The 144179-nt window shown below is 46.6% G+C and overlaps 1 protein-coding gene across 7 annotated transcripts; it reads right to left on the bottom strand.

Annotated features, from left to right (window-relative positions):
• Positions 1 to 261: 261 nt before the first annotated feature.
• On the bottom strand, positions 262 to 85793 carry LOC119967621 (testis development-related protein-like). 7 transcript variants are annotated; one of them, XM_038800391.1, is made up of 5 exons: positions 85707 to 85793; positions 84882 to 84961; positions 83911 to 83970; positions 43432 to 43526; positions 262 to 832 (listed from the first exon to the last, which is right to left on the bottom strand). In XM_038800391.1, exons 1-5 carry the CDS (start codon positions 85759 to 85761, stop codon positions 496 to 498), a joined length of 627 nt encoding a protein of 208 aa, XP_038656319.1. In that variant the 5' UTR covers positions 85762 to 85793; the 3' UTR covers positions 262 to 495. The 7 variants fall into 7 exon arrangements, with proteins under 7 accessions (XP_038656319.1, XP_038656318.1, XP_038656324.1 ...); XM_038800390.1 differs by having other exon boundaries at positions 84882 to 84964; positions 85707 to 85790; XM_038800396.1 differs by lacking the exon at positions 85707 to 85793 and adding an exon at positions 85347 to 85365.
• Positions 85794 to 144179: the final 58386 nt, after the last annotated feature.

The following is a 144179-nucleotide window of genomic DNA, read 5'->3' on the forward strand; positions in this document are numbered from 1 at the left end:
TCAAATGCAACTTACTGGATGGACTGTTATCCCTTCTCACCCAGACTGAAAAGCATCATACAGCAGAGCTAAATGGAGGAGCTAATACGTTTTTCCTTTCAGATCACAATTCACTTGTACCGTCAGTAGTCCTACCACCCTCCTTTTGCTTAAATTTTAAAAAGAGGTAAAATATTAATAAATATAATTATATTTAGGCACTCAGTTAAGCTGATGTCAAATAATGAACACTAATGGAGCAACTTATAGTGAAAGGTCACCTAAATGGAAAACATGTAATCACATTTATTGAAATAATTATGGCACAACATATAGGAGATTACCAACACTGACTCAATTGAAATATAGTGCTGATCAGGCAGATTTCTTCACTTGTGCACACAATTACGCTGAATTAGGTGCAGAAGGAAATCAAAGAAAGCATGACTATAAATACAAGCAGTGAAGAATGATGCAAACCGAATGTGGACCAACATTAAGGCAGATAACCAAGTATCACTCAAGCTCCTCCCAGCAGTCAGTCAGATTTCCTTTGCTGCGTCTCCTTATTCCAGGCAGCTTCCCTGCTGTCATTATGCTCCATTTGGAGCCGCTTGTGTTTGCTTCATTGTCCAGACTAGTATATTTGGAACTGCCACTAGTCTCACTCGTCCAGTCAGGCCAGGCATTGGTATCAGTCAGACTGTTACAAGGGTTTTCCGCCATCACTTGTGGATCCCAACCCTCATCCTCTGTGGGGACCTTGCTGGCTGAATTCTGTTTAATTCCCAAACTGTCCCAGAAACTAGATTTCTTCTCCATCTTCACTTCTTCTTTTAGTTTTACAGTTGTCCTGCAAAGATTCAAGGGGGAAAAGATCACTGCAGTAATTGGTGGGGCAATCTGCTTCTGAATGCATACATTTAGCATATTTCCATAATGTGACTTGCCAACCTCCATACAATTCACCATTTCTTGCCATTCTCAATTTAAGAGCAGCGTGTACAGCAAGTTCAAAGTATTTTCTCTCTTTTGCCACCATTACAATTACTGATGAAAGTATTATTATTAAATAAATAGTCATCCAGAGTTTCAAAGTGATACCTGGTCTTTTGAAATTAAGTGCCAAATGTCTGATCTGACAACACATTAGGCTATGTGCCATTGCCTGCACAAAGACTCAGAACAGGAAGAAAGAATTCCATTCCTGGTCTAATTTAAGTTGGCTCATCTCAGCCAAGACATTGGCAAAGGCGCCATAAGTGCCATGAAGCTTGCAGGAACCTAAAGACTGACATTAAGAGTTTCCATCGACGTGTGAAGGGAAAGAGATTGGTAAAGAAAAATATAGGCCCCCTACAGACAGAAACAGGGGAATGCGTAATAAGGGACAAAGAAATGGCTGAGCAATTGAATGCATACTGTGATTTCGTCTTCACAAAAGAGGGCAGAAATCAGATACCAGAAATGTTGGACAATGAAAGGTTCAGTGAGAGGGAAGAACCGAGGGAGATCAACATTAGTAGAGAAATGGTACTGGGAAAATTGATGGGATTGAAGGCAGATAAATCCCCAGGGCCCGAGAATCTGCATCCCAGAATGCTCAAGGATGTGGCTCTGGAAATAGTGGATGCATTGGTGGTCATCTTCCAGGATTCTATAGACTCTGGAACTGTCCCTGCAGATTGGAGGGTAGCTCATGTCACTCCAATATTCAAAAAGTGAGGTAGAGATAAAGTAGGGGATTATAGACCAGTAAGCCTAACATCGGTAGTGGGGAAAATTCTTGAATCAATTATCAAGGACTTTATAGCGGAACATTTAGAATGCAGTGGCAGGATCAGTCAGAGTCAGCATGGATTTATGAAGGGGAAATCATGCTTGACAAATCTGTTGGAATTCTTTGAAGATGTAACCAGTACAGTTGACAAGGAGGAGCCAGTCGATGTGGTATATTCGGACTTTCAGAAGGCTTTGACAAAGTCCCGCATAAGAGATTATTGTGCAAGATTAAAGCACATGGGATCGGGGGAATTGTATTGAGATGGATAGAAAACTGGTTGGCAGAGAGGAAACAAAGAGTAAGAATTAATGGGTCCTTTTCAAATTGGCAGGCAGCAACTAGTGGGGTACCACAGGGATCACAATATATATAAATAATTTGGATGAGAGAACAAAATGTAACATCTCAAAGTTTGCAGATGATAGAACGTTGGGTGGGAGGGTGAAATGTGAGGAGGATGCAGGGATCCTACAGCAAGATCTGGACAGGTTGGGCAAGTGGGCAAATCAATGGCAGATGCAATATAATTTGGATAAGTGAGGTTATTCACTTTGGAAGAAAATCAGGAAGGCAGATTACTACCGGAATGGTTGTAAATTGGGAGAGGGGCATGTGCAGCGGAACCCGAGTGTCCTTGTGCAGCAGTCTCTGATGGTAAGCATGCAAGTGGTAAGGAAGGCTAATGGTATGTTGGCTTACATTAACACTGCAATGAAGTTACTGTGAAAAACCCCTAGTAACCACACCTGTTCAGGTACACTGAGGGAAAATTCAGAATGTCTTGAATGTCAGAACAGCAAGACTTTTGGGACTTGTAGGAGGAAATCGGAGCAAACCCATGCAGACACCGGGAGAACATGCAGACCCCGCACAGACAGTGATGCAAGCCGGGAATTGAACCTGAGATCCTGGAGCTGTGAAGCAACTGTGCTACCATGCCACCCGTTAGATTGTGACCAATTCTCCCAATGTATTTGTCACCAAAAAATGATACTTCCATCCCTGCAACACCCGATCTGCATCTGAAACTATTGATGCTTTTGCAATCTCAAATGTCCTTGTTCCTGAGCCATCCCGAAACCTGCCAACATGTCAGCCAATATACTCTAAATCTTCAATGGGGTGGGCAAATGGAGGCGAAAAACTGCTCCATGAAATGAGAGTCGAACAAAGTGCCAAGCTGCAGGTATTTGTTTTACCACATCCAAGTAAGCAAGTTCAAAAAGCAGTAATAAGCAATTAAGACCAAAATTATGTGCTAAAACCAGACATTCACAAAGTGTCTTATTTAGCACCTGTTTTCATTCTCTAACTAAAGCAGCTCCTATTTGAATAAATAGCTGGGACTAAACTACTTGTCCCAGTCATAATTGATTTAATGTTATTTTGCTGAGTCTTTTTTTTTCATTTAAGTGCCCAATTCATTTTTTTTCCAATTAAGGGGCAATTTAGCGTGGCCAATCCATCTAGCCTGCACATCTTTGGGTTGTGGGAGCAAAACCCACACAAACACGGAGAATGTGCAATCTTCACATGGACAGTAACCCAGAGCCGGGATCGAACCGGGGACCTTGGCTCCATGAGGCAGCAGTGTAACCACTGCGTCACCATGCTTCCCCCTTGCTGACAGTCTTGAGCATCATTTATGTCCTCAAAACACCTTTAGGGTGAAGTCAAAAATTTATTGATCCCGTGAAAGTTACATTGCATGGCATGATAAAAAGATGTCAATGACACTGTAGACAAAACATTTTTATGCTAAGTCTTTGCACTTGATAAACTCCAGGACTGGTTTTTATTCTGAAGCAATAATAATACAGACTAAGGTAAAGTCACCACAGTCTCAGATGACCATAGACTGCTTTCCCTTTGTAAGGGGAGAGCTGACTGGTGGCGGTTTAACCCGAGGATGAACCCAGACAAGGGAAGATTGAGAAGACGGGGCCTGATGGCAGCACACGGTGCAGTGGTTAGCACTGGGACTGCATGCTGAGGACCCAGGTTCGAATCCCGGCTCTGGGTCACTGCCCCCGAGGGGTTTGCACATTCTCCCCATGTCTGCATGGGTTTCACCCCCACAACCCAAAGATGTGCAGGTTAGGTGGATTGGCCACGCTAAATTGCCCTTAATTGGAAAAATAAATAATTGGGTACTCAATTTTTAAAGAGAAGGCTTTTCATTAATCACCTCAGCCAGTACGATAATTGAACCCACGCTGCTGGCCTTGCTCTGGCATCACGGACCAGCTGTCTCGCCAAGTGAGCTAAACAGGCCTAGAGTGCAAATTCGTAACAAAACAAAATAACAGTTCTACAAGTGGCCTAATAGGATGCATAGCTAGGTGGGATTTTGTGGATGAAGGATGTACATCAAGAATGAAGGATATACATCAAGAATTAAGATTTGAACACAGATTATAGTTCATCATCAAGAAGCCTAAAGTTAATAAACTTCAATTTAGAAAGAGCCTTCACATTCGCTGCAAATCAATCATAATACAAGCTGCAAAGACAATGTTGCTAAATACATTATTTTGCAAGTCACATCTTGAAACCAATCTAATAAACTGCAGGATTGCACCATGTGGCAGCATGGAAAAGACCATTTGAATTTAATTGGGAGATGCAAAGTGAGCAGGCATGAAATTAATAGATTACCCACTGCTCGGTTATTATACCTCTTCTGTGCTTAATATCCCAGGCCCAAAACACTCATTCCAGGTTAAGCAGCGTTTCACTTGCATCTCTTCCAATTTAGTCTACTGCATTCGCTGCTCCCAATGTGGTCTCCTCTATATTGGAGAGACCAAACGCAGACTGGGTGATCGCTTTGCTGAGCATCTTCGGTCTGTGTGCATTCAGGACCCTGACCTTCTTGTTGCTTGCCATTTTAACAAAAGACCCTGCTCCCATGCCCACATGTCTGTTCTTGGCCTGCTGCAATGTTCCAGTGAAGCGCAACACAAACTGGAGGAACAATATCTCATCTTCTGGTTAGGCACGCTACAGCCTCCCGGCCCGAACATCGAATTCAACAACTTCAGATGATCAGCTCTACCCCACCTCGACCCATTTGTTTTCATTTAATTTTAACTGTCTTTTACCATTTGTTTCTTAATATATATTTAATTCCCCCTCTAATCTTATCCACCTATCCTGCACCTTTCTGCTCTTTGCTTCCCCCTTCCCCTGCCCCCCCCCCCCCCCCCCCCCTCCCCTTCCCCCACACCTACAGTTCATCCTCTGATGTTAGTTTCCCTGCTGTTTGACCTTTCACATCTTTTGTCCTCTCTGGGGACTGCCATTAACACTTTCCCCTTGATTTCTGTGATGTGGAGATGCCGGTGTTGAACTGGGGTGAGGACAGTAAGAAGTTTTAGCTAGGTTAAAGTCTTTAATTAGGTTAAAGTCCAACAGGTTTGTTTCAAACACTAGCTTTCGGAGCACTGCTCCTTCCTCAGGTGAATGAAGAGGTATGTTCCAGAAACATATATATAGACAAATTCAAAGATGCCAGACAATGCTTGGAATGCGAGCATTTGCAGGTAATCAAGTCTTTACAGATCCAGAGATAGGGGTAACCCCAGGTTAAAGAGGTGTGAATTGTCTCAAGCCAGGACAGTTGGTAGGGTTTTGCAAGCCCAGGCCAGATGGTGGGGGGTGAATGTAATGCGACATGAATCCCAGGTCCCGGTTGAGGCTGTACTCATGTGTGCGGAACTTGGCTACAAGTTTCTGCTCGGCAATTTTGCATTGTTGTGTGTCCTGAAGGCCGCCTTGGAGAACGCTTACCCGGAGATCAGAGGCTGAATGCCCTTGACTGCTAAAGTGTTCCCCGACTGGAAAGGAACATTCCTGCCTGGTGATTGTCGCACGATACCCGTTCATTCGTTGTTGCAGCGTCTGCATCGTCTCGCCAATGTACCACACTTTGGGACATCCTTTTCTGCAGCATATGAGGTAGACAACGTTGGCCGAGTCGCACGAGTATGTACCGCGTACCTGGTGGGTGGTGTTCTCACGTGTAATGGTGGTATCTATGTCGATGATCTGGCACGTCTTACAGAGATTGCTATGGCAGGGTTGTGTGGTGTCGTGGTCGCTGTTCTGAAGGCTGGGTAGTTTGCTGCAAATAATGGTTTGTTTGAGGTTGCGCTTGATTTCTGTGGCCATTAGCACCCGCTTTCCCTGGGTTTTTGTGGCTATGACTCACCTTTCATTCTCACTCCACGGTATAAATATTTCCCACTTTCGAAACGTTAGCTCTTTTCTCTCCCTACAGATGCTGCCAGACTTGCTGAGATTTTCCAGCATTTTCTCTTTCACTCGTTATTAGTATGTCTCAAGATCATGCGTCATACAAACCAAATAATTGTATGTTTATTTCTGAAATCACTTTGCAGTAGAGTTACACCAAGAGACCAGTATTCCAGCATCAAACAAACAATGGGGCACTAATTTTGTGGGCTGAATCAAACAAAGGGTAGATTGGAAGTGCGAATACCCCCAATAAACAGCCCTTGGTTGAAATTCTGGATGGCTTGCAAGTACCACCCTCTCAAAATATCGCTGCTTAATTGCATTCGAGTTTTTTGTTGACAATTTGTTTCAACAACATTGCCAGCTCACTGTACAGGGCAAATCAACATGCATGAAGGGTCAGCAATACTCCAGATCCAATCTTATCACCCTCACTCCCAGGCAGCTGAAACGCTAGGTGGATTGATCAATAATGAACTCTTGCACCCATCCCTCCCAGAGTGCAGTCATCTCCCATCCATTCACACCTCTGAGGTGCATTGAGACCTGTCCATACAGGCCCGACCAGCTGTGGCCGCTCTCCCTAGTTCACCAGCCAACTTACGTTTGCGAGCAAGATGGCTCCCACCAGAGCCCCCTCTCCCCCAACATTCCGAGTACAAAAACCAGCAGAAAGAAAACCCCACACCCAGCCCTTCTAAACCAGCCAAACATGATAAACCCCAAAAGGGGAAAGGAATTCCACCCCAAAAGGGGAAAGGAATTCCACCCCACCACCCCCACAAACACGTTATCTCACCGTCCCCAAACCATCCCATCCCAAGCACAACACAAGAAAACAAAGTCCAAATTCAATTCAGTCCCAATCCTTCAACCGTCAAAAATGCCTCTGCCTCATCGAATGCCTCCGCCTCCACCTCCTCAGCCATCTCAAGTAATAGTCCCTGGAATAACACTGTGCTCTCACCTTCGACAGGTGGACCACCTCAGAAACACACATTACACAGAGCGCCGCCTTAGCCCTGTTAAAGGCTGCCCATTGTCTTGCCAGCTCCACCATGACACCCTGGTAAATACGAATACCACAGCCTTCCCACTTCACCTGGTTCTGTCTATCTGACCTACCTCAAGACCTTTTCCTTCATCTGTTAGCTGTGAAAACAGATCACAACTCTCAGTGAATAATTACCCTTTGGCTTCAGCCGGAGGGGCCGATGAGCCCGACCCAGCTCAGAGGGAGATGCTCTCCTCCTCCCCCAGTAACTTGCCAAACATCTCTGAAAGTACTCATTTGGCCTCCGGCCCTCCAGTCTCACAATCAGAAGATTCTGCCACCGTGACCTGTTCTCCAGGTCCTCCATTATATTATTTCCACCTTCCACAGCTCCTCTCCCATCGAGGCGAGCTGGTCACTGTGCTGCGATGATGCCTCCCCAACCCCTTCAACACCTCTCCATGCTCCAGCACCACCTCCGACGTCTTACCTAGATCTTCCTTTATCGGGGCCAATGTATCATCCATCAACTGTTTTGATTGTTCCGATCATCTCCTTTCCATGCCACTCAAAATGCTTGGTAAACTGCTGCTCAAACTCCACCGGCATCATCCCAGCCAATGTGTCCACCGTCATGGGCGTCGCGCCACCTTGCAAGTTTGGCCCCGCCATCTTTCATCCCACAGCACTCAATGAACTCCAGCTCTCGGAACGGAAACTAGTCTGTCTTTTTCATCCCGTATTCTTCCGTTGGGTTTTTGACATTTTCTGATTACCACAACTTTATTGGAGACCATTCATATAAAATTTCTCCCCAAAATGGGTGCAAAGGGCCAAAAAAAAAAATGAAAGCTCGAGCAGGAGCCACCCAATGCACAACCTCCACCTACATGTAGCCACCGGACGTTCTGCTCCTGATTTGATTGCAAGGAAAATCAGGTTGGGAAATCAATATCCATGGCTATTTGACTTTTAGGAATGAGTGGCAGGAACACAAAAGTGGGGCAGGGGGGTAGCTCTGCCAACAAGAGGGAATAAGCGCGGTTCTGAGGGACGATCTAGGCTCAGAAGATGGGGGCGGGGTGGATGTGGGTGCAGTGAAAAATACCAAAAGGAAGGAGAGTGGTAGACGTATTGTATAGGGCCCTTGTCATGGGAATGTGACTTTAAGAAATGTTTGTCTTCTCAAGTGGCTGCAGTGATGTCATTGTGTGGATGGAGCTGGGCTCTGGCTCTGCTTTTTACTTTGTTTTGAGCTGGAAGCTGTTTTTAGTTCTGAGTTTTACTTTCGGTTTTCAGTTGGGGAGCTGCATCCAAACCAAGGTGGTGTATTTTGGTCTCTCTCTGCATGCTAATGAATATTTCCAGATCACTTGGTAATTTCAAATTAATACCCGTTCCTGTAAGGAATGCAGACCTGTTTTTGTAGGCAAATGGGGTGTTTGGCTTATGGATGTTGTTAGGAAAGTTACTAAGAGTTACCTCGAGAATATTGTATCTTTGGGGGGGGGGGGGGGGGCTATCAGTGTTGGTAGTTGATAAGATGTTTTTGGTGTATTTATAAAATGCTAACTGGATTCATAGAATAAACATGGTCTTGTTTAAAAATACTTAAGATCTCTGTTGCATCACACCTGGAAAGGGGACCCTTGTCACCCTCATAACCAAAATCTATTAAACGTTGTGGGTCAGGTGAACTCCATGATATACTTTGGTGTTCTGTAAACCCTGGCCCTTAACATCCTGAATAGTAGCCACATTTCCAGAAAGAGTTTAAATTCAAGAAATAACAAATGCACGTAAAAGGAGAAATTAATCATGGGAGACTTTAATTTTCATATAGATTGGGCTAATCAAATTAGAAACAGCAACCAAGGGAATTAATTCATTTGGGATTGTTTCTTGCAGTGATGTGTTATGGAGCCAACTGGGGATCAGGTTATATTGGACCGGGGAATGTGTAACTTATCTCAAGGTTAAGGATCCCCTCAGAATTAGTAGCATTCAGCTGGAGTGAGAGAAAATCAGGACTAAAATATTAGTGGAAAACTTAAAAAAGGGAATTACAAAGCTATGAGGGCAGAATTAATTAGGGGCAGCAGGGTAGCATGGTGGTTAGCATAAATGCTTCACAGCTCCAGGGTCCCAGGTTCGATTCCCGGCTGGGTCACTGTCTGTGTGGAGTCTGCACGTCCTCCCCCTGTGTGCGTGGGTTTCCTCCGTGTGCTCCGGTTTCCTCCCACAGTCCAAAGATGTGCGGGTTAGGTGGATTGGCCATGCTAAATTGCCCGTAGTGTAAGGTTAATGGGGGGATTGTTGGGTTACGGGTATACGGGTTAAGTAGGGTGATCATTGCTCGGCACAACATCGAGGGCCGAAGGGCCTGTTCTGTGCTGTACTGTTCTATGTTCTAATGTTATAAATAACAATAATAATAATAATATAATAATAATAAGGCCACATTTAGAATTTGATTTGGTCCCCTTATCTAAGGAATGATATATCACTGGATGCAGTGCAGAGGTGGTTTACTAGGATGACCCCAGGTACTGAGGGACTGCCACAGGAGGAAACATTAAACAGATTGGGTCTGTCTTCTTTCGAGTTCAGAAGAATGAGAGGTAAAATGGTTGAAACGCAAGACTCTTAGAATAGGGAAAACTTTAGGAGGGTGTTCCAATCTTGGGAGTTTGTAGGACCAAAGGGCATAGTCACAGAATAAGGAGGTGTGCATTTAAAATGGATTTGAGGAAGTATTTCTTCTTTCAAAGAGTAGTGAATCCTTGGAATTATCTACCCCAGGAAGCTCTCGAGGTAGAGTCCTTGAACATTTTCAAGGCTGAGAGTGATAGGTTTTAAATCAGTCGGGAATTAAGGGCTATGGGGAGAAGTGTTAGAACAAAGAACAGTACAGCACAGGAACAGGCCCATTGGCCCTCCAAGCCTGTACCTGGCATGATACCAACCTTTGCCAAAACCCTCAGCACTCAAGATGCCTTTTGAACACTGTTAATGTATCTGCTTCCACAACCTCCCCTGCCAACGTGTTCCAGGCACTCACCACCCTCTGCATAAAAAAACTGCCTCGCACATCTACTCTAAACTTTGTCCCACGGACCTTAAACCTGTACCCCCTGGTGACTGATCCCTCCACCCTGGGAAGAGTTCCTGCCCATCCACTCTATCCATGCTCCTCATAATCTTGTCGCCCTCCTATCAGGTCACCCCTCAACCTAGTCTTTCTAATGAAAACAGTCTGAGTCTATTCAGCCTCTCGGCCTATTCAGAATTGTGCGCAACATTCCACGTGCAGCCTTACCACGGTTCTATACAACGGTAGCATAACTTGCCAGTTTTTACACTATGCACTGTACTTTTCACAATAACTTCATTTGAAGCCTACTTGTGACAATAAGCGATTTTTTCATTTCACTGTCCAATTAAGGCAAACATTCCATATGTTTTCTTGAATACCTTGTCCACTTGTGTTGCCACCTTCAAAGATCTGTGGACCTGCACGCCCAGGTCTCTGACTTTCTACATTCCTAAAGAGTTTTGCGATTTAAGGTACATCTCCCCTCTGTTAAACCTACCAAAATGCATTACCTCACACTTGTGCGGATTAAACTCCATTTCTCTGCCCAAATCTCCAACCTATGTCCTGCTGTATCCTCTGACAATCCTCAACACTATCTGCCACTCCACCAACCTTGGTGCCATCCACAAACTTACTAATCAGACCAGCTGCATCATTTACCTTTACTACAAATAACAGAGGGCCCAACACAGACCCCTGTGGAACTAGTCACAACCGTCCATTGAGAAAAAACACCCTTCTACTGCTACCCTTTGCCTTCTGTGACCAAGCTAGTTCTGTATCCATCTTACCACCTCACCTCTGATCCAGTGTGTCTTCACCTTTTGTACTAGTCGGCCATGAGGCACCTCGTCAAAGGCTTTACTGAAGACCTTATAAATAACATCCATTGTCTTCCCCTCAATCATCTTTGTCACCTCCTGAAAAAACTCGATCAAGTTAGCGAGGCACGACCTCCCCTTCACAAAACCATGCTATCTATCGCTAATGAGTCCATTTGTTTCCAACTGTGCATAAATCCTGAGAGGGATTCTCTGATCCCGAGTGCTGTAATCGCCGTTGTATTTTACGACGCCATCAACAGACCCCCGGGAGCAGTGATCCTGAGCCCTCAGGAGGGGCTCAGCATGGCACTGGAGCGACTCACGCAGCTCCTGATGCCGATACCGCCGTCAAACGGGCGCCGAGGGTCTGCGTGTGCGTGCTGCGGCCGGCACGAATTCACCCACATGCGCTAGCTTCCTTCTCCGCGGCGGCCCCAATGCAACATGGCGGAGAGCTGCAGGGGCCAACATGGAGTAAAAGAGGCTCCCACCAGGAGAAGTCGGCCCGCCGATCAGTAGGCCCCGATCGCAGGCCAGGCCAGGCCCCCCCCCCCCCCCCCCAACAACCAGGCCACCCCCCGCAGGATGGACAAGGTCCCACCGGGTAAGACCACTGTCCATCTTGGCGGCCACTTGGCCCATCTGTGCGGGGAGGGGCGGGGCTGCGTAGGTGGCCCCTGACCGGCGCCGTACCAACGCCGCTGGCGCCGATTCTCCGGTCACCGGAGTATCGGCCGACCAGCATCGGGGTGTCATCACGTGAATTGCGCCCGGCCTGGTGATTCTCCAACCTCGCCCTGGGGTCAGAGAATCCCACCCCGCCTCACCAATAATTTACCGACATGAGGCTCACCGGCCGAAAGTTTCCAGGATTATCCCTGCTACCTTTCTTAAACAAGGGTACCACAGTAGCTATTCTCCAGTAATCTGGGATCTCACCTGCAACCAATGAGAAGACAAAGATGTCAGTCAAGGCCCCAACAATTTACTCCCTTGTTTCCCCTCAGTATTCGGAGGTAAATCCCATCCGGCCCAGCAGATTAATCTATCTTAATATCTTTTAAAAGGCCCAATACCTCCTCCTTTTTGATGTTAACATTATCCACTGTCCATACACCTTACTCAAGAATCAGCTTACACAAAGAGCCTTTCTTTGGTAAACACTGATGCTACATACTCATTTAGTACCTCGTCCATTTCCTTTGGCTCAACACAGACTCCCCCCACTGTCCTTAAGTGCTGACCACCCTCTTGCTTTTTACACATGAATAAAAAAAACTTGGGGATTCACATTAATCCTACTTGCCAAGGACTTCATGACCCCTCCTAATTTACCACTTAAGCGCCTTCCTACTTTATTTATACTCCTCATGGGTTGACTGTCCCCATCCTTTTAGACTGCACAAAAGTATTTTTCTTTTTGAAAAGGTTCACAATAGCCCTCGTTATCCAAGGCTCCCTAAACTTGCCATACTTATCTGTCGTTCTCTCAGGAACATGAATTTCTTTTATCCTAATCAATTGTCGCTTGAAAGACTCCAATACTAGTTCTGATCAGCTACAAACTCGAAGGGCTGAATGACCCATTTCATATGGTGGACTGCTTTTCCCTTGTGGATATCCCTCGTCCACAAAGACCGACACAGCCATGTCCACTCAGCCATCCTATATGGTACCTAATTGAGTGCTGAACCTTTAGATGTTATCAGGCAAGTTTAAATTATGGTAATCAGCATTAGGACCAAAACTCCACACTAAAACCATATCCTCTTAATATGGCACTTGCTTTCATCAAAGTGGGTTATAGATTAAAATTTTGATAATTGATAATAAAATGCAACCACCGAGTATCTGGTTGAGAGAGTGGGTTTTGTCCAGATATGATTAGACAAGATGTGATGCAAACTCTGACTCTTCAGAGAATACCTTGTACAAAGAGATTGAGCAGAAGACGTGGGAGCTGAAGGTGGTCATTTGGCCCATCGAGTCCATTCTGCCAGTCAGTAAATTCACGACTGATCTGATATGATAATCCTCAACTCTACTTTCCCCACCTTAACCCCCATCCCCTTTACTGATTTAAAAATCTGTATGTCAGCCTTGAACATACTTAACGACCCCCCTCAATAGCCGTTTGTTGTAAAGAAGTCCACATTACTACCCTCTGGGAGAAATTCCTCCTTATCTCGCTCTTACTTGGATTATTCCCTCTGGTCCTAGACTCTCCCACAAGATGAACTCTCCCACAGCAACCACCCTGATAAGCCCCGAATCATATATGTCCCATTCTTTTAAATTTCAATGAGTGCAGGCCCAATCTCCTTAACCTCTCCTCATAAGAAAGTCTCTCCATACCAGAGTTCAACCTAGTGAACCTTCTCTGGACTGCCTCCAGTGCCAGTGTATTTTTCCTTAGAAAAGGGGACCAAAAGACTAGAGTGTCTTGCAAAGTTTTAGCATGACTTGCCTATTTTTATACTCAATTTCCTTTGAAATAAAGGTAAACATTCCATTTGGCTTCCTTCCACTTGCTCCTTGAAATTGAACCTCAGACATATTAAATGATATTCTCATCTGACAGTCAGAAAATAAGCCTTCTTTAAGCCTCTGATTGATGGCCAATCCACCTTCCTTAAGAGCACTGCCTTTCCACACAGCTTCACACGCATGCTCCTTCCTCCTCCACTGACATTTACCAGAAATCATTCCAGCCAGGTAGCTCCTCTATTGGTGACAAAACCACTAACTTGGCCATCAAAACACCCACCTCATGGGGGTAAAAGGACGCATGCAGGTCTGCAATAGATATCTTCAGAGGTAAAGTACCATCACTCGTTCCTTTGAGCAATTTGACTTTTACTTGGATTGGATTTGTTTATTGTCACGTGTACCGAGGTACAGTGAAAAGTATTTTTCTGCAAGCAGCTCAACAGATCATTCAGTACATGGGAAGAAAAGGGAATTAAACAGAATTCAAGAAAATACATGAGAATACATAATAAGGCAACACAATATATACAATGTAACTACATAAGCATTGGCATCGGATGAAGCATACATGGGTGTAGTGTTAATGAGGTCAGTCCATTAGAGGGTCATTTAGGAGTCTGGTGACAGTGGGGAAGCAGCTGTTTTTGAGTCTGTTCGTGCGTGTTCTCAGACTTCTGAATCTCCTGCCCGATGGAAGAAGTTGGGAAAGTGAGTAAGCCGGGTGGGAGGGATCCTTGATTATGCTGCCCGCTTTCCCCCGGCAGCGGGAGGTGTAGATGGAATCAATGGATGGGAGGCAGGTTCGTGTGATGGACTGGGCGGTATTCACGACTCTCTGAAGTTCCTTGCGGTCCTGGGCCGAGCAGTTGCCATACCAGGCTGTGATGCAGCCCGATAGGATGCTCTCTATAGTGCATCTGCAAAAGTTGGTAAGGGTTAATGTGGACATGCCGAATTTCCTTAGTTTCCTGAGGAAGTATAGGCGCTGTTGTGCTTTCTTGGTGATAGCGTCGACGCGAGTGGACCAGGATAGATTTTTGGTGATGTGCACCCCTAGGAATTTGAAACTGCTCACCATCTCTACCTCGGCTCCGTTGATGCTGACAGGGGTGTGTACAGTACTTTGCTTCCTGAAATCGATGACCAGCTCTTAGTTTTGCTGGCATTGAGGGAGAGATTGTTGTCGTTACACCACTCCGCTAGGTTCTCTATCTCCCTCCTGTATTCGGACTCGTCGTTATTCGAGATCCGGCCCACTATGGTCGTATCATCAGCAAACTTGTAGATGGAGTTGGAACCAAGTTTTGCCATGCAGTCGTGTGCGTACAGGGGGTAGAGTAGGGGGCTAAGTACGCAGCCTTGCGAGGCACCGGTATTGAGGACTATTGTGGAGGTGGTGTTGGTGTTCATTCTTACTGACTGTGGTCTGTTGGTCAGAAAGTCAAGGATCCAGTTGCAGAGTGGAGAGCCAAGTACTTTTCTGGCAGTTAACATAAACTGCTCAATATCAACTTGTGTGATAGTATTCCTTTGACACCTTGTAACCTGGTTCTGAACTAGGTACTCATTTCTGTTATTTAACTGAAGTGCCACAAGGTGAAGTGTGAGAAGTTTGGTTATGAATTGTTAGACTCATTTAAAGTCTGTAAATGTATAAATGACAATAATGACCAATTTCCACCTGTGAACCTCATCTGTGTAATAATATACAAATAATGAACCTGCTCGGTTGCCTCACTTCAGAGGGGAAGAGCGATCACAGCAGCAATTGGTGTGAACTATGCCAAAAGATGTAAAACAATCTATGAATGGTTCTGGGGGCCAGACATCAATCCAACAATCTGCATTTGCTGTCTTGCGAATTTAACGCTTTGAGAATTAAGCTACATTTAGATTAACAAATACATGTCAAGATCTGAAATCTCAAAATATGACAATGACCTTGAACTGACAAATAGCATACACTAAATTCAGCGACCGAGAAGTCTGTAGAAGAATTATTATTTTAAAATATACACTATACACAGCATGCCAGTAAAAGATAAGTTCACAACATCAAAAGAAGAACAATGATGTGGGGAATAAATATTTGGTAATGTAAGATAAAAGCAAATTACTGCGAATACTGAATCTGAAGCCAAAAAGAAAAAGAAAATGCTGGAAAATCTTAGCAGGTCTGGCAGCATCTGCAGGAGAGAAAAGAGCTAATGTTGCGAGTCCAGATGACCCTTTTCTCTCCCTACAGATGTTGCCAGGCCTGCTGAGGTTTTCCAGCATTTTCTTTTTGATAATGCAAGGGTCCTTCCTGTTGATTTCCTTATCTCTTTTATTATGCCTATATGGTTTTTGGTCCATGGGTCTTTTATTGAAACATACCTTCAAGTCGAGCATAAACAGTACACTCTGCTATGAAATTTTTGAGTTTTGAACGGCAGAACCCAGAATTTAAATGGCACCCGAGATTAGAGGTATTCGGTTCAATTGGTTGGCTTGTGGTCAGGGTCAGTATTTTGCCCAGCAACCGACAGCATATGGTTCCTGTTAGGTACGGTTTTCAGAGGACCTAGTGCAGTTTTCAGGAGAACCCAATGGAAAGCTTCTGGACTCAGAAAGGGAAAGCTGTTTGCGCTCTCTCACGAATTTGGCTGCTTACTATTAGTGAATTTATAGAGACGTCACTGGACACAAGGTGGAAGCAGCTCTGTGCTCTCTCTGTGCTGCCTACAGTCTAAAGGCAGAAGTCTCTAGACGCTGATGAGTCTACGGTGAAAACCATTCCAACTGAAGGCCAAGGTATCATCCAACTGTAGGCCTAGACAGAAGGAAGAATCTGAATGGAAGACATCCATCTGAAATAGACATTTATCCCTTTACTTTAAAAAAACACCCATCTGTGGTTTGTCTGTGTGTTTAGAGGGTGGGGCGAGTTAGAAATTAGATAGTCGTATAAATATAATCAGTTTGTATTTGTTGCCTAATTTATATAGTTAATGTTAATAATGGACTTTCTGCAGGAAAATATCACAGGCCATAGACAAATATATTACTAACAACAGAACAGGGAGATCTCACCCTCCATGCTCTGGGCGGCGCTGAAGTCCGTGATCAGAGGAGAGATTATTGTTTACAAAACGCGCAGAGACAGGGAAGAGAGGGCGGCTAGGCAACAACTGGTCGACTACATACTAGAGGTGAACACGCAATAATCCGAAGCCTCAACCTTGGAGCTTCAAGCGGTGAGGAAAAAAGCTATAAATGGACTTTCACCTGCTATCCACTAGGAAAGCAGTACCCCAACTCCACCAGACACGGGGACCTTCTATGAACACTGAGAAAAGTCAGCTGCCTCCTGGCTCACCAGCTGAGAAAGCAGCCACAAAAGGAAATAGTGCAGGTTAGGTACAAAAACTGCAGACTGGTAGCCAAACTGAAAAACGTCAATGAAGCATTCAAGGCCTTCTACCGGTGACTGTACACCACTGAAGCCCCCAAAGGGGATTGAGGGGTGAAACAGATCCTCGATGGGATGGACATGCCAGTTGTGGGGGAAGATAGGAGGAGGGGGCTGGAAGCACCGCTTGAACTGGGAGAAGTTCATGAAGAGCATTAACTCCATGCAGGCAGGAAGGAGCCGGGACCGGATGGGTTCTCGACAGACCTCTAAAAAAATTTACGGCAACACTGGCCCTGTACCTGTGAAAGATTTTTGAGACTTGCTAGTGAGGAGCACCTTGCCTCCAATGCTAACCCGACTGAGTGTGGATTTTTGGATTGACGTCTGGACCCCAGAACCATTCATAGATTGTTTTACATCTTTTGGCATAGTTCACACCAATTGCTGCTGTGATCGCTCTTCCCCTCTGAAGTGAGGCAACCGAGCAGGTACATTATTTGTATATTATTACACAGATGAGGTTCACAGATGGAAATTGGTCATCATTGTCATTTATACAATTTGCAGACTTTAAATGAGTCTAACAATTCATAATCTCTGCACAATGCAGACGTGAAAATACTGGCAGAAATTCTGGCCATGCGACTGGAGAACTGCGTACCAGAGGTGCAGAAGACCGGAAGGGCTTTGTCAAGGGCTGGCAGCTGATGGCCAACATCAGATGCCTGCTGAACGTGGTAATGACCCCATCCAGTGACAGAACACTAGAAGTGATCATTTCCGTGGACGCAGAAAAGGCCTTCAACAGAGTCAAGTGAGGTAACTAGAACAGTTTAGGCTGGGAATAGAGTTCACCTTGTGGGCAAGACTCCTGTATACGCCCCTCCATGGTGAGCATACAGACCAACACCAGCAGCTCCAATTACTTCCAGCTGCACAGGAGCACAAGGCAGGTTCCCGCTTCTATTCACCCTGGCAATTGAGACGCTGCCGATCGCCCTCAACGGCAAGAAATTGGAAGGGGGATCCAGAGAGGGGACAGAGAGCAGAGTTTCACTTACGTGGATGACCTACTCCTCTGCATCTCGGACCCACAAGGCAGCATGGAAGGTATCATGAAGCTCCTGAAAGAGTTTGGGCATTTCTCTGGATACAAACGCAATCGGAGCATGAGTGAACTCTACCCGGTGAACCAGAAAGGGAGGGACAGAGCTGGAGGTACTGCTGTACCAGCATTCCCAACGCAAATTCCGCCCAAATTGTCCATTGGACACAGATCAAGTTAAAATGGACCTGCAGAGGCGAGACACAGTCCCATTTTTCATAGCTGGGAAGGGTGCAGACGATCAACATGAAGGTGCTGTCCAGGTTCCTCTTCCTGTTCAGACACATAGCGAACAACAAAGGTCTTCTTTAACCCACAAGACATAGGAGCAGAATTAGCCCATTGACCCTGCTCCACCATTCAATCATGGCCGATATTTTTCTCATCCCCATTCTCCTGCCTTCTCCCCAGAAACCCTGATCTCCTTATTAATCAAGAACCTATCCATCTCTGTCTCAAAGACACTCAGTGATTTGGCCTCCACAGCCTTCTGCGGTCAAGAGTTCCACAGATTCACCACCCTCTGACTGAAGAAATTCTTCCTCATTTGCTTCAAAGGATTGTCCCTTCCGCCTGAAGATGTGCCCTCTGGTTCTAGCTCTTCCTACGAGTGGAAACATCCTCTCTACATCCAATTTCTCCAGGCTTCGCAGTATCTTGTAAAGTTTCAACAAGATAGCCCTTCATTTTTCTAAACTTCAAGGAATACAGACCCAGAGTCCTCAACTACTCCTCACATGACAAGTTCTTCATTCCAGGGATCCTTCTTGTGAATCTCCTCTGGACCCTTTCCAAAGCTAGCATATCCTTCCTTGGATATGGGGCCCCAAAACTGCTCACAATACTCCAAATGGGGTCTGACCAGAGCCTTATACAGCCTCAGAAGTGCACACCTGGTCTTGTATTCTAGCCCTCTCGACATGAATGCTAACATTGCATTTGTCTTCCTAACTGCTCACTGAGCCTGCACATTAACCTCAAATGAATTGAGGGCGGCATGTGGTGCAGTGGTTAGCACTGGGACTGCAGCGCTGAGGACCCGGGTTCGAATCCCACCCCAGGGTCAATGAGCTAATTCTGCTCCTATGTCTTATGGATTAAAGAAGACCTTTATTGGTCAGTATGTGTCTAAACGAACCTGGACAGCATCTTCATGTAGATCGTCTGCACCCTTCCCAGCTATGAAAAATGGGAGTGTGTCTCACCTCTGCAGGTCCTTTTCAACTTAATCTGTGTCCAATGGGCAATTTGGGTCATTGTCCGTGTGGAGTTTGCACGTTCCCCCTTTGGATAGGGTCGGTGGGGGGTGGGGGGAAATAGCCTATCAGGGGCAAACAACAGCAGTAGCACCACAGCTGGCTCTGATGTTCAGCAGGGAGGGTCAAAGCGCAGAAGAGCAATAGTCATAGTGGATTCTATAGTCAGGGGCACAGAGAGGCGCTTCTGTGGACGTGAAAGAGACTCCAGGATGGTATATTGCCTCCCTGGTGCCAGGGTCCAGGATGTCTCAGAACAGGTAGCGGACATCCTGAAGGGGAAGGACAAACGGGTAGAGGTCATTGTACATATTGGTACTAACAACACAGGCAGGAAGGGGCATGGGGTCCTGCAGCAGGAGTTCAGGGAGCTAGGCAGAAAGTTAAAAGACAGGACCTCTAGGGCTGTAATCTCAGGATTACTCCAGGAAGATAGAGCAGCTAAACACGTGGCTAAACAGCTGGTGTAGGAGGGAGGGTTTCTGTTATCTGGACCACTGGGAGCACTTCCGGGGCAGGTGTGGCCTGTATAAGAAGGACGGGTTGCATCTACACTGGAGAGGCATAAATATCCTGGCCGCGAGATTTGCTAGTGTCACACGGGAGGGTTTAAACTAGTATGTCAGGGGGGTGGGTACCAGAGCAATAGGTCAGAAGGTGAAAGCATTAAGGGAGAACTAGGGAATAGGGCCAGTATGGCTCTGAGGAAAAGCAGACAGGGAGATAAGAACATAAGAACATGAAAACTAGGAGCAGGAGTAGGCCATCTGGCCCCTTGAGCCTGCTCTGCCATTCAATGAGATCATGGCTGATCTTTTGTGAACTCAGCTCCACTTTCCAGACCGAACACCATAATCCTAAATCCCTTTATTCTTCAAAAAAAACTATCTATTTTTATCTTAAAAACATTTAATGAAGGAGCCTCAACTGCTTCACTGGGCAAGGAATTCCATAGATTCACAACCCTTTGGGTGAAGAAGTTCCTCCTAAACTCAGTCCTAAATCTACTTCCCCTTATTTTGAGGCTATGCCCCCTAGTTCTGCTTTCACCCGCCAGTGGAAATAACCTGCCCGCATCTATCCTATCTATTCATTTCATAATTTTATATGTTTCTATAAGATCCCCCCTCGTCCTTCTAAATTCCAACGAGTACAGTCCCAGTCTACTCAACCTCTCCTTGTAATCCAACCCCTTCAGCTCTGGGATTAACCTCGTGAATCTCCTCTGCACACCTTCCAGCACCAGTACGTCCTTTCTCAGGTAAGGAGACCAAAACTGAACACAATACTCAATGTGGCCTCACTAACACCTTATACAATTGCAGCATAACCTCCCTAGTCTTAAACTCCATCCCTCTAGCAATGAAGGACAAAATTCCATTTGCTTTCTTAATCACCTGTAAACCAACTTTTTGCGACTCATGCACTAGCACACCCAGGTTTCTCTGCACAACAGCATGTTTTAATATTTTATCATTTAAGTAGTAATCCGTTTTTCTGTTATTCCTATCAAAATGGATAACCTCACATTTGTCAACATTGTATTCCATCGGCCAGACCCTAGCCCATTCACTTAACCTATCCAAATCCCTCTGCAGACTTCCGGTATCCTCTGCACTTTTTGCTTTACCACTCATTTTAGTGTCGTCTGCAAACTTGGACACATTGCCCTTGGTCCCCAACTCCAAATCATCTATGTAAATTGTGAACAATTGTGGGCCCAACACTGATCCCTGAGGGACACCACTAGCTACTGATTGCCAGCCAGAGAAACACCCATTAATCCCCACTCTTTGCTTTCTAGTAATTAACCAATCCTCTATCCATGCTACTACTTGACCCTTAATGCCATGCATCTTTATCTTATGCAGCAACCTTTTGTGTGGCACCTTGTCAAAGACTTTCTGGAAATCCAGATATACCACATCCATTGGCTCCCCGTTATCGGCCGCACTGATAATGTCCTCAAAAAATTCCACTAAATTAGTTAGGAACAACCTGCCCTTTATGAACCCATGCTGCGCCTTCCCAATGGTACAATTTCCATCCAGATGCCTCGCTATTTCTTCCTTGATGATAGATTCAGCATCTTCCTGACTACCGAAGTTAAGCTCACTGGCCTATAATTACTCACTTTCTGCCTACCTCCTTTTTGAAACAGTGGTGTCACGTTTGCTAATTTCCAATCAGCCGGGACCACCCCAGAGTCTAGTGAATTTTGGTAAATTATCACTAGTGCATTTTCAAATTCCCTAGCCATCTCTTTTAGCACTCTGGGATGCATTCCATCAGGGGCAGAAGGCTTTAGCTCCATTAGCTTGCCCATCACGGGAGCGGAGGGAGCCGGAGCGGGAGCGGAGGAGCCGGAGCGGGAGCGGAGGAGCCGGAGCCGGAGCGGAGGAGCCGGAGCCGGAGCGGAGGAGCCGGAGCCGGAGCGGAGGAGCCGGAGCCGGAGCGGAGGAGCCGGAGCCGGAGCGGAGGAGCCGGAGCCGGAGCGGAGGAGCCGGAGCGGAGGAGCCGAGGAGCCGGAGCGGGAGCCGAGGAGCCGGAGCGGGAGCCGAGGAGCCGGAGCGGGAGCCGAGGAGCCGGAGCGGGAGCCGAGGAGCCGGAGCGGGAGCCGAGGAGCCGGAGCGGGAGCCGAGGAGCCGGAGCGGGAGCCGAGGAGCCGGAGCGGGAGCCGAGGAGCCGGAGCGGGAGCCGAGGAGCCGAGGAGCCGGAGCGGCGATAGGGGGGCCCAACAGCAGCAGGTCCATCCCCTCTCCCTCCCCCCCCCACGCGGGCCAGGAGCGGTGCGGCGGCGGCCCCTCTTCTCTCCCCCCCCCCCCCCCACGCGGGCCAGGAGCGGTGCGGCGGCGGCGGCGGCCCCTCTTCTCTTCCCCCCCCCCCACGCGGGCCAGGAGCGGTGCGGCGGCCCCTCTTCACTCCCCCCCCCCCCCCCCCCCCCCAGCCAGCAGCGGGGACACCCCCCCACCCCCCACCCCCCCCCCAGCCAGCAGCGGGGACACCCCCCAGCCAGCAGCGGGGACACCCCCCACCCCCCACCCCCCCCCCCCCCCAGCCAGCAGCAGGGACACCCCCCACCCCCCCCCCCAGCCAGCAGCAGGGACACCCCCCACCCCCCCCCCCCCCCCAGCAGGGACACCCCCCCCAGCCAGCAGCGGGGACCACCCCCCCCCCCCCCCCCCCAGCCAGCAGCGACCACCGGCCCCCTCGCCCCTCCCCCCCCCCCCAACTGCTGTGACCACCACGTGGCAAAGACAAAGGGACTCTCTCTCTCTCTCTCCTGGTTGAGTGGGGAAAGAAGACAAAAGAAAAAAGAGACTTGTATTTCTGTTCTTCCCAAAAGAAAACTGGTAAAGAGAAAAGGGGTAGGGGAAATAAATTTAAAAAAATATATATATATATATATATATATATAAAAAATAAAAATAGGGTGCGGAAAAGGGGGAAAAAGAAGAACAAGGAGAGAAGAAATGATGAAGGGGAAGGGGGAGAAAAAAGTGCCAGAAGGGAGCCAAGAGAAAGGGGGCACCGGAAGTAGACTGGGCAAAGGGAAAGCCAGCTCGAGCGAACGAGTCAACACGCGAAGCGGCGGGAAGGATGCTTCGCCGCATCCAGAAGAGCTAGACGGGCGGGCAACCTCTCCCCTGGGGTTAGAGGGGGGCGTGAATTGGAAGGAAGCCTTTGCCGAGGTGGTGAGGGAGCAGCTGCAGGCAATCAAGGCAGAGTTAAAAGCAGACGCAGAGGCCGCAGCACAGGCAGCAGTGACCAGGGCCATGTCAGGGGTGCAGCATGTTCTGACCAGATTGGAGAAGAAAGTGGATGCCCAAGGGAAGATACTGGAAGCCCAAGGGAAGATACTGGAAGCCCAGGGGGCAACCATTAAAGAGCTGGAGAAGGCAGCGACTGACGCGAGCGACCGGGTCATATCCCTGGAGAGGGGAATGGTGAAACTGAGTGCAACACAGGGGAGCCTGAAGGGCAGGGTAGACGACCAGGAGATCAGCTCGAGAAGGCAAATATTAAGATAGTGGGCCTGCCAGAGGGGATAGAGGGTAGAAATCCCACAACATTCGTGGCTGCGATGCTGGGCTCCTTAGTGGGGCGGGAAACTTTTCCCACCCACCGGAAATGGACAGAGCTCATCGGTCACTGCGCCCGAAGCCCAAGGAAGGGGAAAAACCGAGAGCAGTTATAGCCAGACTGCACCGGTACCGGGATAGGGAGACAATCCTGCGCTGGGCCAAGGAGAATAGAGCCTGCAATTGGGACGGGCACGCCATCCGAATCTACGAGGATTTTGGAGCGGACATAGCTAAGAGACGGGCGGAGTTCAACAGAGCGAAAGCAGCTCTCTATAAGAACAAAGTACGTTTTGGTATGCTGTACCCAGCAAAACTCTGGGTCACATACCAACACAAGGAATATTTCTTTACAGCCCCTGCCGAGGCGAATAGATTCGTCGAGGAGCACGGGCTGGAAAAACGCCATGGGAAGTAGGGACGAGGGGCCCATGGCAAGGAGATACGTCATGCCGACGGGGGGGTGGGGAGGGGCGAGGCAAAGTCAGCCCCCTCCCCCCTGGCAGGAACACCCAGAACGGAAAACAACCCAATGCCCAAGGGCCCGCTCCAGGTGGGAGGCCAGGCCCCGGCACGAGGGAACGGGAGTACTGGAGAGGGGAGAGGGGAAGCGGGACAGCAACCTCCGAGAGGGGAGCCACCGTGCTAGCAGGAAAGCTAGCGAAGGGGGCGCGCAACAGAGCAGGGCCGCAGCGCACCCCCAACAGGGGGGAAGGCGCCAGGCAGGGGAGGGGGGGGATCACCCATCAAAGGTGGGAGAGCAAATGGGGACAGGAATGGGGGAGAGAGGGGCAATGGAGGGGTACACAGGGGTATCCCCGAAAGGGATAGAGCGGGGGGGGGGGGGGGGGGGGGGCACTCGGGGGGCGAGAGACCAGGGAGGGGAAACGCAGGGACGAAGGGACAAAAGAGGCCAGTAAGGGAATAGGGCCACAAAGTGCCACAGACAAGGGCTCGAAACAGGGAACTGCTGCAAGCACCCACCCAGTACGGTCTGTGGGTGAAGGGGCCCCCCGGAGTGCAGGGGACTACCCGCGTGGCGGACACAAAGTGGACGGCCATGGCGGGTGTCCCCGGGACAAGGGGGAACCCCGGAGCGCAGGGACCCGACCGTATGGGGAGAGCAGTGATGGGGACATCCTGGACGGCCCCCTAACAAAGGGAAACCCCAGAGGGCAGGGGCGCGTCCACCGGACAAATATGGTTAACCCCACAGGAGCAAGGGGGCAGAAGCCCCCCACCAGAATAGTCACCTGGAACGTAAGGGGACTTAACGGCCCAGTGAAGAGATCTAGAGTCCTCACCCACCTTAGAAACATGAGGGCCGACATAGTCTTCCTCCAAGAGACGCACTTGAGGGAGCAGGACCAACTGCGGGTAAGAAAGGGCTGGGTGGGACAAACCTATCATTCCTGTTATGGGGCAAGGGCCAGGGGGGTGGCGATCCTGATTGGCAAGAGGACAATGTTTAGGGCGACAAAGACGGTTACGGACCCAGGGGGACGGTATGTCATGGTCAGCGGGGCCCTGGATGGGGCGCCGGTAGTTCTAGTTAACGTGTACGCGCCCAACTGGGACGACACGAGCTTCATCCAAAAGACCATGGCAGAAATCCCGGACATAGCGACGCACCGACTAATCATGGGGGGGGACTTCAACTGTGTACAGGACCCAACGACGGACAGATCAAACCCCAGAACAGGGAAAACCTCAAACATGGCAAGGGAACTCAGCCACTATATGGAGCAGATGGGAGCAGTAGACCCCTGGAGATTCGCCCACCCGGGGGAGAAAGAATTCTCTTTCTTCTCCCCAGTACACAACGTGTACACCAGAATTTACTTCTTTGTGGTGGGGAAAACGGTGCTTCCAGAGATAGACAAGGTGGAATACTCCGCAATTGTGATATCAGACCACGCTCCACACTACATGGATGTGCGGCTAGAGACGGGAAGGGCCCAGCGCCCCAAATGGAGGTTGGACGGTGCCTTACTAGCTGACAAGGCCTTCAGCGAAAGGATAGCGCAGGCCATAGCGGAGTACACTGAGATCAACCAAAACGGGGAGGTCTCACCCTCCACGTTCTGGGAAGCGCTTAAGGCCGTACTAAGAGGGGAAATCATAGCCTACAAAGCGCAAAGAGATAGGGAGGAAAGGGTGGCTAGGCAGAAGCTGGTCGACTCCATACTGGAGGTAGACCATAAATACTCCGAGGCCCCGACTGTAGAACTCCTGGCGGAGAGAAAAGAATTACAAAGGAACTTTGACCTGCTCTCCACCAGGAAAGCAGTACACCAACTCCGCCAGGCACGCGGGGCCCTATACGAACACGGAGACAAAGCCAGCCGCCTGTTGGCCCACCAGCTGAGAAAGCAGGCAGCCAGCAGAGAAATTGCGCAAATCAGAGATACCAGAGGCACGTTGGAAACAGAACCAGAGAGGATTAACAAAACCTTCAAGGCCTTCTACCAAGAGCTGTACACCTCAGAGCCCCCAACGGGGAAGGCTGGGATGAACCGGTTTCTTGACGGACTGAACATACCAGTTGTGGGAGAGGGCAGAAAACGGGATCTGGAAGCACCACTAGCACTGGGAGAGATCATGGAGAGCATTAGCTCCATGCAGGCGGGGAAGGCGCCGGGACCGGACGGATTCCCGGCGGACTTCTACGAAAAATTTGCGACAGCGCTGGCCCCGCACCTGCGGGAGATGTTCACAGACTCGCTAGCTAGGGGCACGTTGCCACCCACGTTAGCACAGGCCTCAATCTCGTTGATACCTAAGAAAGACAAAGACCCAACGGAATGTGGGTCATACAGACCCATATCTCTGCTGAATGCAGACGCCAAAATACTGGCCAAAATCCTAGCCAAAAGGCTAGAAGACTGTGTACCTGAGGTGGTCACAGAGGACCAGACGAGCTTTGTCAAAAGGTAGACAGCTGACCGCAAACATCAGGCGCCTGCTGAACGTGATAATGACCCCCTCCGGGGAGAGAACACAAGAGGTGATCGTCTCCCTGGACGCAGAAAAGGCCTTCGACAGAGTCGAGTGGAAATACCTCAGAGGTACTGGAGCGGTTCGGGCTTGGAACAGGGTTCACCGCTTGGGTAAAGCTCCTGTACAACGCTCCCATGGCGAGTGTACAGACCAACAATACCAACTCCCAATACTTCCAGCTGCACAGGGGCACCAGACAAGGATGCCCACTGTCCCCGCTGCTGTTCGCACTAGCAATTGAACCGCTAGCAATCGCGCTCAGGGCAGCAAAAAATTGGAGGGGGATCCGAAGGGGAGGTAGAGAGCACAGAGTCTCACTCTATGCGGATGATCTGCTCCTCTATATCTCGGACCCACAAAGCAGCATGGACGGAATCATCGCGCTCCTGAAAGAGTTTGGAGCCTTCTCGGGCTACAAACTCAACATGAGCAAAAGTGAGATCTTCCCATTACACCCGCAAGGGGGGGGGGGGGGGGGGGCAGCACTAAAGGGGCTGCCGTTCAGACAAGCCCGACATAAATTCCGCTACCTGGGGATTCAAATAGCCCATGACTGGAAAGGGATCCACAAATGGAACCTCACCAGCCTGACGGAGGAAGTTAAAAAGGACCTGCAAAGATGGAACACACTCCCGCTCTCCCTCGCGGGGAGAGTTCAGACGATCAAAATGAACGTACTGCCCAGGTTCCTCTTCCTGTTTAGATCCATTCCGATCTACATCCCCAAGGCCTTTTTCAAAGCGCTGGACAAACTCATCATGGCGTTCGTATGGGGGGGTAAAAATGCTAGGATCCCAAAGAAGGTCTTACAAAAAACAAAAACCAGGGGAGGGTTAGCCCTCCCGAATCTACAATTCTAACTCTGGGCAGCAACAGCCGAGCGAGTAAGGGGATGGATCCAGGAGCCAGAAGCTGAGTGGGTGCGTGCGGAGAAGGCCTCCTGCATGGGAACCTCCCTCCGGGCCCTCGCCACGGCAGCACTCCCATCCCCACCCAAAAAACACTCCAGCAGCCCAGTGGTGACAGCCACCCTCCAATCCTGGAACCAACTGCGGCAGCAACTTGGCCTGACCAAAATGTCGAACAGGGCTCCCATCTGCAACAACCATAGGTTCAAACCAGCACTGACCGACGCCACCTTCAAAAGGTGGAGGCAGGACGGGGGAACACTGACAGTCAGGGACCTATACACGGACGACAGGATCGCAACACTGGACGAACTGACAGAGAAATTTCAGCTAGCTGGGGGGAACGAGCTACGGTACCTGCAGCTCAAAAACTTCCTACGAAAGGAGACAAGGACGTACCCACAACCGCCACGACAGACACTACTGGAAGACCTACTGGACGCAAGTATCCTAGAGAAAGGGAACTGTAGTGACATGTATGACCGACTGGTAGATAGGGACGACACCGTACTGGACGCAACAAGGAGGAAATGGGAGGACGACCTGGGGATGGAGATAGGGTGGGGACTCTGGAGCGAAGCACTGCATAGGGTCAACTCCACCTCCACGTGCGCAAGGCTCAGCCTGACGCAACTAAAAGTGGTACATAGAGCCCACCTAACAAGAACCCGTATGAGTAGGTTCTTCCCGGAGGTGGAAGACAGATGTGAGCGGTGCCAAAGAGGCCCGGCCAACCACGCCCACATGTTCTGGTCTTGCCCCAGACTTGTGGAGTACTGGACAGCCTTCTTCGAGGCTATGTCCAAAGTGGTGGGGGTGAGGGTGGAGCCATGCCCGATAGTGGCGGTCTTCGGGGTTTCAGACCAGCCAGATCTATTCCTGTGGAGGAGGGCGGACGCCCTTGCCTTTGCCTCCCTGATCGCCCGCCGTAGAATCCTGTTTGGCTGGCGGTCAGCAGCACCGCCCAGAGCTGCGGACTGGCTGTCCGACCTCTCGGAATCTCTCCAAATAGAGAAAATCAAATTTGCCATCCGAGAGTCGGACGACGGCTTCCACAGAACGTGGGAGCCATTCATGCAACTGTTCCGGGACCTATTTGTGGCCAATGTACAAGAGGAAGAATAGTCGGGGGAAGGTAGCGGGAGGGGGGGGGGGGGGGGCTACAGGTTCGTTACGGGGGTTCGATGGCTAGCTAAGGCCCAAAACCAAGCTAAATAAACATGTTGAGGGGGGGGGGGGGCGCAGTTACTACTACGAAGATGCTTACCTGTAAATATGTATGTTAATTTTTGCGTGTTTGTTTTTGTTTGTTTTTTTTTTTTGTTTCTCTCTCCTAACAATTTGTAATTTGTTCAATATAAAATACGAAAACTGAATAAAAACATTTATAAAAAAAAAAAAAGAAATTGGATTAGTACTTGGAACTATGATGCTGTTGCCATTACAGAGACCTGGTTGAGGGAAGGACAGGATTGGCAGCTAAACGTTCCAGGATTTAGATGTTTCAGGCAGGATAGAGGGGGATGTAAAAGGGGTGGCGGAGTTGCGCTACTGGTTAGGGAGAATATCACAGCTGTACTACAGGAGGATACCTCAGAGGGCAGCGAGGCTATATGGGTAGAGATCAGCAATAAGAAGGGTGCAGTCACAATGTTGGGCGTTTACTACAGGCCTCCCAACAGCAGCAGGAGATAGAGGAGCAGATAGGTAGACAGATTTTGGAAAAGAGTAAAAACAACAAGGTTGTTGTGATGGGAGACTTCAACTTCCCCAATATTGACTTTGACTCACTTAGTGCTAGGGGCCTGGACGGGGCAGAATTTGTAAGGAGTATCCAGGAGGGCTTCTTAAAACAATATGTAGACAGTCCAACTAGGGAAGGGGCTGTACTGGACCTGGTATTGAGGAATGAGCCCGGCCAGGTGGTAGAAGTTTCAGTAGGGGAGCATTTTAGGACCAGTGACCACAATTCAGTAAGTTTTAAAGTGCTGGTGGACAAGGATAAGAGTGATCCTCGGGTGAATGTCCTAAATTGGGGTAAGGCTAATTATAACAATATTAGGCGGGAACTGAAGAACCTAGATTGGAGGCGGATGTTTGAGGGTAAATCAACATCTGACATGTGGGAGGCTTTCAAATGTCAGTTGAAAGGAAATCAGGAATGGCATGTTCCTGTGCGGAAGGATAAATACAGCAAATTTCGGGAAGCTTGGATAACAAGAGATATTGTAGGCTTCGTCAAAAAGTTAAAGGAGGCATTTGTCAGGGCTAGAAAGCTAGGAACAGACGAAGCCTGTGTGGAATATAAAAGGAAAGTAGGTAGGAACTTAAGCAAGGAGTCAGGAGGGCTAGAAGGGGTCACCAAAAAGTCATTGGCAAATAGGGTTAAGGAAAATTCCACGGCTTTTTACACGTACATAAAAAGCAAGAGGGTAGCCAGGGAAAAGGTTGGCACACTGAAGGATAGGCAAGGGAATCTATGTGTGGAGCCAGAGGAAATGGGCGAGGTACTAAATGAACACTTTGCCTCAGTATTCACCAAAGAGAAGGAATTGGTGGATGTTGAGTCTGGAGAAGGGTGTGTAGATAACCTGGGTCACATTGAGATCCAAAAAGACGAGGTGTTGGGCATCTTGAAAAATATTAAGGTAGATAAGTTCCCAGGGCCTGATGGGATCTACCCCAGAATACTGAAGGAGGCTAGAGAGGAAATTGCTGAGGCCTTGACAGAAATCTTTGGATCCTCACTGTCTTCAGGTGATGTCCCGGAGGACTGGAGAATAGCCAATGTTGTTCCTTTGTTTAAGAAGGGTAGCAGGGATAATCCAGGGAACTACAGGCCAGTGAGCCTTACATCAGTGGTAGGGAAATTACTGGAGAGAATTCTTCGAGACACGATCTACTCCCGTTTGGAAGCAAATGGACGTATTCATGAGAGGCAGCATGGTTTTGTGAAGGGGAGGTTGTGTCTCATTAACTTGATAGAGTTTTTCGAAGAGGTCACAAAGATGATTGATGCAGGTAGAGCAGTAGATGTTGTCTATATGGACTTCAGTAAGGCCTTTGACAAGGTCCCTCATGGCAGACTGGTACAAAAGGTGAAGTCACACGGGATCAGGGGTGAGCTGGCATGGTGGATACAGAACTGGCTAGGTCATAGAAGGCAGAGAGTAGCAATGGAAGGGGGCTTTTCTGATTGGAGGGCTGTGACTAGTGGTGTTCCACAGGGATGAGTGCTGGGACCGTTGCTGTTCGTAGTATATATAAATAATTTGGAGGAAAATGTAACTCGTCTGATAAGTAAGTTTGCCGACGACAAAGGTTGGTGGAATTGAGGATAGTGATGAGGACTGTCAGAGGATACAGCAGGATTTAAATCGTTTGGAGACTTGGGCGGAGAGATGGCAGATGGAGTTTAATCCTTTTAAATGTGAGGTAATGCATTTTGGAATGTCTAATGCAGGTAGGGAATGTAGAGTGAATGATAGAACCCTCAAGGGTATTGACAGTCAGAGAGATCTAGGTGTTCAGATCCACAGGTCACTGAAAGGGGCAACACAGGTGAAGAAGGTAGTCAAGAAGGCATATGGCATGCTTGCCTTCATTGGTCGGGGCATTGAGTATAAGAATTGGCAAGTCATGTTGCAGCTGTATAAAACCTTAGTTAGGCCAAACTTGGAGGATAGTGTTCAATTCTGGTCGCCACACTACCAGAAGGATGTGGAGGGTGCAGAAGAGATTTACCAGGATGTTGCTTGTTATGGAGGGCATTAGCTATGAGGAGCGGTTGAATAAACTCGATTTCTCACTGGAACGAGGGGTGACCTGATGGAGGTCTACAAAATTATGAAGGGCATAGACAGAGTGGATAGTCAGAGGCTTTTTCCCAGGGTAGAGGAGTCAATTACTAGGCAGCATAGGTTTAAGGTGCGAGGGGCAAGATTTAGAGTAGATGTACGAGGCAGGGTTTTTTTAAAAACACAGTAGTGGGTGCTTGGAACTCGCTGCTGGAGGTGGTGGAAGCAGGGACGATAGTGACATTTAAGGGGCATCTTGACAAATACATGAATAGGATGGGAATAGAGGGATACGGACCCAGGAAGTGTAGAAGATTGTAGTTTAGTCGAGCAGCATGGTCAGCGCAGGCTTGGAGGGCCGAAGGGCCTGTTCTGTGCTGTACTTTTCTTTGTTCTTTGTTCTCCCCATGTCTACGTAGGTTTCACCCCCACAACCCAAAGATGTGCAGGTTAGATGGATTGGCCATGCTAAATTGCCCCTTAATTGGAACAAAATAGATAATTGGGTACTCTAAGTTTATATAATAAAGAATAATTGTGAACAAGGACTCCCAATGTCCTTTTGTGCTTCTAATTTCCTAAGCATTTCCTCATTTAGAAAATGGCCTACGTCTCCATTTCTCCTTCCCAAGTGCTTAACCTCTTTTCCACATTGCATTCCATCTGACACTTTGCACACTCTCCTAGCCTGTCTAAATCCTGCAACCCCCCTGCTTCCTCAATACTACCTGTCCCTCTGCATATGTTTGTATCATCTGCAAACTTAGCAACAGTGGAACAAGACATGGAAGCCATTCAACTTGTTCCTGGACCCGTTAACAGCCAATAGAGCAAGTTGAGGGCCAAGCACAGGCCAAACTAACCCTGTACGGGTAGGGGCACGCCCTCTCCCTCTTCTCTTTATTTCCCCACCCCACCCCCACCCCCTGGCAACACAGAAACAGAGGTGAGGTACCCTACAGGTAACACCCCCCCTCCCCAGTCTTTCCTCTTTTTTTCTTGTTGAGGCTGACATGTAAATAGTTAAAAGCCTGAAAATATGTACTAATGTTGAATATGTAAATGGGGAGGGGTTAATTCTTATTGCTGTTGGCTGGGGGGGGGGGGGGGGGGGGGGGGGGGGCGGCGGGCTATTCATGTTGTGAGATGTTAATGTATGATCTTTCTCTGAACGTTGTAAAAAATCACTAAAATCTCAATTATATTTTTAAAAGGATTTAGCTACTGTAGATTTGAGACTGTATTTATAGAGTTTGATATTGTTTTCCATCTTCACCAGAGTCTTGACCCCTTTGTAGATCTCACCGTGTGACGTGCCCGAGTAGAAAATGGTTTCTGCAAGTTGGTCAAAGAGTGTCAGGGTACATTTACCCACCTTTCACTTGATAAAAAATATTATCGTTTATTGTGAGGGGAATCGAATACAAAAGTAGGGATGTTATGCGTCAGTTATATAGGGCACTAGTGAGGCCATATCTGGGGTACAGTAGCCCTTATTATACTAATACCTGGAATAGGTGGATTATTTTAGGAGGAATGATTGGATGGGTTAGACTTGTATCTGCTGACATTTAGAAGAGCAAGATGCAACTCAATTGAAAATAACGACCTGAAGGGTCTTGACAGAGAGTGTGAAAAATATGTTCCCTTTTGTGGGAGAATCTAGAACTGGGGGGTCACAGTTTAAAAAAGGAGTTGCTCGTTTTAAGACCAACAAGGAGAATTTCTTTCAGAGGATAGAGTCTTTGGAACTCTTTCTCAACAGGCAGTGGAAGCAGAGTCTTTGAGTGTTTTCAAGACAGAGGTAGAAAAGTTATTGTTCAAGAAAGGAATGAAAGATTATCGGGGTAGGTAGGAATTTAGTCAGAGCAGCCATGATCTTATTGAATGGTGGAGCAGGTTTAAAGGGCTGAATTGCCTCCTCCTGCTCCCTACTCATGTTCGAATGAGCCAGGGAAGAAGTTGATGAGTTGAGTTATTAACAGTAAGAGCCAGTGCGAGAACAGCCAATTTATAGCACAGCCTAAATATAATAAAACAACAATCATTGTGGGAGATGACTAGGTGTCAATCCTTACTAGAAATAAGAATAAATACTATCGTGGAGAGCTTAAATTGTTCAGCTTTGGACATTAATTTGACTATGACCAAATGTTGTTACAGATTACACAACGACGAAGAGAATATAATCTAGAAGTAAATCTGAAACACGTGGGTTGAACAGACAATGCAAACGCGAGAAAAACTTGTCAAAAGCTATGTTTTTTTAAACTGCAGCAAACCAAAACATTATAAAACTAAATGTGCACGAGACAAGCGTACCATGAGCAGAACAATAGTACACATTACAGAGGTTTCCTGAGGCAATTATAATAAGCTGAATGAGCACAATAAAGAGATACTGTCACTGCCTGTGTGTGTAGTGTATCGGTTGATAGTCATTCAAAACCATATGGCTGGATGAATCACTGATGGGTCCGCAAGAAGTTCAAACAACTCAATGGAAAGGTTCTTTTGACAGATTAACAAACATGATCAATAATATTGGATAGGAAGATAGAGTAAATTCCTGATCTCTAGGCAGCCACACTGCAGTAGTGATGTGGAAATCTCGCCCTGGCCTGGGAAGGGATGTTGAAGGACATCGAGCTCCTGAAACGAGTCTGCATGCGAGCTTCGGTCGATGATGGATGACCAATTACCATCTAGACTCTATGGCAAAGGGTGACCTCTGGGGCAAGGTATCAAAAGGTGATGGAGCACACAATGCTGGACCCCAGCAAAGGTTTGGAACCTCAAGAGAGAGCAAGGGCAACAGGAGGTAACAACATTCCCACTCTAAAATAGGCATATTTAGAGAAACACAAACTTCCTAGTGATTTAAAAAGTTGTCTGTGCTGTTACAGAAATACTGCTAGATACAGGGGCTGAGGCTTTCTACCCATGCAGTTTTAAACCGGACAACCAGGATTTTTAGTTAGTCAGTGGACTGGTTCTTTTTCATTATCCCACATAATTTAAGGACTAGGACAGCAACCTAATTAGCAAACTTTATCCCATAGACCCAAGCATTACAAGAAGCTAGGCATGGGTAAGGAACCAAACACATCCATAAACTGCACTTTGTATTAACCTCATCAACCTTTAGCGCAAGAAGTCTGACCGGAACCAAGACAAACCTCACCTACTGCACCCGACCTTCTAGGGCAGGTAGTTGTTTATTGTGCTGTTTACCTTGCGAATCCCTCCTCCAAGCAAGACCACAGCAGGTGATGTCACGAGTGGTAAATAACCAGTAACACTAAAAATTAAATACAGGGTACATCTTACTTTATTAGCCATTTTGTTACTTTAAAGTGTAGCTGGCCTAGGCTTCAACCATTATAATATATGTAGGTCCATATGCAATATCCAAAAACGAAGGTGAGCTGGAATCCAAAATGCAAATCGGCCCTGAGGATTTTGTATAAAGGACACAAGTATTTGGCAGTGATTACTGCCAGAAATAGGAATTAACATCTAAATAGCATAATGAAAACTCCATTATTATAGAGCTTTTTTTATTGAAAATTTGTGTGTTGTTTTGATATCTTTACTATCAAGATGAAAACTGGAAATACAAATAAAATAAGCCAACAGTTAAATGATGCAGAAGTTGATGCTAAAAGCTCTATATTGTCTTTGCTAAAAGGGTAATGGGGAAACTACACAGCTGCATCAGACAGGCAGTAAATGATCCAGCATGAAACAGGATGGAGCAGATGGGAGATTAAGTCATAAGCATCAGTAAAAGCTATACATAGGAGAAACAACTTCCAAATGACAGGACTGCTGGACAGTGCTCACCAATAATCAAAGGCTTCTCAAAAGATTTCTACACACTCTTCTGAATTTTTATTTTTGCATGAACACTTTAGAGATCAGGCCTCTCATCAAGCCTAGAGGCAGAATACGAGAGAACACATCATTACATACACATATACTCCATCTGCCCAATGCTCAGAAAGTTCAACCAACAAGTTGGGAAGACTGGAGAGATTATTACAGCTCCAAGATCATCAACACTCAACAAAACTGGATTTAACTGATCTCCAGATAAAATAGTTTGGTTTATAAATCTGAAATTAATACAGGTTCAATGCCGTACCGCTGAATGCACAAATACAATGGAACTTCAATTATTCAACAAAATGGTGGCGACGCCCTGCACCTTAGTAGATGAAGGAAACCAGTAGTTCATCAAGAGTCTTCGCATTGCATTGTTGATGGATTACTGCTTCAATATTTTAATGCTCCACTTCTCCTTGTCCACTTGTCTCAGTCTTCTATTGTGTTAACCTCCATTGGGTTTACTAACAGCAATTAATCATCATTAGAATAGGCTGAACTGCTCACTTACAAAATCCAATTGCAGCAGTCCACACCTCCAGCCATTGGAACTGGGAGAGCTGACCAAAATACCAGAGGCAGAGGACCTTGGTTACAGAGGCGAATGCTAGCCCGAGTCAGAAGGTTGCAGATTCAAAGTCTCTAACTGGAGCAAAAAAATCTAAGCTGATACTCCAGCAGGGCAATACTGAGGGAGTGCTGCACTGCCGGAGCTGCCGTCCTTCAGGTGAGACCTTATATCTAGGCCTCGTCCGCCCACTTTGGTGGATGTAAATGATCATGTGGCATCATGTTGAAGAAGAGCAAGGGGGGGGTATTAGCCATCACAAAACCAATTACCTAGTCATTATCACATTGTTTAAAAAAAAATCACTTGGGTCTTAATAGTTACAGACAAATTCGGAGCACTAGGCCAATAGTCCCCTTGAGACTGCTCAGCCATTTAAGAAGATCATTGCTGATCTGTTGGTAACCTCAAATTTGCATCCTGCCTACCCCAGTAACCGACCACCCCTTTTCTGTCCACCTCTGCCTTTAAAAAAAAATCAAAGATTCTGCTTCCACTGCCTTCTCTTGGAGGAATGTTCCAATCCTCGAAAGCATTTTTGCCAGAGTATTAAAATAAGCAATCGTTATTTTTAAACAGTGACCCCCTCGTTCTTGATTCTCCCACAAGAGGAAACATGCTCTCCCACCCACCCTGTCAAGACCCCTCAGGATCTTTAATCAAGTTGCCTCTTACTCGAAACTCCATCCAGCAGACAGAAGCTTAGCTTGTCCAACCTTTTCTCAAAAGAGAACACACCTTTCAAGGTCTAGAAGAATGCTTCTAGACATTCTCTGAACTGCTTACAGTGCATTTACATCCTTCCTTAAATGAGGTGATCAATACTGTAAAGATGTAGTCTCTTAGCATGCTGTATAATGAAGCATAACCTACCTACTTTTGTACTCTTTCCCCTCACAACAAACAATTATATTTTTGCTGTACCTGCATACTCACCTATTACAATTCATGCACCAAAACACCCAGGTCCCTCTGCACCTCAAGCTCTTCAATATTTCACCATCTAGATAATATGCTTCTTTTACTCTTCTAAAGAAACTGAATAATTTCACACATTGTACTCCATTTGCCCGATTTTTGCCCACTTAACCCATCTACGGGTTGGATTCTCTGCTGTCGATAATCTCCGTTGCGCCGGTAGCCCGGGGATTTCCCGACGGCATGGGGCTGCCCACAATCATAGAATTTACAGTGCAGGAGACCATTTGGCCCATCGAGTTGGTACCGGCCCTTGGAAAGACCACCCTACCCAAGCCCACACCTTCACCCTATCCCCGTAACCCAGTAACCCCACGTAACCTTTTTGGACATGAAGGACAATTTATCATGGTTCATCCACCTCACCTGCACATATTTGGACTGTGGGAGGAAACCGTAGCACCCGGAGGAAACCTACGCAGACACGGGGAGAACGTGCAGACTCCACGCATTACCCAAGTAGAGAATCGAACCTGGGACCCTGGGGCTGTGAAGCAACTGTGCTAACAACTGTGCTTCTGTGCTGCCCGATGGGAAAACCCATTGGCCGACTGAGTTAGATGGAGAATCCTGCTCAGAATCTTTTGGCAGCCTCCATATGTCCTCTTCACAACATAATACCTATCTTTGTGTCACCAGTAAATTTGGCAACCATCCCTTCATCCAAATCATTTGTATAAATTAACAGTTGAGGACCTAATAGTAAACCCTGTGGCACAACACATTACATCTTGCCAACCTGAAAAAGATCCATTTACATAGATTTACATAGAATTTACAGTGCAGAAGGAGGCCATTCGGCCCATCGAGTCCGCACCAGCTCCTGGAAAGAGCACCCCACCCAAGCCCATACCTCCACCCTATCCCAATAACCCAGTAACCCCACCTAACACTAAGGGCAATTTGGACCCCAAGGGCAATTTATCACGGCCAATCCACCTAACCTGCACATCTTTGGACTGTGGGAGGAAACCGGAGCACCCGGAGGAAACCCACGCACACACGGGGAGGATGTGCAGACTCCACACAGAAAGTGACCCAAGCTGGGATTCGAACCTGGGACTCTGGAGCTGTGAAGCATTTGTGCTATCCACAATGCTACCGTGCCTACTCTGCTTCCTGTTAGCCAGCCAAACTTCTATCTGTGCCAATATACCATGGCCTTTTCTGCAATAGCTTTTGATGTCATACTTTATTAAATGCCTTCTGGAAATCCAAGTACAGTACATCCACTGATTTATCTTTATCCACAACACATGTTACTTCCTCAAAAGAACACCAATAAGTATTTAGCTTACTGCTGCTGTAATTGTAAAGGCTGATGACAATACCAAGTTCAGTGCAGCATAAAGGGCAAATCATTTTCCTATTATTATACTCAGCAGCGCTAAAGGATCTCCACATTGGGATCAGAGAAGATAACTTGCATTCTATATGGACATGCAAAACAGGAACTTAAGTAGCTCTATAATTTACAGTGCAGAAGGAGGCCATTCGGACATAGCCTGAGAATCCAGCCCATTGTGTTCAAGTGTATTTCTAATCTTTTTATTCTTTATCTCACTATAAAATAATCACAAGTAGTCAGGAACACTTCCAGATTTCAGAAATTCTCCTCGTACTGAGCAAATCACAAAAATAACGGGCGGGATTCTCCATCCCACTGTGCTGGTTCTCTGTTGCAACGCCTCAGCTGCAGAGGAATTCTCCATCCCACCAGCTGGCCAATGGGATTTCCCATTGTGGACAACCCCACACCGTCGGGAAATCCTGGGGCGTGGGTGCGCTGCCGGCACAATGGGAACCCCGACAGTGGAGAATCCAGCCCAATGTTTTGACAACTGTTTCAAGTTTCCCTTCTGGAATTTGGGGCAGATCAGCATTTACCGTAATAAGGCCTTGTAAAAGGAAATCGGATAAGCATCGGAAGAGAAAATATAACTGCAGGGCTACAGGGGAACAAGGTACCCGGTATGGGACAAACTAAATTGCTCTTGCAGAGAACCCACATGGTCTGGATGTGCAAATGGCCTCCTTCTGTGTTGTAGCTATTTAGCATTGCTCAGACCATTTTAAGAAGGTTATCCTACAGCACTTCAGCTTTGCACAGGCTGCAATATAGTCCCATGGGGAAATAGTTTAATGGCTAGAATATTGGGAAATGAGCCAGTCTGACAGAATTCATCAAGAGCAGAGGCTTGTTGTGGGGACCAATTTCGACCTAACCTGTTCGTCAGGAAACTATCTGGATCTGGAGTACCACTGGTTTCACATCCAACTTGATCTCATTCCCCACTTTTCCTACTAACCTCTGAAAGACGTCAGACAGAAATCAATTTCCAAGTAACATATCCATGCCACACCTTCCAGTGGAACAGGATGGATATCTTTTGGGCTCTCCTCCTCCCTCCCAACCCCGCCAAGTTCAGGGCTTAAAATTACGACTGACGAAAAGCAAAGTTTCAAAACCTTCAAGCACAGTGATGCACAATCAATGGACATGAAATGTAGATAAAGTCCGAACAATATGCTTTAATACACAAGTGGACCCGGCAGCAGACGTACAGAAGAATGGCAGACTGCCGGGGAACACGGGTTCTTATACCCCACATCGTAGGTGGAGTTACCTACCTCAGCCAATCGGCTGAGAGGCACATGATATACCTGGACCAATGGGCAGAGAGTCCTCTGCACCAATGGTAGCTCACACTTCCAGGTTACGTAATACCCCTAGTCATACTACCACACACAGTTTATGTAAAATGTTACAGAAAGTCATATAACTGGGGGACTATCTGCTCTGCATTGATATAAACAGCGTCTGCGCCTAGCGCTAATGCCAGTAATTTAACCACCATTAATACATCTGAAATAAAACAGGTTTTGGAGCACATCTGAATGCTCGCCCCTGAAAGAAGTCAAATCCAAGCTGCAAAGCGTCTGGAACAAGTGTGAAACTGCAGAAACATTATTATTTGTCACTCAGTTTTTTTTTCTCCTCTCAGTTAATGAAGCTCAGTGAAAACAGTTTCACCACTAGCCGGTTAATGAAGCTCAGTGAAAACAGTTTCACCAGTAGCCGGTTAATGAAGCTCAGTGAAAACAGTTTCACCAGTAGCCGGTTAATGAAGCTCAGTGAAAACAGTTTCACCAGTAGCCGGTTAATGAAGCTCAGTGAAAACAGTTTCACCAGTAGCCGGTTAATGAAGCTCAGTGAAAACAGTTTCACCAGTAGCCGGTTAATGAAGCTCAGTGAAAACAGTTTCACCAGTAGCTGGTTAATGAAGCTCAGTGAAAACAGTTTCACCAGTAGCCGGTTAATGAAGCTCAGTGAAAACAGTTTCACCAGTAGCCGGTTAATGAAGCTCAGTGAAAACAGTTTCACCAGTAGCTGGTTAATGAAGCTCAGTGAAAACAGTTTCACCAGTAGCTGGTTAATGAAGCTCAGTGAAAACAGTTTCACCAGTAGCCGGTTAATGAAGCTCAGTGAAAACAGTTTCACCAGTAGCCGGTTAATGAAGCTCAGTGAAAACAGTTTCACCAGTAGCCGGTTAAAGAAGCTCCGCGAAAACAGTTTCACCAGTAGCCGTCAAAGCGAAAAACTTCCCGTGCCTCTGCTTTAAGGATCACAGGAGCTCAGTACTTGGGGTAAGCTGGTCCTACTCCGCCAACAGCTCTCTATGCAGCGTGTTCAGGCAATCTAAAATCCTCAAGCGCAGGGAACTAGAAAAACTATCCAAGTGATTCAATGTTAAATATCCTGGGGCTCTGCAGTGTAAATGAGCTCTGTGAAACATGCCAATTAATTGTGTTGGCCATCAGCAAGTTAGGCCGTATTTAAATAATCTGTATAATTACACAAATAAATATTGTATAAACATATTCCCGGGAACTCCCAAAATGGTACTTGGACTACCTTGGGTAATTTCCTAAAACCAGTCTCAATGCATCAACAGTGAGGTACCAGCCTGGTCGGTCAAGAACTTGCTGAGGCAGAATAGGAATGTATGTGCAGTTGCGGCTTTTAAAAGGTTGCAGATATTATTTAAAGGGAGTGGCTTGATTGTCAAGATGAAAACTGGCAGTGACTGTCCAACAACACCAAATGTGCTCCAGCAAGATGTACAGAAAAGAAGGATTGGCCTGTTTAGGAATCATGGGTATCCTGGACACTAGCAAACATACATCTACTCAGACTGAATATTGACATCTGGACTGGGCTGCAGACACCATGCATTTCAGCAAAAGCTCCATGGTGTAGCTGCAGTTAAGGAATAGCACGTGTGGCTCGTGGACTCCTCCTCCACCTTTACCATTAGACCTTATAAGATGCGGGGCATGCCTTAATGAGTGCAGTAAGCAAGAGGTAATGGTGGTTATAGAGAAGTTCAATATCTGCATGTATACAGCCACATATGAAGTGCCTTTACAGAATTACAGTGCATCATGAAGCAGGTTGCTACTCCAGGAAGATCAGTGACAGAGCCTCTTGTCTCAAAAGTACCAAGTTAAGTGGAACTCTCAATCATGAATACTACACTGCGGCTCTAACAGCCTTGTAACTGTAGCCTTAGATCAATAGTAACACTCTATTTTGTGTCAGATGGCTGTATGTTCATGCCTCCCTTGAGACTTGAGCATATAATCTTGGAAGACATTTTGATGTAGCACCGAGGCAGTGCTACACTATGGTGGTGCCATATTTAATAGAAACTATTGAACAAAGGCATTTGGTCATATTTTAATTCAGCTGTATCCAAACAATTTGCTTCTGACAATGTGGAATAAGGTATCAGTTGATTGTGGCATCGGAATTGATGCTGAGGCCATTAGTTCAGACTTACTGGCCAGTGTATTGAATACATGGAGAAGACAATCAATGCACTGGATAGGTGGAGTTCTGCCCCACACAGCCTGCTGTGTTACTCTTGCTGCCTGTAAAAGTACTCCCATGGGGAAATGTTGTCACTGAAGATTAGTTTTGCCTTGTCCTTAACTGGTAGTGACTTCTCAGTTTCCTCTTGTTCCACTTTTGACTTTTGGACTGGAAAATGCTTCAATCTTGGGAAATCTGACAGATTTGCATTTCGACATGCCTCTCTGTCCAGGCATGTTGCTCAAAATATCTCTAATGTTCAGTGATAATCCTAATTTCTATAGAAGATCAGCAGATCTTCACTTACTGCACTTGGGCCAATGCAGTGGTTTAAATGGTGTATTAAAATAGATCAAGAACAATTGACTGATGTTTGAAAATAAAGCCTAAGCAATCAGGAACATTGCAAGAACAGGCTAGATAAAAAGGAGTCGTGCCAAAATCCTGATTTTAAAGTGACCCCATTTTCAACAGATTCATGGTAAAACCAAAAATTGGTAGAGAGGACTTCTGCCCCACTACTAGAACTTTATAGATTCTAATGTTTATTAAAAAGGTCAAAACAACATGATTAAAGAAATACTGAATTGGATGCTCATATTTATTGTTGACAGAAGGCTCCTTATACTGGAGTACAAAGAGCATCATTTGAGGACTAAAATTTGGTACTGTAAGGAAATCGTCCCAGAGGTGGAAAACTTCCAAAGTTACACCTCCTCTATATTTGTACCACAGAAACAATAGATTTGATATCCCCAGCATGGAATGAAACATTTCCAAATAGAATTCTGTGGACACTTTGGGACTAATTACATTCTGATATTTAAATAATTTTCAGACAGTGTTAAACCTCACGCTAGAAAACAATGATCTCTGTACCAAGGAATTGGTAGTAATTCAAGCAACTTGCAGGTTAATCAGCAGGCATATCCAAATCATACAAAATTCTGGGTTACAATCGGTTCAATCAGTCACCTGTATAGAGATTTGAAATGACATTCACGATCCAAGCTTACATATTAAAAAAGGATTTGAAATAGCAGGTTCAAAATTTGGGGCCCTAGCATGGCCAGTCTTATTTATTAAGACGTACACATTAAGATGCAATATGGTCGACTCTTAAATGCTCTCTGGCATGGGCAATAAATGCTGGGCCCAGCCAGCAATGCCACATCCGATGGACGAATAAAAAAAAAAATAAAGGTTGCGGGAACAAATTCACCGGTTAAAGATAAAAATAAAAATTAAAAAAAAGTTTATTTTTCGCAACAAATCTTTTGAGGTGGTGGAGGATATTATTACAGATTTATCTATTGTTATGAGATACAAGATAGACAGCATTTGTATTGCTATTAGTTTGTAGTTCAGCATATTTATTATCTATTGTCACTACAGCAGAGGGGAAAGTCAGTGTGATGATTGTCAGCAATTGTCACCAGGTTTGATCGGATGAGGAGGGCATTGTAGTTGTGTATTTAATATCTATTGTCAGTAGGTTCTAGGGTGAGATAAGGAAGTTTAATGTGCCCATCTTTATCAACAGTCCGTTTGTTTGAGTTTGAGATGGTGTTCAGTGTGATTGGTGCCATCAGTGAGGAATAATTTGGAGGCTGACGGAGATGATTGCAATTGGCAATTATTTGTGCAGTATGTCCAATGTGGTTGCAGATTCCAACAGTAGTTTCAAGGATTGGGCGAGTAGGCTTCAACCTATACAGATAGGGGAACATTAATCTAGGGATCAAAGGTTTGTTTGCTGCTCACGTTCCCCTTGGGTCACCCCACATCCCAAGCTGTAAAGTTTCATCGTTGCAGGTGGTGACTGCCGGCTTTTCATAGCTTATGGGAGCAGTAATCAACTAACAAATCTTTAAATCAGTGGAGGCAAGTTTCATCTCAATTCAAATACAGCAAATACTTAAAAGAAACAGGAGAACATCTTAATTGCAGATATCACCATAACATTCCCCTGTCTAGCATGGATTCTTACTCGCTCTTCCCTTCTACGGCTTGTTTCAGTACAGAGTTACTCTCCATAGATACCACAGCTCTGTTACTTATTTATTGTATCCATTTCTTCAGATTGGTTATCAGTGATAGTTTAGTGGGAAGAATTAAAATAGCTAGAGTGTCAAAATAATTTGAAACTCACCATTTAGGTTCACTGTCAGTCAGCAGTTTGTGCTCATCACCTTTATTGAAGAGTGAGGTTACTTCTTTCCAACCTTTTAGACTTGCTCCTTGAACCTAAATCAAGGGAAGAGTTTATTAAAGTAGCAATATGACAGAAATTATATCTGGATTCCCTTGATGGCTCTGTTGATAAATTAACAGACGTGTGTGGAACAGTCATACAGGTCAGAATAATCCCAGCGTCGACTCCTATACTGTGCTGGGTTTGCCAATTTCAGCAGAAGCAACAGTGAAGATGTTGGAATTCATGGTTTAGGAAGGAGAACAACATTTTCTAGAGTTCCTGTTCCTCGATCCAATCCACTGAACCATTCTAGAATGTACACAGGGAACTCTCTCTCAGGGAAGGGAGCCTAACACCCAAACCTTGTCTCACACAACATGTTAACTCATAATACCATCTGAAGTAGTTTACATAGAACATAGAACAGTACAGCACAGAACAGGCCCTTCGGCCCTCGATGTTGTGCCGAGCAATGATCACCTTACTCAAACCCACGTATCCACCCTATACCCGTAACCCAACAACCGCCCCCTTAACCTTACTTTTTAGGACACTACGGGCAATTTAGCATGGCCAATCCACCTAACCCGCACATCTTTGGACTGTGGGAGGAAACCGGAGCACCCGGAGGAAACCCACGCACACACGGGGAGGACGTGCAGACTCCGCACAGACAGTGACCCAGCTGGGAATCGAACCTGGGACCCTGGAGCTGTGAAGCATTTATGCTAACCACCATGCTGCCCATTACATTACATGGAGGATCAACCGCTACTTTTGAAGAAGTGATGATGGGCGACAAATACAGCCTAGTCAGCATCAAATACATCCAGAATTAGGGCGATCTCCCCCACATACTTTACGCACTAAAGAGACTCCAGACCGCCAAGATAGGGCATAAGTGGGATCACCGGTTCCACAAAATGTCACACCTTGGTAAAGGAGTTTAAGTACTTGCAAGGAACAGTTACCCAAAGGATCATTAAGGAAGCTGTACATAATTTTATTGGCTTGCACTTGACTAAATCCCTTTTGTTGAGAAAACTTTATTGAGGATCAAGGTGTAACAGTGGTTTACTTGCTGTTGGAGATCAGAGGACTTTGAGACATCAGGAGGCTCTCTAGAACACTGACAGAACTTTCAACACATCAGCAATATTTATTTTGGAAATTCTGCAAGAGTTCCCCTAAAAAGGGCAAATGTTGAGCTACACCACAACGTAGAAGTCAGCAGGGAAAAGGGAGTGTTCGGTCATGGGCATCGGAAGAGGCTTGACAGCGTAACAGAGTTAATTTCTTCTAGCTGGGGAATTTAGAATAAACACAAACTTAAAATAAGGGATAAAAACAAAGTGTTGGGAAAAAAATCAGCAGTCTCACAGCATCTGAGAGAGAAACAGTGTTACGTCAGCGAGTACTCACCTTCTTAGGTCGATACAGTCAGATCTGCTGAGTATTTAGAGCATTTTATTGTATTTCAGATTTGCCGCATCTACGGTATTTTGCTTTTATTGGCCATTTAGGAAGATCAGGAAACATTCCATCACTGAAAAAGGGTTGGGAATCTTGGGAATTTTTTCTTTCAAATGGTTGTGGACACTCCTGAACACTGAAGATATTCAAGGCCTAGGCCAAGATTCTGAGAAGTGGAGTTATAACTGAAGATGATCAACTATGATTACACCGAATGGTGGAGCTGGCTTGACATGCCACATGGTCGATTCCTGCTGCTATTTATTTTCTCATGTTCTCATCTTGTTCCACAGGAGGAGGACTTGAAGCCAAACAGAGCAGCACCTGCAAGAGCAGGAGACCCGCCGCCCACTCCAGGTACAGGAAATCCCATCTCCTCGATATACCATCAGGAAACGTGTGCGCCCTCTCATTTGGTCCCTAACCCAACCTGAAACTTGCCACTGAGTGGCAACCAGCAGAACACTCCACAAATTTAGTGAGTGAATACAAGATTCATATACAACTAAGAAAATGGCGTTGAGTACGGAATCTGCAGTTGTGTGTTTCAAAGCCTGTAGGCATGACACCCAGTAGGACCTTCTGACTAGGCAAGCAACTGTGTCTCCTTAACAAATCACTGTTAATGGGCAGCAAGAGTCTGAACCAAGAAAAGTAAGTTACAATAGTGAATTCAATGTCAGGGGAGCTACAGACTGTGAAAGAAAGAGAGGGAAAGAAAGACTGGGTCAAGAGCAAGGGATACAAGTTTTTTTTATACAACTCCATGAATAATTAGAATCTGAAGAAATGTGATTCCACACAAGTTAATTTTCAGGATCAAAGCAATTGTTGGTAGTTAATTAAAATGTATTACATTGTCAAAAAGGGTATGTGCACTACAATGGACAAGCCCCAACTGTCTGGTGAAGGTTTAATTTATATTGCAAAATATGTATGAGTAATCCTACAAACAATTTGTTCAATTTCATAAGATGATTTCAAACTGCATAAAAACGCTTCCTATTTGAGATCAGACATTGGAACATCAAAATTGAAACAATGCAAGAGGACAAACAACTCACTTTGAGAGTAATAATAATCTTTATTGTCACAAGTAGGCTTAGATTGACACTGCAATGAAGCTACTGTGAAAGTCTCCTAGTCGCCACACTCCAGCGCCTGTTCGGGTACACTGAGGGAGAATTCAGAATGTCTAATTCACCTAATAGCATGTCTTTCGGGACTTGTGGGAGGAAACCGGAGCACCCGGAGGAACCCCGCGTAGACACGGGGAGAAAGTGCAGACTCCGCACAGACAGTGACCCAAGCTGGGAATTGAACTGGGACCCTGGCGCTGTGAAGCAACTATGATAACCACTGTGCTAGCGTGCTGTATGATCAATAAATAAAGATAAGATGCAAAATGGTAAACAGGGCAATCAAGGGTGAGAGGTAAATAGGGCCACAGCACAAAGAAAAGTTAGGGTGATTAAAAATCGCATAAACCACAAACCTAAAGGCTTTGCATCTTAATGCACAAAGCTTTTGGAAGAAGGTAGACAAACTGATGGCGCAAATAGAGGTAAATGAATATGATCTCATAGCCACAAGAAAATCAAAACTTGGAACTTAAACATTCAGATAATTGAACTTTCAGAAGGGAAGAAAACATTGGTAGGGTAGTACTGTTGAGTGGTCAGACAAGGACAGTTGAGAGACGATCTAGACTCCGATGTAGAGCAAATTTGCGTGGAGGCAAAAAACATCAAAGGGAAAGACATAGAACATACAGTGCAGAAGGAGGCCATTCGGTCCATCGAGTCTGCACCGACCCACTTAAGCCCTCACTTCCACCCTATCCCCGTAACCCAATAACCCCTCCAAACCTTTTTGGTCACTAAGGGCAATTTAGCATAGCCAATCCACCTAACCTGCACATCTTTGGACTGTGGGAGGAAACTGGAGCATCCGGAGGAAACCCACGCAGACACGGGAGAAAGTGCAGACTCCGCACAGACAGTGACCCAGTGGGGAATCGAACCTGGGACCCTGGCGCTGTGAAGCCACAGTGCTATCCACTTGTGCTACCGTGCTGCTACTCTGACATTGGTAAGATTAGTGCATAGATCCCCCAATAGTGGCCACACTGTAGGAAAGGTATACATCAACAATGGGAGCATGTAAAAATACAGCATTATTATGAACAACTTCAATCTTCATGTTGATTGGGTGAATCAAGTAGGAAAGTTTAGCTATAACAACAAATTCACAGTTCATTAGAGATAGTTTCCTAGATCAATACGTCATGAAGACGGGAACAGTCTAACCTGGATTTAGTAATGAAGCACGTTTAATAAAATGACAGTAAAGGATCCCTAGGAAGTAGTGATCATAACATGATGAAATTTAATATTCAGTTTTGAGAGCGAGAAACCTGGGTCGGAAACGACTGTGTGTAACTTAAATAAAGGGAAATGCAATGAAATGAGGATAGAGTTAGCTCAAGTAGACTGGCAAATAGATCAACAGGAAAGACAGTAAATAGCAGTGGCAGTCATTTAAGGAGTTAATTAGTGGTTCTCAGCAAAAATATATCCCAGTAAGGAGGAAAGATTCTAAGAGAGGGCTACACCACCATGGCTAACTAAGGAAGTTGAGAGTATTAAGTTGAAAGAAAAAGCACTCAAGGAGGCAAAAATCACTGATAGCCCCAAAGATTAGGCTGAATTTAGAATCCAGCAAAGGAGAACTAAGAAGATAACAAAAAGGGAGAAAATAAAAAAGGGCACAAATTAGCGAGGAATAGAAAACTGACAATAAGAGCTTCTTTAAATATATGAAAAGAAAGAGAGGTCAAAGTGAACAAAATATCCTTAGAAAATGAATCCGGGGAGATAGTTATGAGGAACAAGAAAATGATAGGGAGTTAAACAGATATTCTACACCAGTCTTTATGGTGGAAGATACTTCAAACTCCAAACATCATATTAATATTGAAAAATATGACGGAGCAATTAAATGCCATCACTAAAGTAGTATTCGGCAAACAAATGGGGCTAAAGGCAGATAGGTCCCCTGGCCCGGGTGGCTTGCATTACAGGATCCGATTAGCTAAACATCTAATGTTTGAAAAATGTTGATGTCAATTATTAAGGAAGTAATAGCAGCACATTTGGAAAATCATAATCTAATCAAGCAGAGTCAGCATGGCTTCATGAGAGGGAAAGTGTCTGACTAATTTTATTAGTTTTGCAAGATTCAACCAGAGTAGTCAGAAGGGAACCGGTAGATGTTTTGTATTTGGACTTAGATGTGTTCAACAAGGTACTTCACAAAAGGTCAAGTTACAAGAACCTATTGTGTTGGAGATTGTAGAAATGTTTCCAAGTGTCATTTATGGCAGATTTAGATAGAAACAGAAAACAGGTGCAGGATTAGGCCATTCGGCCTTTTGAGCCTGCACCACCATTCCATATCATGACTGATCATGCATATTCAGCATCCTACTCGCTTTCTCTGCATGCCCCTTGACACCCTTTAGCTGCAAGGGCCACGTCCAGCTCCCTCTTGAACATACAGCCCCAACAGCTTTCTGTGGTAGAGAATTCCACAAGTTCACAACTCAGAGAAGAAAGTCTTCCTCATTGCAGTCCTCAATGGCTTACCCCTTATTCTTAGGCTGTGACCCCTAGTTCTGGATGTCCCCCAACATTGGGAACATTCTTCCTGCATCTAGCTGTCCAGTCCCATCAGGAATTTATATGTTTTTATGAGATCCCCTCTCATTTTTCTAAACTTCTGAACTCGTGAGTACAAGTCCAGTTGATCCAGTCTTTCTTCATATGTCAGTCCTGCCATTCCGGAAATTAGTCTGGTGAACCTTCGCTGGACACCCTTGATAGCAAAAATGTCCTTTCTCAAACCAGCAGACCAAAACTGCACACAATACTCAAGGTGTGGCCTCACCAAGGCCCTGTACAACTGCAACAAGACACCCCTTCTGCTGTACTCAAATCCTCTCGCTATGAAGGCTAGCATGCCATTAGCTTTCCTCACTGCCTGAGGTGAAACATTGGTGCAGTAGTTAGCCACTGCTGCTTACAGCGCTGAGGGCCCAGGTTCGATCCCAGCCCCGGGTCACTGTCTGTGTGGAGTTTGCACGGTCTCCATGTCTGCGTGGGTCTCACCCCCACAACCCAAACTTGTGTAGGGTAGTGGCTTGGCCATGCTAAATTGCTCCTTAATTGGAAAAAAAATGGGTACTCTAAAGCTTTCCTCACCTCCTGCTGTACCTGCCTGCCAACCATCAGTGACTGTTCCACCATGACACCCAGGTCTCGTTGCACTTCCCCTTTTCTTAAACTGCCACCATTCTGATAATAATCTGCCTTCCTGTTTTTGCTACCGAAGTGGTTAACCTCATATTTACCCACATTATATTGCATAATTTGCCTGGGGCTGGTTTAGCTCACTCAGCTAAATCGCTGGCTTTTAAAGCAGACCAAGCAGGCCAGCAGCACGGTTCGATTCCCGTACCAGCCCACCCGGACAGGCGCCGGAATGTGGCGACTAGGGGCTTTTCACAGTAACTTCATTGAAGCCTACTCGTGACAATAAGCGATTTTCATTTAATTTCAAGTATTTGCCAACTCAGCCAGCCTGTCCAAGTAACCCTGCAGCCTCTTTGCATCCTCCTCACAGCACACACTGCCACCCATCTTAGTGTCATCTGCAAATTTGGAGATATTACATGCGGTTCCTTCGTCCAACTCATCAACGTATATTGTGAACGAGTCCCAGTACTGAACACTGCAGTACCCCATTAGTCACTGAGTGCCATTCTGAAAAGGACCTGTTTATCCCCACTCTGCTTCTAGTCTGCCAACCAGTTCTCCATCCACGTCAATACATTACCCCCAATACCACGAGCTTTAATTTTGCTCATTAATCCCGTGTGGAGTTTTGCTGGGAACCGCCTGCCGACTCTGTTGGCAAGTTCCCATCGCTATCTAACCAGTGTCACTTTTTGGGGCCCTGGGGCATTTCTCGCCGGTCAGGCCCACTCCTAATGATTTTCATCACCAGGGAGCTGAACTCGCAAGTCAGACCAGCTCCTCAGATATCGGGCTACCATTTTGAAAGGGTGCACCAATCTCCAAGTAGGGTTGTTGGCCCCCACCTATGGGGAATGTCACCCCCCCCACTCACGGTCATTCCCCACATCTCCTTCCCCACCCCCACCTCACCAAAGCAAGTGATGCCACCTCACTATGGGGTCAGAGGAACCCCCCCACCTTTCAGATCTACCTACTCCCGCTTTATAGCCCTCCTTTCCGGGACCCCCATCCTGCACCTAGTGCCCCCCCCCCCACCCATCATATCCCCCACCCTCCTTTCATGGGCACAGCCCCCACAGACCCTGACCGAATGACACCCAAGCATCATGGCAGTGCCACCCTGAGAGTTCTCTTACCGGCTTTAAGGTGCCACCAGGGAATGCCAGCCTGGCAGTTCAAAAGTGCTCCAATTCCATGGAGATGGCTAAGGATCTACCCTGCCCTATCCCTGACTACGCAAGGGTCTCTGAAGGCCCAGGAGACCTCCCAGGTGCTATGATGCCTGGTGCATGTGTGTGGACCAGTATTGATTGACGCCCAAGTGATCACTCGCTGAGGAGCCGGTTAGATGATGGGAGGCCATGAGATAGGGGGACATTCCCGTTAATGGGATTGAGATTGGCCTTTAACTGGTTATTATTGGTTTCTTGCCACGCCTCGGCAGGATTCGGATCTCGTCATCGTGAGCAGGCTGGTTAAATCTGAAACCAATTGGCGCCTGGCGCGGTTCCCGATTTCAGGCCCCTGCGGTCTAACCAGCCCACTCAATTTGTGCCCAGTGCGATGCCGTCGTTAAATCACGCCCAATGTGTTGATATGGATAAAGAATTAACTAATGGGCAAGAAACAGTGGGGATGAAGGGGTTCTTTTTCAGGTTGGTGCCCTGTAATCAGTCGGGTTCCACAGGGATTAGTGCTGGGACTGCAATGGTTTACAGTATTAATTACTTGAGGAAGGAAGGAGATGTACTGCAGCCAAATTTGGAGACCTCACAAATAATAAGTGGAAAGGCAAGTTACAAGAGGGATACAAACAGTTTGTAAAGAGATATTAATACGTTAAGTGGACAAAAAGGAGTAGCTGGGAAAACGTGAAGCATATTCTTCCCGATTTCATCATGACTTTGGGAGAGAGAATAAAATAACTCATTATTTAAAAAGGAGAAAAACTGCAGAAAACTGCAATACAAAGGGTCAGAGGGGTACGTGTGCATGAAACACAGAAAGCTAGCACACCGGTGCAGCGGGTAATCAGGAAGGCTAATGGAATGTTGCCCTTATTTCAAGGGGTTGGAGTGTAAGAGTTGGGAAATCTTGCTGCAACTGTACAAGATACTGGTGAGTCCACATCTGGAATACTGAGAGCAGTTTTAGACTCTTGTTTAAGGAAAGATTTTACTTCATTGGAGGCAGTTCAGAGGAAGTTCATTTGGATGATGCCTGATATGGAAGAATTGTCTTTTGAGCAAAGGTTAAACAGGTTGGGACTCTATTCATTGGAATTTAGAAGAATGTGGGGCTTGACAGGTTGAATGCGGAGAGGATGTTTCCCCTCATGCGAGAGTCTAGGACCGGAGGGCATCATCTCAGAATAAATGGGTGCCAATTTAATATTGAGAGGAGGAGGAATTTCTTCTCTTTGAGGGTTGAGTGTTTTTTGAACTCTTTGCCAGAGAGCTGTGGGTGGCAGAGTCCTTGTGTACTTAAGGCTGAGATAGACAGATTCTTCATCAATAAAGGGAATCAAGTGTTATGGGAAAAGACTGTAAAGTGGAATGTCGGTTCAACCATGCTTTTATTGCATGGAGGGACAGGTTCAAGGGGCCGAACAGCCTACTCCTGTTCCTATTTCTTATGGTCTTCTATCTAACCATGCCATTGGACACATCATTCAATAGTAAAGTAGTTCCCAGCTGTTGGAAGAGCTGGGCAATATTGTCAGAAACTTCCCGATTTCATCATTTTAGTGTGTGTATGTGTGGTTGTGGGAAGTTGTCCCAATTTCTATATAAAACAACAGCCCCATGAGTTTTACTGCACAATCTGGGCCATTTTCTTTGCTTCAAACCACTTTTGTGAAGCTTGAACTTAAAAGGACATGCACCTAACCTCCCCTCTTTCTGCTAAAACAGAACCACAGAAAAAAATAAAGTCACAGCAGCCATAACAGAGAACATGACAAACTCAAACAGAATAAATGGTGCTTCTGGCGTCTTGAAAGCTACGTCCCATTTCTGTGTTGGATTACTTTGTAAACAAGTTAAGCTGTATACTTAGCCATGAATTGAACCTTCAGTGTATTAATGCCTTGTAGCACATCATCTTTTTAATATGGTTTGAAATGATCGGCCCAGAACTAATCCTGTAATTTTGTCTTAAATAACTATGTAAATTAAAACAAACATTTGTCCGGAGTGTAAAAAGTGACTCAAGTTTAATGCGGTTCTGTTGAAACAAAATCAAATATTTGTATAGATCATAAGTGACTTTTTGTTCAACATATCAGTTAAATAGTGCTGCAGCAGCTTTGCAACTGAAGTCACATTAGCTTCAGCAGTTTGTAAATATTTCTGTTAGTAAAGCTGCTCCAAGGTCTATTGATTGTGGAGCTGGATCTGATAAAGGACAAAGGTGGGAGACAGTGAAGGTCATGATTGTAAAGAAAAACAAGGGAAAAAAAAAAATCACATTCAGACAAGGTTCTTGATTGTGGTGGTAATCTCCCACCTGTCAACCATGCCTTTGTTGCTTTCCCCCTGGTGAAATGCCTCACCTCTTTGGCAACCCTCCACAAGACTGCAACCGAGATGAAGGTTGGAATTTGAACTCTGAGCCAGAATGTGGTTAGTGAGGGGGCAGCCCATTCAATAGCAGCAGCGGGAGACTGGCCTATTTCAATGGTTGGGCCTCATTAACATGGTCACTGGCTTGCTTCTACCAGGTTGGCTCGGAATTTGGCAGATGGTCATGCAATAAGAGATCAAATATTAAGGCATCTGGTGTGGTCAGCAGTGTGGGAAAGAAGACAGTTGGGTGGTATGAATAAAAGAAGGTTAGGGGAAGATCAAATTCATTGTGCAGCCTGCACAAATCCCTGGCCATTCAAAAGAAAGATTTTAATCCAAGCTCAGTTTGATTGACAGCTCCAAGTTTTGGACTCCTTAAAGTAAGACTAAAAATTGCAGTGCCAGTTATAAGAGATTGCATACTTGAATTAATTTGTTGTTGTTGAAGTTTAATTTAATTGAAGAAATGTAAAACAGTAAATAGATTTTTTTTTTTATGAATGAGGGTTTTCTCAATCTCTGCATGGGTCCAGAGGTCTGCCCATAATGGGCTCTAGGAGAGTTGTCATTGTAGATGCAAGCGGAAAGGCTGGGGCATGGGTTGGTAGCATTAGTGAGGCACAGGGACCAAGGCAGTTTTGTGGTTTTTAAAAAAAACTTTTGGATGGTGCCGGATCTCAGAGGCACGTCATTGATTAATAAGGGGATCAGGGGGTATGGAGAGAAGGCAGGAGAATGGGGGATGAGAAAAATATCAGCCATGATTGAATGGCGGAGCAGACTCGATGGGTCGATTGGCCTAATTCTGCTTCTATGTCTTATGGTCTAATGGTCTTCTGCCCAGTCAACCGCTGCACCTGGCAATCTCCTCACTTCTTCTGGGATCACCTGCCTAGACTTCTAATCCAGCCCCCAACCTCCGGACTCAAAAATCTTGAGCGGGATTCTCCGAGCCTCCACGCCGAAATAGTGATCGGCGCGGGAGCAGAGAATGGGCGTTGACGCCGAAAACTAGCGTGACGCCACTCCCTTGATTCTCCGGTCTCTGGAGAATCGGCATGAATCGCACGTGCGCGGTCTACGTGGCATGGGTAAGGGGCCATTGACAGAGGCTCCCCCCCCCCGATTCACTAGCGAAAACTGGCCGGGTTCCCGACGGCGTGCTTCTAACCACGTATTGCCTGTCAGGAACGGTCGGCGGCAGATGCGGACTCAGTCCGGGGCAGCCCTGGTTGGGGGGGGGTGGGGGAAAAAGTCCTCTGGGATGGCTAGGCTAGCGATCAGGGCCACCAATCCATGGGCGCGCGTGATGTCGGGGAGGTCTATATTTTCATGCAGTCCGCCATGTCGCGCGGGGCGTTCGCTGAAGGCTGCTGCCATGCTCAGACTCCCGACCCCAGGGCTCCGTATCCACAGCCAACAAAGTCCAGAGTGAAACGCCCGCGTTTTGATGCTGGATGGGGATACAGCCTCATTATTGGAGAATCCCGCCCCTAATGACTGGGCAGGTTCACTGAGCCAGGCATTCTTCGGTCTCTTGTGGGCCTAAGAATGTCAATTTGATGATAGGACTTGGAAATTTGATCAGCTCTCATTTTGTAATGCACAATTTGGTGGAGTAGCAGCAAAAGAAAAACTGTTAATCGTCTTAATTCTGGATGTTCCAAACACAGATTTCCTGCTAGTTTCTGTACTTACTTGCAGCCTCCACAGGTAAATTTGTGGTAGCAGTCTACTGCTATCCTACCTTCTATTACCACTGGCAAAATGGCTCACCTCTCAAAACAGCCTCTCTCTAGCCACAACAAGGGGGGAGGGGCACCATTTTCCCCTCATCTTCCTTCGGTAATAAAAACTCAAATTGAGGCAAACGGCATTAAAATCACCCAAGTATAAAATAGGAGACAGATAGGCTGGCAGTAGCCTCCCCCCCACTCCCCAATACACCACCGCTTTCCTGAAACTGCCCCTCAGTGTAACCAGTGTTGTCACAGATAGGAATGATCCAGGGCTGCATGTCAAATATGGCTGAACTCAAACAAGGCGATCCCACCGAGCTAACACAGTATCGTTATCCAGCATCTGGCACAGGTATATCCTGATCCCAAGCTCCGGCACCAAGCTCTGGCACCAGTATCAGATGACTCAGTTTGATATTTTTCTTCAGTAACATGATAGTACTTCGCTGGAGAAAGATGTCAATGTTTCCCTGCTCTCTTGGAAACGGTCTCCCCACAAAAGGGCTGCAGTACTGCTATCTGCATTACAATTAAAGTCAATGCAACATGGCATTTTATTTTAGCCTGTTCAGAAAACCAAGAGATACATTTTTACTTAATGGCAAGCGACTAGGATCTGCGGAGGAGCAAGGGGATTTTTTGAACTCATGTGCACTAATCAGTAAGACAGTACATGGGTACAGAAAATGATTAAAAAGGCTCATTGATGCATTGAAGTACCTTGTATGTTAAAGAGGGAGGGTTGAGCTATTGAGGTGTTTAATCATAGGATTCAATAGAATAGAAACTATTTCCTTGGTGAGGAGAAGGCACATTGGCGAGTTAGCTAATTTAAGCATTTTTTTAAAAATCCAAAGTGTGGCGGAAAACTCCACACAAAAGGCTGTGGCTTGGTAGATTTCTGCTGTTCGACACGGGTAATGAGGGCAATGGATTAATGGCTGTTAAAATACAGGAGAGTTGCAAATCAACCATGATCGTACCAAATTGCAGAACAGAGTCAAAAGGCTGAATAATGTTCCTGCAAAGCATTTTTCTAAATTGGTTAATTTTAAAGGGTAGACAGTTTGGGAACTGCAACATGGAACAGGGAATCAAATCTGTGGTGTCTGGTTTCCACAACTTAGAATTACAAAATGAGGCTATAGGGGAGTCAGTGCCGATTTTCCCCAAGCATTAGATTAAGTCAGCATAGATTAGTGTTTGTTTCTGGAATGAATATTAGTTCATATATCAATTTATTAATTTACAGAACACTAGCCATTATGATACCTCACTCAAATTGTAATTCAACGACATAACTATACAGATGGACTTCATGAAGACGTATTTCACAAACATTAATTGTACATGGAGGAAGAAAACCTTTTGCATTATTTATCACAGAGTCACATGCAATGCAACAAGATACAGGTCACTGTACCTTGTTTGCAAATTAAAGGTTTGTGAAATACTTGCATAAAATGTGTCCCTTTTAAGAATTAAGATAACAATACACCCATTTCCTTCAGAACTCTTGCTTTTTCTACTTTGTAAAGGAGCAACCCAAGTGTGGAGGTATATTTTGTTTCCAGCTACCCTCTGATGTCCCCACATTGTGCAGAGGAAGTGCTCTTCCCCACAGGGCAGGGAAAAAACATAATTAAGTGGCCAGGTCACCTCCAGCTGCTCCCATGCAGCTCCTAGCAACCCAGACCTAGATTAAATAGCATGTTGTGCTTTCTGCTACCATACATGACCATTTACTTACCATTACACTGCACAGATGGCCTCTTGTTTTGATAGCTGTAACAATCAGTGCAGAAGCAAATTCCCACCATTTGTTCAATTGATCATCCAGTGTTAATACACATCAACACTACTATGCTACCAGTGATGATTAAAAGCATAAACAGTGTTGTATGATGCATGTTCCTCAGATGACATCACTAAATGCATCACCAGACACAAACTTGCAAAAATAAAAAAAGTTGCTTGCCCTGAAGCAGACTTCCATTTTGCTACGTTTAATTCTCTCAATTTTCCCCTTTGATAGCACTGGGAGATAAATTAGGCAGTCCTCAAGTATGGGGCAAGCATCACCCTGCATGATTAACAGTGGCCCATAATTGGAATGCATACAGGTCAACTTGTGCTGTATGCGGATATCAAAGGTTACTACACACAGCCAGTGGCTAAACCACGTTGTTGATCGACTGAACACATTAATGGTAGGCCCCTGAAATCACAACTTTTTTTTGCACCAGTTTAAAGTTAGCCTGTACCTCTAAAAAAAAAAGTGAGGTGCAGTATGGCTGGAGCAGATGCTGGCACTTATGCAGAAAGTGACTCCACCTGCAAAACTGAAGAACAGCATTACATGGAGAGCAGGCTCTAAGGATTACTGAAAGCACACAGGATCTTGATGGAAGAGTAGAAGGACAGATGTGCTGGATTCACAAGGGGCCAGGAGGCCCTCCAGACGGACACTCAAATATAGTGGGAGCAGTTAGCCTTGCAGACCAATGCCAGGAATCAAGCCCCGAGGAGTTGGATGCTGGGGCACAATAAGTTTAATTGTCAGTGAATACACCTTCAAATGTCACATCTTATCAACTGCACAAAATCACCAGCCTCTCATCAATCTTTGTAAATAAGGCTTCATACCAATCATTGATAGTTCACCCCATTTTTAAATATAGTACTGCCAAGTCTCAAATTTTGAAGTATCCACACTGCCAGATTGAACCACGACAACCATAGACGAAACATACCACAGGGCAGCATGGTAGCACAGTGGATAGCATTGTGCCTTCACAGCGCCAGGGTCCCAGGTTCGATTCCCCGCTGGGTCACTGTCTGTGCGGAGTCTGCACGTTCGCCCCATGTCTGCGTGGGCTTCCTCTGGGTGCTCCAGTTTCCTCCCATAGTCTAAAGACGTGCAGGTTAGGTGGCTTGGCCATGCTAAATTGCCCTTAGGAAGTGAGGGCTTAGGTGGGTCGGTGCAGACTCGATGGGTCGAATGGCCTCCTTCTGCACTGTTCTATGTAATCTATGTATACCACATGACATTTATTGGCACACTTCCACTCTTGCAGGAGAAGCCCTTGTGGGTTGACTTATCTGCATTCCTAGCCCCAGGGAACAAATAGCACTGCCCAATGTTGAGGCAGTCTCCAGCAGAAAGGGTGAAACCATCAAAGGGCGTGGTATACTTGCACACAATCCTACTTCCCATGCCAAAATCTCTTATTTTCAAGCTACAGATGGTCAAAAGTATACCCTCTCCACACCACAACCATACCCTTGTGTCTCAAACAAAAACAGAAAATGCTGGACAACCTCAGGAGGTCTGACAAGCCCGTGGAGGGGAAACGGAGCCAATGTTGAGTCTGGATGACTCTTTTGTCAAGTCGCCCAGACTCAATGTTAGCTCCGTTCTCTCCCCACAGATGCTGTCAGGGTTGTTGAGATTGTCCAGCATTTTCTGTTTGTTTCAGGTTCCAGCATCCGCAGTCATTTGCTTTCACGCAACCTGCAGTGGAGGAATAGGAAGTGTGATGATGAAGACACCCCGGCACACTAATTGATTTGCAGGCACCAGCTCAGATAATGACACTAGTAGTGGTTAGCATTTAGGCAGGACTTGCATTTGGCAAGATGTTGGGCACGAGTAGCTTGCGACTAGGGCAGGGGGCAAGGATGGTCCAGTTCAGCAAGGGGAGAAGGTTGCACAGGAGTTCAGGTGGTGTTTTATGAGCACTGCACTGGGACAACCTGCAGAAAAACACTGATGGATATGCACAACAAAATCCTGGTGTGTTGAGAGGCCTGAACAGAAAGCCTGTGGTAAATGTAAATTAGCACGAAAGAGAGTCCTGGACTAACTTGCCACAGGGCTTTGTGCAGAGCTTGGAGCCCATCCTGCCCAATATGGAAGTGGCGGCCAACTTCATTCACTCAATTGTGGACCCAATCATGAAGTACTATCTGATTGCGGAGGTCTCCGCTTACACTGCAAAACGAGCAGCTTCCTCCCAATATCGGAGTGCTGCCAGGCAGGGTCAGACAACGAACATCCTGGCTGTAAATTACAATATACAGAAATAACTTTCAGAATGTCATTGGACCAGAAATTTGTACTTGAGCAGACACTCCGACTGCGGAGGTACAGCTCTGGGTTCCACCAAGCACGCAGCTACTGCCCTCTGAGGAAGACAGCTTTCGGCCACCTACCTTGCCACTTCACCAGTGCCCTTGTTATTGCCCGTCAAGCAGCCCAAGCTGCAGCCCCCAATGTTGAGATGCTTCCGCCTCTAAAGGGGCCTTCAAAACTCACTGCTGATCAAGATCGTCTCCAAGGCCAGCTGCAGACTCCTCCACTGCAAGTCAACAGCCTTGCACCAGCCACAATGGTAGAACAAGGTAGGAGCACTTGGATAAGCTGCTTGTTCTGCAGTCATGATGTGGAGATGCCGGCGTTGGACTGGGGTGAGCACAGTAAGAAGTCTTACAACACCAGGTTAAAGTCCAACAGGTTTGTTTCAAACACGAGCTTTCGGAGCACGGCTCCTTCTTCAGGTGAATGGAAAGGCTTGTTCCAGAAATGTTTATATAGACACAGTCAGAGATGCCCCGGAATGCGAGCACCTGCAGGCAATCAAATCATCAAAGATGCAGAGAGAGAGGTAACTCCAGGTTAAAGAGGTGTGAATTGTCCCAAGCCAGTTCAGTCGGTAGGCCTCTGCAAGTCCAGGCTTGTTGGTGGGGGCCGAATGTAATGCGACATGAATCCCAGAGATCTGGGATTCATGTCGCATTACATTCGGCCCCCACCAACAAGCCTGGACTTGCAGAGGCCTACCGACTGAACTGGCTTGGGACAATTCACACCTCTTTAACCTGGAGTTACCTCTCTCTCTGCATCTTTGATGATTTGATTGCCTGCAGGTGCTCGCATTCCGGGGCATCTCTGACTGTGTCTATATAAACATTTCTGGAACAAGCCTTTCCATTCACCTGAAGAAGGAGCCGTGCTCCGAAAGCTCGTGTTTGAAACAAACCTGTTGGACTTTAACCTGGTGTTGTAAGACTTCTTACTGTTCTGCAGTGGAATCGGAGACAGAACACAAGCAAAAAGGAGTCCACAAAAGTGACTAGTTGAATTTTGCTTGCACTAATAAATTTTAGAATGCTCATTTTGTGGTTGTTTTATTTTTATAAGCAGACATAGCGATGGTCAGGAGCGGAAGGAAGAGTAGGTGTGGGACTGTTGGTGAATGGGAAATTTGAGTCGATTGCTGTAATATACAAGCCGTTCATGGGCATACCGAGATGAGAGCTGTCCAGAATGGTTCCTCCCTTGCCTCCCAGTGATTAACTATGCTGCTGGAGGCAAGGATTGTCAAGGGCCTGGAGTATACAGCAGACCAATAGAAATCTCAACATCTTATCTCCTGGGTTTTGCAAGGATTTTTAACCTTCGTCTAGGATAACTATTGTTGCAGCACACCAATGCGAGGGCACCCCAAATCCCAGAAGGGAAACTTGTTCCACTGGTTCTTTACTATTTATTCTTGCAATTTGGAAATAAAAGGAGAAAAATAAATAAAACCCAGTGAGGAAATTATTCAAACAAAACATTTATTAAATTTTAAAACACACAAGGCAACAATAAAGATAAACATTTATAATTAACTAGAATAATGCTTACCCAGACAGTATACCCCCCCCCCCCCCAACCACCAATCCAATTCAATCTACTTTTCTAAACTCAGAATACACCTTCCCCAAAACAACATCCTATTGGTTTTAACACCATGAGCCCAATTTGGAAATAATTACCACAGAGGAGTAGATGGGGTCTCACAAACAGACTGCTTCCACTTTCCTTCTCTTCATACAATCCCAGACCAGACACAAGAGGGGCTAGGATACTGGACTGAAACTCCAATATTTTCGTTTATTTGAAAGATTGTGTGGAGAGAATGACTCACTGCAGGAGTTGTGCATGAAGAAATAGGGCTTAACAAAAATTATAACTGCAGTGTTAAACTATTTAACTTCACACCCCCAAAAAAAGTTTACAATTTACATTTTAAACACTACAGTCACAATCTAGTGGTGTCATTTCGGGCACGATTGGTGGGGTGTTGTTTGACGGCCGCGTTGGTGAGATTGCAACTCGCATCTGACAGCACTTAGTGCCAAAAATGAGCCCCCAGGAGCTTTTCACCATTCCAGGCTCACTCGCCATCTGATTCGCCACTGTCATGGGAGTGCCCCTTTTAAGAAATGTTTTTGTCTTATCAATGGCTTCAGTGATGTCATTGTGTGGATGGAGCTGGGCTGTGGCTCTGAGTTTTACTTTTGCTTTGCATTTGACCTGGTTTTGTACTGCATAGGCTGGAAAAAAGTGTCTCTCTCTATCTTCAGTTTAAAAGCTGTTTCCAGATGACTTGATAAGTGATAACTGTTTTCTGGAAGGAATTCAAATCTGCTGTTTTGGAAAGGAAACAGGTGTGTCCATACCCAAGTCTTAAAGATGTAAGAGTGCCATGTGTTGGGCCACGCCTTTGGAAAAGGGTTTCTGATTTATGGGATCTTGCTGGGTCAAGATCCAGGGTCCCAGGTTCGATTCCGGCTTGGGTCATTGTCTGTGCGGAGTCTGCACATCCTCCCAGTGTGCGCGTGGGTTTCCTCCGGGTGCTCCGGTTTCCTCCCACAGTCCAAAGATGTGTAGGTTAGGTGGATTGGCCATGATAAATTGTTCTTAGTGTTGGGTGGGGTTACTGGGTTATGGGGATAGGGTGGAGGTGTTGATCTTGGGTAGGGTGCTCTTTCCAAGAGCCGGTGCAGACTCGATGGGCCGAATGGCCTCCTCCTGCACTGTAAATTCTATGACATGATCATGTGCCCACTTTGTCTGCTCATCTCTGGCAAGCGAGAGACTTAAAAATAGTTACCTCACTTGAGTGTGTGTCAGACTTTTCTCATGCAATAGTGGATGTGAAAATGTTTCAAATCTCTCCAGCTTCAACCTCTGAACCAAACACAGACGTTCATCACCGTTGTCACCTTCACAGCCACTGTCAATGTGATCTTTGCCCAGCTCGGAGGACGCAGTTGTGCCTGCATTTACTGACAGATTTCAGAGAGCACAGACCAGACACCTTGCATACTGTTAGGTTCTCACTTAAAAGCTCTGGGGGAGGGGGGGGGGTGTAGAGGTAGAGAGGGGGAGAGGGGGAGAGGGGAGAGGGGGAGAGGGGGAGAGGGGAGAGGGAGAGGGGAGAGGGGAGAGGGGGAGAGGGGGAGAGGGGGAGAGGGGGAGAGGGGAGAGGGGGAGAGGGGGAGAGGGGAGAGGGGGAGAGGGGGAGGGAGAGGGGGAGAGGGGAGAGAGGGGGAGAGGGGGAGAGGGGGCGAGGGGGAGAGGGGGAGAGGGGGAGAGGGGGAGAGGGGAGAGGGGGAGAGGGGGAGAGGGGGAGAGGGGGAGAGGGGGAGAGGGGAGAGGGGGAGAGGGGGATGAGGGGAGAGGGGGAGAGGGGGAGAGGGGGAGAGGGGGAGAGGGGGAGAGGGGGAGAGGGGGAGAGGGGAGAGGGGGGAGAGGGGGGAGAGGGGGGAGAGGGGGAGAGGGGGAGAGGGGAGAGGGAGAGAGGGAGAGAGGGAGAGAGAGAGAGAGGCAGAGAGGCAGAGAGGAGAGGGGGAGAGGGGGAGAGGGGGAGAGGGGGAGAGGGGGAGGAGGGGGAGAGGGGGAGAGGGGGAGAGGGGGAGAGGGGGAGAGGGGGAGAGGGGGAGAGGGGGAGAGGGGGAGAGGGGGAGAGGGGGGAGAGGGGGAGAGGGGGAGAGGGGGAGAGGGGGAGAGGGGGAGAGGGGGGAGAGGGGGGAGAGGGGGGAGAGGGGGAGAGGGGAGAGGTGGGAGAGAGATGGACGAGAGTGGAGAGAGAGAGAGAGCCAGAGAGCAGACAGAGAGGCCAGAGAGAGAGAGAGGTGTAGAGAGAGAGAGAGGTCGAGAGGCGGTAGAGAGGTAGGCTTTAGGAGAGGTAGCGTTAGAGAGAGAGGTTAGAGAGAGAGGGGTTAGTAGAGAGAGAGGTTAGAGAGAGAGGTAGAGAGAGAGGTAGAGCGAGAGGTACGAGAGAGAGACGGGTTTAGCGAGCGCGAGGGTAGAGAGAGAGAGCGTTAGAGAGGGTTTAGAGAGAGACGGAGGAGAGTTATGAGAGAGAGGGTAGAGAGCGAGGGGGAGATGGAGGAGAGCGAGGTTTGAGAGAAGAGAGGAGAGAGAGGCCCCGAAGCGAGAGGAGAAGAGAGAGAGATGAGAGAGAGAGATACGATAGATAGATAGAGAGAGAGAGTAGAGAGAGAGGTAGAGAGAGAGAGGTAGAGAGGTAGAGAGGTAGAGAGAGAGAGAGGTAGAGAGAGAGAAAAAGAAAGAAAAAAGAGAGACTTGCTTCCTGAGCACCCAGAGGTGATATGACCTCCTGCTGTTTAGATCCTGTCTCTCACTCTCCTGCCACTACCATCAGCTTATTCTCCTCTGCATGGCCTTCTCCCAGCTGTGCCTATTATTCATCCATGTCTAAGAGCAACTAATTTGTGCAGAAGCCCCAAGTCAGCAAAAACGTCCTTCTGCACCTGCCATTCCACTTTCTGTGCACGTTTATGCTCAAAACAAAACAATTATCAAACACTTGTAGGATATTAGCAACAGCCAGAAGAAACCAACCAGTAACTAACCTGTAAATATTTAATGATCCTTTAAAAGGCACTGTGGGTTCTTCCTGCTGTTGAACACATGTTCAGCTGTGTGAGACTAAAGGTTAGCTGGCTGGCTGAGCTCCAAAAGGGCACCACAGGTGTCAAATCAACCATGCACACTGATCGATGTCCTAATCTACTGACTACTTCTAGTGTATGTTCACTTCATACACCCGGTAACCCGTTGTGAGATTTGCTCCACACGTGTGCGCATGTGCCATGTTGGAGGTACGTTAACTTAGAACATGCAAAATGAGCTCAATTCCCACCCAGCAAAGATGGGAGATATTCGTTGTAGATGTTAATTTGTTGTATGTGTTTTTGTTTCTGGTAATAATAATAATAATCTTTATTAGTGTCACAAGTAGGCTTACATTAACACTGCAATGAAGTTACTGTGAAAAGCCCCTAGTCGCCACACTCAGGCGACTGTTTGGGTACACAGAGGCAGAATTCAGAATGCCCAATTCACCTAACAAGCACGTCTTTTGGGACGTGGGAGGAAACCAGAGGAAACCCACACAGATCCGGGGAGACGCCGCACAGACAGTGATCCAAGCCAGGAATTGTATCCAGGTCTCTAGTGGAGGATACCTAGTTAATTACTGCTATGATGCACAGATTATCATGGATAATAAAAATAAAACAACTTAGTATAGGAGGAAAAGGACTCAAGGATTTATCATCTCACTTCTGCTCGTTGCTGCCTTCAGGAGCACTTTCATCTGATAAGAATGAGCTCCTCTGATCACCTAACCAGGAATGCAATGGGTAATGCAACTTCATATTTCCTCGCTGTGAAATACTGTATCTGTTTTACCAGCATCCCGTGCAGTATTGGGCAAACACATTTTTGTCGGAAGTTAGCCAGGCAACTAAATGCATTTTTCTCCCAATTCAGGGTCATTGACCACATCAAGCAGGTCTCTGGTTGTGGACAACACAGGCAAGTTGATAAAATTACTGCCTCCCACATGTCAAAAAGCAGCAGATATCCTGTTTAACCATGGGATTTTTGTACAGGGGCTAAGACTTCCTTTCAGATGCCCTCAACAGGGTTATAATGCAAAATATCACAAGTACTTTGATGCAGTGCACCCAAAACGTCCAGGTTTCTCCCCAAATGTGCTCCCTCTCCCGTCTCCTGCAGGAGAACACATTCAAATGAAGGGCAATATTTGGTGAAAATGCGAACAATGCAGTCATTCTCTGCTCTAAGGTATGGAGGAGATCAATTTGAAAAAATGGACACCCATTCTTACGCACATCTCTAACCGGATCAGCTTTCACAATGGCCAGGAGAGTAGCAGACAGGATGACTTTAACATCAATCTTCCAGGACCCAAGATTTAATTTCAAATTCCTTTACAACCCAAAGGACAGTGATGTTTCTTTAAGGTAGCTAAATGCTCATTAAGCACAGTTCAATGGAGCACTTAAATGGGATGGTTGACATCTCCAATTAAAAGAACGACCTCTTAAAACTTTTGGTAGTAATGCAGTTAAGGGAATTATGAATTTCAAATGCACAACTTTCATTTGTATAATCAGTGTCCCAAGGTGCTGCGTGGGAACATTATGAAACAAAATTTCACACCAAGCCACACAAAGATGTCAGAACAGATGACCAAAAGTTTGGACTAAGATGTAGGTTTAAAGAAAATTTGAATACAGGAGGGATAGATAGAGAGAGATGGACAGGTTAAGGCAGGATTTCAGAATTGAGGGGCTTAGCAACTGAATGTTGCCAGTCCGTCAAGTCTGCTGCATTAAATCCAGACCTACGTGCGAGTTCTGTAGACACTACGCTGGCCCTCCGAAGGGAGATATGTAGTTTGCATATACCCAAACTACAGGAATTGGTAGCAGCCGGTTGCTGGAGTATTACAGACCAGTTGCAGAATTTAAATAGTGTAGTCTAAAAGTGATGGACGGGATTCTCTGTTCCTGAGGCTAAGTGTTGACGCCGTTGGAAACGCCGTCGCATTTCTCGATGGTATAAACACGGTCTCAGGATCAGCAATTCTGGCCCCTACAGGGGGCCAGCACGGCGCTGGAGCGGTTCACGCCGTTCCAGAAGCTGATCCCGGCGTGGAATGGGCGCCGGGGGATGCGCGCATGCGCAGTGGGTCCGGCGCGAACCCACGCATGCGCAGTCCCACTAGCGCGATTTCAGTGCGCGGTGTCTCCCTTGTCCGCGCCGGCCCCGACCCAACATGGTGCAGGAGCCGGCGCGGAAGAAAGGGGACCGGGAGGCAGAGACACCAGCCTGCCGATCGGTGGGTCCCGATCGCAGGCCAGGCCACATCGGAACCCCCCTCCCCACCCCGCCGATCGGTGGGTCCCGATCGTAGGCCAGGCTACATCGGAACCCCCACGGACGCTTCACCGCTGAGTTCCGCCATCTGAGAGCAGGTGTGGACAGTGCCGGCAGGACTCGGCGTTTCCACGACGGCTGCTCGGCCCGAGAATCGGCAGGCCGACCGCTTAGAGCGGCCCATGACCGGTGCTGCGCCAACCATGCTGGTGTCAATGGCAGCGATTCTCCACTCTACAGAAAATCGCGTGCCGACGTCGGGGCGGGGCGTGGAGTGATTCGCTCCGGTCGGGGGGATTCTCCGGCCCAGCTCCGGGCTGAGAGAATCCCACCTCCTGGCTTTCTTCCGTTTACTACCATTAAAGAATAACTAGGATTATATATCTGTCCTATGAAGTTACTTTGGGCTAAGATACATGAAAAAAATACTATGCAACAATGAGCAGGAATCCACAATTAAAGACTTTTTAAGGGCTAATATAAGAAAATTACAGGCACACTTTCCACAATTTTCCATTCGTTAATTTTAATAGGTTGAAGAAACATTGTCAGTAATCATCATGATTTTGATGCCGACAAAAGAGTCATATCATTTAATTACCATCCCTGGGATTTCATATCTGTGGACATCAATCTGGCTTGCCTATGGTAATGCCTTATTCAAAGAGCCTACAGATACTCACTGACTTGATAGTGGACACCTAAAGAACCTTGCTCCTTAGCGAGTTTTGTTCACTCTCCAACTCTGGCCTCCTGAATACCTCCCCTCCAACTCTGCACCACTTTTTTATGTTAATGCCAAGATAGATAAAGACATTACTTTCTATATTTTCCTCTCGCTCACTTTCTTACCACCTTCCAAGAGAGAAAATAATGAATTCTAAAACTATTTGCCAAGTCATGACCTAGTGATATATGGAATAACAAAGAACATTTCAGCACAGGAACAGGCCCTATCGGCCCATCAAGCCTGCGCCAATCCAGATTCCTTGTTTTGACGTACTATTTATTGCCCAAATCGGTCTGTATGCTCCATTCCCCGCCCACTCATATGTCTGTCAAGATACATCTTAAACGTTGCTATCGTGCCTGCCTCCACTGGCAACATGTTCCAGGCACCCACCAACCTCTGCGTGAAAAACTTTCCCTCACATCTCCCTGAAACTTTACCACTTTCACCTTGAATCTGTGCCCCCTTGTAATTGAGTTTCCACCCTGGGAAAAAGCTTGATTATTCACCTTATCTATATTTTGTAATTTTGTAATCAGTTCTCTCCTTAACCTCCGTCTTTCCAATGAAAACAGAGTTCATTCAACCTCTCCTCCTAGCTAACACCCTCCAGACTGTTCAAATCCTGGTAAACCTTATTTGCACTCTCTCCAAAGCAGCCAAGTCCTTCTGGTAGTGTGGTGACCAGAATGCACATAATATTCCAATTGTGACCTAACTAAAATTTTTATACAACTGTAACACGACCTGCCAGCTCTTGTACTCAATGCCTCGACCAGTGAAGGCAAGTATGTAGTATGCCTTCTTGAGTACCTTATCCACCTGCATTGCCACTTTCATGGAACTATGGATCTGAACGCCCAGATCCCTCCGTCAACACTCTTAAGGTTTCGGCCATTTATTGTATAATTCACACTGAATTTGATCTTCCAAAATGTATCACCTCACATTTGCCTGGATTGAACTCCATCTGCCATTTCTCAGCCCAACTCTCTAATCTATCTATATTCTGCCATATTCTCTGTCAGTCTTCTTCACTATCTACAACTCCACCCATCTTGGTGTCATCTGAAAACTTGCTAATCAGACCATCCACATCTAGATCTATCTATATATATATATTATATATATATATAACTGTGTTCCCAGCACTGATTACCTGTGAAATACGACTAGTTACAGATCTCCATTCTGAAAAACTCTCTTCCACTGTTACTCTCTGTCTCCTGTTGCCAAGCCAGCTCTTCATTCATCTAGCTAGCACACCCCAAATCCCATGCAACTTTACCTTTTGTACCAGTCAGCCAGGAGAGACCTGGTCAGTGGGCAGCACAGTAGTTGGCCCTGCTGCTTCGCAGCTCCAGGGTCCCAGTTTTGATTCCTGGCCGGGTCACTGTCTGTGTGGAGTCTGCACGTTCTCCCCATGTCTGCGTGGGATTCCTCTGGGTGCTCCGGTTTCCTTCCATAAGTCCCAAAAGATGTGCTGTTAGGTAATTTGGACATTCTGAATTCTCCCTCTTTGGACCCGAACAGAATGTGGCGACTCGGCTTTTCACAGTAACTTCATTACAGCATTAATGCAAGCTTACTCGTGACAATAAAGAGTATATTATGATGTCCATAGCCTTTCGTTCATCAATTAATTTGCCACCTCAAAAAAAGTTGGTAAGACATGACCTTCCCTGCACAAAACCATGTTGGGTTAGGGTTTTCTATCACTAACAATTCCATTTGCTTCCAAATGTGAATAAATCCTGTTCCTCTATCTTCTCCAACAGCTTCCCCACCACTGACATCAGGCTCACGGGCCTATAATTACCTGGATTATCCCTGCTTCCCTTAACAAAGGGACAACATTGGCTATTCTATAGTCCTCTGGAAACCTGCCTGTGGTCAAAGATGGTGCAAGGTCATCCAAGGCCCCACAGTAACCTGGGATATACCCCTTCCAGCCCAGGAGACTTGTACATCTTAAAGCATTTTAAGATATCCAACACTTCCTCCTTCATTATGCTGACATGTCCTAGAGTATTCACACACCAATCCCTAACCGCAACATCAGTCATATCCTTCTCCTTGGTGAATACCATTGCAGAGTGCTCATTAAGGATCTCACTCACTTCCTCTGACTCCACGCATAACTTCCCTCCTTTGTCCTCATGTGGGCCTACTCTTTCCTGAGTTACCTTCTTCCTCCCTATACCTGTATAAAAGACCTTGGGATTTTCCTTGACCTTGCTTGCTAATGAGATTTCATCGCCTCTTTTAGTCCTCCTAACTCCCCGTTTGAGTTTGTTCCTACTTTCTCTATATTCTTCAAAAGCTTTGTCTGATTTTTGTTTTTGTTGTAGTTAGCTTTCTCCAAATTTAGCACTCACTTGAGGACCACTCATCCTTATCCATGAGTATTCAAAAAACTTATGGAATTATGATCGCTATTCCCAAAATGTTCCCCGACTGAAACTTTGCTCATCTGGCTGGGCTCAATCCCGAATGCCAAGTCCAGTAAGGCCCCCCCCTGGTTGGACAATCAACATACTGTTTCAAAAAACCCTCTGGGGGGACACAGAATGAATTGCTCTCCACCCGAACCTTTGGCACTAAGAAGTCCCAATCAATATGAGGGAAATTAAAAATCACACACCACAACAACCCTGCTATTTTCACATCTTTCCAGAATCTGACGACATATCTGTCTTCCCTGCTTGCTGTTGGGAAGCCTATAGTACAACCCCAACATCGTGATTGCATCCGTTCTATTAGTGAGCTATACCAATAATGCCTCACTGCAGGATCCCTCCAAGATATCCTACCCCATCACAGCTCACAGCTGTGATATGCTCCCTAACCAGTAATGCAACTCCCCCATTATTTCTGCTACCCCCTCTGTCTCGCCTAAAACATCGATATCCCGGAATGTTAAGCTTCCAGTCCTGTCCCTCCCTTAATCATGCCTCCGTAATAGCAACAATATCATAATTCCCCACATTAATCCATGCTCCAAGTTCATCCATCTTACACGTTATGCTTCTGGTGTTGAAGCAAACACACTCCAGACCCAAAGACCAGCGACTTCCCGCTGCTTTCTCTTCCTCTTGCTATATTTGTCATAGTCTCAGGCTCTTTCCCATTCTCTACACTTGCTGGCCTGCTGCTTCGGTTCCCACAACCCTGCCATACTATTTTAAACCCTCCTAAACCGCATTAGCAAACCTCCCGGCAAGATATTGGTGCCCCTCCAGTTTAGGTGCAACCCTTCTGCTTGTATGGGTCCCACCTTCTCGGGAAGACATCCCAATGATCCACATATCTAAAGTTCTCCCTCCTACACCAGCTCTTTCACCACGTAGTATCTCTCTGTTCGTAGCCCCACTCGCATGTGGCACGAGGTGCTGCTTTTCAGCTTACTACCAAACTCCATGTAATGTCTTTACAGGACCTTGCCACTCTTCCTGCCTACGTAATTTGTACCAGAGTGGACAATGCCATCTGCCTGTTTGAGGATGTCCTGTACCTGCTCAGAGACATTCATGACCCTGGCACTGGGGAGGCAATACATCATCCTGGAGACTCTTTCACAACAACAGAAGTGCCTATCTGTGCCACTATCGAATCTCCAATTAGTATTGCTCTATTATGCTTTGTCCCACCTTCATCTGTACAGCAGGGCCAACCATGGTGCCACTGCTCTGGCTACTGATGTGCCTTCAAATCTACAAACCTTAAGCTATTTATTAGATCTGTTACTACAGGTTAAAAGGGATATTGCAGACACATTTAAAGTAATATATACTATGCCCATAAAATTAGACAGAACTTCTCTAGCAGAGGTTGAATTATTAAAATTACAATTTTGCAAAAGGTGGGATGGATATTTTTACCCATACATTTTGCTCCATTTAACAAATATTCCAAGAAATTAGATACAGCAGACATCAGAGTGAAGTAGAAAGAGGCTATGGATATACTACTGCAAAGCCTAAAGTAATGATAGGGAGATATATCAAAACCGTGGGTCCCGAAATGGGGTCTTAAGGTGTGCCAGGCAATTTGGGAGTTAAACAGACTGAAGGAAAAGTCTAACGCTAGCAGTTAAAAATATACAGCCACAAGTTATCTTGCCACATTCAGACTTAACCTCATTAGTGGGAAGACGCAGGATGCGTTGATCTAGGATGATCCACTTGAGATCCATTGTCGTTCAGGACAACCTTGTTTGACTAGCAATCAGCCCATCAGAGAATCTGATGATCTATTTGACCATCAAAATAAGGTTAGCTGCATATGAATGGCATAGCCCTGTTCTTTTGTATCAACAGGAGTGGGCAACCAACCAAAATAATGATAAAGGGATTCAAGTCTAACCACCTCAAGGGAGAACCTTTGTTTGAGGGGGTGGGTGCAGCTTAGAGAGAAGGGGAGAAGGGAGATAGGAAAATGCTTTAGCAGAAGGCTGTAAAGGGCATCCAGAGAGGTCATGAAGGAAGCTGCTCCAGATACTGAGTTTCGAAAAGGGTTCTAAAAGAACTTGACTTACAGAGAATTGCTTCGTAAATACAAGTACCATCTTTGCCTGCTCAGGCAGAGGAATGAGAGCTGTATATTTATTGAATGCGTTGTTTAACAGGAACTAATAGGAACCGCACGTAATCTGTTGGTGTTAGAACTGAAGTAAAGTTTAATAAAGTTTGTTTTGAGCCCTATTTCTTGTATCATCCCTCCTGGAATGAATCGATCTTTCCACACCGCATTAAAACGTAAAGCAATACATATCTAGTTCCGTATCTTAGCCATTCTAGTGGGCTGACCAGGCATCCATAACACAAGGTGTTGACCGTTTCACAGCGTGGATAATCAAGCGGTAATGATGTGTTGTACCATACTGATAAACTGAAGAATGAAAGTTGCCCGAGTCCAAGGACCGAAAGCTGCTTTCCACTTTTTGGAGGAGGGGCGGGGGGGGAGGAGAACGGCTGACTGGTGGTGATTTAACATAAAGGCCCCCATACCTCAGGCGAGGGGAAAAAAGATAGCACCTTCATGATCGAACCAGCTTTCTAGCCAACAGATCTCCAAATGAAAAGTTAAGCTTTGGGGTCAATTCACCTCATCATATTTATGCATTCCATTTTGATATTCAGTAACATTTAATGAAAATGTCCTTAGTTTAAAAAAAAAATTCTGACAGCACTTACTGCTGCCATTAATTTAAACAGCCCTGAAATTGCTCAATTAGTAGTAATGAGCAAAAAAAAAACTAGCTCCTCCCTTGACAAAGTCAAAAATGCACGACCAACCACATTTTTTGATTAAAAAGCCAATTATTGCAGAAGAAAAATTCACTAATGACTGGAATTGGGAGGCGAGTAAGAGGAGGGTGGATGAAATATTGTATATGTTATATAACCCTGCATTTTGAGAATAGTAGCATTCGCTATTCAAAATACTTTCGTGCTTCAACTTGTGGTAATTGAAAATCAATTTCAGCACCATGCGCTCTACAAAAGATAAAGGTCAGGATCTGTATAGGCAACAATGTGTGTTCTTAAGTCAATCAGATGAAAGAATCTTTATGAAGACACATTGTAAACAAGAAAATATAAACACAGAATATTTCATTCAATGCTCAAACTTATGCAAAAATTAAAAGAGGGGGACAGAAAATAGAATTGAACTCGAAAGATAAAAGATCCAAAAAAATGTAAAGATTTGCAGCAATAATTAATATGTAAAGCAATAATCCTCCACACTCCTAAATTGTATATTTCTGTACAGTTAAGGTTGGTTGGTAGTAATTAAGATGCATCACATGTATACTTGAATGGACACCCAGTAACTTTCTGGAACATTTTGTGGGCAAGCTCCACAATTCATGCCCTTTATATATATCTATCTAACTGTGAATCACTCGGTGAGATATTGGATTTAGATTTTGTTTATTGTCACGTGTACCGAGGTACAGTGAAAAGTATTTTCCTGCAAGCAGCTCAACAGATCATCAAATACATGAAAAGAAAAGAAAATTAAAGAAAATACATAATAGGGCAACACAAGGTACACAATGTAACTACATAAACACTGGCATTGGGTGAAGCATACAGAGTACAGGCAGCAGGGCAACCAAGGCCATCACCTTCTGATCTCCACGTTTAGCTGCTGGTGTGCAGATGCTGGACGCTGCTGTTACTCCTTAGCATTTTAAGAGAGTTGACAAGCCACCGTCATTGCTCTGGAAATGTAGTCACTATTTCATTGTTAGAGGAAATGACATTTGCCGAATGGTTTATGAAAGCAGACAGACACTTTTGTAGTTGTTGACAATTTGCATTGGTTGCTATCAAAGTACTCCCCTGTCCAGCCTATATTCTTCGGTAGAAAATTGAAGCCATATGTTAAGCAAGGATACATGAGCGGTGGCACCGGCTAAGTATTGAGCAAGGAAGCACTGAAAAGATTTGTTGATGCCTTCAAGACAGGGAAATGCACTCATTTTAAATCGACCGAAGATTTGGCCATGGGGAAATGTATGGAGACTGTTAATGTAGAAGCTGGTGATTCCAGGCACTCAAACAACCCACTGTGCTGACAACCCACCGTCATTGCTCTGGAAATGTAGTCACCATTTCATAGTTAGAGGAAATGACATTTGGGGAGTCAACGGATAGTCCACCAAAGGGACCACTGATGTCAATTAACCAAAGGTTCTTTGCTACAGTTTGTCCTGTGACCATGTAACAGGAGATCTGTTTTTTGAAGAATTATGTAGATCAACCTTTAATGTAATAAAAGCAGGATATATATGGTGGTTCTTTATTAACACGACTTGACCAGAACACATCTGGGAAATCCCACTTTTAAAAAAAAAAAGAGAAAAACCTTGCTTACAGACACACAGATCCACTCATTACCAAGAGCACCTGTGAACCATCTAATATTGCTCAGGGACCTGATGCAGTGGGACACTATGGGCAATGGCCCAATTTCATTGGAGAAAACAAGTATTAATTCCTCCAAGGTGGATCCAGTTCACGAAAAGAAGGATTAGTCATGACAAAAAAAAAAAAAATCTTTGATAGCTCATTTATTTTGTTTCAATGGATGTTAACACTTTCTGCTTGACTATAACAGAAAGGCTACTTCTGCTTTGCTATCATCTGAATAATAATCCTAATCATTTTGAACTTTATTATCTACAGATTTCCCCCATATCATTACTTGTGGACATGGTTGACCACAATCTCCATAAACAGGTCAAAGTTCCCATGAACTGGAAACCCATGCCTTTATTCTCTGCCATAATGAAGTATGTGCAGACCAATCATGCACTGACTGAAGAATGTGCAAGGCGACAACTATACTCTGGATTAGTTTACAAATAAACTCCGATGAAACAGAAAGAAAGAGAGAAGCAAAACAGAACCGCACTTGTGCAGCAACTGGAATCAGCCCATTAGGAAGTACTGTGCTCTTTTCATGAAGCCATCCAATGACAATCTCTTGAAGCCTAATAGCTCCTTTGGGCTATTTGGTCAGTCCTTTCACCGAATGAGATGCTATACCAAGAGTGTGAAGTGCCGCACGGAGTTTAGATTTCTTTTCCAGAACGTGAAACATAAGTACCAGAATGGCAGCATTTATTCCATTTTTTTTGACACAAAGCTTTTGAAACGGTCAAACAACATCCTTTCATGTTGTATCTAGCAAAGAGAACAACCTGAATTTTAACCCCTAACTTTGTGAAAGTACAATAAAACTAAAGATTTTTTTTTTAAATGTTGTTAATACTTTGAAGATGTGCCTGTCTACAAATTACTAAAGTAAATGAATTACATAAGTTCAGAATCACCAAAAATACAGGACCAAAACCCTACACTCATTTTGCCCCATTTTTATTCAAAGCAACCAACCGACACCTGGCCAACTTAACCTTGGAAACCTTGAGCTTTGCACCGTCATAAACAAGGACCACTTAATATTTAAAGTACATGTATCACAGACTGCTTAAAAAAAATACAGCATGCATGAAACATCCAATTAATAGTTAATTTCTTGAGTAAAAGTTAACTTTTCCCACATCTATAACAAACATACCGGAAAAATTAATAAAATCTTGTAAGTACAGCAATCTAGATAAAATATTGCACTAGTGCATTTATTTCTACTAGTTTGAAAGATTTAATGGTCCAAAGCACCTGCAAATTAAAGTGTGAGAATTGTATTGTCCCCCCCCCCCCCCCCATGCCGTTTCCCCTTCCCTCACCACTCCATGCCTCCGCTTCGTAAGTCACTAAGTAAAGAAAGGCATGACTTGATAAAATTTAACTTTACAGTCAAATAAGGCACTTAGTACAAAACCAAGTGGGACACAAAAGTACAGTATTTGGCGAATTCTTATAATTATTAGCCAACATTGGAATGGACAAATAAAACTGTTAAAACATTAGGATTGCAACCTGAACTTTCAATGTAACTTGAACTTTCAATGCACCTTTCCCAACAAAGCAAATTGTTGCGTCACTCCAGTGAGGATTGAACATTTAGAAATAGTCTTTTGCAAATCATTTCTCATTGTAAGTGCACCGAGCACGAATGTAACATTTACATTTGCAACTCGTACATCAAAAGGAACCATTCAGGTCTGTCAGATACTTTTCAACATTTTTTTGTTTTATTTCCGCTACCTCGTTTGAATCACGTTTACCTCGAATGGATTGTATTTCTGGCACATCATGATTGTATCCATCAAACTCTTTGGCATGTCTCCCAGCATTCAACCATTTGGCATTCATTTTCCTTCTGAGCTTTTAGCCCAGTCATTATTTACATTTGACCATTTATTCATTTTCACCCTTGCTCAATAATAGGAAAGGGACGTTCACTTTGAAAAGAAATGTTTAAAAAAAACACTGGACATTGACACTCATCTCCTGCCTACATTGTCCACATTGTGATTTCAAGGATATAGAATGGGTTAGTCTCCAGAGCAATGCACATCCATTTAAACTTAACAGTGAGGGCAGGATCCTAGTTGCACCCACTATTTGAGAGCTCACCTCTTTGGAAGGAGGACGATGGCAGAGGAAAGCCCAGGACTTCAACCTCCTCATCTTCCACAATTTCTTCCAGCCCATCATGTTCACCACTCCTCTCCTACATTGTGTCTTTGCAGCACAGGCTTCCCAAAGGATGACCCAGCAACAGTTACGCAGACATCAATGCCGTAACCAGGTGCAAAAGATAAGTCGGTGGTAGAGTGGAGAAAGCCATCCCTTTTGCTCTCCTGAGAAATGGGGAGTTGCAATATGACACTCATCTCTCTATTTCAATGAACCAATTGGCACCATTGTGCTGGATCATGCCCAAGCTTTGCCAAGCCCAGTACTGGCAGCTTTAACAAGTATGTGCTCCCTTGATGAGACAGCATTTTCAAGAATGTATAAATGCATCCTCCATGATTTTGTAAATTCTGTAGTTTACAGCCGATTTGCTGACATTGGTGTTATCCTTAAAAATAACCCAGTGGCATAAAAGTGTAGGGCTGCAGTAAGACTGGTAATGCATTATCTTGGATGGCTGCAGGATCAGCATATTTCCTGCATTGCAATGATCAATACGAGAGAGGCTTTCCTGGTATTCCTTCCGGATCAAATTTTTGTCCTCTTCACAGGGAGATTTCCAAGTGAAACAGCGCTGTATCTAGTGTAGAATGCATAAATTAGGGGACCATAAAAAAGAAAATTACTTCCAGCTCAAAGAACCAAGTCTTATCAAATCCACCATCTCAACAACTTTCATCACCATCTCAACAACTTTCATCCCCACCTCTGATGGCAGCTGTGTAGGAGCAACAAACACATTTTTCACTTGGAGGAGGGGCAAAGGAGGCAGGGAGGGAGGAATTCAACACTGGTGAGTAATGGAGAGTCTAAATACTTTGGCCAAGATTTTGGATGGGCACAGGCAATGGTCAATATTGAAGTAAAATTGAAATGAGGATATTTTCCAAGTCTTTGTATTTGAAGTAAGGAGTTTGTACCTCGCTTTCCTCCAGCTTCGTAGGACAATTATGTTACATCTGCCAGCCCTACCACAACATGACTGACGTTGTGCTTGCTTCCCCCCCCCCCCCCCGCCCACTACTGCCAAGCCTTCATTTCCACCCCTCCACCCCCCACTTCCAAGCTTTCACTCCCACACCGACTTCGATGCTTTCACTCACAGAAAAGCTTCATTGTCAATCTCCTCCATTACTGCCCCACAGTCCCATTCCCCCTCCCCCATCAGCAGTGATTGCACAGTTGGTCTCAGCTATCACTTTTAAATACCAAGGGTGAGCTACATATTGTTCTGAATGTGTTAGCCATTTAAAGTTATATTAAAACAATCATACTTCGCTTTTAAAAAAAAAAAAAGTTTTCAAATGTAGTCACTCCACATGTTCACAAATCTCTCTCCATCGGTCCCTCCATTTGGCAGCCTTCATTCCCACAACACAACTTCCCCCTCTCCCACCCACAATCTGATTGAACGCTACTGGTAGATACTACTAGTGAGATAGCAGGAACAGACAGCATTCCACATTCAGAAATAGGTGATATAGTGGGCAGTGCATTATTGATTTTGAGTAAAGCACTCTTCTAGAGGAATGAGGGGTTACATTACTATTTAAAAATAAATGAGTTACATAGAATTAATCCCATTCATCCCACCCCTTCAGTGTCAGCACACCAATTAAAGGAACATTATTATTCAACCATATTGATAGATATATACATGTGCATGCACACATCCACCAAGTCACCTGCTGTTTGGACACACCCTATCATGCTTGTTGCCGTCTAGCAGCAGAGGGCCACAGTGTAGGGCTCGCTACATGCGAGTCCTCCCCCTCACCATTGGGGAGCTGGGGTGGAGGGTGTTGCACGCAATCCTATAGAACCATAGGCTGTGTTGGTTCATTGACTCCCCAAGATGCACCAGTCTTTTCCAGCCTTGTGGAGTCTGTGGGCCACATATATGCAAGTTGTTCTAGGCGGCACTCCCTTTTGGAGTCTTGGTGGCCACCATATTCACTGCCAGGTGTCCCTGGAAAGGGAGCACACATGCTCAGTGGGCACCATTGGAACTGCAGTCTTTTCATTGACTCCTTCAATTACATTTTGCTTTGATGTTTTAAGCTTCCTTAAGATTCTGTTTACTGTGATGACAAGCTGCATTTTAATTTATCCCCATTTGTTGATTGTTTATTTGGTTAACCAAAAAGCACATTCACCAAGTCCATTTACTTGGGTTGATCTCAGCTACAAGAGTGTCGAACATGTTGCAAATTACATCTGTACCACTCCATAGCCTCAATTCTAACCTAGTCAGCCCAGTGAGAAGAAGAGATCAAATATTGCGACAAGGAGGCCCGCATCAGCTAAACCCACCAGTGAAACCTGACAGAAACAGCATGTTAAGATCGCTGTGGGGGCCAATAACCCTGAGAAAGATATCTGAACTCCAGTGACAGACTGGAAGAATCACATGACAGGATTTCAAGTTAAGTTTGTTGCTGCAGCAAACAAACTAAAAGCGACATTGACTGAGTACTATTCCAGTAGGCAATTTTAAACTACAGAAAATGCACCGCACTAAAATGACGGGAAATACCTTCCCCCATGGTTATACTTTACACCAAGGGTGGGCAAACTACGGCCCGCGGGCCGCATGCGGCCCGCCAAAGGTCTTTATGTGGCCCACCAAGTCATTTTTTTAAAAAAAAATTTTTACATTTTTTTTTTTAATTTTAATTATTTTTAAGTTTAATTGGGGGGGGGGGGGGGGGGGGGGGCTGTTGGGTTACTTACTGGTATAGGGTGGATACGTTGACTGGAGTAGGGTGATCATTGCTCGGCACAACGTCGAGGGCCGAAGGGCCTGTTCTGTGCTGTACTGTTCTATGTTCTATATGAGGCGCCCAGAATCATAACCGGGTAAAGTAATTGTTTTACTTAATATACTATGCAGCCCTTTAAAATTGTGAATTTCTGAATGTGGCCCTTGCACGGAAAGGTTTGCCCACCCCTGCTTTACACTGTGTCTCAAGTGAATACTTTAGTCCAAAGCTATTCTCAGCTCCCAATGGCTTGCTTCTTATTTTTCCATTTTACATCTTGTGAATCTCTAATCCCCAAACAGCGAGGTTTATCCTGGAGATTTTTCTCTCTAGCCAAAGGTAAGTGAATCCTCCAGCTTGTTTAAATCTTCACAAACTCGGTCTCTCCAATCAGAGCACATGCTCATATCGACATTCTGAATGATGAACAATACAGACTGGTTGCCTCCATATCTCTTGGAGACTGGGCTCTGAGGGGTTCAGGGATATATCTCAAGATGACACTATGATACTTCCCTGACTTTGATGGCCTGATTCTTCCTCACAATTATTTTCCTCCCAGCAGGCTTCTACTTGATAACGGGGTTGGTAAACAACATCTTCCTCATCATTACTAATAAATGCTATTCCAGTCAGCAAGTGGTGCTGCTTAATTTGAGATGAGCCAATGATAGCCACATCAACCCGCCTCAGACTGGATTTGTATCAAATACAGACCTGTATTCTACTTACAGCAACCTGCCACAGACTGGATTTGTATCAAATACAGACCTGTACTTACATCATTAGTATTTCAGGTTTTTTTTCCCCAAACTGCATCCTATCAGAAAGAATTCAGTCTTAAATGACAAATTAACTGCGCAGAAATTCCAAAACCACCACAAGTGGTAAAAGAGTAAATCATTAACCCATAGAGTTAATACAAGTGGAGTTCACAATCCCGACTTGTACCTTGCAGATGGTGGAGAGAGTTAGGAGAGTCAGAAAGCAAGTTACCCACCAGAATATCCAATGTTTGACCTGCTTTTATAGCCACAGTATGTGTGGCTGGTCCATTTCAGTTTCTGATCACTGGTCAGCACCAAGATGCTGACCCTGGAGGAATTCAGTGATGCCAATTTCATTGATTATCAGGGGAAAGTGGTTAGTTTCTCTTGTTGGAAACGGTAACTTTATCAGCCTTCGTGTCATCCAGGTCTTCTTTATAATAATCTTTATTGTCACAAATAGGCTTACATTAACACTGCAATGAAGTTACTGTGAAAAACCCCGAGTCGCCACATTCTGGTACCTGTCCGGGTACACAGAGGGAGAATTCAGAATGTCCAAATTACCTAAGCAGTACATCTTTTGGGCCTTGTGGGAGAAAACTGGAGCACCTGGAGGAAACCCACACAGACACGAGGACACCGCGCAGACTCCGCACAGACAGTGAACCAAGCCGAGAATCGAACCTGGGACCCGGTCACTGTGAAGCAACAGTGCTAACCACTGTTCTACCAGGAAACATTAATCAATTATTTCTGAACTTAAAATGAGGAACGGTCATTGATGAAGCTGAAGATGAGTTGGGCCTAGGACACAACATTGAGGAACTACTGCAGTGATGTCCTGAACTGGGATGATTAACCATCAACCAATTTAACCAACAACCAATTTCCTTCATGGTAGGTATCACTCCAGCCAGTGAAGTTTTTATGGGATGTGGGCTTCGCTGGCTAGGCCAGCATTTGTTGCACATCCATAACTGCCCTCGAGATAATGAGGTCTGGAGCTAAGTGGACCTGACAGATCCCAAACTGAGCATCGATGAGCAGGTATTGATGAGCAAGTGCTGCTTGATAACATTCTCGATAATGCTTTCATAATTTTGCTGCTGATTGAGTGCAAGAGTGTTGGGGGGGGGGGGGGTAAAATTAGGGCGAGTGGATTTTTCCTGCTTTTTTGGGTCAGAACATACATGGGCAATCTTTTACTTTGTCAGGTTTGTGCCAATAGTGAACTACACTATACAAAAATGGAAGTTATGCTCAGCATTTGTAAAATACAGATCAAGGCCCAGTTTATGCTGCTTCACGGCACCGAGGGCCAATGTTTGATCCCGGCCCAGGGTCACTGTCCACGTGGAGTCTGCACATTCTCCCCGTGTCTGCGTGGGCCTCACCCCCAAAGATGGGCAGGGTAGTTAGATTGGCCACACTAAATTGCACTGTAATTGGGAAAAATGATTTGGGTACTTTAAAATTAAAAAAAAAAAGACCCAGTTCAAGCACTATGTCCAATTCTGGGTGCCTCAATCTGGGCAGGATGCCAATGCTTTAGCAGGGTGCAGTGGAGATTCGGTTTAATAGCACCATGAAAGAAATGAAATGAAATGAAAATCACTTATTGTCACGAGTAGGCTTCAATGAAGTTACTGTGAAAAGCCCCTAGTCGCCACATTCCGGCACCTGTCCGGGGAGGCTGGTACGGGAATCGAACCGTGCTGCTGGTCTGCTTGGTCTGCTTTAAAAGCCAGTGATTTAGCTCAGTGAGCTAAACCAGCCCCAAAGGTTTTAGTTCATAAAATGATCAAAGTACTAGGGTTGTTCTCCTTAGAGCAAAGATTTGTATGAATTGTTCAAAATCTTGCAGCATTTTGATGAGCAAATAAGAAATGGTTTCCAGTTGCAACAGAGTCTGCAATGCGAGAACATCTTAAAGTAAATGGCAATTTAACCAGAGGCAACTAGAGGAAAGATGTTTCTTTAATCCAGTACCCACTTCCTGAAACAATAATAACTTTGCAAAAGGAAATTGGATGAATATTTTAAAAGGAGCAGGGTTAGAGAGAAAGAGCGAAGAACTGGGACTAATTAGACCACTCATTCAAAGAGCTGGCACAAGCATGATAGGCTAAATGGCTTCCTTTGTTATATCTTTCTATGATTCAATAACTGATTAAAGAAACATAGCCAAAATTTAAGTTTAAAAAGCCTGGCATAGATAGTGAGTGTGCAGAATGCTTGCTCATCTTCAACCTTCACAAATGGAGCCGAATTTGAACCCAGTTTTTCTTTCTTTACGGGATGAGAGGGTGGCTGGTTAGGCCAGTATTTATTGCCCATCCCGAGTTGCCCTTCAGAAGGTGGTGGTGAGCTGCCTCCTTAAACTGTAGCAGTCCAAGGGGTGGACATCCACTGCGCTGTTAGGGAGGAGTTCCAGGATTTTGACCCAGCAGCATACGTTCAAGGAACGGGCGATATATTTCCAAGTCAAGATGGGGAGTGGCTTGGAGGGGAACCTCCAGATGGCAGCGTTCCCAGGCACCTGTTGCTCTTGCCCTTCTAGATGGTAGTAGTCATGGATTTGGAAAGTGATGTCTAAGGAACCTTGGTGAGTTAGTACCTGTAGTGCAACTTGTAGATCGTACACGCGGCTGCCACTGTTAGTCAGCGGCGGAGAGGGGAAATATTGCTGGAAGGGGCATCAATCAAGCAGGTTTCTTTGTCTTGGATGGTTCAAGCTTCTTGAGTATTGTTGGAGCGGCACTCAACCAGGCAAGTGGACAGTATTTCATTACACCCCTGACTTGTGCCTTATAGATATCGGCTTTAAGGAGTTAGATGGTGAGCTACACGCTTCAGGGTTGACCCAGTAGCCACAATATTTACATGGCTAGTCCAGTTCAGTAGGGGGGTTCAGCAAAGGTTGAAGTGTCAAGGGGGTGATCTCTTTGAGGTCATTGCTCAGCACTTGTGTGGCATGTCTCAGTCCAAGCCTTGTTGTATTTGGATATGAACTGCTTCAATATTGGAGGAGTCATGAATGGTACTAAACTGATTACTGCGCATCCCACTTCTGAACAAAGGGAGGTCACCCTTGGATTCCCACTGACTCAGGTTTTACTGGGGCCTCTTGATGCCATACTCGGTCAAATGCTGTCTTGATTTAAAGGGCAAACACTCACCTCTAAAATTTAGCTCGTGTCATGTTGGAACCAAGTCTTTAATGAGATCACAGCAGTGGGCCTGACGGAACCAAAACTGAGTGAGCAGGTTATTGCGAAGCATTGCTTGATAGCATGGGTGGGGCCAAGGAAAGAGACACATTTTTAGAAGCTACGGAGAAAGGCAGTTTTGGAGAAAACTGTTATAGAAAGACAGAGTTTTGGAGAAAGGTTTTTGAAAGTGAATTCTGATCTGGCAACCCTTTTCTTTTTAGACCACACATACAGTTTTCTTTCCGAGTAGGAGAGCTTAAGTAGTAATAAGAATTGTTATTAGTGTCATAAGTAGACTCACATTACACTGCAATCAAGTGAAAATCCCCTAGTCGCCACACTACTGTACCCGTTCGTGTACACAGAGGGAGGACTCAAAATGCCCAACTCACCTAACGAGCACGTCTTTCAGGACTTGGAGGAAACCCAAGCTGACACGGGGAGGATGTGCAGACTCTGCACAGACAGTGACCCAAGCCAGGAATTGAAGCCGGCTCCCTGGCGCTGTGAAGTAACAGTGCTAACCACTGTGCTACCATGCAACCAAGAGTAATAGTTTTAAAACACAGCAGTCTTGTCTGAAGACAAAGATGAGGCTGAAACAATGGTGTTGAAGCAGCTATTTGAAGATATTCAGCCAGAGTGTGAAGGGGTTCTAACAAGAGCCAGAATCTGTTTGTAAAGCCAGTATTACTACATGCCCTGCTGATTTTTAAGCTGGATTGAGAACTGCAGGTTTCTTTTCTTATTGTCTAATGGGAAATGTTTGTGTTAATGGGCAATTGTAAGCCGTTCTTTTCAGGTGTTAAGTTAAATATTTAATATTACATTCATAATAAAGTTTTAGAAATAACAAAGCCCTATCTTGTTTTATGCAATCACTCCAGTCATAAAATAAATTAAAATATTACTATTTTAGTCCAAATATCCTAGCCACTGGGATATTGGGGTCTGGTATGGGACAGTAATACTTTTCTTAGCAAAAATTAAGCTTGTTCCGTAAAATGGGGAATGTACAATATTGAGCTAAAAAAAATATTTAATTAAAAAGATAACGCATCGGTGCATCAGGCAGCAAATGTATATGTATTTGACCATACTATACCTTTCCAAACAATGTGAAAATTTACATGCGTAGAAATATCAAGGGATTCTCTACATCATGCTAGAGTGAAAAGATGATTCAACAGTTCCTCAGGACTTGATGTATCAGACTACCTTCAACCAGAAAGTAATTGGCCCCAGTCAGAATGATGACAAAACATGGACAGTGGCACACAATGCTAGACAATCAATGTAAAGTAGCAAGCAATCAATTCTTGTACAAGTACAAATGATAATGTGAAAAATGCATGAAGGATTTTTAAGGAGAGCACCTACGGGCCACAGTTGATCTGCTCTATTATTAATTTATAATATTGCTCCAGTCATTACTAATTTAGAATAGAATATTGTTCCCTCTCCTAACAGCACATTATAACCAAACGTATACAGCATTGATGCAATGAGCAACAATGCATGCACTGATCTATCCTCTTCACGGTTTATGCTAGACAGCAGTTTAATAAGAGTAAAAAATGTTTAGCTCGAATAAAATTTGGCTCCAGTTCCAAAATTGTTTCTGTTTTAAAACAAGTATGCGGAAAATTTCATAGCAATCCATCGAAGTAGACAAGTGAGTGAAAACAGTCTCCTACCTTGGTAGCAAGCTGAGAGACGGAGCTTGTAGTCTCTTCTGGAAGCAATGGGTCCTTACTCTGTGAAAAAAAGTCATGGAACAGACATTCCAAAAATGTTACTGTGCAGATAGAAGGCAATGCAATCTCCTGAGAACTGAAACAAAAATCCTCTCAAATCCGACCGTAAAAGGCAGTGTGGCAGACAGTAGTGCCAAATGTAGCAAATCTCTTGTTTTATTTTGATGGACTTTGCTCTCGGGGTAATTTGGGCGAAGCAACTTAAAAGTGCAGATGCGAGACTATTCATCTGTGTGGAAAATGAAAAGATCACAGATATGCCCTGAACCCTTAAGAACCAAGCACTTAAAAAAGGAACTCGGCACATTCTAACACACAGTGGCATTAATTTTTTTTAAAAGAAAAACATTTATCCAACTCCTCCCCGATTCAATTTTATTCCTGACCCCTGTTACCCAGCTGCACTCCCCATCCCAGTGAGAACAATGTAACCTGCAATGACTTCCACAGACTCACTCTCTCACAGTCTTCCACCGGCTGGCTGGGAGATGCGTTTGAGCATTACAGCACAACACTCCCTCACCACCACCTCCCCCGGCAGGCCAAGAGTAGCTCGTCCCGGGAGTGCGGGCATGGACTGGATCCCAGGCTGACTGAGTCCAGTCGCTTAACTGGCAGAGAACTCAATTCGGCTTTTTTTTTTAAACTTTCCCCCTCTTACATAAGCATTCATACAAAATTCTTCGGGGTAACTGCAGGGTGGGGGAAAAATAAATAAAATCTACTTCGACGGAAGGCCAGGCTGTGTGAAGTTAACGGGCACTTCACAGAACATACGACCCTTTTGAGGTAAACATAACGGGCGTGGGCTGCTGTGCGCGGGAGAACCGACAGAGAATGCGGCAAGACATTCCTCTCGCAGCTCCCGAAACAAAACCCGTTCACAATTAAAGGGAAAAAATACTCTTTACCTTCGACACTTCCTGCGGCTTGTCATCCTCAGAGTCAGAATCTTTCAGTCCTTTATGCTTAATTTTCCACATTCTCCAGTCTGCTTATTTGGAGGGAAAGTTAAAAAAAAGTATTGAATATTGGGTCAGTTTCTTTATGTTTTTTTAAAATTTATTTTCGCTCTCCGCCCAGCCCACCACACCACACATACATACGCCGGAGGCTACATCGAGTTCAAACTCCTGAACACTGCAGGGGAGCAGCAACACAGACCCAGCTGAGAGAGAGCTGTAGCTTGTCCAGTAGAAAGAACCCCCCTTCTAATCTGTTCACATGATTAACCGATGACAGAGCTCAGGAGGATTAGTCTGACCAATCGCCAAGGAATACTTTGCTTTCCCCAGCCGAATAGGAAGGAAAGATCAAAAGGCTAACGTGCTTGCAACCAAAAATCCCCTCCCCGCCGCCCGCCGCCCCCCCCTCACCTGTGTGTCTGCCACATTCAACAACCTGGGAGGGAGTTACCAAGTGCCACCCCAGTAGCTATTAAACGGGGGGGGGGGGGGGGGAGACATTTACTGCTTGTTTGTTGCCATGGTATCCCCAGGGCTCTTTTTCATTGCTTGAGAGTTCGACCAAATACAAAAGAGGATTTTTTTTTGAAAGTTTAAGTGCCAATGCTGGCCGCGAGAACTATTCAAGTGTGTACCTACACTGCAAAATGGGCAATGCGCCCTCGCCATGCTGAACGTGCGCACCTTTCTTGTGGGGTCAACGTGGGTCCTCAAATCTGAGAATTTGCATGAACTAACCGAAGCATGAATGTCTGAACAATTTGTACTGACCTTGCAGTTGAGCAGATTTTTTGGAGTCAAGTTGCTCAGACCAGAATTCATCCATAAAACTTGTTTTGATAGCCTGTGAACTGGGAGGGGGATGTGCTGTGGCGGGGGCGGGGGGGGGGAGGTTACTATGGTAACCCAGGCTTAATCTTGATCATTTCCACAACAGCCATTTAGAAAATAGGTTGAGTATACAGTTAGCAGCTTCAGGATATCCGAACAGGATGAAGATAAGATCAGAGAACTATAGAGACAGGTCAGGTGATCGGAATCTACCTTATACACCGCATGGAGTGGGAGCTGGTCTGTCATTCTTAAAAAAATAAAGCATCCTCCCCCTCCCACACACACACTGTAGAATTCGATTTTAATTTAGTGTGGCCCACGTAGCAAAACTTCATTTTGAATTTAAAACCCTGGGATTGGACATGGCATGCAAAATAAACCTGCACACGTCAAAAAAATATATTGATTTGTTTTTACACAATTCAATTACAAATGGACTCCGGCATTTTTTCCCTCTATACCACTGGCTTTCTAATGCAAGAGTTGCACTTACTCTGAACAACAATCGAATAAAAGTCCATTATGTTACCAGTGGCTCACAAAGGCTGCATTTCGAAGTGAGTGACTGTCAACTGAACAAGATAGCCATTTTAAATGAATGTAGTTTCATGTTAATTTCCACTTTTATTAATTATTTACAATTGTGTGCAACCCATTGGAAAATGCTACCCTTACTTTTCCCTGGGTTGGATAACCAGAATATTGAGGGAAAGAGAGGTGTGGACATTCCAAAAGGAAGACTGCTATGATCAATCACTTCAAATAGATGTCCCATGTCCTGTGAAGAATCTACATTGTTTTCTTTCTGCAGAAGACAAGTCTAAAAAGTATCAGGTTATTTTTTTTGTTCCGCTTGGATGGACTTAGATGACCTGATGGTTGGAAATTAATGGTTCAGCCCAGTCTGTTCAGAATTTGTCCATAGTCCTTGAACCTAAATCAATTGTATGTAATTATCCCCAATCATGCTCCTCAAGCAATAACACTAGTACACCACTCTGAACCACAGATAAGTGTGCAGTATTTTCCTCTGCTTTACATTAACAATGGCAAAGTGTCCCTTGGTGATATGTCTTGCTCCCTTCATGATGACATGCTGTTGCTCCAAGCTTCAATATTGCAGTGGAGTTCCCCAGTGAGAGGTGTTTGCCAACCCTAGGCCAGGCTTCACTTATGGATTGAATTGGATTTGTTTATTGTCCCGTGTACTGAGATACAGTGAAAAGTATTTTTCTGCGAGCAGCTCAACAGATCATTAAGTACACAATAGGGCAACACAAGGTGCACAATGTACCTGCATACGCACCGGCATAGGATGAAACATACAAGGGTGTAGTGGTAATGAGGTCAGTCCATAAGAGGGTCATTTAGGAATCCGATTTAGGAGGTAATTTATGGGATGCTGGGGCAAATGAACATTCTGGAGCTGCACTCTGCCCCAGGGTGAACTGCAGTGCCCCAAATCAGAGCATCAGGATGTTGCCAATGGAGGTATTGGGCTCATAATGTCTGGCACCATAATAATAATAATCTTTACTGTCACAAGTAGGCTTACATTGATACTGCAATGAAGTTACTGTGAAAATCTCTGAGTCGCTACATTCCGGCACCTGTTCGGGTACACAGAGGGAGAATTCAGAATGTCCAATTCGCATAACAGCACATCTTTCGGGACTTGTGGGAGGAAACCAGAGCACCCGGAGGAAACCCACACAGAGACGGGGCGAACGTGCAGACTCCAGGCAGATAGTGACCCAAGCCGGGAATCGAACCTGAGACCCTGGAGCTGTGAATCAACAGTACTACCCACTGTGCCACCGTGCTGCCAATTTCAGCACCTACATCTCCTTAGTCCCCTGATTAAATATTGGAAGCATCAGAACTGTTATCTTCAGCCCCGCCAAAGCTCTCTATTCACTTGCCATCAATTCCATCCTCTTCCCTGGCTACTGCCTCAGGCTGAGCCAGCCTGTTCACAATATCATTGCCCTATTTGACCATAAACTGTGCTTCTTTTCCCACATCACAGAAGTAATCTGCTTTCACCTTCATAATATTGCCAGATAACCTCTGCCACTTCCTGTTATTGAGATCCCCATTCATGTCTTTGTTATCTCCAAACTTAATTATTCTAACACTCTGCTGTCCAGCCTCCCATCTTCTACTCTCCATAAACACGCTCATCCAAAAAGTCGCTGCCCATATCTGACCCTGAACCAAGTCCCATTCACTCATCTCCCCTGCGCACAGTGACTTACATTGCCCCACAGTCCGGAATGCCTTGATTTCAAAATTCTCATCCTCATGCAAAACGCCTTTCATGGCCTCGCCCCTCCCTAACTCAGTAACTTCTACCAGGCTTACAACTCTGCATGCGGCCTACACCCCTCCAATTCTGATTGCTTGTGAATCACACACTCCATTCAGCGCATCACTGATTGCCAAACATACAGCCGTACAAGCCCTAAGCTCTGGAATTCCCTTCCTAAGCCTCTAAAACTCTCCACCACTCTTTTGCTTTAAGACCTTCCTCAAAACCTACTTCTTTAGCCAAGCCTCACTCAAACCCATACCGATATCTCCTTTTTGGCTCTTTTACAATTTATGTCTGAGTATACTCTTGTTTTTATGCTTCTTTGATGCCTTTTGGGATATTTTACTGCTTAAATGTGCCCTACAGGTTATTGCAACATAACAACATTCAAAATAGATGCAGGAGTACGCCATTCGGCCCTTCAAGCCTGCACCACCATTCTATATGATCATGGATGATCATGCAAATTCATAATCCCACTTCTGCTTTCTCTCCATACCCTTTGATCCCTTTAGCCGCAAGAGACACGTCCCGCCCCCTCTTGAATATATCCAACAAACTGGTCCCATCAGCTTTCTGTAGTAGAGAATTCCACAAGTTCACAACTCTCTGGGTCCTGAATTGCTTACTCCTTATTCTTCGGCTGTGACCCCTAGTTCTGGACATCCCCAACATCGGGAACATTCATCCTGCATCTAGCCTGTCCAGTTCCATCAGGATTTTACATGTTTCTATGAGATCCCCTCTCATTCTTCTAAACTCCAGTCGATCGAGTCTTTCTTCATATGCCAGTCCCTTCATCTTGGAATTAGTCTGGTGAACCTTCGCTGGACACCTTCAAAAGCAAATATATCCTTCCTCAAACTAGGAGACCAAAACTGCACATAATACTCAAGGTAGGGCCTCACCAAGGCCCTGTATAACTGCAGCAAGACATCCCTACTCATATACTCAAATCCTCTCGCTATGAAGGCCAGCATGCCCATTAGCTTTCCTCAGCACCTGCTGTATCTGCATGCAAACCTTCAATGACTGTTCCACCATGACACCCAGGTCTCGTTGTACTTTCCCTTTTCCTAAACTGCCACCATTCAGATAATAATCTGCCTTCCTGTTTTTGCCACCGAAGTGGTTAACCTCACATTTATCCACATTGGATTGCATTTGCCAAGTATTTGCCCACTCAACCAGTCTGTCCAAGTAACCCTGCAGCCTCTTTGCATCCTCCTCACAGCACACTGTGCCACCCAGCTTAGTGTCATCTGCAAATTTGGAGATATTACATGCAATTCCTTCATCCAAATAATTAATGTATATTGTGAACATGTGGGGTCCCAGCACTGAACCCTGAAGCACCCCACCAGTCACTGCCTGCTACTCTGAAAATGACCCATTTATTCCCACTCTGTGCTTCTTGTTTGCCAATTTGTTCTCCCTTCACGTCAATACATTAACCCCAATACTGCGAGCTTTAAGTTTGCTCACTAAGCTTTCATGTGGACCTTGTCAAAAGTCTTTTGAAAGTCCAGAAACACAACATCCACTGGTTCACCCTTGTCCACTCTACTGGTCACATCCTCAAAAAATTCCAGAAGATTTGTCAAGCACGATTTCCCTTTAGTGAATCCATGCTGACTTGGAACGATCCTGTCCCCGCTTTCCAAATGCTCTGTTATTTCATCCTTAATAATTGACTCAATTATTTTCCCCAGCGCCGATCTCACCCTAACCGGCCTACAATTCCCCATTTTCTCTCTTCCTCCTTTCTTAAAAAGTGGGGTTACATTTGCTACCCTCCAGTTCATTGCAACTCTTCCAGAGTTTATGGAATGCTGGAAAATGATTACCAATTCGGCCACTATTTCTCGGGTCACTTCCTTTTTTTTTAATTTTAGAGGACTCAATTAATTTTTTCCAATTAAGGGGCAATTTAGTGTGGCCAATCCGTCTACCCTGCACATCTTTGGGTTGTGGGGGCGAAACCCACGCAGACATGGGGAGAATGTGCAAACTCCACACAGACAGTGAACCAGAGCCGGGATTGAATCTGGGACCTCAGCTGTGAGGCAGCAGGGCTAACCCACTGCGCCACCGTGCTGCCCTTGGGTCAGTTCCTTAAGTACTCTGGGATGCAGAGCATCAGGCCCTGGGGACTTATCAGGTTTTAATCCCATCAATTTCCCCAATACAATTTCCTGACTAATAAGGATTTAATTCAGTTCTTCTTTCATTCCGGATCCTCTGTCCCCCAGTATTTCCGGAAGATTATTTGTGTTCTCCTTAGTGAAGGCAGATCAAAAGTATTTGTACAACTGCTCTGCCATCTCTTTGTTGCCCATTATGAATTCACCCGATTCTAACTGTAAGGGATCTACATTTGTCTTCATCAGTCTTTCTCTTTACGTATCTATAGATGCTTTTGCAGTCATTTTTTATGTTTTCTGCAAGCTTACTCAGGTATTCTATTTTCCCCTTCTGAATTAAACCCCTTGTCCTCCTCTGCTGAATTTTAAATTTCTCCCAGTCCTTTGGCTTGCTGCTTTTTCTGGCCAATTTGTATGCCTCCTCTCTGGCTTTAACACTATCCCTGATGCTCTGGAAGCGTTGTTTTCTTTGAAAGCAGCAGCCACGAGATCAGCGTCCTGGCTCTTTAAATAAGGGGGAACCTGTCCTCACTCTCCAGGCAACAGCATCTTCCCCCTCATGTTTCAGTCCTATCCACTGATGCTTAATGCATCACCATGTGCACTCTTCTATCTATAACCAAAATACCACCTACTTATTAACATGCCCAGCAAATCAAGGTGAACTGTTATTAAGTAGCTTTCATACATGCTTTTGAAAGGTGTCCTCAGCTCTTTTAAGGTATGTCCAATTAATCATTTTAAGTTACCCAGGTGCTTTTGCATCAAATTTCTGGTTGTTCAGGTCATTATGGGCTGTTGAATTGCTTTGCAAAATCCATTGATAAGGGCAACAACTATTTCCCTCGGTCAACATTACAGCCAACGTTACCGTGGGGCAGTATGGTAGCACAGTGGTTAGCATTCCTGCTTCACAGTGACAGGGTCCCAGGTTCAATTCCTGGCTTGAGTCACTGTCTATGCGGAGTCTGTACGTTCTCCCTATGTCTGTATGGTCGAAAGACGTGCTGTTAGGTAATATGGACATTCTGAATTCTCCCTCAGTGTACCCGAACAAGCACCGGAATGTGGCGACTGGGAGCTTTTCACAGTAACTTGATTGCATTGATAATGTAAGGCTACTTGTGACAAAAACATTTTTTAAAATACATTACCTGGTCGTTCTCACATTCTTGTTTGTGGGAGTTTGCTGTGTGCAAATTGGCGGCCATGTTTGATACGTTACAACAGTGACAACAATTCAAAAGGTACTTCAAGGCTGTAAAGTGCTTTGGAGTTGTCTGATGGTCATGAGGCATTAGATAACTGCTAGATTTTATTTTTTGTCTAGCGGCTGAGGGGCGATTTTCCAGAGTCTGAGACCCAGAAAGCTGAAGCCTCAACTTCATGGATGAAAATCAGGGATGTAAAAGTGGCCAGCGTTACAGGAATGCAATGGTTTCAGAAGGTTGTAGGGCTGGAGAAGATTACAGAGATAATGAAGGATGGGCCAAATTGGATTTGAGAATGAGATTAAGAATTTTAAAATCAATGTGTTGCTGGATTGGAAGCCATTATTCATCAGTGAATACTGGTGTGCAGGGATCACCATGCTAGCAGTATAGCGAGTTAACGGGAGAGGAAAGGGGGGGGTGGGGGGCAGTGTGGGGGGAGGGGTGGTGGTGTGTATGGCTTGTTACCATGGGGTTTTTGTTTTGTTTTTTTAAGGTGTGGTGTCACGTGAGAGTACCCTTTAAGAAATGGGTGTTTAAGAAGTGTACCTTTAAGAAATGCAGCTGCTCATGTTACTGGAGTGATGTCAGAGTGTGGGTGGAGCTGAGCTCTACTTCTGCTTTTTGAGTTTCAGTTTGAGAAGAGCTTGGGTGTGTCTGTGTTTTTCAGGGAGCTGCATCTGAAGTCTGCCATCCAAAAACTATCTTAATAATTTGGTGAATTCAGAGGAAGTATAAATGTTTTCAGTCTTGAATGTAAACCCTGATGTGCTCCTGTTTGGAGGTTTGTTAAGCCTTTTGGATGGTAAAAGGACAGCATTCAGGTTATTTAGTGTTGTATTCTTTGGGGGGGGGGGTGTATTTGATTTACTGGTTACTAAGATATTCACTGTTTGTTTTAAAAAGGTTAACTTTTTGAGTTCATAGAATAAACATTGTTTTGTTTTAAAAACCACTGGTCCATTTTTTGCTATACCATACCTGTAGAGTGGGCCGTGTGCTCCCCATACCACAATCTATTAAAGGTTGTGGGTCAGTTGAACTTCATGATACACTTTGGGATTCTCTAAACCCTGGCCCATAACAATTGGGGGCTTGAGGGGGATAAAAGTCTATCAATTGGATTGGCTTAGTGAACTTAAAGACCGTGAGGGCTGAGCATATTGTGGTTGCTTTTCAGGTGTGGTATTTTACTTTAAGTGGGGAGTGTGTTGTGGACAATGGCCCTTTTAGAGGCTCAGAAGTTTATGAGGAAGAAGACAGTCACACGCAGTACCTTATGGACAGAGACTAAAAGCAGACTGTTAGATTTGGCAAAAACATTGCAGTTAACATTACCTGACAAAATACGAAAATATGAGGTAATTATGGCGGTGGCTGAGCATTTAAAGTTGCCTGAGATACAGTTTGACTCATTGGAAATGGTAAAAATTCAGTTGCAAATTAAACAAATGGAACATGAGAAAGAATTAAAGCAGCTTGAATACGAAAGAGAGAGCACAGAAAGAGAAAGAGATAGAGAGGAACAAGAAAGAGAGGAAAAAGAAAAGGAGAGAGAAGAAAGGAGAAAATAAAGAATAGCCCTAGCAGAACAAAAAGAAAGAGAAAGGGAAATACAGATCAGGGAAAAAGATAAAGAGAGAGAATTTGAACTTCAGAAAATGGTCATGAAACATGACAGTCAGTTAAAATTGGCAGACATAAAGGGAAACGTACAGTTGGATGATAGTGATGAGGATAGTGAGAAAGAGTGTCAAAGTCGAAGGCTTGGTGGGAATCTATTTAAATAATTCCAAGCATTGCCAAGGTTTGACGAGAAGGAAGTGGAAGTCTTTTTCATTTCATTTGAGAAGGTAGGTAAACAAATGAAATGGCCACAGGACATGTGGGTATTACTGATTCAAACAAAGCTGGTAGGTAGAGCTAGTGAAGTGTTTGCGTCACTACCAGAGGAGGTATCTGGGACGTATGATGAGGTAAAAAAATCCATCTTAGGTGCATGTGAACTAGTGCCTGAAGCTTACAGACAAAGGTTTAGAAATTTAGGGAAAGAATTTTGTCAAACATATATGGAGTTTGAAAGGCTCAAACAGAGTAATTTTGATAGGTGGATAAGGGCTTTGAAAATAGACCAAACGTATGAAGCTCTCAGAGAAATAATAATTTTGGAGGAGTTTAAAAATTCAATTCATGGTGTAGTGAGAACTCGTGGAAGAGCAGAGCATTAAAACCGCGAGATTAGCAGCAGAAATGGCAGATGATAATAAATTAGTTCATAAATCAAAGCTTCGTTTCCGACATCAGTTTTAGCCTGTGAGGGATAGCAACTGGGAACATGAGAAATACTCAAGTGGTAAAAGTAAAGGTGATTTGATCGGAGATAATAAGGAGAATGTACCTCAGATTAAAAAAGAAATCCAGGAGGGGGGAAAAGAAATGAAAAGTTTCAAATGTTTTCACTGTAATAAACTAGGCCATGTAAAGTCACAGTGTTGGTGGTTGAAGAAAAGCACTTGAAAGGCTGATGTCGTGAAACAGGATAAGACAGTGGCGTTTGTTACAGTGGTAAAGGAAAGCCCGAGTGAAGTGAAGGAGGTGCAAAAGATTGTACAGCCTGATCAAGAGGTGATTGATAAGAAGGTGCCAGGTGTTTTTAAAGAATTTACTTGTGTGTAAACATGATATACGTGTTTACTCATGTATATCAGGAGGGGCAGTTAAAGAAGTCACAATTTTAAGAGAAACGGGAGCTAGTCAATCTTTAACTAAGAGATGAGGAGTTATGTAGGTTGGGAAGAATGTTGCCAGAAAAGGTGGTAATGTGTGGAATTCAGGGTGAGAGGAGTAGTGTTCAATTATATAAGGTAAGGTTGGAAAGTCCAGTGAAGAGAATAAACAGTGTTTTGTATTAAAAACCACAGGTCCATTTTCTGCTATACTATAGCTGTAGAGTGAGCCGTGTGCTCCCCATACCACAATCTATTAACAGTTGTGGGTCAGGTGAACTCCATGATACACATTGGGATTCTCTAAACCTTGGCCCATGAAAGTGGTAAACACCACTGATCATACACTACGTGTATTACGGTACTGCCATTGTACTCCAGTCATTACAGTAAATCCTGGCCTGTTGGCTCTACCCAGCAGGCTCTGTATAAAAGTTTTACGCTCTCCTGCGCTGCCCTGATTCTTGGTTCCAGCTGTAGGAGGCTTAACATCTCACACAATAAAGCCTCAATAGTTCACCATTCATCTCGTAGTCATTGATGGTACATCAATTTTATGTGCTAGAATTTTGAAGATGAACGTCTTACTCAAGCTTGATCGCCTGGAGCTGAACCCTCATGCAGTCCACGCCACAGCCATTTTCGAGCACTGGCTAGTCTGCTTTGAAGGCTATCTTGGAGCATCCACAGAAGTCACCTCAGACCCACAGAAGCACCAAATACTCTACGCACGGGTGAGCCCACAAGTTTTCCTCCTCATTCGGGATGCTCCCACTTACACGGAGGAGGTAGAACTACTGAAAGGACAGTACATCAAGACTGTTAATCAGGTTTTTGCCAGGCACCTCCTGGCCATGAGACAGCAATTCGCGGGGGAGTCCCAGGACGATTTCCTGCATGCTTTGCGGATACATGGCAGAAACTACAATTGCCAGGCGGTGTCGGCAGTCCAACACATGGAACTGCTGATCAGAGACGGCTACGTCACAGGCATTAAGTGCAATTACGTCCGCCAGCGATTATTTGAAGAAGGTACATTCAGCCTTACAGAGACTGTACAGCTTGCTAACTCTTTAGAAGTGGCTTCCCGCAATCTGGGGTCCTACACCTCAGACCGCGCGGCACCCTTGTGGGTGTCATGGGCCCCACCATCATCCGACCCTGGTGCACCGCAGGCCTGCGCCGTGCGGCAGCCAGCTAACTCCGGAGGCCCCAAATACTACTTTTGTGGACAGAGCAAGCACCTCAGACAACGCTGCCGAGCATGGAGCCCGACCTGCAACGGGTGTGGCAAGAAGGGCCACTTTGACACCGTTTGCCAGGCCCAATCGGTCACTGCCGTTTCCAGGCCCAGCATCGCTACACCCCCCACGTGCGTTCCAGGGGCACCGCCAACTTCGCCGCCACCCACCACGTGCGACCCGTGGGCGCCACCATCTTGGATGTCGCCCGCCATGTGTGCCCTGTGAGTGCCGCCATCTTCGGCGCCATCTTGGAATGCACCCCAGGACCCCTGCTCGTCTGGCTGTACGCCGGCCGCTGATACCTCCGCCACCGCTGATCGGCCCTCCCACCAACTTTCACAGCTCGCCTCCATCACCCTTGATCAGTCTCGGCCTCGCAACCTCGCGACCGCGACAACAAACGTACGGATCAACGGGCATGAGATGACCTGCCTCTTCGACTCCGGGAGCACGGAGAGATTCATCCACCCAGCTATGGTAAGGCGCTGCTCCCTCCGGGTTCTCCCCATCACCCAGAAAATCTCCCTGGCCTCCGGATCCCATTCCGACAGATCCGGGGGTACTGCGTCGCGACCCTCTCTGTACAGGGCGTAGTACAGCAACTTCAGGCTCTACGTCCTCCCCCACCTCTGTGCCGCCCTGTTACTGGGTGTCGATTTTCAGTGCCACCTCCAGAGCCTTACTCTGAAGTTCGGCGGCACAGAGGTGGGTGAGGGTGCCCCCCCTCACCGTCTGTGGCCTCACGACCCTTAAGGTCGATCCACCCTCACTCTTCGCGAACCTCACCCCGGACTGTAAGCCCGTCGCCACGAGGAGCAGACGGTACAGTGCACAGGGCAGGACCTTTATCAGGTCAGAAGTCCAACGACTTCTGCGGGAGGGGATAATTGAGGCCAGTAACAGCCCCTGGAGAGCTCAAGTGGTGGTCGTTAAGACTGGGGAGAAACACTGGATGGTCATCGACTACAGTCAGATGATCAACCGGTACACACAACTCGATGCGTACCCCCCTTCCACGCATATCTGACATGATCAATCAGATTTCAATACCGAGTCTTCTTCACAGTTGACTTGAAATCCGCCTATCACCAGCTCCCCATCCACCCGGAGGACCGCCAGTACACTGCATTCGAAGCAGATGGCTGCCTCTACCATTTCCTTAGGGTTCCCTACGGCGTCACCAATGGGGTCTCGGTCTTCCAGCGAGAGCTGGACTGAAAGGTTGAATAGTACGGATTGTGGGCCACGTTCCCGTATCTGGATAACGTCACTGTCTACGGCCATGACCAGCAGGACCACGACGCAAATCTCCAGAAATTCCACCATACCACTAAACTCCTTAACCTTACCTATAATAAGGAGAAATGTGTTTTCCGCACAACCCGCTTAGCCATTCTTGGCTACAGTGTGGAAAATGGAGTCCTAGGGCCCGACCCTGACTGTATGCGCCCTCTCCTGGAACTCCCCCTCCCTCACTGTCCCAAGGCTCTGAAACGATGCCTGGGATTCTTCTCATATTACGCCCAGTGGGTCCCTAATTATGCAGACAAGGCCTGCCCACTCATCAAGTCCACTATTTTCCCCCTGACGGCTGAGGCCTGCTGGGCCTTCAACCACATCAAGGTGGACATCGCCAAAGCCACGATGCACACAGTCGACGAGTCCCTCCCCTTTCAGGTGGAGAGCGTCGCATTGGACGTGGCTCTGGCCGCCACCCTCAACCAGGCGGGCAGACCCGTGGCTTTCTTCTCCTGCACCCCCCCATGCCTCCGAAATTCGGCACTCCTCTGTCAAAAAGAAGGCCCAAGCTATTGTGGAAGCTGTGCGACATTGGAGGCATTACCTGGCCGGCAGGAGATTCACTCTCCTCACTGACCAACAGTTGGTTGCCTTCATGTTTAGTAACACACAGCGGGCAAGATTAGGAACGACAAGATCTTGAGGTGGAGAATCGAACTCTCCACCTATAACTACGAGATCTTGTATCACCCTGGGAAGCTCAATGAGCCCCCAGATGCCCTATCCCGCAGTACATGTGCCAGCGCACAGGTAGACCAACTTCGGGCTCTCCACAATGACCTCTGTCACTCGGGGGTCACCCGTTTCTTCCACTTTATCAAGGCCCGCAACCTTCCCTACTCCATCGAGGAGGTCAGGACTGTGACCAGGGACTGCCAGGTCTGCGCGGAGTGCAAACCGCACTTCTACCAGCTGGACAGAGCACACCTGGTGAAGGCCTCCCGCCCCTTTGAGCGCCTCAGCATGGACTTCAAAGGGCCCCTCCCCTCCACTGACCGCAACGTGTACTTCCTCAACATCATTGATGAGTACTCCCGTTTCCCTTTCGCCATCTCTTGCCCTGACATGACTTCTGCCACTGTCATCATGGCCCTACACAGTATCTTCACCTTGTTCGGTTTCCCCACCTACATCCATAGCGATCAAGGATCCTCCTTCATGAGCGATGAGCTGCGTCAGTTCTTGCTCAGCAAAGGCATCGCCTCGAGCAGGACGACCAGCTACAAACCCTGGGGAAACGGGCAGGTGGAGAGGGAGAACGCAACGGTCTGGAAGGCTGTGCTGCTGGCCCTTCGGTCTAAGAGTCTCCCGGTCTCCCGCTGGCAGGAGGTCCTCCCCAATGTGCTCCATTTCATCCGGTCGCTCATGTGCACTGCTACCAATGACACCCCTCACGAACGTGTGTTTGTCCCTGGTAAGTCTACCTCCAGGGTCTCGCTCCCAACCTGGCTGACAGTTCCTGGGCCTGTCCTCCTCCGGAAACATGCGAGGAGCCATAAATCAGACCCCCTCATCGAAAAACTCAACCTCCTCCATGCAAGCCCACACTACACCTACGTGGCACACCATGACGGGCGACAGGACATAGTCTCCGTCCGGGACCTGGCAACCGCTGGTTCCCTATCCACAACCACCACCACCCCCGACCTGGTACTGTCCCCTCCCCCTCCGGTTGCCACCCCAGCTCCTGCGCCCTTCACCCTCCCTGTCAGCGACTATCACCACAAACCCCACCCCGGCAGCGCCCGTCCCCCAACGGATCCACTACTGGGCGAAAAAGGAGAGCACAACACGCTCCCGGAGTCACAGGTACCCACATCGGCGCATACACAACTGGGACTGAGGCAATTGCAGCGGAGGGTCAAAGCCCCCGACAGACTCAACCTGTAACGTCGCTTCACCCCCGCTGGACTCTTTTTTAAACAGTGGGTGAATGTGGTAAACACCAATGATCATACACTACGTGTATTACGGTACTGCCATTGTACTCCAGTCATTACAGTAAATCCTGGCCTGCTGGCTCCACCCAGCAGGCTCTGTATAAAAGTGTACGCTCTCCTGCGCTACACCCATTCTTGGTGCCAGTTGCAGGAGGCTTAACATCTAGCACAATAAAGCCACAATAGTTCACCATTCGTCTCGTAGTCATTGATGGTACATCATAAGGTAATGAGCTTTGGCTTTTGTTTCTGTTTTGTTGGGGTTTGGGGACAGGGAGTGAGTGAGAGGGAGGGGTGCTTTTGTTCTTCTCGGTTGTTTGTTTTGTGTTGAGGGTGGGGTGGGGCTGGGAGGGGAGAAAGGGAGAGGGGTAGACTGCTGATGGTTCCTTTGTTTTGGGACTGACGTTTTGGGGATATGGTGGCCATCTTGGGAGGGCCCAGAGCTGCCGCTGGTTGGGACACTGTGGGATTGCCTCACAGGGTGGATATGACTAATCCTGGGTTGGGTGGCGGGGGAGGGTGGCGCCGGAGGCCCCCGGTCCAGTTGATAATTCAGAACTGGTTGATAATTTGGAATGTGAGGGGGTTAAATGCCCCAGTAAAATGATCCCGGGGGTTTGGGCTCTTGAGAAGTTTGAAGGCGGATGTGATTTTTTTTTTTACAGGAGACCCATATGAGAATTAAGGATCAAACAAGGTTGCAGATGGGATGGATGGGGCAGGTTATCACTCAGGGTGAAGGGCAGATGTTGGCGACGGAGCAGGCATCTTCGGAGGAGGTGAAGTAGAAGTGGGAGGGGAAGCTGGGTTTGGTCTTTGAGGGGTGTGTGTGTACGTGGAGTGTGGCTCTACACAGGGTCAACCTCACATCCTCATGTGCGAGGTTAAGCCTGATCCAGTTCATGATGATGTAAAGTGCCCACCTGTCTACGGGGCTTATGGGTGGGTTCTTCTTGGGGGTGGAGGATAGGTGTGAGCGGAGCTCTAGGGGTCCGGGGAATAACACTTGCCCCAAGCCTGTTAGTTTCTAGGCTAGGACATCTCGGGCTGATGTCCTGGTCTTCACCTCATTAATAGCCCAGAGCTGAGCTCTGCTTGGGTGCAGGTTTCCGTGACGTTTAAGGCCTCAGCTTGGCTGGGGGACCTGATTGAAATTTTGCACCTGGAGAAGATCAAGTGTATTATGAAGGGGTGGGTGGAAAGGTTCTAATGGAGGTGGCAGCTTTTCACCTCCTTTTTCAGGGAGTTGTTGGGGAGGGGGGCGAGGGGGGGTTTGTCTTTTTAATTTGATTAAGGTTCTGTTTTCTTTAAGGGGGTTGAGGGGAGAGGGGGATGGGGGACTGGGTGGATGCACATTTGGAATAATATGGGGTTGGGATTTGCTGCATTGTTGTGTTCGTTATAATGAAAATCATGTTTGAATAAAATATTTTTAAAAAACATATAAGTTGGAGATTGTCATGAAATGCAGACATGCAGATAATGATATACAGACAAGCACAGACAGGCAGCTTATGAACACAGAGAACAGGACATGACCAATGAGCAGGCAGGACACTTAGGGGTGGTATCCCACTATAAAAGGCACGAGGCACTCACATTCTGCCTCTTTCCACTGATGAACATCTACAGAGTGAGTCAGGGTGTATGTGCAGTATCACACCTCCAGCATGTGGCTAAGAGCTAGTCTGGTTCAGTCAGACAGAGTAACCACACTTAGGTTAGCAGAGAGTCGAACTCATAGCGAACTGTGCGAACTGTGCTGCTGGTTCAATAAATCAGATTGAACTAACTTCAAGGTCTGGAGTATCTTTTGATTAAAGCTGCATCCAGTTGCAGCCTATGTTATCCCAGAGTATGTAACACAACATGCTACCAGAAGACTGCTTAATGTAGGTGGTTAATCAGTCCGTTCTGTGACAACCAGCAATTGTATCCCGACACCATGGAGAAGATTCAGGTTCCTCGCCAGCTCAGGACCTCTGGTAATCTCAGTGCCAACTGGACGACATTCAAGCAAAAGTTTCTGCTGTACATCGAAGCTTCAGACCTCGTGGGTGGTCTGATGCAAGGAAGATCGCGCTTCTCATCTCAACAGTGGGTGATCAAGCTATTGAACTCTTCAACTCTTTTCACTTCACCGAAGGCCAGGAGAAGACAAAGTTTCAGACCATCCTGGACAAGTTTGACAGTCACTGCGAAGTGGACACCAACAAAATCTTCGAGTGCTATATATTCAAACAGCGTCTACAAGGTAAAGATGAATCTTTCAACTATTTCTTAACTAACCTCCGCCTGCTAGCGCTGTCCTGCAACTTTGGTGATATTGCTGACTCCATGGTCAGAGACCAAATCGGTTTTGGAGTTCACTCTGATCCACAGAGAGCAGCTACTGAAAATCAAGCATATGATCCTGCCAGTCGCGATTGAAACATGCACAGTGCATGAGCGCTCCAAAAATCGCTATGCCCAGGACAAATCAGCTCAATGGTATGTGTTAGAAATCCTTCGAAAGACCTGCGCATCTGCATTGATCCCAAGGATCTCAATAAGAATATAATGTGTGAACACTACCCCATCCCGAAGCGGGAGGAACTCATCAGTGAGATGGCACACACACGTTTTTTCACCAAATTCGATGCATCACATGGATTTTGGCAAATCCAGCTGGATGAGTCCAGCAGAAGGCTCTGCACCTTCAACACACCGTTTGGCAGATACTCCTATAATCGCATGCCATTTGGCATTGTCTCAGCATCGGAGATCTTCCATCGCATCATGCAGCGGGTGATGGAGGGCATTAAATGGGTTTGTGTGTACGTGGATGTCATCATCATATGGTCCACGACCCCTGAAGAGCTTGTTTCCCGTCTCCAGCAGGTATTCCGCCATGTCCATGCCAATGGCCTGAAGCTGAACAGGGCCAAATGTTGCTTTGGCATGATGACACTCAAGTTCCCAGGTGACCAGATCTCTCAGCAGGGCCTGCGCCCCGACACAGACAAGGTCAAGGCCATCAAAGCCATGAAGGTCCCTGAAAACAAGAAGGCGGTGTTGCGCTTCCTGAGCATGGTCAATTTTCTGGGCAAGTTCATCCCAAACATGGCCTCACACACCACGGCCCTATAACACGACAGAGATGAGGAGAATGGTTTTTCTCTCAAAGGGTCGGTAATATAGAACATTAAGTGCGGAAAGGAGGGCATTCGGACCATCGAGTCTGCACTGACCCACTTAAACCCTCACTTCCACTCTAACCCCCTAACCCAATATCCCCTCCTAACCTTTTTTTGAACACTTAAGGGCAATTTAGCCTGGCCAATCCACCTAACATGCACGTCTTTGGACTGTGGGAGGAAACCGGAGCACCCAGAGGAAATGCACGCAGAAACGGGGTGTACATGCAGACGCCGCACAGACAGTGACCCAACGGGGAATCGAACTTGGGAGCCTGGCGCTGTGATGCCACACTGCTTTCCCAAAGAGCAGTGGAGACTGGGTCATTAATTTATTCAAGGCAGAGTTAGACAAATTTTTGATGGACAAGGGAGTCAAGGAGGCAAATAGGAAAATGGAGTTGGTATGCAACCAGATCAGCCATAAACTTATTAAATGGCAGAGCCAAGCTCAAAGGGCTGAATGGCCGACTTCTATTCCTAAGTCCTCAGTTGCTATGTTTCTATGGTCTGGTTTAGCCACAGGCAATTACCAGGGAAGCAGATGGATTTTCATGCAATTCTCCCGCCTGCAGGCGTGGGGTGGATTCAACGGGAAATCCCATTGACAAGCAGCGGAAAGTGACAATCCCACTGTCAGCGAACAGCGAGCTGCCAAGAAACATGTTAGGACATAGAACAGTACAGCACAGAACAGGCCCTTCGGCCCTCGATGTTGTGCCGAGCAATGATCACCCTACTCAAACCCACGTATCCACCCTATACCCGTAACCCAACAACCCCCCCCCCCCCCCCCCCCCCCCCCCCAACCTTACTTTTTAGGACACTACAGGCAATTTAGCATGGCCAATCCACCTAACCCGCATACCCTGGGGCAGCAGGGTAGCATGGGGGGCAGCAGGGTAGCATGGGGGGCAGCAGGGTAGCATAGGGGCAGCAGGGTAGCATGGTGGTTAGCATAAATGCTTCACAGCTCCAGGGTCCCAGGTTCGATTCCCGGCTGGGTCACTGTCTGTGTGGAGTCTGCACGTCCTCCCCCTGTGTGCGTGGGTTTCCTCCGGGTGCTCCGGTTTCCTCCCACAGTCCAAAGATGCGCGGGTTAGGTGGATTGGCCATGCTAAATTGCCCGTAGTGTCCTAATAAAAGTAAGGTTGGGGGGGGGGGGGTTGTTGGGTTACGGGTATAGGGTGGATACGTGGGTTTGAGTAGGGTGATCATGGCTCGGCACAACATTGAGGGCCGAAGGGCCTGTTCTGTGCTGTACTGTTCTATCTTTGAACTGTGGGAGGAAACCGGAGCACCCGGAGGAAACCCACGCACACACGGGGAGGACGTGCAGACTCCACACAGACAGTGATCCAGTCAGGAATCGAACCTGGGACCCTGGAGCTGTGAAGCATTTATGCTAACCACCATGCTACCATGCTACCGTTTTGCTGGGGCATCCAGCCCATGACTTGGAAATTGAGTTTTAAGGCAATAGCTTCAGTCTTCCCAATATTTATTTGGAGTAAATATTTGCTTACCAATACCCAATTTTGGACAAATTGCAGATAGGGCAATAATTTGCAAGAACAACGGGGTCAGAGACTTCTGAAATATTAGTAGTTAGGGCACTAACCACTAATGAAGGGGAAAGAGATAGTACCTGAGCAGAGTGAATGCTTAACAATATCAGAGCTAAGGAGGAAAGTTAGCAGTTTGGTGAAAATATGGTAAAGGGACCTGGAGGTAGTTCTCTTCAGCAAGGTGAGCTGGGTGTGGGAATGAGGGGTAATAGGAGAGGCAGATGCAAGTTCATGGCTAGGGCAGGGGAATCTTAGGAGGTATTGCATTTGGTGTGCTCCAAATATGGAAAGGAGGGAAGTGGTAGAGGCAGCTGAATGGACGGTATAAATCTTAGTGGCAAAGAAACTCATGAACTTCTCTAACTGGTGAAGTGAAGCACAAATAGAGGAGCAAGGGGAAATGGGGTATTAGAAATATATAGGGTATTTGTGGGGAGACAGTGGTATGCTGGTAACGCCACTATTAGTAATCCAGAGGCCCAGGCTAGTGCTCTGTGGCATGGGTTCAAATCCCACCACAGCAGCTGGCGGAATTTTAATTCAATTAATAAATCCGGAATTATAACTAGTCTCAGTAATAATTGATTGAGTAAAAACCCTTCTGGTCCGTTAGGGCAGGAAATCTGCCATCCTTATCTGAACTGGCCTATATGACACTCCAGACCTGCCCTGGTCATCTGGTTGACTCTTAACTGCCCTTTGAAATGACCGAGATACATAGAATCTTAGAATTTACAGGGCAGAAGGAGGCCATTCGACCCAACAAGTCCGTACCGGCCTTTGGAATGAGCACCCTACTTAAGCCCACACCTCCACTATATCCCCGTAACCAGGCAGCATGGTAGCACAGTGGTTAGCACTGTGGCTTCACAGCGCCAGGCTTCCAGGTTCGATTCCCCGCTGAGTCACTGTGTGGAGTCTGCACGTTCTCCCCGTGTCTGCGTGGGTTTCCTCCGGGTGCTCTGGTTTCCTCCCACTGTCCAAAGACGTGCAGGTTAGGTGGATTGGCCACTGAGGAAACCCACGCAGACACGGGAGAACGTGCAGATTCCACAGACAGTGACCCAAGCCAGGAATCGAACCTGGAACATTGTGCTACAGTGCCGTACCGTATCTAGCAAGCAAGTGTGTTCAAGGGCTATTAGGAATGGGCAATGAATTCTGACCTTGCCAGCAATGTCCACATCCCATGAAATAATTTTCAAATAGGGCAATTTGTGGTGGAGAAAGGAAGCCGCAAATTACCTTTGCACTCCAGGGATGATGCTGGAATAATAATCAGGTGTGGGGGAGGTAAGTTAGCATTTTGCGGTTCACGTGTTGACTGGTTAAATCAATGGTCATAATCTTTATGTCTGCATCCCATAGCTGCAAGGATGGGAATGCGGATGCTGTAGACGAGGGACCAACCAGCGTGGGAGAGTAAACATTTTGCATCACATGTTGAGGTGAAGGTATGATTGAGCAGATTGGTAGCCGTAGTGAAGTGTACTGCAATGATTAAAAGAGCACTGAGTTCTGGGGTAATGCAAGGTTATTGTGAGAAGAATGATGGAAATGAGTGATGAGGCTTACTTTATCTTTTCATATGGGATTCCGTACTTCTTTCTACATTTTAGACATGTTCTGGGCAATACTCCTGTTACTGACCTGCTCACTCACATTGTGCAGGATGCTTGAAAATCATTTGATCGTCTTGTGATTAGAAAATTTGCTTTCTTTTCATTTATTTGTTCTCAGGATCGCTGACAAGTCCAGTATTTATTTCCCATCCCAAATTGCCTTTGACAGGTGATAGTGAGCCACCTTCTTGAGCCACTGCTGTCCACAGTGCTATCAGGAAGGATTCCAGGATTTTGGCCAAGCGATAGTAAAGGAACCGCAATACAATTTCAATCAGGATAGTTTGTCTTGGAGGGAAACTTGCAGCTGGTCATGTTCCTATACATGTGCTGCCCTTGCCCTTCCAGATGTGGAGGCCATGGGTTTGGAAGCTGCTGTTGAAGGAGCCTGGGTTGGTTGTTGCAGTGCATCTTGTGTGTGGAAAACACAGCTGCAACTATGCGTCAATGGTGGATGGAATTAATGTTTATGGTGGTGGAAAGGGTGCCGATCAAATGAGCTGCTTTGACAAAGATGGTGTTGAGCTTCTTGAGTGTTGTTGGAACTGCATTAATTCAGGCAAGTGGAAAATGTTCCTTGGAAATGGTGGGCAGGCTTTGGGGAGTCAGGAAGTGTATTACTCACCACAGAATTAATAGCCTCTGACTTGCTCTTGTTGCCACACATTTATATGGCTAGTCCAGTTTAGTTTCTGGTCAATGGTATCTCAAGGATATTGATACTGGGGGATTCAGCGATAGTAATACCATTGAATGTTAAGGGGAGGTGTTTAGGTTGCCCCTTGCTGGAGATGGTCATTGCCTGACACTTGTGTGGTGTGAATGTTACTTGTCATGAATCAGCCCAAGGCTTTATGTTGTCCAGGTCCTGCTGCATATGGACACGGACTGTGCCAGTATCTGAGAGTCAGGAATGGTGCTAAACATTGGGCAATCATCAGAAAACATCCCCACTTCTGACCTCATGATGGAACGAGGGCCATTGAAGAAGCAGGGATAAGGAAATTACCCTGAAGAATTCCTTTATGCTGTCCTGGGACTGAGATAACTGACCTCCCAACAACTATAACCATCTTCCTCTGTGCTTGGTAAGAGTCCAAACAGTGGAGAGTTTCCCTCATAATTCCCATTGACTCCAGTTTTGCTAGAGCTCGCTGATGTCACCCTCAGTCAAATACTGCTTAGATATCAAGGGCAGTTACTCTCACCTCACCTCTGGAGTTCAGCTGTTTTGTCCCAGTTTGAACCAAGGCTACCATGACGTCAGGAGCTGAATGGCCCTGGCAGAACCAAAACTGAGCATCACTGAGTAACTATAGACCAGTGAGCCTTACTTCTGTTGTGGGCAAAGTCTTGGCAAGGTTTATAAGAGATAGGATTTATAATCATCTAGAAAGGAATAATTTGATTAGGGATAGTCAACACGGTTTTGTGAAGGTTAGGTCGTGCCTCACAAACCTTATTGAGTTCTTTGAGGATGCTCCTACATGTCAGCAGGCGGGGATGAAGGCCAGCGACCAGACCTCAGTATCGGGCCACCCACAACAGTAGGATTTAGAAAGGAATCCTCTACGCTCCCTGCCATGTATAGCGAGGGAGAGGGATTCACTTCTGGACACCGCTGCTAGTGCCAGGCCAAACCAATAAACTCACTCCTATTTTCTAAACTCACTCAAGAAAGCCTGATTAAATTGGTTCCTTTTTAAAATATAAATACATTTGCTCTGAGAAAAGGACTCCACAAAGGAAGGGATTCTTTTTAAATGAAGTTTGTTGCCACTAACCCAGGCGATTGAATAAAGAAAGGGAGCCGGTTCATCCTTCCTCACCCTGAGTGACATAACAATTTGAGGTTACCCGTCTGGAATTCAAAACATTGGCGCTCATGCTGGGATAGATCCCACAGAGGGGATGGAGGGTATCAAATTGAGGGATTTCGTCCGGGATAGCAAATTTGGGGAACTTGCCCGGGGACTGATCCGAACACTGCAGAACTGCTTCCTCAGTTTGGCATGTAAGTAGTCCTGTGTTGTGGTTTCACCAGGTTGACATTTCATTTAGCCTAGTGCTGCTCCTCGCATGCCCTCCAGCAGTCTTCATTGAAACAGGATGAACAACTTGGGTTGATGGTAATGGTAGAGTGAGGGATATGTCAGTCCATGAGGTTACAAATACAATTCTGCTGCTGCTGATGGACCACAACACTTTGTGGATGTCCAATTTTGAGTTGATAGATCGATTCGAAATATTTAGCACAGTAGTAGTGCCGCTTAACATGATGGAGGGTATCCTCAATGTGAAGATGGGACTTTCACCTCCACAAGGACTGTTATTCCTACCAATACCGACACGGACAGATACATCTGCAACAGGTAGATTCGTGAGGATAAGGTCAAATCGTTTTTTCCCTCTTGTTAGTTCTTGTACCACGTCCGCCTATGTCCTTCGCTGCAACCTCCAAAGTAGTGTTCAAAAACTGGAGGGCCTTGAAACATCTCCTTCACTTACATTAACCATTGGCACTTATCATCAGTCTAACTGCATCTCCCCTTTAAGAAGTGAAGGCTACCTTTAGATCACAAAGTGCCAAATTAAGTAATTGATAAGTTGTACGAATTTGGGGCCTTCTTTGCAGTCATATAATCAGGCAGCACTCTGTATGCTACATCCAGTCTGAGCACAATAACATGCTTAAACAATTTATATCTTTAATGTGATGCGGAGAATTAAAGAATGCTTCTTTTTGCTCATTCAGGGGATGTGGGCGTTGCTGGCTGGGCTAACAATTGGGGCTGGTTTAGCTCACTGGGCTAAATCACCAGCTTTTAAAGCAGACCAAGCAGGCCAGCAGCACAGTTCGATTCCCGTACCAGCCTCCCTGGACAGGCGCTGGAATGTGGCGACTAGGGGCTTTTCACAGTAACTTCATTGAAGCCTACTCGTGACAATAAGTGATTTTCATTTTTTATTCAATTACTCACCATCCCTGATTACCCTTGAGAAGGTGGTGGTGAGCTGTGTCCTTGAACTGCTGCAGCCCAAATGATATAGGTATACCCACACCTAATTGCTGATTTTAACCCAATGACAGTGAAGGAATGGTGATATATTTCCAAGTCAAGATGCTGAGTGACTTGGAGGGAAACTTTCAGGGGCTGGTCATCATAGAATCCCTACAGTGCAGAAGGAGACCATTCAGCCCATCGAGTCTGCACCGACCCTCCAAAAGAGCACCCTACCTAAGCCCAATCCCCTGCCCTAGTCCTGTAACCCTACCTAAGCATTGGACACTAAGGGGCAATTTAGCATGGCCAATCCACCTACCCTGCACATCTTTGGACTTTGGGAGGAAACCGGAGCACCCGGAGGAAACCCACGCAGATATTGAGAGAATGTGCAAACTCCACACAGACAGTCACCCGAGGTCGGAATAGACCCTGGGTCCCTGGTGCTGTGAGACAGCAATGCTAACCACTGTGTCACCACACGGTGTTCCTATGTGTCCTCTGTCCTTGCCATTCTAGATGGTAGTGGTTGTGGGTTTGGAAGGTGCTGCCTAAGGAGCCTTGGGGAATTTATGCTGTGCATCTTATAGATGGTACACACTGCTGCCACTATATGTCAGGGGTGGAGGGAGTGAATGTTTATGAATGAGATGGCAATTAAATGGGCTGTTTCGTCCTGGGTAGTGTTGAGCTCCTTAAGTGTTGTTGGAACTACACTCATCCAGGCAACGGGAGATCATTCCATCACATTCCTAACTTGTGTCTTGTAGATGGTGGACAGGCTTTGGGAAGCCAGACAAGTTACCCACTGCAGGATTCCTAGCCTCTGACGTGCTCCTGTAGACACAATATTTACATGGCTACTCCAGTTCAGTTTCTGGTCAATGGTGAACACAGGATGTTGATTTTGGGGGATTCAGCGATGGCAATGCCATTGAATGTCAAGAGGAGATGGTTTGATTCTCTCTTTTTGGAGGTGGCCACTGCCCTTGCCCTTGTGTGGCCCACTTTTACACTTGCCACTTGTCAACCTAAGCCTGGATAATGTCCACGCCTTGCTGCTTTTGGACATGGACTGCCTCATTATCTGAGGCGATGGAAAGATGCTGAACATTGGGCAATCATCAGTAAATGTCCGCACTTCTGACCTTATGATGGAAGGGAGGCCATTGATGAAGCAGCTAAAGATGATTGGGCCTAGAACACTACCCTGAGGAATTCCTGAAGCGGTGACCTCCAAACACAACCATCTTCATTTGTGCTAGGTGTAATGTTCTTGTCGGATGGCCTGATTTATATTACAAGAACACTTGTAGCTAAAGCTACAAATGATTTATTAATATTAACTGTGGGTCAACGATGTACAAAAAACCAGATGAATAACAGTATGAACATGCACAAACCACTATCTTTCTCCCAGCTCCCTAGCCAGTCTGAGGTCACCTGACTCAAACATTCACTGATTTATTTGGGGCAGCACGGTAGCACAAGTGAATAGCACTGTGGCTTCACAGCGCCATAGTCCCAGGTTTGATTCCCGTTGGGTCACTGTCTGTGCGGAGTCTGCACGTTCTCCCCGTGTCTGCATGGGTTTCCTCTGGGTGCTCCAGTTTCCTCCCACAGTCCAAAGACATGCAGGTTAGGTGGATTGGCCATGCTAAATTGCCCTTAGTGTCCAAAAAGGTTAGATGGGGTTGTTGGGTTACGGGGATAGGGTGGAAGTGAGGGATCAAGTGGGTTGGTGCAGACTCGATGGGCCTAATGGCCTCCTTCTGCACTGTATGTTCTATGTATATACCATTGAGACTCCTAGTGGTCAGCCGGTGAATTACAACACAACCATGATATCACTACATTAGGTATGATCCTAACCCACCCTGATTCTCACGGACTCCAGTTTTGCTAGAGCTCCTTGATAGCACACTTGGTCAAATTCTACCATGATGTTAAGGGTAGTCACACTCACCTCACCTCTGGAGTTCAGTTATTTTGTTTAAGTTTGAACCAAGGCTGTAATGAGGTGAGGAACTGAGTGACCTTGACAGAAGCAAACTGTCTTACCTTGCTTGACCTGGTCTGGTCATTCATATTTGTACGGCTTTGTGTAATGCTGAATACTGGAATTGGTATTCACTAGTCTGGCAACCTGCTTTAATTTCTCTGTTATTTCTTTCCTTGGATCCCTCTGTCGGTCAATGCAAAATGGTCCTTTCATTCTGTTCTCCACCGCTTGCAGGGAAAGATGTGTCTGACGTTTTCCAAAGCAAAGTCCCGAGGAAGAATTTTCCATTCAGTTAATTAGAGGCAGATTGTGGGGGAGGGGGATAGCATACACATTGATGATCATCTTCACATTTCTGTGATTTATTACTGAATGCAATGACGAGTGGAACAAGGTCAAACGTCACATTTTCCATTACTGTCATCATAGTGCTGCTGCAAAAGGACCACAAGCATATTGCTAGCAACTAGCAATGTGACAGTTTGCAGAAGATGATTCATAAAACACTTTGTCAAGGGCTGCAATCAAGTGCAGTGTTAGTAACTGCATACTTTGTACCATGATATTTTATTCTTGTTTTTTTAAAACTGGCACCTTTGCAACTTTTACACTGGTAGCTGGCCTTGTTCTGCTACTGCAAGGCAAACTTCCAAAGACAGGCATTTCCAATGCCTGGAACATGCCCAGGATAGAGAAGTCAACTTGACCTTGAAAGAAATGTCACAGTAAACAATCATGCAGTTGACAAAACCCCAAATTAGTAAATTCGGACTGGCTGGTGTTTCTCAAAGCTAAAAGGACCAATTTAATGGCCACATTTTAGTTCTAGAATTAGTTGAATGACTGACTGCACTGACAAATCAATCAACATTGGATCAGTTCTCTTTGGTAATAGGGTGAGAAAATTCCTGGTTTAATTTTTGCAACTGATTTGTTTTGCTTCCCCTGAAGCACCTGACGCAACAGGTGGGAGATTAAAGCACGACTCCCATTGTGTGCTGCTGGCTACTGATTTAATCTCTTTATGTCACCTGTGCTTTGGAAATGATATCTTGAGATCTATTCTGATAATAATAAAGATGCTATCATATTAATTTCAAACAGCAGCAGTTAAATACTGTAGCTCTAGTAGCCATGATTACAATTACTTGTGTGCCCCAAATAAGCCTACAAAAGAATATTTTACACGGCCGTCGTTCATGGAGTTCCAGCAGAGCTTTGGGTGCTTTCCATTGAGTTGAAGCTGGATGGTGACTAAATGTTGCTTTCTGACTTCCTAGATATTTCATTCCATAATCACTACGGCAATTTACTGTTACCGTGTTGAATAAAAATGAATAAATAATTAGTGTCAGTGATACCTCTTCCCCATATCAAACTGACACCAATGCAGTTCCAGCCATGACTGAGCGCTGACTTGCAATGGCACCGACTCGTGCTAGAAAATCCAGATAGCCGAAGCTTTCCATTGAATAGTTACTGTTGGGAGCTTCTGTCATGGCCTGTGCAAATTTAACTAATCTAAACCAAGGTTTTGATGGGGTCAGTGGCCTCAACATCTTTGGATCAGGGGAGGATAGCGGGAAATGAGCTAGAGCTCCTGCTTCTGACCGTCGTCAGTTGATGCCAGTTGAAAAACGGGTATCACAGCAATGGATATCAAGTTAAGATATGACTGTGATGTAATCCACAGGCAATAGCCTGGCACGATGCCGGTGGGCTACAGGCACTAATCAAGTTAAATCCTAGCATGAATCCCGGCCTATGGCAAAGAAGAAGAGGAAGAAATAGACGTCATATTGCAAGAGAAAAAAAAATCTTCCATGATTAAAATATATTTAATTCGTTAAATAAGGAAACATTTGCAAATCGTATGTGATCACATTAATGTTTAGTTAGCACTTCAGCAGGGCTTCGTGTAATGACACTGGTTGAGTCTCATGACATGCTGATCTGATCATAGAATTTGTCTTACATTTCAATGGAACGGTCACCCATCTGGTTTTTAATGCTGACCAAGCCACATTGTAACTGCCGTGTTTCCCTCCCAATTTAATTAAAATAAGAAGTCTTACAATAACAGGTTAAAGTCCAACAGGTTTGTTTTGAATCACTAGTTTTCAGAGCACTGCTCCTTCCTCAGGTGAATGAAGAGGTGGGTCCCAGAATTTTAATTAAAGCCTAGGCTAAGGATCACTACACTATATTGACATCCTTTTTTTTCTATGAACTTAGAGTATCCAATTATTTTTTTTTCCAATTAAGGGGCAATTTAGCATGGCCAATCCGCCTAACTTGCACATCTTTGGGTTATGGGGTGAAACCGACACAGACACGAGGAGAATGTGCAAACTCCACACGGACAGTGCCTAGTGCCAGGATTCGAACCCGGGTCCTCAACGTCGTAGGCAGCAGTGTTAACCACTGTGCCACCGTGCTGCCCCCTGTATTGATATCTCAGATGCAACTTACTAAAACCATACAAGTTTTGTGCTTTGCCATTTATCAATTCCCTTTCATTGCACATTGAGATAAATCCTGGAAAAGGACACAATGAACCATTTGAGTGCAATGTTTTCTCCTCCTGACAGATTAGCTTTAAGCCTTTAAGGCACCAAACAGTGCACAAAGAACTTCAAATAACTGTCTTCTTTCAGTTTATGCAGGCAGGTTTTGTGATGAAGAAGTCCCTGAACTTTGGTTTTGCAAATGGGTGTGTTAGAAAAAGCATACAATATCAGAAAATTATGGTGTGTAAGTGATTCACTTAGTCTCGGACCCAGTGCCTGCTCGAATAGCTTGGAGGGGAATGCAGGTGCAATCCACAAACCAACAAAGGATTCTCCTGATTGACCATTATTTTCTGTGAGATACTTTTATCTTGTTTTTTTAATTTGTGAATAAAGGCGAATGTGTCAACTAGAGAGCTAACCATACAGGTGAGGAATCTGACAGCGATGAATAACAATTGGGATGTGACATTGCCTTTGTAATAACCTGCACGGGACACACAGGGAGGGCACGATTGTTTTCCCCATGTTGCTCCAGGAGTACGAGCTCCCCCGCTAACTACGGGGCTGATAACCATGTTGTCATAACTGCTGATAACTGCTTTGACAATGAGTCATTGGACTCGAAACGTTAGCTCTTTTCTCTCCCTACAGATGCTGCCAGACTTGCTGAGATTTTCCAGCATTTTCCCTTTCGTAACCATGTTGTATATACGATCAGCCAGATAGGAACCGACAGATCGACAGAGAGAGAGAGAGAGAGAGGACCCAGTGAGGTTCAACCTGGCCCCTTATAAATATTACGTTCTTGTAAATAAACATTTTCTTTTGTTTACTCGTGTGACCCCCCCGCGCCTTTATTAAAGCCTTGCATTTGAAAATTGATCTCCGTGAACTTCACATGACTAACTCCCAGAACTTGGAATAAACAAAATCAGATAGGGTTTCTGCTCCTGACCCAATCCAATAGAGAGTGATTACAGCTGAAATCATCCAGTCTCATCCAACATCTGAAAGCATATCTCACAGTCAAAGACACTGATGGCAAATAGGAACAGGGACAATTGGTTGATTTTAACCTGACAATAGGGTGCTGAGAATAGTGAACGTGATGAACAAATTCCTGAAGAAGTTACAAGAGACTTTGAATTGGATTTAACGGACAGCTATAAAAAATAATTGGATCATCACCTGTTGAGAAAGCTTAGGTATTAGACAACAGTTCATTATAAATAACAATTCTTTTCGTTTTCATGGTAGTAAAGCAAGAAACTAAAGGACCAGTTTTGAAAGGCTCATTCCATGTTTTACATGAGGCAGGCATGATTCTGAAAAATCAGAACATATTATTAGATTTTGTTACATTTTACTCCATGGATTCATTGGCTTTGATTGGTGGTCCTCCATTTTGTCTCTTTGTCTATCACTTTTTTTAAAATTTAGAGTACCCAATTCATTTTTTTCCAATTGAGGGGCAATTTAGTGTGGCCAATCTCCCTAACCTGCACATCTTTTGGGTTGTTGGGGTGAAACCCACGCAGACATGGGGAGAATGTATAAACTCCACACGGTCAGTGACCCAGAGCCGGAATCGAACCTGGGACCTTGCCGCCGTGAGGCATCAGAGCTAACCCACTGTACCACTGCGCTGTCCCATAGTGTTTTCCTTTAAGGATGATGAGTGCTCTGAATAATTGAGGCATAGAGAGCAATATACGAGGCATTTAAATCACCCTCAGTACGCCCCTATGTTTAGACACCCCTCTGCTAATACAGTAATAAATCAGAGAAGATTTGTCTTCACTAACTCCTCTGGGCAAGATAAATTCTGACAATATTATATTAGCTACTGCAAGATGACCTGAAAAAGACATCTGGAACCAGGTATCTCTTCTCTTGGAAATGAAGATTACTTAAAAAAATTCCTTAATACTGAACTCGGGCGGGATTCTCCCCTACCCGGCAGGGCAGCGGGTCCCGGCGTAGCAGAGTGGCGCCAATCACTCCGGCATCGGGCCTCCCCAAAGGTGCGGAATTCTCCACACCTTTGGGGGGCCAAGCCCTCACATTGAGGGGCTAGGCCTGCGCCGGAGCAGTTGGCACCGAGCCGACTGGCGGCAAAACCGGCACCAGCGGCCTTTGACGCCCGCTGCCCGGCGTCGGGGCTGGCCGAAAGGCCTTCACCGGTTCGCGCATGCGCCGGTGCGTCAGCGGCCGCTGACGTCACCACCGGCGCATGCGCGGTAGGGGGGGTTCTCTTCCGCCTCCGCCATGGTGGAGGCCGCGGCGGCGGCGGAAGAAAAAGAGTGCACCCACGGCACTGGCCCGCCTGCCGATTGGTGGGGCCCGATCGCGGGGCAGGCCACCGTGGGGGCACCCCCCGGGGTCTGATCGCCCCGCGCCCCCCATCCCCAGGACCCGGGGGCCCGCTCGCGCCGCCAATCCCGCCGCCACCAGCGGTGGTTGAAACCACATCGGCGGGATTGGCCTATCACAGGCTGGAGAATCGCCACGGGGGGACGCCGATCGGCATGCCGTGATTCCCGCCCCCGCCAATTCCCGGGTGGCGGAGAATTCCAGCCACGGCGGAGGCGGGATTTACGCCGGCCCCGGGCGATTCTCCGACCCTGTGGCCATTTTGGAGACATGGCTAGAGCAGGGACAGGAATGATTGTTGCAGGTTCCGGGGTTTAGATATTTCTGTAAGCTCAGGGAAGGTGGTAAAAGAGGGGGAGAGGTGACATTGTTAGTCAAGGACAGTATTACGGTGGCAGAAAGGACGTTTGATGAGGACTCGTCTGCTGAGGTAGTATGGGCTGAGGTTAGAAACAGGAAAGGAGAGGTCACCCTGTTGGGTTTTCCATAGGCCTCCGAAAAGTTCCAGAGATGTAGAGGAAAGGATTGCAAAGATGATTCTGGATAGGAGCAAAAGTAACACAGTAGTTGTTATGGGGGACTTTAACTTTCCAAATAATGACTGGAAACGCAATAGATTGAGTACTTTAGATTGGTCCGTTTTTGTCCAATGTGTGCAGGAGGGTTTCCTGACACAGTATGTAGATAGGCCAACAAGGGACGAGGCCACATTGGATTTGGTACTGGGTAATGAACCAGGACAGGTGATAGATTTGGATGTAGGTCAGCACTTTGGTGATAGCGACCACAATTCAGTTACGTTTACTTTAGCGATGGAAAGGGATAGGTATATACCGTAGGGTGTTGCTCGTTCTGGGTGAGTGTGCTTTACATTCAATTTGGCTCTGTTTCGTTCCTTAGCTCTAGAGTCACCAGGTATTGTCAAGATACCGCCACAAGTTTCAAGTTCAAGTTCAGACCAATAACTCCATACACCAGTTAGTAAGTTCAAACAAGACACATTTATTATAATAGTTATCTACTAATTGTGCATATAGAACTACAAGACTAGGCTAATCCTACCACTAACAGGCCAAATACTTATCTGGATAAGGGAACTGCCAGATCAGGGATCAATGGTCTCTTGCTCTGCACTGGGTCCGCAGGCTTCCAGTAGTTGTGGACTAAAGGAGTCAGGAGTGTCTACTCTCGTAGCGTGCGTTGTATGGCACTTACTTGATGGCGGCTGCTGGCCAGGCCTCTCCTCTCTGTGGTTAAGTTCGAGAGCTGCTACAAAGGTGTTCTTGTTGGGAGGGCTGGCTGAGAGAGAGAGCTGGGGTCAGGGTCTCTGTCTTATACCTCTCCCAGGGTCTCGCACCCACCTGGGCGGACACTCTATATACTCGCAATCGATTGGGTCTCTTCCCAATCGATTGATTTGAATTTCCCCAATAACGGGGCTGTTCGTCAATCACTGGGCCATTCTTGGGGCTTATTGTTTTGGACTTTTCTTGGCGCCGAGAAGTCTGGCCTTCTATTCAATGTAGCGATTTGAGTTAACTTGTTTCCATTGTACCTGGAAGTCGCTGGGTATCGCCTCATTAGTATGCTAACTTGTTTTTTTCACAGTGCTGTCTGGTTTCTGTAGCAGTCAGAATACACAAGTGCTTCTGCAAGCTGCTTGCTTTTGCAACATGTCCATTTTCCCTGCATTCATAGAACAGTACAGCACAGAACAGGCCCTTCGGCCCTCGATGTTGTGCCGAGCCATGATCACCCTACTCAAACCCACGTATCCACCCTATACCCGTAACCCAACAACCCCCCCTTAACCTTACTTTTTAGGACACTACGGGCAATTTAGCATGGCCAATCCACCTAACCCGCACATCTTTGGACTGTGGGAGGAAACCGGAGCACCCGGAGGAAACCCACGCACACACGGCTTCTTTGTAATCTTCCATTTTGTGTTGGGCAGTGGCCACCCAGGTGGCTACAAGGGCAAGAGTTATACCTGGGGGAAAGGAGATTATGATGTGATGAGGCAAGACTTAGGATGCATAGGATGGGGAAGGAAACTGCAGGAGATGGGCACAATTGAAATGTGGAGCTCGTTCAAGAAACAGCTACTGCGTGTCCTTCATAAGTATGTACCTGTCAGGAAGGGAGGAAGTGGTCAAGCGAGGGAACTGTGGTTTACTAAAGTAGTTGAATCATTTGTCAATAGGAAGAAGGAGGCTTATGTAAAGATGAGACGTAAAGGTTCAGTTAGGGCGCTCAAGAGTTACAAGTTATCAAGGAAGGACCAAAAGAGAGAGCTAAGAAGAGACAGGAGGGGACATGAGAAGTCTTTGGCAGGTAGGATCAAGGATAACCCTAAAGCTTTCTATAGATATGTCAGGAATAAAAGAATGACGAGGGTAAGAATAGGGCCAGTCAAGGACAGCAGTGGGAAGTTCTGCGCGGAGTCCGAGGAGATAGGAGAGGTGCTAAATGAGTATTTTTCGTCTGTATTCACACAGGAAAAAGACAATGTTGTCGAGGAGAATACTGAGATACAGGCTACTAGACTAAAAGGGCTTGAGGTTCATGAGGAGGAGGTGTTAGCAATTCTGGAAAGTGTGAAAATAAATAAGTCCTCTGGGCCAGATGGGATTTATCCTAGGATTTTCTAGGAAACTAGGGAGGAGATTGCTGAGCCTTTGGCTTTGATCTTTATGTCATCATTGTCTGCAGGAATAGTGCCAGAGGACTGAAGGATAGCAAATGTTGCCTCCTTGTTCAAGAAGGGGAGTAGAGACAACCCCGGTAAGTATAGACCAGTGAGCCTTACTTCTGTTGTGGGCAAAGTCTTGGAAAGGTTTATAAAATATAGGATTTATAATCATTTAGAAAGGAATAATTTGATTAGGGATAGTCAACACGGTTTTGTGAAGAATAGGTCGTGCCTCACAAACCTTATTGAGTTCTTTGAGAAGGTGACCAAACAGGTGGATGAGGGTAAAGCAGTTGATGTCTGGATTTCAGTAAAGTGTTTGATAAAGTTCCCCACGGTAGTCTATGGCAGAAAATACAGAGGCATGGGATTCAGGGTGATTTAGCAGTTTGGATCAGAAATTGGCTCGCTGTAAGAAGTGGTTGTTGATGGGAAATATTCAGCCTGGAGTTCAGTTACTCGTGGTGTACCACAAGAATCTGTTTTGTGGTCACTGCTGTTTGTCATTTTTATAAATGACCTGGGGCGTAGAAGGATGGCTGAGTAAATTTACAGATAACACTAAAGTCGGTGGAGTTGTGGACAGTGCGGAAGGATGTTGCAGGTTACAGAGGGACATAGATAAGATGCAGAGCTGGGCTGAGAGGTGGCAAATGGAGTTTAATGCAGAAAAGTGTGAGGTGATTCATTTTGGAAGGAATAACAGGAAGACAGAGTACTGGGCTAATGGTAAGATTCTTGGTAGTGTGGCTGAGCAGAGAGATCTCAGTGTCCATGTCCATAGATCCCTGAAAGTTGCCACCCAGGTTGATAGAGTTGTTAAGAAGGCATACGGGGGACTTCCGGTGGTGGCAATGCGGAGCTAAGCCGCACGTTCGGCAGCTCCCGTTTTTATAGAACTTGTGGGCTCTTTTTAAGGGCCCCAAACGGTGCTGATTCAACGATTCCCGGTGTGTAAAGGGGTCTGGAGTAATACCTCCCGGGATTTATGGTGCGGTCCCGGAGTGGGGCAAGGAAAAAAATGGCAGCAGCTCCCCTGGAAAAGTGGGGGAAGGTGGACAAAATGGCGGCCAGTGGAGCCCCGAGGAGTGGAGGCAGTGGGCGGAGGAGCAGCAGGTGGCCCTTCTGCGCTACTTTACGGAGCTGAAAGTGGAGTTGTGGACTCTCTGAAGGTTACGACAAGTAAGCTGCTGGAGACCCAGACAACCCAGGGTGTTAGAGAGGTTCGGGTTTGGGGAGGGGTTTATTAAATGGGTGAGGTTGCTGTACAAGGCCCCGATGGCGAGTGTAGCGACAAATGGGAGGAGGTCCGAGTACTTCAGGCTCTACCGTAGGACGAGGCAGGGGTGCCCCCTGTCCTCCTTGCTTTTTGCGTTGGCAATTGAGCCTCTGGCCATGGCGCTAAGGGAGTCAGGGAGGTGGAGCACCGAGTGTCACTTTATGCAGATGACTTGTTGCTGTATGTAGCAGACCCGGTGGGGGGAATGCCGGAGGTGATGGAGATTATTGCTGAGTTTGGGAGTTTCTCGGGCTATAAGTTGAACCTGGGCAAGAGCGAGCTGTTTGTTGTACACCTGGGAGATCTGGAGGAGGGGATTGATAGGCTCCGGCTAAAAAGGGCAGTGAGGAGTTTTAGGTACCTGGGGGTTCAGGTGGCTAGGAGTTGGGGGACTTTGTATAAGCTTAATTTTACTAGGTTGGTGGAGCAGATGGAGGAGGAGTTTCAAAGGTGGGACATGTTGCCGCTGTCGTTGGTGGGTAGAGTACAGTCCGTTAAAATGACGGTGCTCCCGAGGTTTTTGTTTTTGTTCCAGTGCCTCCCCATTTTTATTCCGAGGGCCTTTTTTAGGAGGGTGAACAGCAGCATCACGGGATTTGTTTGGGCCCACGGGACTCCGGGGGTGAGGAGGGTCTTTTTGGAGCGGGGCAGGGATAGAGGGGGGCTGGCATTGCCCAACCTCTCTGGGTACTATTGGGCGGCTAATGTCTCGATGGTACGCAAGTGGGTAATGGATGGGGAGGGGGCAGCATGGAAACGGATGGAGATGGCGTCCTGTGGAGGCACGAGCCTGAAGGCACTGGTAACGGCGCCGTTGCTGTTCCCTCCAACGAGGTACACCACGAGCCCGGTGGTGGCGGCTACCCTCAAGATTTGGGGGCAGTGGAGGCGACACAGGGGGGAAGTGGGGGGCTCGGTGGAGGCTCCGCTACGGGGGAATCACTGGTTTGTCCCAGGAAACATTGATGGCGGGTTCCTGGGGTGGCACAGGGCGGGCATAAGGAAGTTGGGAGACCTGTTCATTGACGGGAGGTTTGCGAGCCTGGGTGAGCTGGAGGAGACGTTTGAGCTCCCCCCGGGGAATATGTTCAGGTACCTTCAGGTCAAGGCGTTTGCTAGGCGGCAGGTGGAGGGGTTCCCTTTGCTGCCCCCGCAGGGGGTAAGGGATAGGGTGCTTTCGAGGGTGTGGGTCAGGGATGGGAAGGTGTCTGACATCTACCAGGTGATGCAGGAGGTGGAGGAGGCGTCGGTAGAGGACCTGAAGGCTAAGTGGGAAGTGGAGCTGGGGGAGCAGATTGAGGAGGGGACATAGGCGAACGCCCTGGAGAGGGTGAACTCCTCCTCTTCATGTGCAAGACTTAGCCTCATCCAGTTCAAGGTACTGCACAGGGCTCATATGTCCGGGACAAGGATGAGCAGGCTTTTTGGGGGTGAGGACAGGTGCATTAGGTGTTCGGGGAGCCCAGCGAACCATGCCCATATGTTTTGGGCATGTCCGGTACTGGGGGAATTCTGGCAGGGGGTGGCGAGGACGGTGTCGAGGGTGGTAGGGTCCAAGGTCAAGCCAGGCTGGGGACCAGTGGCGTGCAGAGGGGGGGGACGACGACGGTGCGTTGGCCCCGGGTATCCATTGGATGGGGGCATCAATCAGAGGCTATTGCTCTCCCCAATGTCACCCAGATGCCTACATTTTTCCACCTGAATTTAACAAATTGTTTTGCTAAGGGGGGGGGGGGGGGGGGGGGGGCGTCACAATCAAATCCAGTGACTACCGACATGTACCTTGTGTCAGGGTGAGGTGACTGCGCTCCCAGACTCCCCCGCGGTGGGGAAACCGCTCTATCCGCCGCGTGGGCGGGCGGCCCGGGACTGCGCATGTCCAAGGGAGGGGGAGCTCCTCACATGCAGGGAAAGGCCCCGCCCCCTGATCTGCGTGCTGAGATGTTGACCAATTAAAAAAGATTGAGGACCGGAGGGACTGTGGTTCTCCAGCCAATCAGAGCGCGGGCTTTGTGTGAGTGATAATTGAGCTTTCACACCGACGGAATCTTCCTCCTGTCTCCAACATCTGTGAGTAAAACACTTTCTTTTCTCCCCCTTTCCATTTCTTTTTTCATTCTGACCATCAATTGGTCACTTGCAGCAACTGAAGGGAAAGGAAGTGAATCCAGGGAGGGTTCAGACTCTGGAAAGCTTGGCCCAGGTCTCTCTCTTAAAAATATTGACATCCTTTGCTCCCTCAGTTTGACACATGAAATGAAATGAAAATCGCTTATTGTCAGGGGCTGTTTAGCACAGGGCTACATTGCTGGCTTTGAAAGCAGACCAAGGCAAGCCAGCAGCATGATTCGATTCCTGTAACAGCCTCCCCAAACAGGCGCTGGAATGTGGCGAATGCGGAATGTGACAATAAGCGATTTTCATTTCATAAGTAGGCTTCAAATGAAGTTACTGTGAAAAGCCCCTAGTATTGACCAGGACACGGGGGTAACTCCCCTGCTCTTCTTCAAAATAGTGGCTGTGGGATCTTCAACATCCACCTAATAGGGACAGACAGAGCCTCAGTTTAACAATTTATTTGAAAGAAGGCTGTTCTGACAGTGCAGCACTCCCTCAGTTCTGAGTGTGATTAGGGATTCAGTCATTCACCCCAATTGCTGACACACCAGTGAGTTCACTCTGGGGAGAGGCTGTTCACCTGCTCTGTGTGTGGGAAGAGATTCTCTCAATTAACCAACCTGCTGACACACCAGAGAGTTCACTCCGGGAAGAGGCCGTTCACCTGCAGTGTGTGTGGGAGGGAATTCACTCAGCCATCCATCCTGCTGAGACATCAGTGAGTTCATACAGGTGAGAAGCCATTGACCTGCCCTCTGTGTGGTAAGGGATTCAGTCATTCATCCCAACTGCTGAGACACCAGCGAGTTCACACTGGGGAGAGACCATTCACTGCTCTCTGCGCACAGCGGTTTAGAACATCATCTACACTGAAATGAAAATCACTTATTGTCACAAGTAGGCTTCACTGAAGTTACTGTGAAAAGCCCCTAGTCGCCACATTCCGGCGCCTGTTCAGGAGGCTGGTACGGGAAGTTATATTCAAAATGTTTTCCTTTCTCATAATATTTCTCAGTATATTAGGCCTTATACCTGAGTCTTTGGGGCATACAATCAAGATTTGTCCCGGGCATCACCAGACCTCTGCACGCCACTGCTGGGGACTTGCGATTTTTGGGGTTGGGGTGGAGCCGGGAGTGCAGGAGGCGAAAGAGGCCGGTGTTTTGGCCTTTACGTCCCTAGTAGCCTGGCGGAGGATCTTGTTGCAATGGAAAGATGTGAGACCCCCAAGCGTGGAGACCTGGATCAATGACATGGCGGGATTCATTAAGCTAGAGATGGTCAAATTCGCCCTGAGTGGTCCGGTACAAGTGTTCTTTTGACGGTGGCAGCCTTTCCTCGACTTTCTGGTGCAACAATAGGGAACTAGGTCAGCAGCAGCAGCAACCCGGAGGGGAGGGGGGGGGGGGGGGGGGGGGGGGGGTTGAGGGGGGTATTGTTTATGTTAATTTAATTTATTTTGTTGTTCATCAGGTTTGGTGGGGGGTGGGGGGGGGCTCGTTATGTGCGTTGTTACGGGTTCGGGGGTGTTTATTATTGTTCTGTTGTTATACATTTTTCAAAAATTTCAATAAAAATTATTTTTTTATAAAAAGAAGGCGTACGGTGTGTTAGCTTTTATTGGTAGAGGGATTGAGTTTCGGAGCCATGAGGTCATGTTGCAGCTGTACAAAACTCTGGTGCGGCTGCATTTGGAGTATGCTTTTCACAGTAACTTCATTGAAGCCTACTCGTGACAATAAGCGATTTTCATTTAATTTCATTGCGTGCAGTCCTGGTCGGCGCATTATAGGAAGGATCTATGTGAAGGACAAAAGTTCGGCACAACATCGTGGGCCGAAGGGCCTGTTCTGTGCTGTATTTCTCTATCTATCTATGTGGAAGCATTGGAAAGGGTACAGAGGAGATTTACAAGGATGTTGCCTGGTATGGAGGGAAGATCTTATGAGAAAAGGCTGAGGGACTTAAGGCTGTTTTCGTTAGAGAGAAGAAGGTTAAGAGGTGACTTAATTGAGGCATACAAGATGATCAGAAGATTAGATAGGGTGGGCAGTGAGAGCCTTTTTCCTTGGATGGTGATGTCTAGCATGAGGGGACATAGCATTAAATTGAGGGGAGATAGATATAGGACTGATGTCAGAGGTAGGTTCTTTACTCAGAGAGTAGTAAGGGTGTGGAATGCTCTGCCTGCAACAGTAGTGGACTGGCCAAGATTAAGGGCATTTAAATGGTCATTGGATAAACATATGGATGATAAGGAAATAATGTAGATGGGCTTTAGAGTGGTTTCACAGGTCGGCGCAACATCCAGGGCCGAAGGGCCTGTACTGCGCTGTATTGTTCTATGCACTATGTTCTATGTCAGCATAGCTGGTAATATGGGCCTCGTTATATCAGGTCTCTGCCTCGGTCTCTGGCCTCCTGTCATCAGCCAGGACCTCAGCAGGTGCCCATTATCCCCCAAGAGCCAACCCAGCATCCTGGGTTGGTCCTTGACGATGACGGGAATCTCCAAGTGTCCCAGGATGTAGCTATCGTGCACACACATGCAAATTCCAGAGGTGGTGGTCACACACGAGTTGAACATTCAGAGTGGGACCCCTTTCATTTAATGAATGGAACAACCTGACGCAAGGCGACATGCGCACCATTAATTACCCACTGTACCCAGGTGCATCTTGGTGATGACGGAGAATCTTGCCTCTTGGTGGGCTTGTTCCAGCTCAAAGGTGATATCGTCTGCTGCCCGGGCATATAGGGCATCCTTGACCTCACGCAGGCACGTGTTGCTTGTGATATGCCGTACAACTCACCGCTTGGTCTTTGGAATGAACCGGCTGCATAGACGTTCAGGGCTGCGATGACCATCACAGCCACTGGGAGCAGGTATCCTCCTCCACGGGGTGCCAAGTCTGTGAGGAAGTGGCAAAGATGCTGTACTGTCTCTTTGTTGAGACAGAGTTTCCCGTGGCACATGCTGTCCGATATTCTCCTCAATATACCAATGACGCCTGTAACCTTGGGCCATCGCTGGCGTCCACCTCTGGGTTCCCCCTTGGCCTGATGGACGGCCAGGTCCGGTGGGTGTACGGCAGCCTCCTCCACATGGGGCGCCGCCTCCAGCCTGTGTTGACACTATTGCGTCCTTCTCCAGCGTCTGGCCGCTGGGGCTGCCACTAATGCCGCAAGGGCAGCCACTGCAGGACTGAAAACATCAGCCATATTGTTATATCTGTAAGGAATTGGAGAAGGAGAGAGACTGGCAATCAGCTCGGACTTTCACCCCCGGACCCTCAAATCACCCAAGCCTTCCCCACCCTTACATGCCCCACCTTCTCTCAGAGTGGCATCCAGCGAGCCAGTTGTGCTGGAGAACCTCACTATGCACACTCACCCACAGCCACATCAGGAACTCATGGACCCTAGACCCCTGCCGGGAACATTAGAGAGACCATGCTCAGGTGCTTTCCATACACTCACCCTTTTGTCGCGAGTGCTGAGCCCCAGCTTGAGTGTTTGATTGTTGGTCTCGGCCTCTGTGGTGCTGATGCTCCGAGAGTTCAACAAACAGTTCCGGCTTCAAAATTTGATCGAAATGAGATGCAATAATCATCGGGTGAGGCATGGTAGAATTTACCCTGCAGTTTGAGAAGCTGGAGTCAGATATAATGGTATTACAATTAAATGAGGGTAACTGCAAAGAAGGAGGAGCTGGTCAGAGTTGATTGGAAAAGGAGTTCAGCAGGGAATACAGTGGGACAGTAACGGCAGGAGTTTTTGGGGGTTATTCGGGAGGCACAGCAGAAATTCATCCCAAGGAGGAGGAAACATGTTATGGGCAGGACAAGCCATCCATGGCTGACGAGGAAAGTCAAGGACAGCATAAAAGCGAACGAAAAAGTATACAAAGTGGTGAAGATTAATGGGAAGCCAGACGATTGGGAAGCCTTTAAAAGCAAGCAGGGGGCAGCTAAAAAAGCAATATGGGGGAGAAGATGAAATATGAGTGAAAGTTATCTAGTAATATAAAAGAAGATAGGAAGAGTTTTTTTCAATGTATAAAAGATAAGAGAGAGCCAAAAATAGACATTGGACCACTGGAAAGCGTGGGTGGAAAAGTAATAACAGGAAAGAAAGAAATGGCAATCGAACTGAATAGTTACTTTGCATCAGTCTTCACGGTGGAAGACACCAGTGGGATGCCAGAGCTCCAGGAGAATCAGGGAGCAGAGGTGAGTGCAGTGACCATCACGAAGAAGAAAGTTCTGGGGAACCTGAAAGATCTGAAGGTGGATAAGTCACCTGGACCGGATGGACTACACCCTAGGGTCCTGAAAGAGATCTTTGAGGAGATTGTGGAGGCATTCGTAGTGATCTTTCAGAAATCACTGGAGGCAGGTAGGGTCCCAGAGGGCGGGAAAGCGGCCAACGTAACACCACTGTTTAAGAAGGGAGGGAGGCAGAAGACGGGAAATTATAGGCCCGTTAGCCTGACTTCGGTCATTGGTAAGATTTTAGAGTCTGTTATTAAAAATGAGATCGTGAAGTACTTGGAAGTGCATGGTAAAATAGGACTGAGTCAACACAGTTTTGTCAAAGGGAGTTCATGTCTGACAAATCTGTTAGAGTTCTTTGAGGAGGTAACAAGGAAGTTAGAAAAAGGAGAACCAGTGGACGTGATTTAATTAGATTTCTAGAATGACTTTGACAAATTGCCGCATAGGAGACTGTTAAATAAGTTAAGAGCCCATGGCATTAAGGGTAAGATCCTGTCATGGATAGAGGATTGGCTGACTGGCAGAAGGCAGAGAGTGGGCATAAACGGGTCTTTTTCAGAATGGCAGGCAGTGACTAGTGGTGTGCCTCGGGGGTCTGTGCTGGGACCACAACTTTTCACAATATACATTAATGATCTGGAAGAAGGTACTGAAGGCACTGTTGCTAAGTTTGCAGATGATACAAAGATCTGCAGAGGGACAAGTAGTATTGAGGAAGCAAGGGGGCTGCAGAAGGATTTGGACAAGGTGGAAGAGTGGGCAGTGAAGTGGGAAATGAAATACAATGTGGAAAAATTTGAGGTTATGCACTTTGGAAGCAAGGAATTTAGGCATAGACTATTTTCTAATGGGGAAAAGCTTCGGAAATCAGAAGCACAAAGGGACTTGAGAGTCCTTGTTCACGATTCTCTTCAGGTTAATCTGCAGGTTCAGTCGGCAGTTAGGAAGGCAAATGCAGTGTTAGCATTCATGTCAAGAGGGCTAGAATACAAGACCAGGGATGTACTTTTGAGGCTGTATAAGGCTCTGGTTAGACCCCATTTGGAGTATTGTGAGCAGTTTTGGGCCCGCATCTAAAGAAGGATGTGCTGGCCTTGGAAAGGGTCCAAAGGAGGTTCACAAGAATGATCCCCGGAATGAAAAACTTGTATGAGGAACGTTTGAGGACTCTGGGTCTGTACTCGTTGGAGTTTAGAAGGATGAGGGGGAACCTTATTGAAACTTTCAGGATACTGTGAGGCCTGGATAGAGTGGACGTGGAGAGGATGTTTCCACTTGTAGAAAAAAGTAGAACCAAAGGGCACCATCTCAGACTAAAGGGGCGATCCTTTAAAACACAGATGAGGAGGAATTTCTTCAGCCAGAGGGTGGTGAATCTGTGGAACTCTTTGGCGCAGAAGGTTGTGGAGGCCAAATCACTGAGTGTCTTTATGACAGAGATAGATAGGTTCTTGATTAATAAGATGGGGGTTATGGGGGAAGGCAGGAGAATTTGGATGAGAAACTATCAGCCATGATTGGCGAAGCAGACTTGATGGGCTGAGTGGCCTAATTCTGCTCCTATGTCTTCTGGTCTTATGGCACGTGTACCCACAAGGAACTACTTGAGAATATTTTGTTTGTTAAATGGTCAACAGTAATAAAGATTTGAAAATCAACTACATAACATTCCACATATCAGACTAACCGTGAAACAAGGAAACATCACCATTCCATATCGGTACCAATACAAAGCTACATCAGCTCATTTTTACAAAGAAACCAAACAGATGGTATCACCCCTCACAGGTTCCTCAACAGAAACAGAGGATAAGCCTGAGAATGTGTTATCATGTCCAGAGCTTTGTCGTGGAAATGATCTATCCATCAGTGTGTTGCTTGTTCCACATATCGGTTGCATTCTCCATCCAGGAGTCACAGCTGTGCAAGCCCTCCCACAAGGCCCAAATTCACCGCAACCAAATCCTGGCATCCACGTATTCCACTGGCGCTCAAGGTGCAGTTGGACATCTTTGACGTCCAGCGTGTTTAACCCGCAGTGATGTGCCAGTTACACCAGCAACAAAAGCATCAGCAATCTGCAAAAACATTTCTTCAACGCATCATCAGATGGTCCATTTGGAACAATATCGCGCGCCAGGTCTCACAGCGCTTCCTTCAAACTGGATTGCCTTCTGGACTCGTACATCCCCCTGAGCCCGGTGTTCCAGGACCCAGGTACCTTACTACTTTCCGGAGATAGAAAAGGAAGGAAACAGTAACAACGGCCTCCAGGTAGGAGCAGCCACAAACACAACCTGCAGCTGGGAAATTCTCTCACAACTAACAAGGCCAATTCCTCATTAGCAATAGCCTTCAGCTATGAAGCTAGAGGCTGCTTGCAGTCAAATGGAATTAAAGTTACCGTCAACATATAACCAAGAACTGGGCTCTGTCCTGGAAGTTTTTTGTAAGATTAATAGGCAGCAGCTGTAGTTGCCCCTGTTATCGGTCTCCACAATATTTAAAGATGGCTTGAAGGCCTCATAGACGAAGGCCCCCCCAAGGGGCAAGCCCCGACCTGGAATGCTTCAGCCCCCGACCAAGCCCAACGTCCTTGAGGTGCCGTCTCCCCCTCCCCTCGGTACCCATTGCACAGCTTCACGTTTTTAAAAAAGAAAAAAGAAAGGGGCAGCGCGGTAGCATTGTGGATAGCACAATCGCTTCACAGCTCCAGGGTCCCAGGTTCGATTCCAGCTTGGGTCACTGTCTGTGCGGAGTCTGCACATCCTCCCCGTGTGTGCGTGGGTTTCCTCCGGGTGCTCTGGTTTCGTCCCACAGTCCAAAGATGTGCGGGTTAGGTGGATTGGCCATGATAAATTGCCCTTAGTGTCCAAAATTGCCCTTAGTGTTGGGTGGGGTTACTGGGTTATGGGGATAGGGTGGAGGTGTTGACCTTGGGTAGGGTGCTCTTTCCAGGAGCCGGTGCAGACTCGATGGGCCGAATGGCCTCCTTCTGCACTGTAAATTCTATGTAAACGATGCCTGCATAATTTTGTCGCTGTGGTGCTGGTTAATTCCCAGGAGGCTGCTACATTCGACTTTAATCTTACTAATTGGATGTAAGTTAATGCTAATTAGGGTTCATGGGATTTCCGATGGTGGCCATGGAGGGAGTAGTTGCAAACAGGGCTCAAAGGCGTCGGTTTGGGCACTTTATACCCGTTAGAGGGGTAGCTCTGGCTAGAAAATAGTGCAGAAACTGTAGAGGGAGATGTTCTCTCCAAGGTTGGCATGTATACTGGCTACCAGACCTGGCAAAAATCAGTTCAAGACCTGGCCAAGGAATTGGAGGGGATCTGTGGCGCCGTATCAGTTGTGAGAATGGCAGAAGGGGAATGGTCGTTGCCAGTGGGAAAGCCCCAGATGGAACAGTTGATGGTTTTCATCTGTGGTGAACATATTGTATTAACCATTCACCATGTATTACTCTGTATCACACTGTTGCCCATTTGGGCTTCACCTATGGACCATTGTACGATATCACATGGAATGTATCATGTTGGTGCCCTTGTGGGCTCCGCCCCTGGCTCCGCCCCTTGAGGGGAGGTATAAAGAGCAGCAGCTCTGTAGGTGTATCATCCTGGGAAGCACAACGAGACCCCAGATGCTCTGTCCCACGGTACGTGCGCCAGCGCGCAAGATGACCGACTCCAGGCCATCCACACTGACCTCTGCCACCCGGGGTCATGTGAATATAGACAGAAAGCGAGCCACATGCTGACCCACCAGTTGAGAAGGCAGGTGGAGAATTTTAAGATGCGAACAGGAAGGGCGGGGAGATAGTGTCAGAGCCAGGGAGGATAAAGGAGGGGTTCCGGGGGTATTACGAGAAGCTGTGCAGGAAGGGGATATGGGACGGTTCCTGGATGGGTTGGAGTTTCCAAGGTTAGCGGAAGAGATGAGGGAAGCATTGGAGGAGCCACTGGGGCTGAGGGAGATGATTGACAGCATTAGGGGGATGAAGTCGGGGAGGCTCCAGGGCCAGATGGCATTCCGGCGGAGTTTTACAAGGCGTTCGCGACAGAGTTGGCACCACATTTGTCGCTGGCAGGTAATGCTGGTGAACGGAGGTGAGGTGGGGGAGGAGGCCATGAGTGGTGGCCGGGGTGAAGGGGGGTGGTGGGAGATATGGGAAGGGGGGTTTTGCGATTTGGCAGAGTTGGAGACAGGGTGGTCATGGATGGAGGGGGGGGGGGTGGGACGACTTGGATAGGCCCGATTTAGGGTGGTATAAAGGAGGCAGAGCCAGTAGGAGATGATGGCAGACGGTGGAGGAGAGTGGAGGCATAGGTTTCCGGTAGGAATTGCAATGTGGAGCGTCCGGGGGTTCAATGGACCGATTAAGAGGTCTCAGGTTCTTGTGCACCTGAGGAGTTTGAAGGTGGAGGTGACCTTTTTGTCGGAGACGCACCTCAGGGTGAAGGCCCAGGTTAAGTTAAGGAAGGGATGGGTGGTATTACACTCGGGACTTGACTCAAAGTCGCGGGGGGGTGACCACTTTGTCGAACAAAAAACAGGGTTTGTGAGACGAAGGAAGTACGGGATCCAGGGGGAAGGTATGTGATAGTGAGTGGGGTGCTGGGGGGAACGCTGGTGGTGCTAGTCAACGTATATACGCCAAATCGGGATGATGTGGGGGTTTGCTGGGAGCGATCCCGGATTTGGAAACGCACCAATTGATTATGGGTGGCGATTTTAACTGTACTATGGAACCAAGGGTGGACAGGTCGTGCCTCAATGGGAATGGTGGGGAAGGCAAAGGAGTTGGAAGGGTTTGTGGAACGTATGGGAACGATTGAACCACGGAGGTTTGAGAACCTGGGGAGGAGGGAGTTGTCATAATATACATCCAGGTATATGATGGTGTGCAGACAGGCAGTGATTGACACACAGGATGACCAGAGAGCACACAGAATACAGCAGCCAATCACCAGACAGGACACGACCACTATAAAGCCAGAGGGCACCAGTTTTCCTGCTCTCTTGGTAGCCAGCCTCTGAGACAGTCAGAGCTCGTGAGCAGCAACTAGAACAAACACCATGTGGTAGTAAGATAGTCTGGTCAGGTTAGCCTCAGGTCTCCAGTCAAGTCGGCATAGTATCAACTCACACTTAAGCATGTATTATAGTTAGTTGTTCAATAAAATCGTGTTGCATTTCTTCAAGTGTTGGATGCCTGTCTCTCTCGCTACTACAGTAAACGCAGTCCACGTAGACCCAGCTTACCCAACACATCAGGATTATTCCTTCTTCTCGCACGTGTTTAAGGTGTACTCGAGAATTGATTTCTTTGTGATGAGTGGACGGTGTTGTTGGGGGTGGTATGGGCGAAGTATACGGGAATTGTGATACCCGATCATGCGCATTGGTTGGAGGTGAAGCTCAGCGAGGGGTAGAGGCCGGGATGGAGGTTTGATTTAGGTCTGTTGGCGGATCAGGGCTTCTGTGAAAAGGTGAGGTTGGCGATTGCAGAGTACGTGAAAATCAATCAGAATGGGCAGGTGTCGGCGGCCACATTCTGGGATGCGTTGAAGGCGGTGGTCCGAGGGGAGACTATCTTGTTCAAGGCATGCAGGGACAGGAGGGGGAGGAGCATTGATGGCTGTTGGAGGAGATAGTCAAGTTGGACAGGAAAACACAGCGCCCCCATGAAAGAGTTGCTGGCAGAGAGGAAGAGGTCACAACGCCAGCTCAATAGGTTGACGATGGGGAGGGCAGTGGGGCAGCTCAGGAGGGTGATGCGGGTGTCATGTGAATATAGACAGAAAGCGAGCCACATGCTGACCCACCAGTTGAGAAGGCAGGTGGAGAATTTTAAGATGCGAACAGGAAGGGCGGGGAGATAGTGTCAGAGCCAGGGAGGATAAAGGAGGGGTTCCGGGGGTACTACGAGAAGCTGTGCAGGAAGGGGATATGGGACGGTTCCTGGATGGGTTGGAGTTTCCAAGGTTAGCGGAAGAGATGAGGGAAGCATTGGAGGAGCCACTGGGGCTGAGGGAGATGATTGACAGCATTAGGGGGATGAAGTCGGGGAGGCTCCAGGGCCAGATGGCATTCCGGCGGAGTTTTACAAGGCGTTCGCGACAGAGTTGGCACCACATTTGTCGGGGATGTTTAGTGAGGCATTGGAGAAGGGGGAGCTGCCAGAAACACTCACCTAGGCATTGATCACGCTAATCCCGAAGGAGGGGAAGGATCCATTGGAGTGTGGGTCGTAATAATAATAGTAGCTTATTGTCACAAGTTGGCTTCATTGAAGTCACAGTGAAAAGCCCCGAGTCGCCATATTCCGGCTCCTGTTCGGGGAGGCCGGGACGGGACAGGTCCATTTCGTTGTTGAACACCGGCATGAAAGTTGGTGACAGGGAGGATGGAAGGATGTGTGGCAGGGGTGGATGCTGAGGGTAAAATGGGTTTTATAAAGGGTAGGCATCTCTCCAGTAACATCAGGAGGCTGTTGAATGTGGTTATGACTCACTGGCAAGTGCCGGAGGTCATTGTTTCCATGGATTCGGAGAAGGCCTTTGATCGGGTGGGGTGGAGGTATTTATTTGAGATCTTGGGTAGGTTTAGGTCTGGCCCAAAGTTTGTGGCGTGGGTATGTTTGTTATCTGTAGCTCCGGGGGCAAGTGTACATACAAATGACACGGGTTCACGGAGTTTCGGGCTACATGGAGGTATGAAACAGAGGTGTCCGCTATCACCATCGCGCTGGTGATTGAGCACTTGGCAAAGGCCCTTAGGAAATCTGTGGCGTGGTCGGGGATTGTGAGGAGGAGCAGGGAGCAGCGGGTGTCATTGTACGCTGATTATCTCTTGTTGTTTGTGTCGGACCCATTGGAGAGTATGGGTAGGATCATGGAAATATTGGGGCCTTCTCTGGGTGTAAGTTAAATGTCAGGAAGAACGTGATGTTTCCGGAGAATGCGGTGGGACTGGGACCAACTTGGGGATGTTGATATTTAAGGTAGCTGGGGAAAGATTAAAATACTTGGAGATTCAGATGATGAGGGATGGGCCATGAAGCACAGGTGGAATTTGACAATGTTGGTGCAGCAAATTAGGGTTTATTTTAGGTTCCAGTTCGTTTTCCAGACCCTCCTGATTTTTCTCCTGAAGGCCTTCTTCCAGAAATTGGCGACAGTGATTCCAGAGTTTATATAGGCAGGGAAGGTGCCAAGGGTAACGAGGTCCCGTTACAGTGGAGAAAGAGGGGTGGAGGGGGTGGGGTGTAGGGGGTGGAGTGGATCAAGATGGAGGAGTAATCCTGTAGGGGATCCAGTTTGACAGCTCTGGTGACAGCTCCATTGCTACTATCTCGGGGGAAGTATACAGGGAGCCTGGTGGTACAGTCGACGGTCAGGGTGTGGAATCAGCTGCAGAGACACGTTAAGTTGGAAGTAACGTCGGTGTTGATGCCACTGTGCAGGAACCATAATTTTAAGCCAGGGGAGATGGACGGGATGTATAGAGGGAGGTGGGCTGGTGTGGGGGAGGGACTTGTATTTGTAAGGGAAGTTTCCAGGTCTGGATAAGTTGCGGGAGAGGTTTGAGTTGCCAAGGGGGAGTGAATTTAAGTACGTGCAGATGAGGGACTTGGTACAAAAGGAGTGAAGATGTTTCCCAGGTTGTCAGGGTATACCCTATTGGAGAAACTGCTGCTCCCGGATGAGTCGGGAGGGGGCAAGGTTGGGGACATACATGAGTGGTTGAGGGAGCGGGACGAAGATAGGCTGGGGACAATGGCGCCAGGCCATGTGTAGGGTGAATTCAACCACCACCAGTGCGAGAATGACCTTGATTCAGTTCAAGGTGGTGCACAGGGTACATATGACCCGGGCGAGGGTGAGTGGGTTCTTGCAAGGGGTGGGATGATGAGTGCAAGAAGTGAGGGCAAGGGCCAACGAATCATGCGCACGTGTTCTAGGGTTGCGAGAGGTTGAAGGGATACTGGGAGGCAGTGTTTGGGATGCTACCTAAGATTGTGTGGGTGGACGTCAGGTCGGATCCAATGGTGGTTATCTTTGGGGTATTGGAAGTGCCAAAGCTGCTGGAGGGGAAGGGGAGCGATGTAGACTTCACCTCTCTAATTGCCCGAAGGATCTTGCTAAATTGGAGGTGGGACACACTGACGGAAATGGCGGCCCGGCTGGGGGACTTGTACGACTTTCTTCAGTTGGAAAAGATCAAATTTGAGTTGAGGGGGGTCAACAGGAGGGCTTCGAGACACGGTGCAGTTCTTCATGACAATGTTTGTCGTGTTTGAGGAACTGTTTGTCGCAGGGGGTGGGGGGCAAAAGGGAAAAAAATTGTACAAAGTGTGGACTGGGGTATGGAGTGTGTTGTACATGTTACTGTTTTTTTTAATGTTTGGAATAAAATACATTAAAAATAAATAAATAATAACAATGACACCGTTTCTGAGGGGGCAGAGCATACGAAACCTGTCTCAAACTGGCACCGCCCCGATTTCCGCGTCAAAAGGGATTCTCTGCCCGATTGCCGATTATGAAATCAACGGCGGGGAACGAAGAATCCTGTCCTATGTTGTCCTGCAGGAGCTGAATTGTAACCAGTTTACAATCCCCCTGGGGATGCAAATTGGAAAGCAACTCAGTGTTCCACGCCATGCAAATTTACGCATGGCATGGAATATGAGGGATTCCCAGGGAATCCCACTATCCGGCCACCATCATGAGCATCTTGAGATAGCGACGTCCAGTGGCCACCCACCACCACCCCCCCACCCACAACCACCCCACCCCCACCCACCACCCACCACCACCACCACCACCACCCCTGAACCGCTAATAGGCGCTAAACACCCCCCACCCCTGCACTGCACAGCATAGCATCCCCCCACCCTCAAATTGCCCAGGTGCCCCCATACCCCCAGGTGCGGAGGTGACCAAACGCCCCCGGGACCCTTGTAATAGGGACACCCCTCCACAGGATGTTAAACGAATGGATGCTGTGGTTTGAAGAGACAAAAGTCCAGCTCCTTTTCAGAAACACCTTTATGTCACTTTAACAGACTCTGCACTAAACTCAATCATCACATCACAAGATCCAGAGTCCACCTGAAGCCCCTTTACATATCAGTGTCAATCATTGAACACTTAACATAAATGAGACAATCATTGAACACTTAACATAAATGAGACAACTAATTTCAATGTCTCTTAACCCATTACTTAACACAGGAACCCCTGTATTAGGGAAACACCCCCCTCCCCATAGGAACCCCCTGTAATAGGGAGACACCCCACAAGAACCCCTGTATTAGGGAAATACCCCACTCCCCATAGGAACCCCTGTAATAGGGAGCCACCCCACAGGAACCCCTGTATTAGGGAAACACCCCACTGGGAACCCTGCAATAAGCATTTATTTTGCAGGGAAGAAAATGCCCATTTTGCAAAATTAAAGCTTAACAGACTATAGCCAGATCTGAGAATAACATAGCAGGTAAGAAATTCGCAAAATCAATGGGAAGTAATCGCGGCTAATTGCAGAGCTCAATGGAAAAGCTGAACAATGAGTCCCTCATTATGACTTACACAATTGTTAATCAGCCAAGTTCAAGGTAAGGCAATTGTCCGAGGCAATATTGTTCATTTTAATTGATATAATTTAACAGTAGATCATAAGACTTTCCAAACAACACAGAAATCTAAAGCATTGCTTTAATGAGGTCAGTGAGGCTATGGTTTAATGGTTTTCTGCTGGGCTTTTGGGATTGTACTGGCCTGTCTTCAGGCATCAATTCAGCAGAATATTTCTCAGAACCCATTGCCACGTACCTTAATAATGTTTCATAAACTATTCTACTATTACATTCCATAGTCTAAAGAATGCTATAATTATCTAAACTAGCTGATATTGATCAATTTTCCCATTTGATTATCTATTCTCTGCAGCTGAAGGCGAAGTTTCATTATTATAACAACAGATGATTGAGGTAATAAAGGTATCAAAAACGGCAATTTGAAAGGAGCTGTGAATAAAATGAAGGAGCTTTCGTGCGACTGTAAACTGAAGTTGGCAGCTAAGTAGAATGTTTAAATTTTATGTGAGGTTATCACGATTGCACCAAATGAAAAATGAAACTTGAATGACGAAGTAGGAGAAATAGTAGAGTCTTTGAATCACAGTGCTATAGACATATGCTGAACATTAGATGGAAAAATGTGAGCAATGGCAGTTCAAGTTGGTGTAAGAAAAGAGAAATGTTTATGAAAATGGCATTCATCGAACCTCGTTATTCTGGACTAACGAAGAAATTTGTTGCCGTTCTTTCTGCCGAGATGAATTGATAGAACTGGGTCAAGAGGCAGGTGCAGAAAAATCTGATAAAGTGATAAATGATGGAATGGGCGAGTGTAACATCAAATGCCGACTCACTTCATTGCATGTAGATCGAAAGTGTGAAGCGCATTGGCTGCCAGCTCCCAAAGTGGAGAAAGTACAGAAAGAGAGGGGGGAGGTGAGTGAAAAAGAGCATTACAATTATGAGGTTTATACGCTTTCCTCAGGGGAATGTCCTAGGCCCTGCTGTCTTCAATTGCTTCATTAATTACCTTCTCCTTCCATAATAAAGCCAAAAGTGGGCTGTTTGCTGATGAATACACCATGTTCAGCACCGTTTGTGACTCCTCAGATACTGATACCATGATCTCATGTCCGGGCCAGCAGAGAATGGAGCATCAGCTGAAAAATGGGCTCGGTGCTGGATGCCAACCCCATTCCGATACTCCGGTCCCCCGCTGGCGGCAGCAGTCAGCTACACGGCCTGCTCCGGCGGCACCATGCAAATGGGTCATTTATACCCGTTGCATCTGATTAACGGGCTGTAAGTCCGACTACCCCATGGTGCTCCAGCTCCCACAGCCAGAAATCATGTGGGTGTGAATTGGTTGAAGTATTTTCAAGGGTGATCCTGACGTGATAGTCCCGTGTTGGGTCAAGAGGCTCAGTGCACGACATTGGTGCCCTCCAAAGTCCTCGCCCCCAACAATGCAGATCCTACTCCCCCCAATCCACCCGTTCCACTTCCTAGTGACCACTCCAGTCCTCCATTAGACCCCCTGGCCTCTCATCAGAGCCCTCATCAGACCCCCAATCAGAAGGCCCCATCAGAGCCCTTATCAGAACCCCCCCCCCCCCCCCCCCACAATCAGACCCCCCCCATCAAACCACCCCTAAAAGAGACCTCCATCAGAGGCCCCATCAGTAACTCCTGCCTGAAAGCTGAAGAGCAGTCCAGGCAGTGGAGTGAAAAACCACTACATTTTCACTTACCCTTTCCTAACGTCTGCTGTGTTAGACAAAAGTGTTTTAAGCAGCATCTGTTACAAATGTCAGTGGCTTCCTCCAAAGCCAAGTACACTTCAAACGGTTCAGCACGGTAGCACAGTGGGTAGCACTGTTGCTTCACAGCTCGAGGGTCCCAGGTTCGATTCACGGCTTGGGTCACTGTCTGTGTGGAGTCTGCACCTTCTCTCCCTGTGTGCATGGGTTCCGGTTTCCTCCCACAAGTCCTGAAAGACGTCCTGTTAGATAATTTGGACATTCTGAATTTTCCCTCTGTATACCTGAACAGGCACTGGAATGTGGTGACTAGGGGCTTTTCACAGTAACTTCATTGCAGTGTTAATGTAAGCCTACTTTTGACAATAAAGATAATTATTTTTTTTAATCCCTTGATAGCCTTTGAAAGGCAAATGTTCTATTCAATTTCACACAGCAATAGATTGCATTAGTCAGTGATTGACAGTTTAATTAGCCCAGATCCAGGGGCGGGATTCTCCAACCTACCCGCCAGGTCGGAGACTCCCCGGGGGGGGCGGCTAAAATCCCGCCCCACCGCCCCGACACCAGCTGCCGTATTCTCTGTCGTGTTTTGCGGGCGGGGGCGGGGTTCATGCCACGCTGGTCAGAGGCCTTTGGCAGCGCCCCCCCGGCAGTTCTCTGGGCCCCGATGGGCCGAGCAGGCGTCCGTTTTTGGCCAGTCCCGCCTGGGTGGGTTACGCATAGTCCCATAAGATGGGACCTGGCAGGTAATTCGGCTGGGGCGGTCCTCGAGGGGGGCATGGGGGGATCCGACGAGAAACCCCCGCGCATGCGTCGAAACACACCTGTGGTTCCGCGCATGCATGGGATCACGCCGGCCCTTTGGCGCATGCGCAAACTCACGCAGTCCTTTCGGCACCGGCTGGAGTGGCGCTAACTCCACTGGCGTCCACCTAGCCCCCTAGACAGGTGAGAATACCTCACCTTGGGGGGCCGTTGATGCCGGAGTCATTGGCGCCGGTTTTCCTGCCGATGTGGGGACTTAGTCCCCGGAAAGGACAATCCCGGCCAAGAAGTTTGATGGACTGTTGATCTATCTTTCCCTGCACGCTTTGCATTGATGCTAACCGCAATGTTTATAAACCCTCTTGCTGTGATTGATAGTTCCTTGCCACATCAAAAGGAGCCAAGTGTTTACTGCGAAGAAAAACAGGAGGTCAAAGCATTAGCTGCTTTTGATGTGCTGAGGAATTTTGATCCGTGCTTGGGGGACGGGGGGTGGTGTGGGGGGGTGGGGGGTGGTAACCAGCAGCAGTACTTCGCCACTGCTTCCTTCTCTAGCCAGTACCACACGGGCCAGCTTTATTCATATGGGATGCGGGGGAGGGGGGGGGGGGGGGGGCTGCTTCCAAATCTTTGTTTCGGGTTAACCAGGATCCACTAGAATCCCAAGAGTTCTCCTTCATGCACAGATTTGCATGAAAAAGGAGAGTGAATCTCACCTGGCACCAGCGGACACCAGCTGTGAATCTCCACTGGCAGGAGTACTTAGTCTCCAGAACGGAGAATCCAGTCCTTCATCACTGCAGTTAGAAGATACCTCTAAAAATAAAATAGCGTTTAGTCAATAGTGTTTTGCAGTAGTAAAAGTTTCAAAAGCTGAAATATTGACATGTCTTTCTATCAGCCATTAACTGGAAGTTCAAATTGCCTTTTAAAGAGGTTAGCAGCCTCTATGAGAATTGTAGCAAAAGACAACGAACAAATCAATAACCAAAAGGAAACGATGGTTGCAATTCAGCGAGCCAGTTGTGTCTGATGCGAATCCTGGTGCACTGGGTGAATTGCGTGTGAATCACCACCCGACTCGCTCCGCACGGCGCAATTCAGATCATGCCCTCTGGGAAAGATCCAGATCTACATTATTAATGATCTGTATGGATCATTTAAATATCTGGAGGCTGGATTCACCTGCCGCCCGATTCTCAATGGCTGTGCCTGGAAGACCTTGCCAAGGCGTCGTTTAGTACAGATCCACAAAAATGTGGACCAGTCATAACAGCAGCTGGGGAGGAAGAGGGGGTGCCATTGGAGACCCCCTGCTGGTCTGGGACAGGGCAGGGTGGCAGCCTGGCACCTGGGTACCTTGGCACTGCCAGCCAGGGCACAGCCAGGGTATTAGGCTGGTGATGCCAGAGTGTCTGGGTGCCAAGTTGACACAAACAAAGAACAAAGAACAAAGAAAAGTACAGCACAGGAACAGGCCCTTTGGCCCTCCAAGCCCGTGCCGACCATGCTGCCTGTCTAAATTAAAATATTCTACACTTCCTGGGTCTGTATCCCTTTATTCCCATCCTACTCATGTATTTGTGAAGATGCCCCTTAAATGTCACTATCGTCCCTACTTCCACCATCTCCTCCGGCAGCAAGTTCCAGGCACCCACTACCCTCTGTGTAAAAAAACTTGCCTCTAAACCTTGTCTCTCGCACCTTAAATCTATGCCCCCTAGCAATTGACCCCTCTACCCTGGGGAAAAGCCCCTGACTATCCACTCTGTCTGTGCCCCTCATAATTTTGTACACATTTATCAGGTCGCCCCTCAACCTCCGTCGTTCCAGTGAGAACAAACCGAGTTTATTCAACCGCTCCTCATAGCTAATGCCCTACATACCAGTTAACATCCTGGTAAATCTCTTCTGCATCCTCTCTAAAGCCTCCACATCCTTCTGGTAGTATGGCGACCATAATTAGACACTATACTCCAAGTTTGGCCTAACTAAGGTTCTATACAGCTGCAACATGACTTGCCAATTCTTATACTCAATGCCATGGCCAATGAAGGCAAGCATGCCGCATGCCTTCTTGACTACTTTCTCCACCTGTGTTGCCCCTTTCAGTGACCTGTGAACCCGTACACCTAGATCTCTCTGACTTTCAATACTCTTGAGGGTTCTACCATTCATTGTATATTCCCTACCTGCATTAGACCTTCCAAAATGCATTACCTCACATTTGTCCGGATTAAACTCCACCTGCCATCTCTACGCCAAGTCTCCAAACGATCTAAATCTGCTGTATCCTCTGACAGTCCTCATTGCTATCCGCAATTCCACCTACCTTCGTGTCGTCTGCAAACTTACTAATCAACAGTTACATTTTCCTCCAAATCATTTATATATACTACGAACAGCAAAGGTCCCAGCACTGATCCCTGCAGAACACCACGAGTCACAGCCCTCCAATCAGAAAAGCATCCTTCCATCGCTACTCTCTGCCTTCTATGACCTAGCCAGTTCTGGATCCACCTTGCCAGCTCACCCCTGAACCCGTGTGACTTCACCTTTTGTACCAGTCTGCCATGAGGGACCTTGTCAAAGGCCTTACTGAAGTCCATATAGACAACATCTACTGCTCTACCTGCATCAATCATCTTTGTGACCTCTTCGAAAAACTCAAGTTAATGAGACACGACCTCCCCTTCACAAAACCATGCTGCCTCTCACTAATCCGACCATTTGCTTCCAAATGGGAGCAGAACTGGCTCGAAGAATTCTTTCCAGTAATTTCCCTATCACTGACGTAAGGCTCACCGCCAGCCTGTAGTTCCCTGGATTATCCTTGCTACACTTCTTAAATAAAGGAACAACATTGGCTATTCTCCAGTCCTCTGGGACATCACCTGAAGACAGTGAGGATCCAAAGATTTCTGTCAAGGCCTCAGCAATTTCCTCTCTTGCCTCCTTCAGTATTCTGGGGTAGATCCCATCAGACCCTGGGAACTTATCTACCTTAATATTTTTCAAGACGCCAAACACCTCGTCTTTTTGGATCTCAATGTGACCCAGGCTATCTACACACCCTTCTCCAGACTCAACATCCACCAATTCCTTCCCTTTGGTAAATACTAATGCAAAGTATTAATTTAGTACCTCGCCCATTTCCTCTGGCTCCACACATAGATTCTCTTGCCTATCCTTCAGTGGGCCAACCCTTTGCCTGGCTACCCTCTTGCTTTTTATGTACGTGTAAAAACCTGTGGGATTTTCCTTAATCCTATTTGCCAATGACTTTTCGTGACCTCTTCTAGCCCTCCTGACTCCTTGCTTAAGTTCCTTCCTACTTTCCTTATATTCCACACAGGCTTTGTCTGTTCCCAGCCTTCTAGCCCTGACAAATGCCTCCTTTTTCTTTTTGGCGAGGCCCACAATATCTCTCGTTACCCAAGGTTCCCGAAATTTGCTGTATTTATCCTTCTTCTGCACAGGAACATGCCGGTCCTGAATTCCTTTCAACTGACATTTGAAAGCCTCCCACATGTCAGATGTTGATTTACCCTCAAACCTCCGCCACCAATCTAGGTTCTTCAGTTCCCACCTAATATTGTTATAATTAGTCTTCCCCCAATTTAGCACATTCACCCTAGGATCACTCTTATCCTTGTCCACCAGCACTTTAAAACTTACTGAATTGTGGTCACTGTTCCCGAAATGCTCCCCTACTGAAACTTCTACCACCTGGCCGGGCTCATTCTCCAATACCATGTCCAGTACAGCCCATTCCCTAGTTGGACTGTCCACATATTGTTTTTAGAAGCCCTCCTGGATGCTCCTTACAAACTCTGCCCCGTCCAGGCCCCTAGCACTAAGTGAGTCCCAGTCAATATTGGGGAAGTTGAAGTCTCCCATCACAACATTTACTCTTTTCCAAAATCTGTCTACCTATCTGCTCCTCTCTCTCCCGCTGGCTGTTGGGAGACCTGTAGTAAACCCCCAACATTGTAACATAGTATTCCTGACCTCTACCCACATAGCCTTGTGCCCTCTGAGGTGTCCTCCTGTAATACAGCTGTGATATTCTCCCTAACCAGTAGCGCAACTCCGCCACCCCTTTTACATCCCCCTCTATCCCGCCTGAAACATCTACATCATGGAACGTTTAGCTGCCAATCTTGTCCTTCCCCCAACCAGGTGTCTGTAATGGAACAACATCATAGTTCCAAGTACTAATCCAAGCTCTAAATTCATCTGCCTTACCTGTTATACTTCTTGCATTAAAACATATGCACTTCAGGCCACCAGACCCGCTGTTTTCAACAACATCTCCCTGCCTGCTCTTCCTCAGAGCCATACTGGCCCAATTCCCTAGTTCTCCCTCTTCTGACCTATTGCTCCGGTCACCCCCCTGCCATACTAGTTTTAACCCTCCCGTGTGACACTAGCAAATCTCGCGGCCAGGATATTTATGCCTCTCCAGTTTAGATGCAATCCATCCTTTTTATACAGGTCACGCCTGCCCCGGAAGAGCTCCCAGAGGTCCAGATAGCGGAAAACCTCCCTCCTACACCAGCTGTTTCGCCACGTGTTTCGCTACTCTATCTTCCTATTTCTAGCCTCACTGGCATGTGGCACAGGGAGTAATCCCGAGATTACAACCCTAGAGGTCCTGTCTTTTAACTTTCTGCCTAGCTCCCTGAACTCCTGCTGCAGGACTTCATCCCCCTGCCTGCCTATGTGGTTAGTACCAATATGTACAACAACCTCTGCCTGTTTGCCCGCCCCCTTCAGGATGCCCGCTACCCATTCGGAGACATCCTGGACCCTGGCACCAGGGAGGCAACATACCATCCTGGAGTCTCTTTCATGTCCATAGAAGCGCCTATCTGTGCCCCTGACTATAGAGACCCTATGACTATTGCTCTTCTGCACTTTGACCCTCCCTTCTGAACATCAGAGCCAGCCGTGGTGCCACTGCTCTGGCTGCTGCTGTTTTCCCCTGATAGGCTATCCCCCCGACATTATCTAAAGGGGTATACCTGTCCGAGAGGGGGACAACCACAGGTGATTCCTGCATTGACTGCCTTCCCTTTCTGGTGGTCACCCATTTCTCTGCCTGCACCTTGGGTGTGACCACATTTATATAACTGCTATCTATGACGCTTTCCACCACCTGCATGCTCCTAAGTGCATCCAACTGCTGCTCCAACCAAACCATGCGGTCTGTGAGGAGCTCCAGTTGGGTGCACTTTCTGCAGATGAAGCCATCCGGGACGCTGGAAGCCTCCCGGACCTGCCACATCTCACAGTCAGAGCACTGCACCTCTCTAATTGATATTGCGTCAATTAATTAGTAAATTAAATTTAAAAGTTACGAAAAAAAAGTTACTGTTAATTATGTTTCCCAGCACTAGATTTCTACTATAAATGTGAAAGCTAAATACAGTACTCTCTGATCTCTGGCTTAGATACCCCTCTAAATTATAATTCATTAAGTAATTTTGTTTAATTAGTTTAACAATGCTTAATTTTTAAATTTAGTGTAGATTCCCAACCAGCCAATCATGTCACATTTTTACTGTGATGTCACTTCAGTTTTCTCTCCCCCCCCACACAATTTGAAAAGGTAATAAAAATAAAGTTGAATAAAAATCACTTACTTTCCCAGGTTCTCAGATGCTCTCTGGTTTTCTCCCTGCAGATTAAAAGTTACAGGCCAGAAGAAAGAGAGAGAACAAAACAGTTGGGAAAAAGCACCTTCTCCCACTCTGCACTGAATTACCTCACTGCATCAAATTACCAAGTTCCAAATTCCCACTCTGGATGTGTCTCACTCCAGCTGTGTCTCCTTCACTTGTGCAAAGCCTACACCTACAGGGGCAGAGCCTTGCCAGGTAGAGGGCGGTGAGGGGAGGGGGTTCCCAGAGTCCTCCCCATGTTTGCAGGGTTGGGGTGTCATAAAAATGCGAGGGAAGGGGGCTGAAGGGGGTTGGTGGGGAAAGATTGGGGCAGCCTTCCAAATTGGCGCCCCATTCTGCGAGGAACCTTTGCTGCTGGAGAGCTTCAGCTTGCCAGCAAGACATCCCACTAAGTGCTGCCTCGGCAGAGAGAACTTCCCCGGGATTAAAAAAACTGCGAAATGCCGGTAAATAGCAGAGTCTTTCACGGCACTGCACCTTTGACGGACTTTAACTCAAGCCCACTGAATCGCGCCTGACTTGACTGGAAATTTGTCCCTCATGGCCAGGATGCAGTGCAATATCCAATGAATATATCTGGGCTACAAGTTAGGATGAATCAGGAGTGGCACGGTGGCACTGCTGGCTCACAGCACCAGAGACCTGGGTTCAATTCTGGTCTTGGGTCTCTGTATGGAGTGTGAACTTTTGGCACGAGGTTACACAGATTTCCTCCCGGTGCTCTGGTTTCCTCCCACAGTCCAAAGATGTTCAGGTTAGGTGGGGTTACCAGGATAAGGTGGGGAGTGGGCCTAGGTAGGGTGCTCTTTCAGTCAGTCAGTGTAGACTTGATTAGATTAATGGCCTCCTTCTGTACTGTAGGTATCCTGGGCTGGATTCTCTGTTTTTGAGAATACGTCCCCACGGCATTGAGAAAATCTTTTACGTCAGGAAAACTGGCGTCAAAAGGCCACAGATTCCCCGTTGTGCTGGAGGCTAGCAGGCAGCTGTCGTAGAGCTCATGGCTCTGGCTGCCGATACAGCCCCCTGCACTTCCAGGGGGCCTCCAGAGGCTGTGTCGTGCTCCATGGTGGACTCAGCCCGCGGACCTGGACTGC

The sequence above is a fragment of the Scyliorhinus canicula genome, chromosome 6 (assembly GCF_902713615.1).
Source record: "Scyliorhinus canicula chromosome 6, sScyCan1.1, whole genome shotgun sequence".
Classification (NCBI taxonomy): domain Eukaryota; kingdom Metazoa; phylum Chordata; class Chondrichthyes; order Carcharhiniformes; family Scyliorhinidae; genus Scyliorhinus; species Scyliorhinus canicula.

Excerpts from the sequence above, each read along its gene's own strand:
- LOC119967621 (XM_038800390.1), bottom strand. The coding sequence starts at position 85,761 with ATGGATGAATTCTGGTCTGAGCAACTTGACTCCAAAAAATCTGCTCAA. Across the intron at positions 83,971-84,881 it reads AGCCGCAGGAAGTGTCGAAG|AGTAAGGACCCATTGCTTCC; the intron begins GTAAAGAGTATT and ends TTTTTTTCACAG. Across the intron at positions 43,527-83,910 it reads TCTCTCAGCTTGCTACCAAG|GTTCAAGGAGCAAGTCTAAA; the intron begins GTAGGAGACTGT and ends CCCTTGATTTAG.